Below are 144,179 nucleotides of genomic sequence, written 5' to 3' on the forward strand. Positions count from 1 at the left end.
CTCCCCCTAAGATGCAGCATCCAATTGGTTTACTTGTACCATGAAGGATAAGGCATATTTTAGCACATAAGCAGAAAATATACATATATCGCGTAGAATTCATAAAGGTAACTGCTTGATTCTTTTGATGCTGCAACCTAGAGAGAACGATAGAATTTTTAGGTTCTAGGTTTAACTAGCATTTGGTCAATTTAGCCATCTTATCAAAACCTCTTCTCTTATCTAGAATTTCTAGAAGCAAAAAGTCAGAAAAGGAAAAGATGTACCTTAGAGGAGTCTTGGATAGTGCACATTTTCATCGCATGAGGAAAGTAACTATCTATCATTAAGATGCAACAGGAAAACTTAGCAGATATCATGCATAAACTCTCAATCATATATAAACATATTTAATCAACGCACAATGAACTGAGATATCAAGCAAAAACACATACATTATCTGAAAAGCTATCAAGAGAAAAAAATAAAAGTCAGCATCTTCTCCCCCTTTTTTTTTATGTTTTTTTTTTTTGTTGAAAACCAATAAATAGAAAAACAACAAAGACATGCTTATAGATAAGGAAATGACATCTAATCCCAGCATGTAAGGCAAAACCAAACCTGTCCTCATGGAGAGAGGTTTAGAAATACCAAGACAGAAAAGCAACTGCCCGACGTGCTTTAATTGTCATCCCCAAAAGAATATCTGCAGATGTTTCTCAAGACAACAAGAGAGAAATATGGGGGATAAAATAAACAGTTCCTCAAACAGAATGCAATGCATGAATAAGATATGACAAGATAGACAATGCAATGCAAACATACCTGACATGCACTAGGATTTAGGAACCAAAATCCTAGGCATGGGAGATATCACCTACTAGGTGAGTCGACTCCCCCTCAAGGGGTGAATGGTCTCATCCTTCTTAACCCATACATGCTTAACCCGTGGAGATGGTTTGCGGGTCATGTCCATGTTGGCCATACTCATGAGCATACCTTGTATTAGGCTCAGCAATCCTTCATAGCCATGGCTGCCATTGGGCTTCTGCGGCTTTCTCTTGTAGCGCCTAGATTTGTTCTTCTTTGGTTTGTCACTCTGATTGGCAGGAACAAACTTCTGCTGATGTCGTGGAGCCTGAAGAGCCATCAGAGGTGTAGCTCTTGTTGGTAGCTTCCTCTGAACCTTCAATTTCTGGAGCTGTGGACATTTGGGTCGGATGTGACCGATGATGCCGCAGTGATGACAGGTGGGCAAGCTTCTTTTGTTTGAATGCTTCTTGACATTCTCTACAGAATTATGGTTAGCATTCTTACAAATAACATTGTCCTTACCTTTTATATGTCTCCTATGCAGAGGGACATATTTTGCTGAGGAAGAATCTTCAACTTCACTTTTCCTCAGAGCATCCTGCTTAATCCAAGGCCTGTGGGATTTCAAAAAATAACAATTTGGCCTAATATGACCAATCTTTCCACAATTATGACAAGTAGGGACAAATTTACCACGAGCTTGTGTACCTGTATCTTTGGATTTTGGCTTCACATGATTATTTAAGCAAGAATTTTCTAAACAAGCTGTATTTACTATCATAGGCATAATATTTAATTCAGAATCAGAAGCATGTGAAGTAGAAGTACTCGTATCATCAACAGTTAAAGCAGGCTTGTTAGAAATATCTGAATGAATACAAAGCATGCTCTTCAAATTATCACTCAAGAATTTTTTCAAGAGATCCTCAGATTCTTTTAATTTATTCTCAAGTGTATCAATAATGTTAAATAGCATGGTATTCTCAAATCTCAAAGAGTCAATCAAAGCATGTGATTCAGATAATTGTACAATCAAAGACTATTTTTCTTGCTTCACATTTTTGAGCTCTTTTGGGGAAACAATTTTATCTATTTTAGCAAAAACTTTAGAGAGTTCAATATCATAATTTTCTTCAGATAACTGAGAGAAATCTATGATAAAAGGTGTAATCAAAAAAATAGAAGTCACAAGAGATGAGGATCACACTCAGGAAATAAATCCTAAACAAAGTGTACCCGCTCTCATACCAATTGAAAAATTATTGGACTTCTAATTTTAACAAGTGTGTGTGAACAGTGTGCAACAAACTATTAAATGCGGAATTAAAGGAGACAAATATTTTGTTGACGAAGTAGAAACTCAATTAAGAGAAAAATCACTCCGGGGCAGCCAAACCCAGGATATCCACTATTCAGAAGACAAGACTAGATACAAAGTAGTAACACTCACATACCCCTGATGCAGTGGTCGTACCTTGCTCTCTAACGTGTAACCCAACACGAACGCCTCCCAACCAGGTCTCCTACCTGAAGGCGTCTTCAATGGAATCATTTACCTTAGGGCCAACCCCTAAGATAAACTTCACAGCTGATCAAATCACACACTGGCAAAAGCTAGAGAGCTAGCAGATCTTCAATATCTCCCTAAACACCCTCTCTAAGCTATAAGGAATTCACCACCGAATTCTGTGTTGAATGCATTCCTAGAACCCCTTATTTATAGGGTTTAGAAGCCCTAATTTGAGTAAAAAACGGAGTCTGTGGCATGCGCTTCCGGACGGGAGCCTTGGCCGTCCGGACGGGCAACTTTTTCCTTGTTCGAAAAGTAATTCTAGAATTTTCGCAGGGCCGTCCGGACGCCATATGTTTCCGTCCGGACGGAGGCCATTTGGACAATTCTATTGGCCGTCCGGACACTTAATTTACATCATTTTTTCTAAGCTTTCCAACGACGCCAATTTCGCCCCAATCCGATTTTTGAGTAAAAAGTTATGACCAAAAAATACTGGAGGGTGTTCGAACGGCTTGACCGAGCGTCCAAATGGTCAACTGCAACAGCCTTTCCAAAATAGCGCTGAAAGCTTCCATAACAAGGCCACGTCCGGACGGTGTTGCCCTAGCGTCCAGACGGTTGCACTTCGGCTGCACGTAATTACCATAATAAGGCTTTGAGTGTCCGAAACCTGAAGGGTGATGTTCGGATGGTTGAACTGGTCATGCAATTGTAATACCCGGGAAAAACACCATACTTAAGTTATTGTCACATAAATTAAAATACGTGCATGCATAAGTATAAGGCTTAAGAATTATTATTAGTGTAATAAAATTATATATTTATGCATGTAGAGAGTTGGATTAGTAAAAGTTATTGATCAAAGCCGATCGAGCAACTCTGAAATCGATCGAGCGACTTTGGAAGCAATGTCGATCGATCGAATAGTGGATAGATCGAGCGACTTAAAATTTACGAGTAAATAGAATAGATCGAGCGACTTTATGGTCGATCGAGCGATTATGGGTCGATGTTGATCGAGCGGCTAATTTTCGATCGAGCGACTTTAAGCAGTGCAGCGCAGTTTCCGTTGAACAACGAGGATCAATTTTCAACCATTGATTTTTGGATCCACACCTTGCTCTTAGGACCACACGATCATACCTCCTTTTAGTTAGTCTAGTTAGCCCAATTTGGTTCAAAGCTAACAATATTTCCATAGATATCATGCAATCAATGCCTAAAGATGTGGAATAGTGACCTAAGGGATTTGGGCTACCAATTTGGAGGATTGTTTGGCTCAAATCTGGCCATTGGAGTGTCTTCTTGTTGGCTTGATCTTAGCCCTTCAAGACCATTATATATAGGATGCATGGGAAGTTGATTTTCATGAAGAAGAAACCAAGTTTCAGCTCAAACTCTCTCTTGTTCTAGTGCAGTAGCTATAGCACGAAAATCCTCTCATTTCACCTTACTTTCCAGCACCTAGCAAGCCAAATTTAAGCCCCAAATCACCCTCACTCCATCACAAAATCAGTAGTAAAATCTGAGCAAAAACTGCCCTTGTTTTTAGACTAAAAATCAAGCTTTATAAGTAGAATTTTCTGTTGGACAACAACTCTTCTCCACCCTTTGAATCTTTAGAAAATCTTTGTAGAGTATTTTCTCCCTTAAACTTCTCAAAGAACAAGTAGTCCTATTGTTATTTTGAGATTATGATTTGCCCTTGCTTTGATTATGTACATTGTGTGAGAAGTTTGCTAACTTATATTATGAACATATGAGTATATGTGTAAGCATGTGGGTGAGTGTTTACAACATGAGAAAAGTAAGTTGGAATAGGTGAATTGTGTTTAAAATGGATCAAGAAAATATAAGTGTGAATATATGTGTGTGTTGAGGTTTTGATATGTGATATATATATATAGTTAGAAATGGGTGTGTAACTTTGTAGGAATATATGTGTGTTTGGATTTATTGACTTATAATATGTAAATATATATGTATATATAGAGAGATATATGTGTGTGTAGGGCTGGCAATTTTGACACGACCCGACAACCCGACACGAACACGACACGAAATTAGCGGGTTTGGGTCAACCTTAAACGGGTTTGGGTCATAAACGGGTCAACCCGTTTATGACCCGTTTATATTGATCTGGCGGGTCGGGTCGCGGGTCACCCGCGGGTGACCCGCCAGACACGTTTGTTTGTTTTTTTTTTTTTTTTTTAATTTAAGAAAAAGAAAAAGAAAAAGAAAAGAAAAAAAAGAGGGAGAATGGCGCGGAAACAGAAATTACAGAATGGCCGAGTGGGAGAAAATTGGAAATTGCCTTGGGGGGGAAAAGTCAGAAAACCGGGGGGGAATTATCTGAAATTCTGAATTCTGCAAACTGAAAAGTGAAACTAAAGTGAAAAGTGAAAACTGAAATTTGAAAATTGAAAAATAAACAAAATCAGGAAAAACTAAAGTGAGAAAATTCAGAAAATGTGAGAAGAAAAGTAAAAAACGGTGAAAAGTGAAAACCCTAGCATTTTGCCATTTTCTTCTTAGATTTTTCCTTCAGCTCGCCGCGCTGCCGCCCTCTGTTCTCCTTCTGCCTCGCCGAGTCGCTGCGCCGCCGTCCTTCTCATCTTCTTCAGCTCTGCGCCACCCCCCTTCTCTTCTCCTTCAGCAGTTTAGCCTCGCCACACTCGACGCTCTTTCTCTCAAGTCTCTGCAGTGAGTGACTCTGCTCTCCCCGTTTCTCTGCCACTCTCTCCGGCCGATGTCGCATCCAGTTCCTCCGGGTCTGCCGGTAAGTTAGTTGATTTCCATTTTTAATTTCTTATAGCCATGATTATTGTGGTATAAAATCATAGTCCAATAATCTATGAATTGTGATGCTTGCCTGCTTGTTCAAAATATGTTCATAATTTTTTTGTGAAGATATTTTTTATTTCATTATCTGAAATGGGTATAAAAATCATTGACATCCAAATTAAAGGAGGAAGCTCAATGGAAACTGCCGAAATAATGTGACCATTGTCTTCTTTTAGCAGCACATCTTTCTGAAAAACTTAAAACACAGCAGAATCCCACTGAGTTGCAAAATTCTCAGACCAAATCAATTTCCCCTTCCTGTACACGCTCCCTTATTGACTTGTAATGTATTATACATACCCTTCAAGGACACCTTTTTAAGAATTTAAATTTAGAATTCCTCTAAAACACTTTAAATTTGGAAATCCCTAGGAATTGTAGAATTTAATTTGATCAATTGAATGGACACAACATGGACATGTGCACTGTCTATTTGTTCAAATGTGGAGGAATTCCTTGAAAGTTCAGTTTCAGCTATAAAAGGAAAAGAAAGTTAAAACTGTAGGAATTCTATATCCATTGTGCTTTGTTGATTTTATTTTTAAGGCTTGTTTTTATGTACAAGATAGTAGTTTCAATAGCTAGCTGTCAGTCAATGTCAAATGTCTAGAATGCAGGATCAATACCCCAATGGTCACACACTTTTAATAATTAGTTTAGGTTATAACTAAATTTTATGAGCATTTATTTTGCACAATTTCAAATCGTTGCCCGCTAGAAAAGTCTTCTTCATACAATGAGCTAAATCTTCATTGTCTATTGGCATATATATGCTATTTAACAGCAATTCAACTGTAAAATCTTTGAATGACTTCTTTCCACTCAGCCATTTTTCTGCCTTGCTGCTGGTTTCCTTCTGTTTGTGTCCGAGCCAGATCCTAGCTAGAAAAATGATTCAGTTGATGCTTGTAAATATCTCAATTAAGTTGTTGTCAGTGCTATGCTTTGAATAAAATTTGTACGATCTTATATTATAATTTGACCAGCTCATGATTGTCTTTAATGTCAATATATGCAACTGTGACAAATCTAAGAAATGGAAATTGACAAAGCAAAGAAATGCATAACATGTACAGAAACAGAGACTATACCTTTCAAATTTCCAATTTTCTATTGCTATACTGATCGAGTTTGGGATTCTTGTTTCTATTGTCTTGTAAATTGTAATTAAGTACATCTTGTTTTCCACTTTTCCCCCCTTTATTTTAATTGCCTATATGTTAAGCTCAATTTGGTTAAAAGGGTTCTTTTTTTTTTTTTCTTCATTCTAATTTACTAACGATATTTCATATGTGTGTAGGTGATTAACGAAGATTCGGTTATATTCGATGACGATGTGGTTGAAATAGAGACAAGGGAGGATCCTTCTATTCATACAAATTCGATAATGACAAAAAAGGTCCCAAAGAAGCGTAGGAAGACCTCAACTGTTTGGACCCATTTTGATGAAGTTCCTTCTACAGATCCAAATGACACAAGAATATGGGCAAAATGCAAGTTCTGTGACCATAAGTATATAGCTAACAGTTCACATGGAACTGGAAATCTACAGAAGCATATGAAAGTTTGTGGAGGCAAAACTGATCATGATATTCAGCAGATGCTCCTATCTAGAGATCAAGGAACTCTGTCTGTAAGTGGCTCAAAATTTTGTCCTAAAAAATATAGAGAATTGTTGGTTGGTACAATTATAAAGCATGACTTGCCTTTCTCATATGTTGAATATGATGGTGTAAGAGAAGTGCATAGATATTTGCGTAGTGATGTACCATTAATTTGTAGAAATACTGCAAAGGCTGATTTGATTAAGATGCATATATTGGAGAAACAAAAGGTTAAGTCTTTGTTAAATGTTTGTCAAGGGAGGATTAGTTTGACATCAGATTTGTGGACTTCTTTGACAACCGATGGGTATATTTGTCTCACTGCACATTTTATTGACAAGAGTTGGGCATTGTCTAAAAGGGTGTTAAATTTTTCATTTATGCCCCCACCACATAATGGTGTATCTTTGGCTGAAAAGATATGTAGTTTGCTAGAAGAGTGGGGGATTGATAAAAAGGTTTTCTCTATCACATTAGATAATGCCTCTGCAAATGATTTGTGTGTTGTGAATCTCAAACCCAAATTAAACATGAAGAAAGCCCTTCCTTGTGATGGTGAGTTGTTTCATATGCGTTGTTGTGCCCATATTCTTAACTTGATTGTGCAAGATGGATTGAAAGAGATTACTGGTGCTATCCAAAAGATTCGAGATAGTGTTAAGTATTTTAGAGGATCACAAATAAGAAAACAAAGTTTTCTTCAAGCTGTCAATCAAATGTCATTGGATAGTAACAAAGGATTAAAACAAGATGTGCCAACTAGATGGAATTCGACATATCTTATGCTTGAGAGTGCAATTCATTATAGGCGTGCTTTTGCTTATTTGGAGATGATTGACAAAAATTATATGTTTTGTCCTAATGCACTTGAGTGGGAAAAAGTGATTGATATATGTAGTTTCTTGGGATGCTTTTATCGTGCTACATGTGCTTTTTCTGGTACCAAATATCCCACAGCCAATCTATATTTTCCCGTGGTAGCATTGATTTATGTGAATTTGAAGCAAGAGCTTGTGAGTGAAGATGGATATAAGAGATTAATGGCAGGTCAAATGATCTCTAAATTTGAGAAATATTGGTCAGAATTCAGTTTAGTGTTGGCCATTGCAGTTGTTTTAGATCCTCGTTACAAGCTGCGCCTTGTAAAGTACTACTATACTAAGATTTATGGAGCTGAATCTCAAGAGTATGAAAATGTGACCAAAACGTTAACCAAACTTTTTATGGAGTATAGTGCGGCTAGTGCTCCTGCAACTTCAAGCTCCACAGTTGTTCAACCTCAAGAAGGCTCAGATTGGGAAAAGGTAAATAATATCACAAGTTTCCTACTTTCTTAGCTTGTTAGTAAGTAGTAACTTAGTATATATACTCATAAGTCATAATCACTTATTAATTTTATGTTTATATTATTTCTTTTTATGTAGGATTTTCTAGCATTTGATGGAGTCGATCCTGATGCACAAAAGACTCAATTGGAACTTTATTTGGATGAACCCAAGCATATGGAGAAGAATACGCCATTTGACATCCTTTCATTTTGGAAAGGAAATGAATTTCGTTATCCTGAAGTAGTTGCCATGGCTCGTGATGTGTTGAGTATTCCTATTTCTACTGTTGCTTCAGAATCCACTTTTAGTATTGGTGGACGTGTGATTGATCAGTATAGGAGTTCACTCAAGCCTGATATTGTTGAGGCATTGGTTTGCACTAGAGATTGGTTATATGGAGAGCAAGGTAATGTTAGTTATTTGCATATTTAATTTCTTCATTTACTTGTATTTTTTTTTATCTTACTTTAATGACATTAATTTATTTTATCTTTTGATATAGAACAAACTTCAATGAGTGTGGATAACGAAGAAGAGGATGTGTTGACATTGGATAGTAGCAGTTCTTGTGAGATCCCATGTTCTTTCTTTTGTTATTATGTTATTGTTTGTGTTTTAGCGTTTGAGGTAGAATGGCCAAACTTTTTCACATCCCAATGTAATTATTTTGTTTTTTTCCTTTAGGTATTGGAGTTGAATGACAAAGATGGACATGACAAACTAACTTGCGTTGGACCCAATCTGATGGACAATGAGCATTTTCATTTAAGGGATCAATACTTAAGAGTGGACAATTATGATGTGGTTTTTTGTATTTGAGAATTTTTTGCCATAGAAATGGCTCTATGTTATTACTTATTACTTATTAGAACTCTTTCTAACCTCCAAATTTCGAACTATCGGAGAAGTTAATTGTGGTTATGTGTATGGAATTTCTAACCTCCAATTGGCTTTGTTATGTGTATGGAATTACTTGCTTTTGGAATTTTAGTTTTATCGTTATTTGATTTTGCAGCTTGTACAAAGGGCTTGTTTGTTTATATGAAACTTAGTTTTTGGATTTTCTGAATCATTCCTCTTAGTTTTTCTTGAACCCTTGATGCCTTTTTGTTATAGGCAGAGTGGCAGACGAATATGCAATTATTAGCTGACTGTTACTTGCACAACAATCAATCTTATGCTGCGTACCATATTTTGAAGGGTATGTGTCATAGTATTAATTTTTTTGCCATTTTTGAACCAATTTGTTGTTAGTGTTCTTTTTCGTTTCTTTATTGTGGTTGATTTTTTTGAAAAAATTTATCATCCATTAATCTCTCTCTTCTTTTTTCGTTCATTGTTCTATGAAGGAATGCAAATGGCTCAATCCCGCTACTTGTTTGCACTATCATGCTTTCAGCTGGATCTTCTTAAAGAATCCGAAGCTGCATTATGTCCTGCTAATGAGCCAGGTGCAGAGGTATGTATTGGAGAGTAACTTGTGTATAAGCAAAATATTATTAATCATTAAATGTAAGAGGGCACAATTAAAATTTAAAACACCTCTTATATCATTTCAGAATTATGTTGTGAAGTAGCAAAAATGCATTTTCAGCTTTGATGAGAATGTTTGGGTCTGCAGTACTATGATGTTAGAAAGAAATGCGAGGGAGACCTATGTTATGACTTCTCCAACATGGAGACATTCCTAAACCAGAAGTCAGTGAGGGAATCTTTAGGAGTTGGGGACAGAGAATTTTTAAGCAGCATCATAGTGATTGAATTGGTTCTTATTAGATTTGGTTCTTTTATTAGATTTTTAAGCAGCATCACAGTGGTTCTTTTATTTTCTTTTTTTTATTTTGTTGGGTTTGGTTCTTATTAGATTGAGCTTTCTAGAGCATGGTTCTTAAGCAGCATCACAATGATTGAATTTTTTTTTTTTTGGTTCAGAAATGGAAAGCATTCGTCTCTGGGTGATCTTTTTGCCATCCTCTCGTCTTTTACTTATTCACTTTTTACCGGTGAATATCTTCTCTTTCTATTCATAGAGTATTTATGTATTATTTGTAAAGCATGACATTGATACTCTTTGCCATAAAAATAATAACACTGCAGTGCTTCTTAAAAAGTTTGCTGGAGAGGGTGAAAGGGTAGATGTGCAAAAGTTATTTGGCTGCATTGGATTATTCACACTTGCTGTTCTTTGGTGTCTCGGTAAGATTAAACTGCTTGCTAGACTTTCCAAATTCCTGTCACTGTATATGATATGTTATGGTGCTTTCGTGATCAGTTGCCTTCTGCCATATATGTGGGCCTCTTGTCTTAAAAATAGGCTATGCATGCTATCATATATTTTTTATTTGTTAATTTTGAAGTCTCTCATGGCCTGGAAAAGAAAATAATTTTCAGTACAACATTTTCAAGAGTTTGGTACTGTAGATTTGGAGCTCTACATGTTAACTGTTATGAGCAATATAGGTTCAGCACCATTCATGTGTTCGTGCCAGTGAGGGATGTCTTATGAAGCGGTCTTAAACTTATTCTCAAAGTTACAAATCTATTTGCATTTCACTTGACGGAATATCAGGTGAAAGAAGCATATTTTATTAAAGTTTTTCCCCTTCCTTCCCCAAGAAACAGACTCTCCCACTCTTTGTGTCCTTTCATGTTTCTTCACTGATTCTTTGCAGTAGAGGTACAATGCTGCATTCTCTTGTTTTGTGTTAGCTTCTATTCCTTAATTTGTTTCTATTACTTGCAACTCTAGCTTATCCAAAGTATTGGATTGAATTAGTGCTTGACGATGTTAAACTGGGTCATTAAGCACAGTTAATTGAATTTCATTACTATATATTGTTTATCCTTTGTACTCTATGAATTATACTTTCTTCGCCTTATGACTAGGAAGTGAGTCCGAATTTAATTCAATTCTCATCTTTGAATTTCTGAACTAACATAAAGTCTGAAATAGTTAGTTGTTATTGACATGCATATTGCATAATTATGTCTGTGTGTTTGTGCAATTTCTTAATTCAGAATATCAGCTTCTTATTTATTGAGATTTTATGTTGTTTTAGGTACACTGATAGAAGGAAAAGTGCTGTACATCATTTTAAGCAGGCATTATCAGTAGATCCTTTAATGTGGGCTGCATATGAGGAGCTGTGTGTATTAGGTTTGTACAAAAAATTTCCACATGGTCCAAGTTCTTGAACTGCTGTGCTACCAGGCCACCAGCATACTTGATAATTTCATGCAGCAACTGATCAGTTAATTCCAGGGGCTTAAAATATTATGTTTAGAAATTTAAGCTGATTAAGAGCCAAGTTACTTCATATGTTGAGTTTCATTTTGAATTGCTAATTAGCGGAGTAAAATTTGATTTGGTTATCATTATTAGCAAATGTTCTTCCCCCTCCCTCCCCCATATTATCTCATTTTTGCACCTTTTGTCGTTAGAATGTAAATTCCATAATATTGGACTAGGCCTCATGGATGTCGTTAGAATGTAATATCACTATCAAAATCTGAGTTTGCAGTTCAAGGTAAACTGATTGTTTAATATGTTGTCAGCTGAGTTTGATAGTTAAGGGATAGAAATAATGCCTTGCATGTTGGAATGGTTGTGATCGATGATGCTAGTGCTATGATCAATGCCTATTAGGCTATTATGGAATTTTCAGTGTTTCAGTTAAACGGGTCATGTCGACCCGTTATGATAGACGGGTCGTGTCGGGTCGTGCCGACCCGTCATGACCCGTTACGCTAAACGGGTTTCACGGGTCGTGTCGGGTGACCCGTGAAATAGCCGTGTCGTGTCGTGTCTGGGTCTAGCCTAAACGGGTAGCGGGTCTTAACGGGTCGTAAACGGGTCGTGTCGGGTACCCGTTTTGCCAGCCCTATGTGTGTGTAAATATTAAAAGGGAAGAGATGAATTTGTATTTGAAAAGAGGTGTGCACATGTGTAGGTGTATACTTGCAAAGAAAGGAACGTGTTTATAAGTGTGTGTGCACTTTTGTTATGAGCTTCACTATGAAGGATGTATTTATGTATGTGTGTGTTATAAGGATGTGTGTGTGTTAATTAAAGGAAGGCAAGTTCATATGTGTGCTTAATTTGATGACACTTGTATTCTTGTTTTAAAGGTTCTTTATATGTTTAAAGAGATGTATATAAATAAGTATAAGCAAGTATTTTCTTAAAGAATGAATAATTCTAGTAGTACTAACATGAAGAGTTGGTGAAAGTAAGCACTAAATCAAAATAAATAAATATGAGATCATGTTTATTATATTCAAACCTATAGTCGCTGCAATTTCTAGAAAAGATATGGTAATAATAATGACTATTTTCATAGATGCTTTTATTAATCTATTATTATTATTACATGATGATAATTGTGCAATTATAGCGGAAAATCTTTGGAGCAAAAACTAGTAAGTATCTCTATACTTACTGAGGATGAAGCTGGTTGATTTTTCCAATAATGTTATGTTTACTGCTTTATTTACTTGTTTGCGCATGTGAATTTGCACGTTTTGTTATTTTAATAATCTGTTTAATAACAAGCTTTGGATCCAGATCCACAGTGGTACATGACGATTCATTGGTGGCCCAGGTACAATAAATGTAGAAGTACCGAAAAAGAGAATAATAAATACAAAAACTGGTGTACCTAGGTCACCAGGGAAGACCCATATTTCCAGGAGCCCAGGCTCCCAAAGAATATAATTAAAACTTAAGTGAGGAAGCCCAGGCTTCAAATAAGACGTTAACCGTGCCTAGGCCAATAGAGGAGTAGAAAAAGAGAATTACCTAAAACTTTGTATTTAAAACTGTCATTGCTTTATGATTATGTATATATTCAATTTATGTTTATGACTCGCGACCATAGATTATATGTTGCATATACATGTGATTATATGGCAATTGCATTGTGTTGCATTAATTAAATAAATCAGCACTTATATTATTATTGGAAACATTGGACTCACTTTAGTATTTTATGTTGCTGTCTTCTCTCTGTATTGTGTAATGATTCAGGCTATGAAGAAGAAGAATATCAGAACTATCCCGACTCTTAGATGGTTCCTGATTCAGTTTTTGTAAGGCTGGACAGCCTATCTTTTTGGAAACTACCCAGTTGTAGTTCATTTAACCTAGCTCAAGACAATATTTATAATTCTACAGTTATATGTAGATATTTTGGCTTATATGACTATCTTGCCCTGTGAGGCATAACTACTACTACTGTTTGTATAATTATACTGACTGGCTTATTATATATTTTGAGGTATTTCAATAGAAGCTCTGAAGTGTCAATCCATTTCCAAGTTTGTATTACATTTACATATATTCCGTTGCCAATATTTACCTCTGATAAGTTAGTAATGTCACATGAGAATTCGAAAATTTTCACTTACGCTTTTTGTAAAAGTGGGGCGTTGTAGCAATTTCCATATATGAAGCTTGATCGTCCGGACCATGAAGACTAACGTCCGGACGGTCAAACTTTGTATGCACGTCTTGCCTTATAGAGGACATTATCCGGACGGGATCACACATCGTCCGGACAGTTACAACCGTCTTCCCATAACTGTGTCTTGAGTTAGAAACCCTAATGCTTGTCAAACACTAAATGGCATCCGGACAATATAACCACGTTGTCCAGACGGATGCACTAGAACATTGTGATCTTCTCAAACTCTGAAGAGCGTCGAGACCATTACGTCCGGACGGATGCAACCTTGAACTGTTCAAAGCTTCTAGACACTGATGGGCAGGTCCAGACAGGAAGTTCTCGTCGTCCGGACGGATGATGCTTTAAACTGATGTGCGTCTGGACAGTATGACATGTCGTCCGGGCGGCTGACAGGGAACCGAAATAAACTTCCTTGAAAACTTCATAGAAACTTCTTGAAGAACATTGCTGAAGAGTAGACTCTGGATAAAGCAGCATCCCTGTGAAATCAGCAACATTACATAAAAGTGATTTTGTCCAACAGAATGCAGCCAACACAAAAACTAACAATAATTATATCTGGATAATTACGTATCATTACTACTTAAGAGACGATAAATCTCGCAGCGGAAAATATGAATATCTTTTTTTCTTTACTTTTAAACCAACAGGGACAATTCCCTTTCAACATATATAGAGCTTTGACTGAAATACCTCAATTTGCATTATAAAAAGGTCTTACAAATAAATATACACAAAAGCGATAACATAAGAGCTACATACGGCTCGTATCCTACATAATTGTAGTCAACTTACAAACCACAAGATAAAACATAAGTTGTTTAGGAAGTGCATAAAGTGAAACCTAATATCAACATAGAAGATAGACTATTCAGCAAGTCCATCACAAAAGGGAGACCTTAGACAATCTCATCTATGAAATCAGGATCATCACAAGGATCCTGATAATCCTAATACTCATCAGTGTCAGTACCTGCACAATCATCTATGAGATGGTGGTTATTACCAAAAACCTATAGTTCCATAAGTGAGCTAACTATCATTCAATAATATCAATGGATTATGTGTTATTCAAGGAACAGAGATAACATAATGATGTAGTGATAGTTTTCTATGCAAAGTTTAACAGTTCAATATAGTTATTACACTCCTCTTGTTTAGAGCCGTTACCCGTCAATGCGCCTTATTTGAGACGTTCGACGACGTATCTCCTTCATTACATTTTATTAGCATATTTTCACACTAGCAGAATACGCTCGACGTCACTCTACTAGCACTTTGAGAGTTGTTAACTCCAAAATAATTATTAGAGTTTTCGGTTTCAGGCACTATTCCCATCTTGACCCTTTGGGAAACATTGCTCCCAATATTAATAGGTTGATTATTCACAGTATACAATAATCAATCACACGCATCCAATTAAAATAAAACATAAACACAACACTATTGAAATCTAGTACTACCCTTAGTAAGTAATTTATACTTACAGTCCTTTGCTTCCACGGGGTCCACAAAAATATCAACTGCAAGATTATATTCATGAAATACTAGATTAGCAAATAGTGCTAAGAAAATTATTATTTATAACTATCTCTTCTAGTCCTTTATTACATGGAACCCTTATTTGTTTGGATATTTCAATAACTACATTTTATTTACAACCTTATCATTTTTATACTAACAAATGAGATCATATATATGTACTTTTTCTATCTAAATATGTTCCTTTTTAGCATTACATTTTGAACTTATAGCCTCCTTGTTCTTGGCACTACAATAAATAAGTACATACATATGTATTCTATGTAGTACACCATACCTATATTCATATATATATATATACACACACACACATATATAACTATATATATCATTTTTAGTGCTTCGTTATATAACCCATGGACTTTCCCATTTAATTATTCTCTTTAATACTCTTTACCCACTGCCATTTTTGTATTCTTTCATTCTTTTGATACAACTTAATCACCCAATCACGGCACTACCCGAACACACACTTACCACAAAGCATCTTTGGCATTTTCCCACATGTTTCACTTTAACCTCCTTTAATTCTCTTCATTGTTTTCCACTCAATTCTGTACACTAACACCGACTCACCCGCTGCCACTCACACTCACCTTTTATCAAACACTAACAGCATGTGCATATCTAAAATAGGCCACATGTTTACTGCACATGCATACACACGGCTTCCACAACAAAGTGCACAACATATATATACAGTTTCTCTTAATCCTACACATGCACGTTTCACCACAAAACACAGCACATGTCTATCTAAAATACACCCTCATGTAGTACTGTACACATAAACACACACCTATACACTATCATAGCACACACGTCTCTTTCTTTTTGAACACAACACACACACGGACACACTTTTCTATTTTATGAAAACATACCTTTTCTATTTCAGCACCTTATACACGTCCACAACATATACACCTATTACTCATTCATACTTTCCAACTCACACACGTTCACGTTTCGGTTTTTAGCACTTTAGTTCTGTTTCATCACAACACAAACATGTTTTGGTCCAATACAGCACACACATACCATATCTCAGTTCTGCTATACACACACACACACACACACACACACTCAAACATATATATATATAACATACCTTATAATTAGAAATTCTTACATGAACTAATTAAACACATCTATATATATGTAGATCAATTAAGTATAATATTCTCACACGTGCATATTCACATTTATAAAAATATATATACTCATATACATGCGTTAACTAAACTTTCATTTACCTAACATTTCGATACATTTATATTTTAAGCAATTTATTTTTCTTGGCCGTTACACTTGGCCTCTTATTACCACAAGTTTTGCTGCTAGACCCATTGCTGATTGGATTGCAATTATTGTAAATCTTGTTTTGTTGCTGGTGATTCCTAGGAAAAAGGTTCGGAAATTCCAAATTTTTGCTGCTCTTACTTTGGATTTCATTTCGTTGTCTAGGAACAAGTTAATCTTTGAAGGCCTGAAACCGGATCCTATAAAAGCCTCCAAAATGATAGCTGCTTCTCTAGATTTGCATTTGAATGTTTCGAGTGATTTTGTTCTTCCCTCTCTTTGGTCTGCTCCTCATTCTGGTATTGTCAAAGGGAATTTCGATGTTACTATTAGGGAGGATTTTGCTATTGCAGCTGTTGTTGTTAGTGATTTTGCTGGTAATATTATTGGTGCTGCTACTTAGAAGTTTTTCTTCATGGATGTTGATATGGGGGAAGTTGTTGCTGCCCTTTTAACCATGTAGATGGCTGCTGCTTGTGGCTTGACTTCTTTTGTTCTTGAAGAGGGCGCTCTCCTGGTTGTATTAGCTATTAATAATCCTCTTAATTTTTCCTCTTGGAATTTTGCTAATTTTCTCTCTGATACTTAGTTTTATCTTCCTTTTATAGTTGGAATGGAGTGAAAGTATCTAGATGTGCCAATTATCGTGCACATGCATTAGCAAGATAGGTTGCTTCTCACCTTGTGTTTGGAAGCATTCCCATAGGATCTCACATTTTATCTTCTATTCGGATCAAGAGTGAGAAAGATCTTCTCTTGTAATCCTTTTCCCTCGTTAATAAGGAAAAAAAAAAAAAAAAAACTTGGATGTACATAAGTTACACATTGTGATTTATAAGCATTAGATCGAATTAACTTCATGCTTTCATATTTGTCGAATAGCTTCAGATTAAGCTAGCGAAAGAATGCATGCACTTTTGTTTCCTCCTTAATTTTTTTGAGACATTGGTAATTGGCAATGATATAAAAAAAAAATACAAATGTATTAGCTGTAACGACATGACCTATAGTCTATGATAATATTGATAATAACATATCGACGACAACGACTTGCCTTCTCATCCCTGGTATTTTGATATCAACGACTAAATGTTAGGCTCATGTGCTTACTTTCAGTGATGATGGTACTGGGCATTCTCAATGGATATCCCGTGATAATTCTTGTCGCCACTAAAACCCAAATTTTCTATAGTGTGCCTTCAACTTATTAGATATGTAGTTTGTTGGTGCAGTTTCCAGTATGGCCTAGATAATGCACCCTTCAGTATTCTTCACGTCTCCATATCACTGCAAAACATATAATGTCAAGAGAACACACCGGAGTGGCCAACATTCCACACTCCAATGCCTAAGTCAGTATTTTAGTGAAAAGTAGGTTTAAGCTCAATAATTCAGTCTGTCTTTCATACATGAGTTATAGGCCTATTTATAAGTTAAATGAGGAGAACCCTCACTGCATTAGGGTTTCGTGTTCTTTATTCCTTGACCTAGAAGCACTGTTAGAGTAAGACCTTGACTCGGGATTCTCTATCTTCCAAACGAGATTCTTTCCTTGACCATCTCAAAGCGAGATTCTAGGGAACAAATCTAGGATTAGTTTCAATCCTGGATTTCCAAAGACTGGGTGCGATCCAAAATATCCGGGATCGCGTATAACGAATCCTCAATCAATTGTGCCTGTCCCGGGACAGTATCTTCTCTGGGCTCCTAGGTATTCATACTTGCAGGTTCAGATATGATGGGTCATGGGCCCACAATCACAAGCAGACCAATGTGGACTCAGAGGCCAATAATTCTTGAAATGGACCGGGCGGAGTGGATTATTCCTAACAGTTACCCCACAATTCTCTTATCTGAGCTTAGACTTCGGATAATGGGAATTTTGTCATTTTCATAACCCGGGCCTTGGTTTTCCCCGAGGTTTCTAACGATCTTTCGCTTCCTCGTATAATGTGTCATTATTATGCTCGCGTGTCAATGCTTTGATGTCTCGTTAGTTGTAAACTCTCGAGATTCATATCCGCCGCGTCGCCCGGGACACCCGTCCATAATCTGATGGTTTGGTCGTAGGTGATTTAATGGATTTCCCCTGATGAGCTATCTTCGTACTTCAAGCATCGTTCCATTCCCCTGACATTTTTTTGCCCTTTCTAAAGTTATTTTATGAATTTGATAAACTGCTTTTAGCATTATAGATATGTACATGTGAATAATTAGTTTATTATTATATTGTGAATTCACCTTGCTTTCATAAAGGATTTCTAAATTGCTTTTGAAAATGAAAGTTGCCTGTGAAAAATTATATCATTGAAAAAAAAGAAGAAGTTATTTTCTTGAAAGTTTTATTGTGAAATGATTTTTAGGTATACTCAACTTTTATTATTGGAAAGTTCCCAAATTGGGGAAAGCGTTATTTTTTTTTTTAGAAAGTAATAACTATGAGAATTATAAAGATGGAATACCCTCCTATATGTCGCCCTAAGGATATCGAAATAAAAGAGATGAAAATGTTTATAGGATGAGGGCACGTATGGAGGAGATATTTTTGTCCCAAGATGATTAAATGAAAACATAGCTTGGTACCAATGCTGGGATGGAAGCTCAACCATTGAAGGATGCTCTGCCAGAATATGTTATTCCATTAACAGTCACATGATATTTTTGGCCTAAGTGCACTTTGATTGATAAGCTGACGGGCAGGTCTGCGTCCAAAATCACTGCCATGGTCGCAAGAACCGCGCAACCCTAGTACACGTGGAGTAACAATGTACACATGCCCTATTATGAAAACGTTAGTTTTAAATGAATATATTTATGTGTTTCGAAAAAGAGAAATAGTCTTATCGTAGCTTTATTGGGAATCGTTTCATTTCGAAAGTAATTTGTGACTTTATTCAAATAATGATATGTGTTAAATATGCTTTGAAGTGTTACGGGAAATAAATCGCTTTAAGCGAAAGGCTTCAAAGAAAATGAATTTACCCAATTATTTTATGGTTAGGGATTTACTTACTGAACATTTCAGCTTATTCAGTTTACTTTTTGTTTTCAGGTGATTAGTAGTTTGATTTAGGAGGTCATAATGAGGGCAGGGTTAATTATTGAGTCCATCTGAGTTGCATATTATTTTAAAATAAGTGCATTGGAACGATTTCAGGATTATGACTTATTTGATAAAAAATATTAATTATATATTTCTTTTAACAAACTTTTCCGAATTTTATGAAATTTTAAACTTGATGTTTTTATTCTATCATGCATTAGCATCGCATGTAGTAATTTCTCTGGTAAACCTTAGAAATCTTTGCGCCTTTGAGAGAGTAAATTGACAATCATATCCCTTTTCGGGCTAAGGATGTTACAGGTGTACGATGTCGATCATTCGATGTACGATTTGACACATAGGCTGAAGGTGTGGGATGTACCTTCTAACACATAGTACAACACATCATCGAACGTTCTCGATGGGAACGTTGAACGTTCTTGGTTGTAACTTTGAATATTATCGGTTGGAACTTCGATCGTTCTTGGTGCAACTTTGAATGTTCGATCAATGCAGCGAGTCAAAAAGTCCTAATTTCCAATTAAGAACTAATTAACCTTGAAAATAATATGGGGCACTACATGTTACGTAAGAAGGAAGGCGTGTCATAGCACAATTACTAGTTAATTTTCCTTGAGGCGTTACACCAGCAGATGCTCTAAACCCTGATATTAGCTATATTTAGCTAATATAAGCCCATTTTCACCTCAGCGAATGTAACACATGAGGAATTCAATGTCTCTTAAATTCATCTATAAAACCAATGATAATATTGGGAAGATATTATTATTTGGATTCTATAGTCTTTTTAGGAATTAAGAAAACTTTCAAAATCAAGTAATGGGGTAAAAATTATTTTTTACCTTAGAACTTAAAATAAGCATAACTTGGGCATACAAACTCGAAATGAGTTGATTCAAAGCTCGTTATGCTTGTATTTAAGCCCTATACCTAATGGTATAATTTCATAACAATCTGAGAAAGAAAGAATTCCAGACTTAGCGGGGATCACAATTCACTCGCTAAAACAACGTTTTCACTAATTACCATGTTATTTCTCAAATTGAGGCGGACCTATTATGTTTCTTGACATATTAGGACTCATTTTAATAAGTAAATTACTTCTGGGTCAGTTTTGTGAAATTAGACTTAATTTGGACAAAATCTCAATTTTAGCCTAAAAAGCGATGTACTTGAGTTTCCAACTATCGACGAAATTTAAAACTGCTAAATTTTCACCACTTGACCAAATCCATCTGATATTTCCAGCAGATATGATCTTTTCAAATTAATAGCGATCAATGCCATTAACGAGAATGAAGAAAAAATGAGTTTGTTAACTTGGGGGAGACTTGGATGAATGGTTGTTGATTGCATTTTTCCTTCATTCTCCCTTGCTTGGCCGGCCACCCTAGGGTGTTTTTTTGTCTATCCATGCAGCTGGATTCTCCTATAAATAGAGGTGTTTAACCCCTTCATGAATTCATGCCAAAAATAGCTAGAAAACCGTAAAAGTTTAAGTTGTAGTTTTGTCCTCTCCTTCACTACACTACACGGCCACTCTTGGTTTTTTGTGTGTTTTTATGTTCTAAACTTCCAGCAGCATAGTACTACCTCAAAAGTGAAGTTAGGAGTTGTCTTCCTTAGCAAACATAGCCTAGATAGTCAAGAAGTGATCAAAACATCATCATTGCCCAAAAAATACACCTAGGCCACCTTGGAGGATTTTGTGGTTTCTTTCCAAAAATCACTTACAGTTATGTATTTTGATGTTTTATGATGTTTCTTTTATGTTATCAAATGAATCTCTAAGTAAACTACAACTCAAAAGAGAATGGGTTTGAAGTTATACTTTGAAAAGATCACAAGTTTCCTTCATTCTTTATGTTCCTTTTATATGCTATTTAATTGCTATTGTTGTTCTAATGGACCAATAAGCTAACGGATTAAAAAAGAAGTAAAGGAAAATGGTATTAATCATCTCTAGTAGCCCTTAAGACTTCTATCGAGAAACCTTTTAGCACGATAAACTGTATTTACTTTCAAATGTCTTTATAATGTATTATACTTAGAGGTTTATGTTTAAACATTATATCAACAAGGCTTTATACTTGCTTCGGTGTTTAAACATAGAGCTTAGTATTGAATTCTTTTTAGTGATTGTCTTTACTTTCCGTCATTTGATTGTCCGTAAGATTTTCATTGAGAGACATTGTCCTCATGAATAGCATGAGATATAAATTGGTTTACATACTTGTCTTTACTTTCTGTCTTCTGATTTTCCGTAAGACTTTCATCTAGCGACTTTGTCCTCATGAGTAGCATGAGATATAAACTGCTTTACATACTTGTCTTTACTTTCTATCCTCTGATTGTTCTTAAGACTCTCAATGAGAGACTTTGTCCTCATTGAATAGCATGAGTTGATTGTTCTTACTTTTATTATCGTTATGATATATCTTAATCCTCAAAATTCATATTTGGTGGTATTGTTCTTAGCCTCATCACTGAATTATGAATTCAGGTTTAAGGTTATCCTAAGGAATGTCTCAGAATGACTGAAAAAGAAATGGATAGAATGAACTACTAACATAATGATAAGATCGTTGACAATAATGAATTTATAGACAAATTGATATTATGGTAAGTATGGATTATGGAAAAATGGAGAAGAGACAAATAGATAAGTTAGTGACAAATAAAGTAAGTAAAAATGATATTAAATGCATATAAATAAATGAGGGTCTTTGAACAATATTTTATTTGATGTTTGATTATATTATTTAACGATTATGCTAATTTGTGAAGTACTGTGTATTTATAGACTGTTTGCAGAAAAGGAAGTCGGGGACTTCTTCTGAGAAAAGGGTAAGTATGGATATACTTACTGAGTAGTGTTATAGAGCTTCATTACTTTCACATTGGATTTTTTATGCCTTTATGATTTTATCATATTCTCTTGAAATTTATATGCAATATTAGAATCAACCAAATAAGAAGAAAAGCTGGTGATCGCAGCGGTGGTAAAACAACGAGCCAATGGATTGGTTAGCAGGGCTAACAGTCCCAAGGCCTAATATATAACTTAAGCCCGGGAAAGTATAGTCGACAGCATTAAACATGTAAGTGTTCAAAGTGGGAGGTGAACAAACGTAAACAGGTTGGTATTTAACTTATTAAGGAGAGGTCTACAGAAAGACTATCATAAAACACAAACGAATTAGTCACTATGCCATACATTCTCTCTCTCTCTCTCTCTCTCTCTCTCTCTCTCTCTCTCTACCTTTTCTCCCTTCTATTTCATTTAGTGACTTTTAATTTATATTTTATGGGAACTTGGAGACTCACTTGTTTGTCTGTGTAAATACGATATTTACATAAACCATGATGCAAGAATTGAGGGTGAAGGCGAAGATCCTATCGCTAGTTTTAATGGTTTCTAAACCATCTTCTAGGAAGTTGTTGCTTGTTTCTGAGAACAAGCTTTATTTTGTGCTTATCATATATTATCACTTTGGTTATGTAATGTTATTTGACTACATTGTATATTTGACTTGAGTGTCGCCTGTGGCACGTATTTTGGTACACCTTGTGTGTCGCCTGTGGCACATATTTTGGTACACCTTGTGTGTACATGGTATGCATATTAAAAAATGCTTAACTTATATTTATAATTCTGGGGTAATTCAGTTAGCTCTCAGTGTTATGTTGTTTATTCTTAGTGTTAAAAAGAAAAAATATATTCTACTGCAAGATTGTATCTCCGATGTAGTAGCGTCACGTGAAAATTGGAGGTTTCCGCTTATGATTTTGCTTGTTCAAAATCCAAGGCTTTGCAGCAGATTATCTTTAGCTTATGTAAAACACTTTTTTTGCTACATTAATTCTAAACCTCTAGAGAATTAGTGTAGCAAAATGTTGCTTATTCATCCAATTTTTTAATCTTTTCTCTCTCATCTTTATCAGTCGCACATCTCTCTCATGTGGATGATCATCTTTGGTGGTGGAGTTGTCACCGTCGTTGGAAATGCTGAGCAACTCCCCCTCTGAGTCATCGTCCTCATCCACCACTCTCCAAAACCAAAACACAAGGAAAATCCACCAAAACCAAAACACTGTGAAAATGAAGGATTAGGATTCCCTACAATTTCAAAGGAATTGTACATTCTCAAATTACGCAATTTTTGGCAGTTTCTAGGCATTGAAACGCTTGAAAAATGCCACCTATGAAAAATGTTGCATGTTATCAAGGCAGCCAGAAAGAATTTTCCTCTCAAAAATCAAAACACCCAAAAAATCTAAAACATCTCTAGAACCAAAAAATCGAGAGCATCTCCAGAAATATCACCCAATCAGCCCCTTTCACCACAATCAAAAGGAATTGCTCAAGACAATCACCCAATCAGCCCTTTTCACCACCATCAATGAAACACAACAAAAAATGTTCACAAGCTAAAAATAATTTAAGGCCAAGAGAATATTGAAATCCATCAAAATTGTTGAGGTTTTGGCCTCAATGTAGAAGTTAAAGAAACAAATAAACACACAAGACTTGATTTGGCTTCCACACCTATAGACGGGTTTGCTGCTTGTATTTTATAGGAACAATTTGTTACAAACTATTTGAATGTTTGAACTCATATTTAAACTAAGGCTATCTTATCTTATCTTGCTTTTGTTGTTTACACGATTTACACAATCTTGCTGTTTGGAGTATCTTGTTACACTGTTTACTGACTATCCTCATGATCCTCAGTTTGTTACAGAAGATTTGGTGAAACAGTTTTGGATTCTCTAATACGCCCCCTCAATCTCAGCGGAGTATTTGAGACATTGAGATTGTCTTGTAACTGTAGAAATCGTGCTGTAGTGAGAGTTTTAGTGAACAAATCAGCTAATTGATCTTTGCTTGAGATAAACCGAATAAGAATAGACCCATTGGCGACTTTCTCGCACACAAAATGAACATTAATTTCAATGTGCTTTGTTCTGGCATGGAAAATTGGATTTGTTGTAAGATAGGTTGCTCCTATGTTATCGCACTAGAGAGTTTGTGGATTTTGTAGAAATACTCCTAGTTTGCAGAGTAAATACTATAGACAAGTTATCTTAGCAATTGTATTAGCAACCACAAGAGAGTTTGTGGATTTTGTAGAAATACTCCTAGTTTGTAGAGTAAATACTGTAGCCAAGTTATCTTAGCAATTGTATTAGCAACAACTCTATATTCTGCTTTGGTGGATGATTGTGAAACTGTGGCTTTTTTTCTGGAGCTCCAATATATCAAATTGGATCCTAAAAAGACACGTAGGCCACCGGTGGATCATCTGTCATCTAGGCATTTTGCCCAATTAGAATAAGAAAAGGCTTGTAAATCCATCGAGGAATTCTTTCGAATTAGAAGTCCTAGATTTATAGTCTATTGTAGATATCGAAGCATTCTTTTAACAGCACTCCAATGATGGACTGTTGGTTTGTGCATGAATTGACAAACCTTGTTGATGTCAAATGAAATGTTTGGTCATGTGAGAGATAAGTACTGTAAATAACCTACCACACTATGGTAGAGACTTGGATCTGAGAAGGAATCACCATTGAATTGAGACAGTTGAGTTGTGGTTGACATTGAAGATGACACTGGTTTGGATTTTTCCATGTTGGTTTTCTTGAGGAGATCCATGATGTATCTATGTTGGGAGAGAACCAAACCTTCTAAAGCTAGTATTGCTTCAATATCTAAGAAGAATGTAAAGGGCCCTAGATCCTTTTGGGCAAATTCAGACTGCAGCTAGGCTATCAACTACATTACGAGTGAGTGGTTAGGCCCAATAACCAAAACATCATCAACATATATTAAAATGAAAATATAATCTTTTCTCAAATTGTAGATGAAGAGGGATGTGTCAGCCTGAGGTCGTATGAACTCATTTCTGTGAGTGATGAGCTAAGTCAGGAATACAATGCTCATGGAGCGTGTTTCAAACCATATAAAGCTTTCTTGAGATGGCACACATGATTAGGATATAGGGGATGGATGAATCTCGGAGGCTGAGTCATGTAGACATTTTCTTGTAAATCTCCATGTAGAAATGCATTTTGCACATATAATTGTTGAATGGGCCAACCATTAGTGGACTGCAATAGCTAGAACCAGGCGTATGGTTGTGGGCTTGACGTCGGATTTTCTTTTGATTTTAAAAACTCATTTATAGCCCATTAAATTTTTTGATGGGCTTAGGGGGATTAAATTCCAAGTACCATTATGTATGAGTGCAGTGAACTCACAATTCGTTGCATTTCACCATTCTTGATGTCGTGATGCTCGAGTAAAGCATGTTGGTTCGTCAGTTGGTGGACAGGTTTCAGCTACCATTACATAGTCTTTATACTTGGTGATTGGTTTTGAAATTTTTCTCTTTGACCGAGTCATCATACCATGAGTTGCAGCTGTCACATTTTTCAGATGTGGGAGGAAATAAAGCTGATGGCAACAGTGTTGTTGAACTCGTGATAGATGAAGATGCTGGACTTGTGAATGCTTGTGGAATTACATGATGTTGGACTTGAATAACTGGACCCGTGATTTTTGGTTGAATCACGTGATGATGTTGAACTCATGTAGTTGCTGGTTTCATAGCAGGTAGTCGAGTAGGCCTACAAAAATCTGGTTGAATCATGTGGCCTTGAATTGAAATAACTGGACCCGTGATTTTTGGTTGAATCACATGATGGTGTTGAACTCGTGTAGCTGCTGGTTTCATAGTAGGTAGTTGAGTAGACTTGCAAAAATCTGGTTGAATAACGTGGTCTTTGACTGAAATCACTGGACCTATGAGTGATGTAGGTGCTGTTATCACAACAAGTAGACCACTAGAGCTGGAAATTTGTCCTACTCACTCTTGATGGGTTGATGGATGACCTATCATGACTTGGAGAGTCACAGTATGCTGTAGGAATTGTACTATGAGGTGTTGAGTCACTTTCAACATCGGAATCATGTGTTGATGGCACATGGGTTAGAGGACTAAAGTTGTTTTCCTCCCTTGCTACTACGACTGGAAGAGACACTGGAGGAGACACGTCTAATGTACGTGTTAATTCATGCGTAGAGTCATGGGTTGAGCTCACATGGGCTAGAGGACTTAAGGAGTGGTCCTCCCTTGTTGTTGAGACTTGAAGAGATGCTGGAAGTGCCATGTCTCATGTACATGTAACCTGTTAAGGAGTAGATTTTGTGTAGTCTACAAAGGGAAAAAGAAGCTCATCAAAGATAACATTTCTTACTACATAGACACGGCCAGTAGGTATGTGTAAACATTTATATCCACGATGTTGCAGGTTGTCTCTAATGAAGACACATCTTGGATCTGAACTCCATCTTATGTTTGTTATGGCCGAAGATGAGGCTAGTAGGCACATCCAAAAACCCGAAGGATGTTGTAGTCTGGAAATCGAGGGAACATCTTCTCAAATGGAGAGATATTATCAAGGATTTTTGTGGGCAATATGTTGATGAGGAATGTGGCTGTGACAAAAGCTTCATCCCAATAACTATGTGGGATGGATGAGGCAGCAAGTAACGTAAGCCGGATTTCCACAATATAATGATGTCGTCTCTCCACTCTGCCTTGTTGTTGGTGAGTATATAGACAGGCCAAGCTGTGTAGAATTCCATTTGTTGAAAAATTTGGGATCAAAGAATGGAATTCACCTCCTCCATCAATTTGGATGGATGTTAGTTTTCGAGAAAACATTCTTTCAAAATGTTTATGAAACTTTTGGAAAATGGTAAGCACATTTGATTTTCTATGAATTGGAAATATCCATATAAATTTGCTATAGTCATCAACAAAGGAAATATAATAGTGATTTTTATTGAATGATAATGCAGGAGGAGGTCCCCATACATCACAAAATATTAATTCAAGAGGAAAAGTGGAAACAGATGGAGACAACAGAAAGGGAAGACAATGACTTTTGCCTAACTGACATGCATTGCAGACTGATGCAGCCATTCTTTTGGAGGAGAGTTGAAGTTGAAAATAGGAAGCAATGTTGTTGACAATTCGAGAGGATGGGTGACCAAGTCGTTTATGCCATTGATTTGTAGAAGTTATTTCACCAATGTAGGCGGCAGGGGAAGATGTTGATTCTGTAGAGGGGATCAGTGGGTAGAGTCCATCTTTACTCCTGCCTTGAAGAAGTATAGTTCCCGTTATTTTGTCCTCAATATAGAAAAAATCAAAGTGAAATTCCACAATTGCGTTATTGTCATGAGCAAGTTTATGAATAGAGAAAAAATTCATGGTGAGTTGAGGAATATGCAACATATTGGGTAAACAAATATGATGTTTAGCAAGTAAATAAGAAGCACCATAATGTGCAATTTTCAAACCTTGCCCATTACCAACTCTAACTTGCTCACTCCTTATGTATTCATCTGCTTGTAGGTTTAGATTGTTGAGATCTGTAGTCATGTGGTTTGTTGCAGCTGTATCTGGATACCAACGAGAGATCGGGTTGACTGGAAGGAACCACCATGTATGCAGCCATGGATGAAGACTTATCACCCTGAAATGAGTGATCAAACCAGCGATAACATTTTAGTGCTGTGTCTAGTTTTGCCACAGACTTGGCACATACGACTATTGTTGAAGGTAAAATGCGGTTGGTTGTGTGGAGGGCCATGACCACGTCCCCTTCCTCTAGAGCAAGTAGATGAATTGCCTCAGACAGAGTTGTAGTGTGAAGAACCGGAGCCGCAATTGTTGGTGGTTTTTGTAAACACATTGGCAAAAGGAAAAACAATATCAGGTACTGTGTAATTTGTTGTTCCAGCCAAGATTCAAATGTGAGAAGGTGACCATAGAGTTCTTCCATTGAAATGGGATCAAGCTGTGCGGTGATAGTGGTAACAAAAGAATCATACTCCAAATTCAGCCCAAATAAAATATAAGAGACCACTTCACAATTAGTGAGTGCTTTTTCAAACAAATTCTTTCATTTTTTTTTTGAAAATAATCAGCGATAGAGAGTACCTTTTTTGAAAGTTGTGAGGTTAACTTTGATCTGCATAATACGGCCTTGAGATTTGGCCTTGAGCATTTTCTCTAAGGCTTCCCAAAGAGCCTGAGATGTTGAGTGTCCCACGACTTGAGTAAGAATTGACTCGGTCAATGTTGAGACTAGAACACTAAGGATCGTTTGATCCTGTTTTTGCCATTTTCGATAACTTGGATTTGGAACCAGATTGGATGACGAGTTAGTGATGGTTTTGGTAGTCGTGGGATACTACCATCCACATCAAGAACATCCTGACTTTCCAGGTATGGTGATACCTGGTGTTTCCACACAAGATAATTTGTTTTGTATGTGTTTTGTTTGAATGGAGTGTTGAAGAGAAACAACAGCCATGGTGGAAGCAGTGGGTGTAGCCACGAGGATAAAGAATTTTTTTTGGACAGTGGTCAATGAAGAGGCCTTGATACCATAAAGAAACAAATAAACACACAAGACTTGATTTGGCTTCCACACCCATAGACGAGTTTGCTACTTGTATTTTATAGAACAGTTTGTTACAAACTATTTGAATGTTTGAACTGATATTGAAACTAAGGCTATCTTATCTTATCTTGCTTTTGTTGTTTACACAATTTACACAATCTTGCTGTACGGAGTATCTTGTTACACGATTTACTGATTATCCTCATGATCCTAAGTTTGCTGCGGAAGATTTGGTGTAACAGTTTTAGATTTTCTAATAGAGGTCTATGACCGGTTAAAAGTTGTCGTCCCCAAAGGCAAGAGAGTGAGAGAATCACTATTTGAAAGCATCTAGGGTGTAGAGCTCTACAGGTACTTGGTTGGAGATCATTAAAGTGAATCATCATCGGTTTTGATCTAATTTAATTTTTAAAAGCCATATCAACTTTGAGAAGATAAAAAAACCTTAGCATTACTCATAAAAAAATGGATAAATACAAAATCAGTAATTTCAATTGGCCTAAATTACAAATCTCTCCTTATCATATCAAAGTGAATTTAGAGGAAAAAAACAATTTAGTCTATAGAGTCAAATTCTGTTAAAATATTTGGTAGATTTCGTTAGATGCGACGTCATCACCAATAAAATGGTGACACATGTTACTCTTAATAAAAAAATATAAATATATTAAATATGTAAATATATAAAATTAAAAAAAAGAAAAAAAAAAAGAAAAAAAAAAAAGGACAAGGTGGTGGTGGTGGCCCGAATGCCACCCCGAGATTTGGCTAGGTTGGCTCGCAGGCCACGTCACGCCACCTCTGAGGGTGGCTGCTAATCAGCAGCCACCGATTTCCTTTATATATATATATATATATATATATATATATATATATATATATATATATATATATATATATATATATATATATATATATATATATATATATATATATATATATATTATATATATATATATATATATATTGTTTTGTTTTATATTTTTATATTTTTTTTTTTATTAAGCATGATATGTGATGTCATTTTATTGGCGCTAATGTAGCATCTAACAGAATCCGTAAAATATTTTAATAGAATTTGACTTCAAGGATTAAATTATTTTTTTGCTATACTCTAAGGACTTCTAAATTTACTTTGATATGACAATGAACGATTTATAATTTAGGCCAACCACAAAATCTAATTTTACATTTATCTCTTTCAAAAATAAAAAATAAAAAATAAAAAATTGAAACCACTCGTCCAAGTAATGGTGCGTTTGGGTATTGAATATTTCGAATATGAATAATATTTTGAATCTGATTGCGAATTTCAAGGCAATGAAAATGTGTTTGGATGTTGAATATAATTCAGATTCTTTTCGAATATGTGTTTGGGTGTTGAATTTATGAGATTGAAAAAAAGTGTTTTATAATGATATAAAATGATTGGATTTAATGAAAAGTTGTGTATAATGATTGGTATGATAAAAAATAATAAAATTAATAATAAAAAAATAACAAAAAAATTAAAAATTAAAAACTAAAAAAACAAAATTTTTATTTATAAATAATAATAATAATAATAATAATAATAATAAAGGAGAACCAGCAGCCATCCCTTGGGAGGGGGGTGGCCTGCGAGCCACCCCCAGAGGTGGCCGGCGCCACCTCTAGGGTGGCCCGCAGGCCACCTTGGCCCCTGGAAGTGGCCGAGCACCACCCCCCCCCCCCACCCCCAGGCCACTTGGGGTAGCCACGCGGCCACCCCCGGCCACAAGGGGTAGCCGCGCGGCCACCCTAGGCCCCATGGGTGGCTGTCGGTGGCCCCAGGGGTGGCCCGAAAGCCACCCCTAAGGCTCAGGGGGTGACGTGCGGCCACCCCCGGCCACTGGGGGTAGCCGCGTGGCCATCCCCGGCCCTAGGGTTGGTCGGAAAATCCACGCGGGGTGGCTCAAAAGCCACCCCCAGGGGGTCGAGTGGTGGCGCGCGGCCACCCCCGACCCCTGGGGTGGACGCGAGCCACCGCCAGAGGTGGCGCCCGCCACCTCTGGGGTGGCTTGCGAGCCACCCCATTCTCCTATTTTTCTTGTTTTTTCTTTCTTTTTTTTTTAAAAAAAATTTCTTTTGCCAGCTTTAATTTCTGCGTTGGAAAGAATGTACCTCGAAATTCAAACCGAATTTAGAACAATATTCAACAGGCAGATGGGTTTTATTCCTCATGGATTCGGGTTTCGGGTTTTTGAATAAAAACCCGGTTCGAATATTGAAAAATATTCGTACCAAATACACCATAAACCTCCCAAATTTCAAGCAATTGGAAGTGCATATGTGGGATCCTCATCCCTAAAGATGAAGCTTACACACTAAGTCACCAATAGCACGTGTAAGGCTGTTATTGGTCCAAGCTGGATTACATCCAGATTCGAGGTTCCAACTGGAGCAATTCAATTCAATTCACGTGAGTCCCCTTGGCACGTGTAAAAGAGTTGTGATATGAGCATTTACTACTCTACAACTACATCTCAACTTAAAACAGAGTCCCATTGACCCAAATAACAAAAAAAAGATCCAAAATCTTCAACACAACCCAACTGTCTCTAAATCTGACAAAAATGAGCGAAGACGGGAAAAACAGAGGAGTCCCCGCCGAACACCACCATATTCAGCATCAGCAATATGAGGGTCAGTACGGCACCTTCCAAGGCGTGGCCAACTATCCGCCGCCACCTCCAGTGATGGGCTTGCCTCAGCCTGTCCCGCCGCCCGGCGCCACCGAGCCCTCTGCTCCTCCGCCCCCTCCCCCTCAGTACTATGCTCAGGGATATCAAAACGCTCCAGGTACTTCCTTTTCTTTTCTTTTTTGGTTCTGGGGGGTTGATGAATTCTTGGGCTTTGGTGTTGGTGAATTGGAATGGTTGCTATCTTGGGTTTGATCCATGATTTCCGGTGAAATTATGTACTTATATGCATACAGAGTTCAAAGTGAAATTAGATCGTGAAACCTATTGAGAGCATTTTTTTTGTGTATTTTGATTATAATTCATTTGGGTTGTTGAGATCATTGGAAATGTCTCATTTTTTTTTTTTTTTTTTAATTGAAATTATGAAAAAAAAATAAAAATGAAATCAAAACTAATCAGTGGTAAAGGGAATTGAATAAAAAAGCTTTTAATTTCACTACCGTCTTCAAAACTAAGATCATTTCTTTATCTCCATATAATCCACATTAGGCAGGACAGAACCATCGCACAATGAAGACTACCAAACTGCCCTCTCCAACAGGCGAGGTCTACCACTCGTCATCATTAGAAATGTTCCGAAAACTACATGTTCCAATATGACTTGGTCCTGATCACTGGTTGCTCAAAACATTTATAGGATGTGTTCGTTAGTTGGTGAGTATTTTTTTCCTGTGTGATAAGGGAAATGTCCCAAGTGACCACCGTGACTTGAATCCAAGCGTTGGGTTTTGATGCTTCCGAGAGTGATTTTTGGGTTATATATGACTGTTCAAGTCAGATGAAAGTGATAGGTATGAGGTTTATAGTGCAAGTTCCTGGCCAAAGTTTTGGCTAACTTTCTACTTTTCATTTTAAAGTTGCTGCCATTGCTTCAAGTATCCATATTTGTGTAAAAGAAAGGGAAACACTAAAGCTATAAGTTTCACAGGAAAAGTTATTATATCAGTTGTACTGTCATTGTTTAATTGGATAATTAGCTTCAGTAGGCATTGCAGTAGAGTGATATTGGATGCAGTCCCTTTATGTTTGATATGGTGTATTTGGTGCAAGCGAAATGCAAGGACATCTGAGGACATGGAAATCTCATTGATGAAGTTGATGATACTGTTGTGATTGATATTTGATAGGCTGACAGCTATCAGTAGCTCAGTTACTTCTTTTTCTGTTTCTTTTGAACTTTTAATTTTAGATCTTATGGTTTTGTGTTTCTCTTTATACTCCGCGTGTATTAAGGTGCGTTAACAGCAATTCCTAACTTTTTATCAAAAAAAATTTGATGCCCTATAAAATTATAGAAAAGGCGGTCCCCAATTGTTAACAAATACAAAAAATTGAAATTGCAATCACAGAGAGTAATAAGAAAGTAAGTTCTTTGCATATGTGTTGGTATTGTTAGAAGTATTCTTGCTTGAGGTTTCCAAACATATTTTTAAAGGTAGATTTGAGTCTTTCTGTTAATGAAAGCGGGGATTTTCGGGGAGTTGGGAGATCTTTTATATGCATGAATTGTTGTCCTATATGGGCTGGTAGAAACTTATTTTACTTGTTTCTACCACTAATCATAGATTTCAAGCCGATACCATTTTTGATCATCCACTTGAAATGTGCAAAAAGGAAATGGCTTCATATGCTGCCTCCGACCTGGTTTAACAGGGCTCCAGTCACCTAAATGGATTTGGTTGTAAATTGAAGCCAATATGGAGTGCATATTGTGACTTTTAAACGTAGCTGAGCAACTGTGCAGGAGCACAAAAACCAAGCATATAAGTAATATGAAAAATTAAAAAATATAAATAATAGGAAATATAAATAATTTTTATGCTATTAAATTCATGACCCTAGCTACCCAAACCAGTAAATGAGAGGAGTCAACTCTAAATGATGCTGATCTTCTGGATTCTTTAATGATTCCATTGGGATTCTATTGGCTGGAAAATTTGTGAGTGAGTTACTTATAAAAAATTTGTAAGTGAGTAGGTTGATATCTTTTGTGAGAGATTATGATTTTCAGATTCCAATCATATTATCTAATGTATGCCAGTTTTAATAACAGCTATCCATACAATACATTAATTTGTTGTTATAGTTTAAGTGAACCTTCGCCGTCATGCTTCATAAGTCTTCATTTGTGCTAATTGGCGTTTGAACTTTTATTTATTTACATAATTGGATGTCTTCAATTTAGTTCAAGGTTACGCTGTTGCTGAGGGAAGACCAGTGAGAGAGCGTCGCCTTCCTTGCTGCGGTATAGGTTGTGGCTGGTTCCTGTAAGTTTTCACAATTGTTTCTTTATGCTTGGATTTTACTGATTTATAGGTTCAAGTATTAAGTTGACATATAGATTCAATTAAAATTTACTATCTGAGTTTTGTATTTTTATCCTTGAATGAAGCCTCCATTGCCAATTTGTGAGTTCAGGTGTCAATTCTTCACATATAATTTATTTGAAATGGGAATTTTGATTAAGACCTGCTAAAAGTTAATTAAGAAATTTTAACGTTCACTACATTGCTTAGAATACATAGAGGTAGGCATGAACTTCAGAAATTCAAGATTAATTCTTAATATATATTCAGCAATCTGATTTTGTTAATGTGGAACTTGTGTAAATGTAACCTTATCTGGTCAACATTTTGAGGCACACTTGTAATGTGCAAATTCTAACTTTCTGGAATGCAGCGGCATGTAGGAGAGAGTAGGAGTTGATATGTTCAGAGACTCAAACAAGAAGACATTAAATTGTGGTTCAAATCACAATCTGAGTGTATTGTTTGAGATCTCCTCTCTTCCTCCGTTTTAAATCTACTCTAGTGTGGTGTAATCCGCTTCCTAAGTTACGTCAGAAATATAATTGAGGTTCGCTTGTTGGGCATAAGTTATGTTTATTTATTGTTGTATGCATGTCAACTTATGTTTGTTTGAATCGCTTTAAAGGCGCCGTTCTGTATATGGACATATTATCTAACTAGTCATATGTTATTCTTTAATGTTTCTTTCAAGGCACCTCTTTCTGCTACTTTGTTCTTTTCTCATGTTTGCTGTCAATAAGTACTCAATTATTAGTTTTACATAAATTAGTAAATTGAGGCAACCACCCTAGCCCATTTATTCTGGCATCCGTTTGCAATTTGTTATTTGTCTATTGTTCATTCTTTCTAATCAAAAAACTTGAGTGTATCCACAATATTGGAATTAATGGTTTGACTGATGTAATGAGAAACCACTTATGTATAAGTAAGGTACTTGTTTGAGAATGATAGGGTGAAACACTTCGAGTTTGATGCCTTTTCTGGTTGTGGATTTGAAATTTCTCTTTGGCCTTTTGATTGCTTTGGTCTTTGATTGCTAGTGTAAGCAAAGAGGAGTTTCATCGGGGACAATGGTTGTGTGCCTAAAGACCAAAGATAGGAGGGAGGTGTTGAATTTGAAAAGCTCGATTAATTGTGGCGATGATTGTGAAGCCTCCCAGCGTCGGAAAGGCAAGGGATGTAGTGTTGAATGCCTCTCGTGGGTCTTAGGTCTTTTGGGTTTTTAGGGTCTCATGGGTTCGTTGGGTCTCATTTTGTTTTGGGGCTGGTTTGGTTGTTCCCATGTATACTACATGTGTACTTAAGGGTGCCTTATTACTTATCAAAAAAAAGAAAATGGCGAAGCCCTCGTATACGAAAAGTATACACGAGAGTTGAATACCCTAAAGACAATCATTTCCTTGTCTTTTTCTCTCTCTCTTTGCCTACCCCTTTTTGGAAGTCAAATGTTGACATGGTTTGCTTCCAGCTAACTAGTAATCTTTGTTCAAGAGAACAATTCTTTGTCCTTCAGATATTAATGTGGATAAATTTTGATGAGCGATATTAATGTGGATAAATTTGAGTGACTATGAGAATATACTAGAGTAGCCTATCAGGTGCATGAGGGAGAGGCCTTATGGAGAGTTGTAGTAGATACTAAGTATGGCAGCTTATGGGGTGGGTGGCGAACCTAATGAGGTTCATGAGTTGTATGGGCCCATGGGGTGAGATAATGGAAAAATATTGGGGGGGATGGGTACCAGGTTTAAGGTGGAAGATGGTTTCAAGATTAGATTATGGCGTGAGTTGTGGTGTAGGGATGAGGCACTTTAGGAAGCTTTCCCAATTTTGTAAAGTATTGCTCGCGTAAAAGATGCTTTCATGGCATATTACTTAGAGTTATCTAGTGGGTTTCATCAGCTGAATATAAGCTTTATCAAAGCAGCCCGTGATTGGGAAGTGGATGGCTTTACTTCAATTTTTTTTTTTTTTTTTTATATGTTGTATTATTTTAGATTGAGACAAGGAAGTGAAGACAAAATACGTATGGTCCCTTCAAAGAGAAGGATGTTTAGTGTTAGATCTTTCTATAGCATCTTTGTACCTCATGAGAGCTCCTCTTTCCCTTGGAAGAGTATTTAGCAGCATAATTTTCCATTAAGAGCGACTTTTTTGCTTGGACAGCCGCCTGAGCAAAAATTCTTACCATGGATAATCTAAGGAAACAGCATGTTGTTGTGCTTGATGAGTGTTGTATGTGTAAAAGGGGTGGGGAGATTGTGAATCATCTTTTTCTTCATTGCGACTTGCGAGATTGCTAGTGCTTTGTGGAGTGCTATCTTTAGTCGTCTTGGGTTAGCTTGAGTTATGCCTAGAAGTTTAATAGACTTTTCTTTTGTTGGAGAGGGTTGGGAGGTAGTCCTCACTGTGCAATTGTGCGGAAGATAGTTCTGTCCTGCCTTTTGTGGTGTCTATGGAGATAAATAAATTATAGAATTTTTGAAGGCCGCAGGAGGACGGTGGTGGAACTAAAGTCTTTCTTTTTAAAAACTCTTTATCACTCGACAGCTGCTTTAGATTTTAACTTGCTTGGTTTTCATGAATTTCTCAACTTGTTTTCTATTGCCAGCTAGGTGTTTCTTTTATATAATCTATGTGTACTTGGGTTACACTAATGATATTTCAATTATTTATAAAAAATAATATTTTAAAAAAATAAAAAGGCTATCAGGTTCAGTGGCCTAATCTAGTTGAAAGTAGGCAGCTTGGATTTTGTTGGCTGGCATTATTTTTTTTCTTTTCCACAGCCTGAGGTTTCTGGAATCCTGTGTTTGCCTTTGAGTTTCGTTTATCTAATGCTATTTCTATGATGTGATCTATTACGGATGTTGTCTTGGATATTTATCATATCTTAGTTCTCTTTATCCATCTTGTAATTTTAGTAAAATATTATGAGCTGTTAATTCTAAGAAAAGTATGCTCTTTTGAAGGTTTATTATTGGTTTCTTCCTTGCTGCCATCCCCTGGTATGTTGGGGCACTTATTCTAATTTGTGGCAGAATTGATTATAGAGAGAAACCAGGATATATTGGCTGCATGGTTGCTGTGAGTAGCACTTCTCTCTCGTGTGTGTAATACGATTCAATTGTTAAATATTATTCTTCTGAGTTTCATAAATATCCTTAAATGTATTTGTGCCCATGCATGTGCACGACGGCCAGTATACAAATTTTGAAGCCATATTTAAATGCAGGTTCAGTTTGAATCCTTGTCAAGATGGTGTCATAGGAGATTTTCCTTTATGTTTTGTTGTTTTGGTTAAAAATACTACCATGTCAATTCAAAAAAAAATTCTGTTATTAGAATTTTCCCTAAACTGTGACTATGATCTGATTATAGTCAGATCTAAGAAATGATATTCTAATTTGAGCCATGGAATCTTCTAGCTGAAAGTCAAATCTTTACTGGGTCTGATCAGGTCAGACTTGGGTTTTCTTCTAATCTATTAACAGCCCTAGGTGGCATATTGGGTCTGATCAGGCCCGGCTATGATTCTGTCCAAATTGGTGAATCAACCCTACTAGAAGTTCTAATATATTGATTAAGATAGGACCAATGACCTCTATGGAACTCTGTAACCAATACGCCATATTATCAAATCCAAAACCCCTGTTTTTTTTTTTTTTTTTTCTCAGAACACCATTTCATCTTCACTTCTTTTTGTCTACCCTTAAAATTGGATTTTGCAAAGGTGATTTCAATTTATTGTTGGGACTGTTTATCCCCCTTGTAACTTGTGAGATTTTATGTTGTGTAATGATTTACAGGGATCAATACTAGAAATCTTTAGAAGTAGACACTGTTTTTTGCAATATATTCCTCTTTAATTGTTCAATTAGATATCAGAAATGCAAGGATGGAACTTATAATTTGGCTTGTCTAACACTTACTATGATACTGCTCTATGCGCAGGCTATTCTTGCTACCCTTGCCATCATTCTTGGTGCGACAAAAGGAGCTGATGATTGGTGATCATTCAGTGAGGAGTTGTATAGGTAGCAAAATGGATGCATGTTCTTGTCTCGAATCCTGAAATTTTATTTTGAGTGTGGATATGTTAGAAGAGTTATCAGGAAACTAGTGAAAGGAAAAAAAAAATTAAAAAAAAAAAAAAAAAATCTTACATTGAAACAAAACAGTGAAAAGATAATGCTATGTATTTGTAGTGCTTAACGGCACTTAATTTTACAGTAGATTATTGCTGTTTGTGGTATGTTGAAGGATGGATTTGGGTCAAATATAGACATGAAACTCCGAAGAGATAATGAAAATGTGCAACTATTGTGGTGGGTTACATTGTAGAGTCTAGCCATTGAGACCTTTGAGTGAAAAGATATATTTTCCTTTCTCTTTTCTTTTGTTCATACATTTTGATAAGTAATTGGCCCAAGGGGAGGGAAATGGGAGACTCGAATTAGTGACATTCGCTTAATGAGGCGTGGACTTCATTGAACTATTACTCGGAGAGTTGGGGTCATTTCTTTTGTTCATGCTAGCAGTATTCGATACAATGTTGGACCTACAGATTGCCAAAGGACTACATAGTGCGAACAGGTATGCGTTAGAGAAGGATCTTTAGTAATTTTCTACTCAAATAAATTTTGGGCTGCTCAGCTATCTTACTTGGGTAGGTGGATTCTATGTGAGTTTTTTTTTTTTTTTTTTTTTTTTTTTACATTTATCCTCCAAATTGCTAGGGGTGGTCCTCCATTCATCTCCCAAGATGGACAAATCTTTCCATGATTTCTTTCTCGCTTGGAAATCCATGTAGAAATTCCATGCATCTTGGGGGCAATAGACTATAGTTCAAATATATTCTTTCATCCCTTAAATATAGGGTGGTGGGGGAGAGTTCCCGGACTCATATCTCACGGAATTAGTGTGTTAAATTATCAAGAAGCAAATAGGAAAAAAAAAAAAAATCGAGCTTCTTCATGGTCAACGGGTGTTCTTGAAGGAAGTTGCGTGTCCAGCAAGTTTGGCAAAGAGCAACTACTTTCCTACAAAACTTTTCTCGAATGACTACTCAACACTCGAATTGTAAATCCTAAACACGTTAATAAATGAACTATCTTACACATCATTCTTCGTCACATTTTTTAATCATCTCTTTTGCAAATTTACCATTGAATTTGTGCAACTTACATGTGGGTCTTGTAAATTCAATGGTGAATTCATTCATCCACTGTACAAAGATTGGTGAAAGAACGGATGAGGAATTATTTTTATCATTTCTTTTAATAAAGTAAATATAATACAAGACAAATATCTTCTTTTGGTAAGTAAATTATATGTAATAATGTTTTTTTTTTTTTTTTTTTTTTCCTGAGGATATGTAATAATGTATTTTAAGGGACATGATATATTCAAAACCTCATGAAACTATCGCTACATTTTTATGGACAGAAATTTCCTACAAGTTTTAAAAAGTGACATATATGCCCCCATATTTTCATCGTATGTCAAATTAAACACTTTTGCATTTTTATCCTCAAAATATCCTTGAAGTTATTAAAAAAAAAAAAATAACAATTTGAAAAAAAAAAAATTAAGGGGGAAATATGAAAAGGGCCACCCCTTTTTGGTATTTTCAGTTTCTTTTAATTGGATTAGCAATATTTTATCTTAATGTATCGACTCTTTTGATTTATAAAGAGAGATATTATTTGTACATCAATTGGGTGCACATCATTGCATTTGACAGCATGAGACCTACATCACATGTGGGTCTCAGAGTAATTCTAGATGTCATACCCATATGTTTCTTGTGTCATTCTAATAATAATGTGGCTTTTAAAATCACTAATATAGGGTTAGGATTTATATATATGCATTTCACGAAGTTGAAAAATCTATACACATATATAGTATATAGGGTTAGGGTTTAAAATTATGGACTATATATATAAATTCACAAATTTATACTATATATGTGTATAAATTTATCAACTTCGTGAAACGTGTGTATATATCTATATTTATATACCATAACCCTATATTAGTGTTATATATAGTATATAGGGTTAGGGTTTAAATTTATATATATATAAATTTACAAATTTATACTATACATGTATATAAATTTATCAACTTCGTGAAATGTACGCGTGTGTGCCTGTGTGCGTGTGTGTATATATAGTACATAGGGTTAGGGTTTAAATTTATAGACTATATATATAAATTTACAAATTTGTACTATATATGTGTATAAATTTATCAACTTCGTGAAACGTACGTGTGTGTTTGTGTGTGTGTGTAGAGAGAGAGAAAGAGGTTTATAACCCTATATTTGTGCTATATATAGTATATAGGGTTAGGGTTTAAATTTATAGACTATATATATTAAATTTACAAATTTATACTATATATGTGTATAAATTTATCAACTTTGTGAAACGTGTGTGTGTGTGTGTGTGTGTATATATATATATATATATATATATATATATATATATATATATATATATATATATATATATATTACTCAGTGATAAATCTTGGTTGACAAGAATTGCTTATCATATCATATCATATATAAAAGTAGAAACATTAAAGAGAATAGATTAGAATTGTAACAAGTGGCGGTCTACAATGCTGGCAAGTTTCCCTTTTAAGATATGCTTATGAAACATTCAAAACTTGCATTTAAGCAGAGATCGAAACGACAAATTAACTCTCGTAGATTGGCTTCTCTCTAATTATATGCATGAGGAGTGGATAAGAATGACTAATGTGGCTAAAAAGTTAAAAATGTTTTTCAAGCACAGTCGAACCTTCGGGATATACTTCGAACATTCAGGAAAAAGACAGCTCAAACATTTTAGTGGGATGTCAAACGTTCAGATTTGGAGAATGATGAAAATATCAAAGCTGTTTTTGGGGAAAAAATTGGTTAGTAGCACTAAATGAAATTATTTTAATGTTAACTAAAACATGGGTGTTGGTTTATAAAGCGTGATTTGTTGTATAAATAAATGTATTTATTTTATTTTATGTTTTAGGTTATTAGACTTGGGGTAGACGATGCAAAAAAGCATATCTTGATAGGGTTTCGAACTTCAAGCGTGGGTCTCTCGCAGCGTCCTTCACTCATAGCCTCATAGTGTCATTCTAGGATTAGAGTTCTAGAAGATGATAGGATTTAACTTTTACTTTACTCCTTGAGTTATTCAATTAGAGATGTGATACATTTACAACTTCTATATAATTCTTGTACAACTCTAACAATTTTTTTTAAAAATCAATCATTGGATATGTAGAACCCACATGTAAAAAAATAGATTCAATAGTTAGTTTGAAAAAAAAATGTTAGAATTGTACAAGAGTTGTATAGAAGTTGTAAACGTATTATATCTCATTCAATTGACATTTCTAAGGAACACACATGACTATTTACTCTTTTGTTGGGATAATATAGTCTTTTAATTAGAGTGATTAGGGTCCATAAGGGTATTTCAGTGCTTAATTTAGGTTAGAAATGTAATTTCAACATATAGATAGTTTTTAAGGTTGGAGCATGTTAAAAAAGGGTATAACCATCAGTCTGCCCCTTCATAACAAGGGCAAAATAGCGAGAATTTTAAAAAATGACATGTGATGGAGATTCTATCTAACTTAACGAAATTCCTTAACGACGGAGTTTGTTGGTAATAAAATGGTAATTCAATGTGTCCGAGTGTGACATGTGTCAGTATATGGAAGCAACTTATTAATGTGTGGTAGTTCATGGGAGAAAGGGTAATTAACCCTAAAAGTTGTATTAAAACTAAGAGCAAAATTAGGTCAGCTATAAGAAGCAATAGGACTTGAGTGCTGGAAATTATAACCTATAACATGATGATGACTCTAGTCGGCCTTCTTTCCCTCTTCCTAAATAATTGATTGAACTCCAACAACTACTTCACTGTCTTTTTTTTTTTTTTTGGATGAATTACTTCACTGTCTTTTTGTTTTTCTTTGAAATCATAGATTGATTAACATGTCCTCCATTATTCCATTCTGATTCAAAGGTCATAGGCATTGAATCCCTAACCTCTTATTATTCCATCAAATGTAATAGAACCAACAATTTAACTAATCTGCTTAATAATTCGGAATATTTTCTTATATTTTTTGTATCATTTTGGCGACATGGCCGAGCGGTAAGGTGGGAGACCGCAAATCCTTTTTTCCCAGTTTAAATTTGAGTGTCGCTTTTTATCATGACTTCTACTCGTTGCATATCTTGATCCACTACTGTCCGAATAGCATTTCCTGTTGCGGTTCAAAACCTAGAAAATTAAGCGGATAAATCTTGCAATCAAACTAACCATAAAACAATTTTCACTTCGAACCCAAAATTTAGCTTGAATTCATCTATATATATTCAATACATGAATACATTAACACAAACACACATGCATGCATATGCTTTCTGTTATTACACATTCCTTTCTATTGATTAAAGGTTCAAACCATTCAATTAAAAAGTTCTTCGAGATACACATAAGAGAAAAAGATATATTTTCTTCTTCTTCAACTAAGTATCATTATTGATGGCCTCGTTTTTCTTTTAAGTGGAGGCTAAGAAGGTATAAATTGCTCGGCATTTTCTGATTATATGCAAACTTCAACCTTTTTTTTTTCTAATTAAATATTTTTGATTGAGATTGTTCAAGGATATTCTTGCATGCACTCCTTTTTTCTCTTTTGGTTTACTACTGTCAATTTATCTTTTTGAGGTTCAAAAACATGATCCTTACAAACTTGGGTAAAATATATGTAGCATTTTGAATGAATAATTTGTAAATTATCTACTATTTTGTACACGTGCTTGTGTGGATATCGAATATATAATAGCACGCCAAAGGCAAATATATTAATAATACAATGAAAAAGCACCCGCACTTTATAGCTAGTTTCGATAACGCTATAATAGTAAGCGAGCACCGAGCTGAGGAGTAATAAATCTTGGTTAACTAAGAGTTGCTAGAGTTTGTGCAGTACAATGTGAGCACCAAATTGAGGTTGAAGAGTTATAATTGTGAAAGGAGCATGAGTATAGGATGGAGAAAGTTCGAATGAGAAGTGCCGCAATATCAATGTCAGAGCCATTTTCGCTTCCATCATAGCAAAGTTTTGTCCAATGCATATTCGAGGACCCCCTCCGAATGGGAAAAATGATAGTTGGCCCCTTGTTGCCTTTGAAACACCTTCTGAAAACCTCTCTGGGTCGAACTCCTTTGCATTGTCTCCCCAAAGTTCACAATCACGTTGGACAAGGATTGTGGGTAAAGCAATCAGCACTCCTGCTGGTATTGTCAAATTTCCTAGCTTTGTTTCCTTGTCAACTAATCGATTCATCCAAATTAATGGCGGGTAGAGCCTCAAAACCTCATGTAGTATCATGGTTACCTGTGCCATGGACAGCTGTCTCTCGTCAAGATGTTTATTTACATTAAAGAGTACTGATAGAATATAAATTAAATAATTAAATTCATCAATTCCTATTAGATTAAGCTTTTGAGATAAGTAACGATTTAACATCATCAAGCATGACTCACAATATGTGAACATAGCAACACAGAACTATGCTAACATTTGCTAAGAAAAACAAACATCTTTGGAGTAGAAAATTTAAAATAGTATAGCATGGAATAGTTTAAACCTTAAGCATGTTAAATCACTTGTTTAAGCATGGTGATAGTGTTGTGTTTTCCGGGGTGTCTGTCTAAAGATTATTTAAGAGATATCCAAGTCTTTTGATTACATGTTAAATCACAATTTTGAAGGTCCAGAAACTAAATAAATCAACTAGATAGATAACAAAAAAATTATTGAAACATGCATCTTAATTAAGCATGAGGAAATACTTACAACTTTAAGGTGATTTAACCCATCAAAGTCTGGTTTGTTCTTGCCAAAGACTTGCAAAACCTCTTCTCTTGCACGCACTTGCCAATTTGGATACTTGCTCAGCAGAATCATTGTCCAAACAAGTAAAACTGAGGTGGTCTCTTGCCCAGCAAAGTAAAATAGCTTACATTCCTCAATTACATCTGTAATACTCATTGCAGCATTCTTTTCATTTCCAGACTCTTGAAGTTCTCTAGAATTGGATTCCAAAAGTATACCCAATAAATCATCATTGGCAGCATTGCCTGCCTTCCTTTCCCTCTCTCGTTTGTCAATGATTTCCTTCAGCAAAGTTCGTACTTCTCTGGCAATTTCCTTCATCCTCTTGTTCAGTTTAGTTGGTAGAAACCTACACACAAAAATCTTAGAAATTGTGAAAGCACGAAGAAGGGAAATAAGAATGTGATTCCTCATTACTTTTGTGATCAGTTGTTAGGAAAATAAAATGGTTTTCAAATAAACTATAATATCTGTTCTTCACTAAAACCGTGAGAATAATGAACTGAAATAGGTGGATGGACCAAAAGTTTGCTGCATTTCTTGTCCCAACTCCTTTGTTTTTTGCAGGCTTACACTATTTCTTAAATCAACCATAATTCAATAAATACTAACTTGACCTGATTTCTAGCTGAACTTGAAAAATTTAAACACTAATTACCTCCATCCTGGAATGTAAACAGATTGTACAGCTTTCACAACGAGTTCAGCTTGTTCTTTTTGGAGTTGGAATATTCTTTTTCCTTCTGTGTAGCTACTTCCAAATGCTGATCGAGAAATCACATCACCTGACAGGTTTTCAATATAAGGCCATACATCTAACTCACAGGACCCCTCTTCACCAATCAACCTCCCCCATTGGCTAATCATATCATTGCTACTCTGATAAAATGCATGTAACATATCCTGCAGCAATCACAAGGTAAAATTAAGATTTAAAAGATCAGAAAGGAAACAGAACTGTTAGCATTCAAGTGTTTCAATGGAATCCCAACTCTCTTTTCGATTCACTCGCTTTCGATATACATAAGCAACCTTACAATTTTAAAAATGCACGATTTTAAAGGTCAAACTGCGATTTTAAAAGTCAAACGGGAATTTTATCAAACGCTTAACCGTACGTTTAAAGATCGCGTTTTGAAATCACTTTGTAAATCGCACATTTTGAAACCGCAAACCCAAACAGACTAACTAGATGTTTGATGTGGAGGTACAATTTATAAGACCATATTCATGGGAATACAATTGCACTGGATAATAGTAATTCCTTGGAATCACAAACAACCAATTCAAACAATTTCCAAGCAAAATTTGAACAATGCCACCCTAAAGTTTTGCATCACAAACATGTGCTAATTAACCAGATGTTTGAGAGTTAGTTATGAAGTTCAGCATGAAAATGTCTTTATGTTAAATCTCATAAGATACAAGTCTTAGATAAGAATCTACAACGGGATAGCAGGAAATAGCATCTTGTTAGCCTGCATCTTCGTGTAACTCAATCTCATTTAGAACGCTTATCTATATCTTACAACAACTTAACATAAGGTGGTTTTCAAAGATAATTCAGGGAAATTGTATCAAAAGTTTTTGAGTTTTGTCTTTGAAACAAATGAATACCTGAATTTCTAATTTTGACAATTAAAGTCCTAAGTTGTACTTAGTGACAAATAGGTTCCCGTCAGATTTTCCATTTAACCTTTAATAGAGAAAGTGCAAGTTATAGTATATATTGTACATGCCAGATCAATGAAAACGTGACACGTGCATGCAAATCCATGTCAACCTGCCACGTAAGCCATTATACCCAAAAAATTCAAAAAAAAAGAAGACAAAACGAATAAAAAAAGGTTGGAGATTCACCTCACCACCACCCCTCCACCTCCTTAGAGGGAGACAGAGGAGGGTGGCTCCACCCACGCCCACCTCATAGAAGGGGCATTGAGGGTGGATCTTCAATCTCGCAAGGGCGTGCAAAGGTGGAGCTACCCTCCACCGCCTCCCTTTGTGGGGTGGAGGGTGGTGGATCTCCATCTCTTGTTTTGTTTTTTTCTTTTCTATTTTTTTATGCTTATTTAATATTTTTTTAACATAATTGCCTATGTGGGAGGTTAATGTGTGTTGGGATATACATGCACATTTTTCATGGGCATGTCATGGACAATATGTAGTAAATCGCACATTTTTCATGGGTATGACATGGACAATATGGACCAATTTATCCCTCGAATAAAACTCAAGACTCTAAGGCCTCGTTTGGTTTGTGGAATGGTCATTCCATAAGGAAAAAAAATAGTTATTCCTAGGAATAGAAGATGGCGGAATGGAATGACTATTCCTATTCTTTTGTTTGGTAATAACTCACATATTTTAAACGGGATTCAAAGAAAATTGCTAAAAAAACCCTACATTATTTATTTAAAAAAAAACAAACTAGAAAAACTAAAAAAAAAAAATTGAAATAAATTGGTGGGTGGCAGACCACCCATTGGGGTGGCCGGCCACCCACCGTTGAACCGGAGGCCACCCCCGAGTAGCCTCCAAGGGTGGCCGCGGCCATCCCCGAAGCCCATCAGGGGTGACCGGCCACCCCCGATGGACTGGCCACCCCCAGTTGCTCCGGGGGTGGTGCGACCACCCCTGGCCATCCATAGTGGTTGGCTGACCACCCCAATGGGTGGTCCGCCAACCACTTGGGGTTTAGTTTTTCTCTTTCCTTTTATTCATTTTTTTTTTAAAAAAAAAAAAAAAAACAAAAGATTTGAAAGAAAATAAAAATTAATTTTTTTTTTGAAAATTGTATTCTTTATCCCAAAGAATACTTATTACTCTAAAAAATTAGAGGAATAGGTATTCCTCTTTGTAAGGGAATAGTTATTCCAATGGGAATAGCTATTCCATGGAATAGGCCCCTACCAAACAAAAGAATGGCTATTCCATAGGAATAGCCATTCCATTCCAGAGGTGTATTCCGCAAACCAAACAGAGCCTAATTGTCAAAATTAGAAAATCGAGTCTTTAGACTTTATCTGTCACAAGACAAAATTAAAAGACTTTTGGGATGATTTCATAGAGGTTATTTTTGAAAAAACATTTATGTCAAAAGAAACGAGGTCTACTAGAACGTAGTTTTAGACACAAATATTGAATCCAAATGGATTTAAACAAAGAAATGAGAGTAATTAAAATAAATTAACCTTCAACTTTTCGATACGGAATGCAGGGTTGATAATCTTTCTGTGTTTGGCCCATTTCTCACCCTCGTAGGCCACGACTCCCAATGCTAGCAACCTAGAAAGTGGATTTATATGCGGCTTTTGAAAGAGACCTATCTTGGTTAAAATGTCTTTTATTTGTTCCGGGTCCATAATAAACACTCTTGGTTTTGGCCCGACCCACATAAAACAATTCTTACCTGCATACATATGTTTTCAAAGCTTAGAAGAAGATTCGATATCCTTATCATCATGGACATAATCAAAGCTACAACTATATATATACACAATCATAACCATATAAAATAATGTTTCTTACACAACTCTTATACAACTTTTGTACAACTTTAACAACATTTTTTTAAGATCAACCATTGAATATTTAGAGCCTACATGTAGGAAAACAAATCAAATGGTTGATTATTAAAAAAAAAAAAAAAAAAAAAAAAAAAAAAAGAAGAAGAAGAAGAAAGAAGAAAAAAAGAAAGAAAGTTAGAGTTGTGTAAAAGTTGTGTAAGAAACATTACTCAACCATATAATATATACAACTATATTTATTATAATTATTTTCAATGGTATACATTTAATTTCACTCTCTTTCTAGTGAAAACTTAAAATTAATATAGACAGTTAAAAAACCCACAAAATAAATTTTATAACATTTTTTTACAGCACCTAAATTAAATCCGACAATTAAGGATTAACACTTCAAACAAATTGAAGTTAGGATTTTCAGTAAGGCCAAGGGTTGGTAGGTGGACAAAAAGATGACGAGAATGAGACACATGGTCATTATGGGATGGAAAATTAAGGTTTGGACCATATTTAACAATCTTTGGCATTTTTAGCGGGCTCAAACCTAGTTTTTGGATTGGTTTTCTAAAAGTATTAAAAAAGTTCACTATCCCTCAAACTACCAATTGGATCCAATTGTTAATGTTCTCTGAGTTAAATTAGGGCCAATAAAAATAAAATTAATCATTTAATTTATATTCTAATAATTCTACTTAGCATAATAAGTGAGGCACAAGACATGAAATATTTAATTAAAATAAGAATTAAATGACAAAGACAGAATTTGAACTTGGGATCTCTTCTCTCATATCATTTTAAATCACAACTTATTTCGAAAGTTTAAATTGATAGGAAAATATAAATTTAATCATTTAATTTATATTCTTTAACATCCCAAACTATCGACTTACTTCAAAAGCTTAAGAGTGTGTTTGGTAACCATTTCCTCTCCTTCTCTCTCTCTCTCTCTCTCTCTCTCTCTCTTTTTCACTTCTCCCAAAAAAGTCAACTCTAAAACATTCATACTTTTTTTCACGTTTTTTATCACATCAATCATTTTTTATTATTATTTAAATTAAAAAACATACTACAAAATAAAACTTTTTCACTTTGGAAAAATTACATTTAAGCCTCCCAAACTACCAACACTTAGACTTTGCTCCCCAAACTACCAAAAAGTTTCAAAAATACCAACTTTGTCGAAATATGCCTATAATACCCCTGTCACGTGTCATTTTTCAATTACAAAACAATAAAATTAAAAAAATATATATTAAATTTAAAAATTAATATATATAGGTGGCCGACCACCCCTGTTTTGGCCAAAGGGGTGGCTAAGCCACCAAAAGACCGGTTTTTCAGCCACCCCCATGGCCTTTGGGGGTGGTTCGCCCACCCCATATATATATATATATATATACCCAAAAAAAAAAAAAAACCCACACACACACACACACAAACAAAAAAAAGGGTTAGGGTTTGGCTTGAAACGGGGGTGGTTCACCCACCCCATATATATATATATATATATATATATAATATTTTATATATTTTTAAATTTAATTTAATTATTTTTTAATTAAAAAATGACATGTGACATGGGTATTATATGCATATTTCGATAAAAATTGGTCTTTTTGAAACGTTTTGATAGTTTGGGGGGCTAGAGTCCAAAGGTTGTTAGTTTTGGGGGCTACTTCCAAAACGGCAAATAGTTTGGGGAACTAAAATGTAATTTCACTTTTCTATAAAATAATTTCAAACTTTATATTACATTAATCACTTATTATTACTATTCAAACAAAAATTTCACAACTCAACCATTTACCAAACAAGGCCTTAGGGCCCGTTTGGCAGCCTCCTCCCTTCTCTTCCCCTTCTCTTATTTGCACTTCTCTAAAAAAATATCAACTTTAAAATATTTGAACTTTTTTCTCTTTTTATAACAAAAATCAATAATTTTTTTTTTATTATTTAAATAAAAAAAACTAATTACAATATAATTTTTTTTCTTCACTTTTTCATATAATTTTTTTTACTTTATATCACATCAATCACTTCTTACTACCACTCAAACAAATAATTTCACCACCAATACAAGAGAAGGGGTTGTTATACAGGACCCAAACACCCCCACTGGTTATGCATTTGGATCTCAACTAGAGAGGTACCAGTTAATTGAAATAGAAGGACAAACTTATCTAAAAAAAAATATAAAATAACAAATTTACCCCCTCCTTAAAGTAACCGGATCTTCTCCGGTTCTCGGAGAGGATCCTTGTCCGTTAGTTACACGTGAATCTTCTGTATTTGTAAACATGAACACCAAAACATGTTTCTAAAAATATTTTTAAATATTCGTATATATATATATATAACAAGAAATATTTTTTTTTAAAAAAAAAAAAAGAAAAAAAGAAAAAAAAAAAGACACTACAAAAAAAATTGTTTTTCGCCACTTACAGTTCGCCACGTGTACGGTCACTGTACACGTGGCGAACTGTTGGCCGCGTGCAAGTCGCCACGTAAATACACGCGGCCAACCCGGTTGATACTAATTGCGCAATTAGCCGCGTGTATTTTAATACACGCGGCCAACAGTTCGCCGCGCGTATTAAAATACACGTGGCTAATTGGCCGCGCGTATTTTAATACACGCGGCCAACTGTTAGCCGCGTGTATTATTATACACGTGGCCAACTGTTGGCCGCGTGTATTATTATACACGTGGCAATATGTTTTTTTAAAAAAAAAAATTAAAAAATAATTTTTTATTTAATTTAAATCTGTATTTAATTATTTTTTAAATAATTGATTGTATTTTTAATTTAGTTCTTTATTTTTAGAGGAAAAAAAATATAATAACTGGAAGAAAAAAAAAAAAAAAAAAAAAAAAGAGGATCAAGTTCAGTAGAGAGAGAGAGCGAGAGACAGAAAGATGCAGAGAGAGAGACAGAGAGAGAGATACAGAGAGAGAGAGAGAGCGAGAGACAGAGAGCGAGAGAGAGAGAGAGAGAGAGAGAGAGACAGAGAGAGAGAGCGAGAGACAGAGAGCGAGAGAGAGAGAGAGAGAGAGAGACAGAGAGAGAGAGAGCGAGAGACAGAGAAAGAGAGAGAGAGAGAGAGAGCGAGAGAGAGAGAGGGAGAGCGAGAGACAGAGACAGAGAGAGAACACACCGTGAGAGAGCGAGAGATAGAGAGAGAGAGAGAGAGAGCGATACAAAGGAGAGAGAGAGAGCGAGAGACAGAGAGAGAGAGGGAGAGCGAGAGACAGAGAGAGAGAGAGAGAGAGAGAGAGATACAGAGAGAGAGAGAACACACCGTGAGAGAGAGAGCGAGAGTGAGAGAGAGCGAGAGAGAGAGAGAGAACACACCGTGAGAGAGAGAGAGAGAGAGAGCGATACAGATCGAGGAGAGAGAGAGAGCGATAGAGAGAGAGAGAGAGAACGTGTATTTAACGTTTTTTTTTTTTTTTCCGTTTGAAATTATTGTTCAGTGGCGCGCGGGACAATTCCCGCGCGCCACTGCCTTCAGAAATTCTGGCCACGTGGCTTTAGGCCACGCGGCCAGTTATATTATACGTATATATACATATATTATATATATATATATATATATATATATATATATATATATATATATATATATATATATATATATATATATATATATATATATATATATATATATATATATATATAACATATATTCAGGAATTCTGGCCGCGTGGCCTATATATATATATATATATATATTATATATTTAATAAAAACAATTAGCCACGTGTATTTTAATACACGTGGCTACTTGGACGCGTGTAAGAAATACACGCGGCCATATACAAAATTTAATAAAATTTATTTTTATTAATATATATTTGATAAAAACAATTGGCCACGTGTATTAAATACACGCGGCCAACTGGCCGCGTGTATAAATTACACACGGCCAACTGGCCGTGTGTAATTAATTACACGCGGCCAACTGTGATGCGCCCCCTTCTAGCCACGTGTAATGTATACACGTGGCTAATTGGACGCGTGTCTACAGTAACAGGTACTGTAGACACGCGGCCAATTGTAGAGTTTTTTGTAGTGAGAGGATTGTCGGAGGAAATTTACGAAATTGGTAGACGTACCGTAAGTTTTGACAGTATGATGGACGAAGGGCAAGACACGAGGCGAAATATCATCAGAGAAAGTGATGGGTTTAGAAATTGCTTGCTTGGACATGAGGGAGCTGTCCTTCAAGTCTCCGGAGAGAAGGCGATAGGAATTGCCGGCAAGCCCTTGCTCTCTCAGCCGCCTCTCCAGGTATTTGGGCGTCACCCACAACCAATTCAGAATCCTCCACCCCAACGTAACGATTGTAACCAGAAGAATGAAGATCGCAGGTAGTGATACGCCCATTTTTCGCAGAGGAAGAGGAAGAATTCGAAGTGTTGCAGAAAGAGTACGAAATGAGGTGTGTTTTATAATTAAGGACGGGGGAGGTAAGGATTAAAGAATTGTGACATGCTGCTCCTCCATTTTTCAATGCCATTTCCTCTTCAGAATAAACGAAAGGTCGATTGTCCTTTCATGATTGTAAGCACTACTTTCACGCCGGCCGATTAAATTTTATGTTATATTTTTTTTTTTAATAAGTCAGTCAATTAGAGAGTTCTTTCTTCTATTTTTAAAATTTATTTTAAAACTTTTTTTAAATAACTTATTAGATATAGAATAACTTATCATTTGATTTAAAGACATGAAATAATAAAATTTTTTAAAAAAAATAAAGAAAAAAATAGAAATAAGTTATATAAAGATTGTAGTTTATAATAGAACATAATATGAAAAAAAAATAAATAAAAAATAAAAATAAAAATTTGTTGGATATTGAAGACTCACCGATGATATAATTATATTTATTATGCACAACGCAAACTTAAAGACTTTTCATATTTTTGTAAACATTCAATTCAAATAAACGTTGAAAAAATTATGCACATTTGACTAATTTCATGAATGTAAAAATATAGCTTTTAAAAAGAGTAAATAAGTTGGACTTTTCAAAAATTTATGGATGTTTATTTCTGAATATGAATAATGAGACTTTCAATTTGTAATTACTTTTATCATTATTGAGTGCCTTAGTTAGAAACAATTTATTAAATTTTTACCATATTAGAGTCTTAAAATTTATTTTGGAAATAATATTTTTTGTACAATTATTAAGTAGGAGCCTTAATTAAAGAGTATTTTATTAACGTTTTATCATATTAGAGCCTTATTTTTTTAAATATATATATATATAATATTTATTGTATAATTAGTTGGGGCCCTTAAGCGACTGCCTAAATTGCCTAAGGTTCAAACCACCCATGACACTGCCTTAAGGTTTTCGACATGTTCATTACAACCAAAATAAAAAATATATTAAAATAAAGAAGGGAAAATATAGTAATAAACTCTCGAGATAGACGAGAGATAATGCTAGCATATTTTTGTTTTTGTAGCAATACAAAGAGAAACAAGACAGCGATCGAAGAGGCAAGGATAAAGATGTACATCAATTACTTATTCATTCAAATAGGTAATATGAGATGCCATATGAAATTTATCTGTGTAAATAAATTTAAAATTATTTGGCTACTTATTTATCAGTCTAAATAATTGTTGCAGATCCCAATCCAAGAGACAATACTAACTTTATTTATGTTAGAATATTTTTTTACGTTAGCATGATGTACTTCTATTTTAGGTCTATCATTGATTTTTTTACCTTACTTGGTCACCTTATCTTGTTTTAGGACCGTAATCAAGCTGAGTAATGAATATTCAATTAGTTCTATTAATTTAATTTTATTTTGAATAGGAGTCGAGCTCAAGCTTATCATCAGTTAGATGATTTGCTCAAGTTTGGCTCATTTACTTTTTAAGTAAACTCCAGCTTGTTCACGAGCTGCTAAATTAACTTATTTATTCATTATATAAAGTAAATATAATTATTATTTATTTTTTCATAAATTCATATTAATTATTAGTTAATTAATTATTGTTAGGATTTTATCATTTGAGTTAATTAAAAATTAACTTGAATTTTAAATAATTCAATCTCGAATGTATATGTATGTTTATAGCATGTATATAAATTTATTACGCATACATACACATATTTAGACATACATACAAACACATATATCTATATCAAAACTCACAATAACAATATTTAAGCTATATATATTATATTAGGGAAATAATTCATATTTACTTAAGAAGTTCTAATTACAAAATTAAAATAATACTACATAAAATAATAAAAATAAAATTACACGAATTTATACAAGTCAAGCCAAGTTTATACAAGTATAGCTCGTTTAATAATTAAGCCTAATTTTATGTTCACGGTCGACTCATTTATTAAACCAACCGAATTCGAATAGATTTATACAAGCAACTTGTTGAATAGACTTGTTCATTTACAATCTTACCTGTTTAGAGCATTCACAGCAGATCATGTATATTTCAATCTAAAATGTCTAACCAAAACTCACTTTATCTAGTTTAGCTAATAGATTTTAAATGGCACCATACATCCAATTATCTATTCTTAGCTCTATATTCTTTCTTTATTCTTTTTTATTACTTTTTTCACTATCGTATTTTTTTTATTGTTCTTCTTCTTCTTTTTTTTTTTTTTTTAAGAGATAGAAGATGTGGGGTTGGCTTGTTTATTTGGTATGATTTCATTAATGTCAATAAATTTTCTCTGCAACAACATTTCAACAGCTCTCAAGAATATTAATTGTATTTCAATAACATTTAATTTCATTTAAATTACATCTATATAATAACGTCAATATTTATTGCATAAGAAAGAAAGAAAAAGAAAGCCAAAAGAATGAAGAAGAAAACTGAAAGAGTGACGAAGGGAGGTGAAAGAAAGAATAAAATAAAGATAGATCTATGAATAGTACAACTCCACATGTGGAGTTGCACTGTTCACATATGTAAGGAAAATGTATTTTAGATTTGGTTTACATAATCGGTTGGAGGAGCATTTTAGTGTTTTCGTTATCTATTCTAACCTAAAGGTAAAAATAGATAATCCATTGTGAGTGCTCTTACTACACCCTATTTCCTTTCTATAAATATCTTACAATATAATAAAATTTTAAATAGTACTTTAATATAGTCAAAATGTACCCCCAAGGGCGTTTATAAGTCTCTTTCTCTCACTGGTTCCTCTTTAGAATGGTCGAAGCTAATAATATGTTTTCAAAGGAAAAGTGAAAGAAAAGGCAAAATAATTGGAAAACAAAGTAACAAGGGAGAGAATCTCAAAGAAAGTACCGTCTTTTTAGAGAGAGAAAGCCCTTTGGTGAATAGTGTTTCTCGCTGGGGGAGGGAGGTTCTCGCCTCCCTCCTCTTGGTCTTTTGGTCCTCCTAGCTACCTAGGAGGTTTTTTTTTGCCCCTCCATGGTTTTTACCATTGGAGTGTAGGTTTTCTTTTCCCTGCCATTAGGGTAGGGAGTTTGTTCCTCCCGGACTTGTCTCTGATGGAAGTTTTGTATCCTAACCCTTAAGGGTTGAGGAGTTTTGTTTTTGTTCTTTTTTCTTTTTCCTTGTGTTATAACATGAAGGCTTCATGTTTAGCGCCGATTTTGGGGATAGGCCGTCCTCCATGTGTCTTTAGTGGATTTCTAGATAAGCCACAGTAGCCTTCATCTTCGTGTTTTCAGATCTACTTTTCTCCACTAGTTTTCTCAAGACATGTGTTTTCTAGCCGTGTTCACCGTCATCACCTGGTCCGGCCATCTCAAGCTGGTGGCCTTGCCGTTCTTTCTTGCCGGCGCATGGTCTACACTTGAGGGGATCTCTCTCCAGAAATGGGTGCATGTGGGTCACGCCATCTTGTTAGGTCATGGTTGGTGGTGGTCGGTGGATGGAGACAGTTATTTGTTGCTAGGAAGTCTCAAGGGACGACGTGTGTCCTACACGCGCCGCCTCCTATGGCGTTTTGTCTTCCTTCGATGTTTCTGACAGTGATGGTACTCCTTGTTGTTCTGTTTGTTTGTTTGTGTGTATTCTCTAGTTCTCTTTGTGTTTCACAGTGTGTCTTTGTAATACACAAATATTTACTGGACTTTTTTGTTGGTTGTGGTAGCTAGATCAACCCTCTTATCTTTTTAGTGTTTGCTTATTTGTAAAGAGGGGCTCTAAATGGTGTTCATGTAATATTTGAGTATTGTTTAGGCAGTTGCTTTGTCAGACTTGTTTCTAACTATGGATGTAGGAGTGTTTTGTACCCTTTATCTGTCTCTGTAATGCCTTATGGCTTTATTTAGTAATTGATGGAGCACATGCTTCTCGATTAAAAAAAAAAAAAATGGCAAGATGAGGAAATAATGGGGAAGGCGCGGTGAGAGATGCATACGCACGTTCTTACGCAATCGAGGACGAATTCGAGGATCAAAATTGGTCAGCAGCATGGTAGCGTGGTGGGAATGGCTGAAAAGTGAAAAGAAAGAAACACATCAGCCCAGTTTGAAAATCCCTCATCCCTCCCCTCCCCTTAGGAATTTTTTTTGAAATATTGGAAAATAGGATTAATGTGATATAGAGTTGAAATAATTTATATGAAAAAGTGAAAAAAAAAAAAAAAAAATGTATTGTAGTGAATTTTTTTATTTAAAAAGTAATAAAAAAATGTTGATGTGATATAAAAAGTGAAAAAAGTTAAGAATGTTTTTAAGTTAATGTTTTTTTGAGAGAAGTGAAAATAAAAGAAGGAAAGGGGAAAGTGAATTTCAAATGGGGCCGATCATTAAAGTTGATCCACGGGATCCTGTAGATGTTGAGCCAGTAACGTGACACATGCAGACGCATGTGCTTACGCAATCCAGAACGAATTCCGCATCTTTGTTATCAACAAATGCCTTCACATGCGTGGGTGGTGACGTGGTGTGTACCCTTTGGCCTTTGCTTTTTCTCACTATCCCCTACTAAACAAGGCAGTTAACGACAGGAGTCAATTGCTTGGTACCAAGAGTTATCATATTGAATAAGGAAATGATTATGGGGATGATAATTTTCACTGTTGATCCAAAAAGAAGGTGCAATGGATGATCTTAAAAATGAAAATGAGGTAAATTTCTCAACAATAGATCCAACTTAAATTAAAATATTGTAAAAATAAATACAAGTAGTAGGAAATGGGTCAAACAAATGACCCGGTCATTTCAAAGGGTTGCACAAGGTGATTATAGAAGCAAATGAGGCATTGATTAAGACGAACATATTCGAACCCCCAATTAGAGCTAGCAACAACCACCAGAAGAAGGTTGAAGCCAAAAATGCATTGTTATAGTCCAAAGAAGGGACTACAGAAAAGAGAGAAACCAACACAAATTTGGATACAAAAGTCTCCACGATAAGATCAAAACACCTAAAAGTTGGGAGACAACAATCCACAAAACAAGCAAGCAGCAAATTACAACAGTAGCTGCAAAACAAATGGAAAAGAAAAATACAAAGAATTTTTTTTTTTTTTTAAAAGAAGAAGAAGAAGAAGAAGAAGAAGAAAGAAAAAGTAATAAAGCCCACTAAACAACAACTTGAACAAAGAATGAGGCGGAAGAAAACTGGAGGAGGAGCTTCTGGTAGCAGCTCGAAGACCACACAGAGGCGTGTGTGATTCACGCACTAGCGCGTGAGATCCACTCGGTGACGCATGGTGGCTAGAACAAGACAGTGGAGGCATCGGTGAAAAGTTGAGAGGCCGATGAAGGTAATGGTGTGTCATGTCGGAGTAAAGGATGGTAACTGATCTGACTTTGAGATATCCATATCTGAGAACCAATTTAAATCCATTAATGGCACGCTTGCTGGGGGTGGAGCACCGCCAAAGGGGGACAACCAGACGGTGCGAGATGGTTTGGGGAGGAAAGAATCGCAACGCCGCTACTTAGTAACAAAATTATATGCTTAACACATACAAGTATGCTTAAAATATCCAAGAATTCACTTAACACATCATAAAGCGTACATAAATAACAATGTAAAGTGTAACACACATGGTTTACTAAAATAGATGTGGATATCGGCTCTGCATATCCGAATCGAGTTCCATAAAGCTTCTTTCACTCAATGGTTTTGTCATAAGACTTTGACCAATGGAATAACCTTTGTCCTTAACTGTTGCTCTTTGTGGTCTAATATTTGCACCAGGAACTCTTTATATGTCAAGTTAGCACGTAACTTATGATGTCCAATGGATCATGTATGACGTCCGCATATGTGAAACATGAAATATGTCATTCCATCCAAACTAGGTGGCAATTCAACTTTATTAGCCACTGGGCTCACTCGTTTCTTCACTAAAAAATGTTCAATGTACCTTAGACTAAGCTTGCCTTTTTGCCAAAAGGTTGCCAACTTCACTTCTTCCCGGTGACACCTTGATATAAAGAAGCTAGCCAACTTCAAACTCAAGCTTGCGAATATGTTTATCCCCTATAGCCAGCTAGGGGGTGGCCGAACCCACCCCCAAGCCAAACGGGGGTGACTCAAGCCACCCCTTGGCCAAAATGGGGGTGGTCGGCAACCCCCAATATTTTCTTATTTATTTATTTATTTATTTTTTGTGGAGAATTTCACTTAAGAGTACTGAACTTTCACCATTTTTTAAAGAAGATATCTGAACTTCAAACCATCTCAATTTAGAGTATCCATTTTTTGGAAAGTCTCAATTAAGGGTCTTCCGTTAGTATTTTCCACTAAATCCTACCAAAATACCATTTTTTTTAGGGAAAAAAAAATACTAGGATTTAGGTGTTGGTTAGAATTTAAAGGAATTTACAAAAATACGCATACCTGAATCTATGAAAATTTTTATAATTTCTTTTTTTTAAAAAATAAACACAAGGGTATTTTGAGAATTTCGGTAGGATTTAACGGAAAATCCTAACGGATGACCCCTAATTGAGACTTTCCGAAAAATAAATACCCTAAATTGAGACGGTTTGAAGTTCAAGTATCTTATTTCATAAAGGATGAAAGTTTAGTGCTCTTAAGTAAGTTATCATTTTTTTTTAAAGATAATTTTTAAATAATTTCTTGGATCTATATCATTTGTGATACACCGCTACGTAGGATTTGGGACAGGTGTCAGCATTTAAAGGGGGTGACATGGACTGCCGTTAAAAAAATGGACGAAGTCCAAACGGAAGTATCAACTAGGTTTTTTCTTTAAAACAGGTACTATCAGTGACACTTTTTGAAACAGATGCGACTTTTTGATTCCAGGCGTAACTGCAGGTACTAAGAAGGTATTTAACCCTTTATTTTTTTCTTTTCCCTTTTATTGGTGTTACTGCTTCTGCATTCCTCAAGTTCAATGAAATCTTCGTAAGAAGGTGTGAGAGATTTTTTTTTGGTTTACTTTGAGGTTCAAAAACATGATCCTTTCAAACTTGGTAAAATATGTGTTGCATTTTGAACGAATAACTCAACCTTTTCTTATCTAATTTGTAAATTATTTACTATTTTGTACACATGTGCTTGTGTAGATATCGAATATATAATAGCACGCCAAAGGCTAATATATTAATAATACAATGAAAAAGCACCCGCTCTATAATAGTACACGAGCAGCGAGTTGAGTAATAAATCTTGGTTTACAAATTAAGAGTTGCTAGAGTTTGTGCAGTATAATGTGAGCACCAAATTGAGGTTGAAGAGTTATAATTGTGAAAGGAGCATGAGTATAGGATGAAGAAAGTTCAAATGAGAAGTGCTGCAATATCAATGTCAGAGCCATTTTCGCTTCCATCATAGCAAAGTTTTGTCCAATGCATATTCGAGGACCTCCTCCGAATGGGAAAAATGATAGTTGGCCCCTTGTTGCCCTGGAAACACCTTCAGAAAACCTCTCTGGGTTGAACTCCTTTGCATTGTCTCCCCAAAGTTCACAATCACGTTGGACAAGGATTGTGGGTAAAGCAATCAGCACTCCAGCTGGTATGGTCAAATTTCCTAGCTTTGTTTCCTTGTCAACTGATCGATTCATCGAAGTTACTGGTGGGTAGAACCTCAGAACCTCATGCAGTATCATGGTTACCTGTGCCATGGATAGCCGTCTCTCGTCAAGATGTTTATTTACATTAAAGAGTACCGATCGAATATAAATTAAATAATTAAATTCATCCATTCATATTAGCTTAAGCTTTTGAGATAAGTAGTGATTTAAAAGCATCAAGCATGACTCACGATATGTCCACAGAACTACGCTAAACATTTGGTAAGAAAAACAAACATCTTTGGAGTAGAAAATTTAAAATAGTATAGCATGGAATAGTTTAAACCTTAAGCTTGTTAAATCGCTTGTTAACCATGGTGATAATGTTGTGTTTTCTGAGGTGTCTGTCTAAAGATTATTTAAGAGATATCCTAGTCTTATGATTACATGTTAAATCACAATTTTGAAGGTCTAGATGATGGTGAACCATGGGACCACCAAGAATAATGTTTAGGATGCTGCTGTTTTCCTGTTTTCTTGGTTTACAAGTTGTGTTTTCTTATTTTGGTAAGTTATGTATTTAAGGTTTAGTCTTTTATTTTCTAATAATGGGCTTGGTCCCAAGAAGGTAAGTAGGATTAAGGGTTGTTAGTCTTTTGTTAGATCCTATTTAAGGTGATTTTTTTGTAAGGAGACAGCAGAGAACAATTTTGAGAATAAAGTTACAGCAGCCAATTTTCTTGAGATGAGACTTCTCAAGCGATGGTGAGATGCCATCGTTGATATGTTGTGTGTTGTTCCTGATTACTTGTGAATTAAGTTTCTGAGATTTTGTTAATCCCTGAGTGGAGTTATATTACTGCTGCATCAATTGGTATCAGAGCAACTCGATCCCAACCTGCCATGAGTACACGCAATGGTAGACAATCTGACGCCGCCTCTACACCCCAACAGCAGCATGAGGTACTTAACGAAATCCTGGAACAGTTGCGTTCCTTGAATCAGAAGACGGATGTGACGAATCAACGGGTGGATAGGATCTGGGCTCACGTGTTTGACAAATCTGAATGTTCGGGAGAGAAGCGCAAAAAGGAGGGTGATCATGATGTATCGTTGCTGCACCAATCTTCCTTCCATGGTCCGAGGTTTACACAACATAACTTGCCCTGAGACAGTGGGTATCATTACCGACGTGGTATGTCTCCCTTTATGGACCGGACAGAACGTGTAGAATCCCGGATGGATGATGCTACTCGAAGAGTTCGCGTCGATGTTGCCGACTTTCAAGGAAAGTTCGAACCACATACTTTTCAAGACTGGTTCACCTCTCTTGAGGACTATTTTGATTGGTCGGGGTTATCGTTGGACCGACAGGTTCGGTTTGCTAAGCTGAAGTTAAAGGGGCAAGCACGTGTTTGGTGGCACAGTGTGGAAGAGTGGTTGCATAGGCTCAAACAACCGCCTATCACTGATTGGTAAGAGATGAAGATGAAGTTACAAGAAAAGTACCTTCCTTTGGACTATGAAGATTCCTTGTTTGAGGAATTAATTCTACTGCGGTTGGGCACCATGACCGTGGATGAGTACACCAACAAGTTTCACGAATTGAGCATACGGAGCCAAATTGTAGAAACTGGTTGGCAAACACTAGCCCGATTCAAGGCAGGATTGCAGGAAGATATTCGTAAAGAACTTCTTACCGTGCGTCTCATGAGCGTGGAGGAAGCTTACCAATTTGCTGTCCGATTGGAACAGCAACGACAGCCTGCAATGCTGAAGGGTTCACAGCCTAATTGGAGTGGCTCGACACCAATGGAGTCTGATAAACCTCCTAACCAACAGGCCATGGGTAACCAATATGAGAAGCCCCGTTCATCGGGGTGGAGTTCATTTGAAGAAAGGAAGTCCAAAGACTCCATGGGTGCATGTGGTGATAAGGCCCGGGACGAATGTTTCAAATGCAAAGGCAAAGGCCATTTCGTTGTGGTATGTCCCACCAGAGATCAAAAGTTCACACTGATTTGTGGGGAAGAATTTTCGCCCCAAGCGCAGCAACGTGTGCCCAATATTCCACCTTCGGAGGAGGAGAAGGTCCGTTCGGAGGATGAAATTGAAGAAAAGATCCTGGAGAGCTCCACGCTGCCTGTGTGTGTGAATCGCCGTATTTTAGTCGGGCAACGAAAGGAAGACAAGGATGACGAAAGCTGGCTTCGCACCAATATTTTTCATACTCGGGTCGAACATCAAGGAAAGGCGTTGAATGTCATCATTGACAACGGAAGTGGAATGAATGTGGCCTCCCAAGAGACTGTCTAGAGGTTGCGACTGCCCTTAGAACCGCACCCACAGCCTTACAAACTTAGCTGGGTGGATGACACATCAATTCTTGTGCGGAGTAGATGCCTGAGTTCCTTCTCATTGGGTAAGAACTATAAAGACTCCGTGTGGTGTGATGTAGTTCCCATGAAGGCATGCCATCTACTGCTAGGACGACCGTGGCTCTTTGACAGGAAAGTCCATTACGATGGTCATCGTAATACTTATTCATTTACCTTTAAGGGGTGCTGATTGATACTTCAGCCCATGAAGTTACAAGACTTTGCTGTTAATCCTCGTGACGATAGTAGGATACTCTCATTAAGGCAATTTGTGGAGGCTTGGCAGGAGCGAGAAGTGCTGTTGGCTCTCGTTGCCCACCCCGCCACTGCAGAAGTTGCAGTCCCACACCCTGCTGAGATACAAGCTGTACTGGAGGAATTCAGTGATCTAACCCCAGAGGAGTTGCCCCGCACATTGCCACATATGCAGTCTATACAACATGTCATCGATTTTGTCCCCGTATCCTCACTTCCTAATCTTCCAACATATCACATGAGTCCCACTGAGCACCAAGAGTTACATCGCCAACTTACTGAGCTCCTGGAACGCGGGTTCATCAGGGAGAGTCTTAGTCCTTGCGCTGTGCCGACATTATTGACTCCAAAGAAGGATGGTAGTTGGCTTATGTGCGTGGACAGCCGAGCCATTAACAAGATTACCATCAAGTATCGGTTTCCCATTCCTCGCCTTGACGACATGTTGGATATGTTACATGGTGTGACAATCTTCTCCAACGTCGATTTGAGGAATGGCTATCATCAAATTCGCATCCGCCCTGGCGATGAATGGAAGACCGCTTTCAAGACTAGAGACGGGCTTTTCGAGTGGCTTGTCATGCCCTTCGAGCTCACAAATGCGCCAAGCACTTTCATGCGAGTGATGACTCAGATTTTGCTACCTTTCATCGACAAGTTCGTTGTGGTCTACTTTGACACATCTTAATTTTTAGTCGGAGTCTGGAGGAACATGTGGACCACTTAGCCCAGGTATTGCATACCCTATGCTTTGAAAGTTTTTTTATTAACCTCAAGAAGTGCGCTTTTGCCCAATCCAGTGTGAAGTTTTTAGGGTTCATCATGTCCTCTAAGGGTGTTTCTGCCGACCCAAAGAAGGTAAGAGCAATTTTGGAGTGGCCCACTCCCACCAACATTCATGAGGTCCATAACTTCCACGGCCTTGCTTCGTTTTACAGGCGTTTCATCAGGAATTTCAGTTCCATTATGGCTCCCATTATAGAATGTACGAAGAAAAGGGCCTTTTTATGGACAATTGTTGATGCCAAAGCTTTTCACAACATTAAACAACTCCTCACCGAGGCCCCTGTCCTTCGTGCTCCCAATTTCGCACTTCCTTTTGAGGTAGCTTGTGATGTGTCCCATACCGGCATTGGGGGTGTTCTCAGTCAGCAAGGCCACCCCATCGCCTTCTTCAGTGAGAAACTCAACGAGGCAAAGAGTAGGTACTCCACTTATGAACTCGAGTTGTATGTGATGGTGGAATCTGTGAAACACTGGCGCCATTATTTAATCCACACTGAGTTCATTCTCTTTACGAATCATGATTCCTTGCGGCACTTCAACTCACAAAAGAAACTCAATCCCAAGCATGCCCGTTGGTTTGATTACCTCCAGCAATTCACTTTTGTGCTCAAACACAAGGCGGGAGTGGAAAATCGTGTTGCCGATGCCCTCAACCGCAAGTCTCTCCTGCTTTAGACATTATCCGTGAAGGTTACTCGTTTTGCAGACCTCCCTTCCACTTACAAGGATGATCCAGATTTTGGTCCATTGTATACCCGGCTAAGCACTTTACCCAGGGCCACTGAAGTTGAATTTAGCCTGCATAAGGGGTACCTCTTCAAAGGCACCAGGTTGTGTCTTCCCCAATCCTCTCTGCGGCAACTAGTGGTTCAAGAACTACATTCAGGTGGCCTAGCGGGTCACTTTGGGTGTGACAAAACGATTAGTTTGGTGGAAGATCGTTTCTTTTGGCCATAGCTTCGGAAGGACATCTTGACCATTATCAAGCACTGTCGGACATGCCAACTTGCTAAGGGCAGCAAGACAAACGCCGACCTATACACGCCCCTACCCATTCTCGAGCAACCATGGCTTCACCTTAGCATGGATTTTGTGCTCGGATTACCCAAGACCACATACGAGGGCATGACTCTATTTGTGTGGTTGTTGACTGGTTCTCCAAAATGGCTCACTTTCTCCCGTGTGCCAAGACTTTTGATGCCTCCCAAGTAGCTGCCTTGTTCTTTACGGAAGTTGTGCGTTTGCACGGTGTTCCTACCTCTATTGTATCTGATCGTGGTGTTCAGTTCATCAGCTACTTTTGGAAAACTCTTTGGGCTAAAATGGGCACCAAACTCAAGTTCTCGAGTGCTTTTCACCCTCAAACTGATGGCCAAACCGAGGTTGTTAATCGGAGTCTCGGAAATTTACTACGTTGCTGGGTAACTGACCATCACACTACTTGGGACTTGCTTCTTCCACAGGCGGAGTTTGCCTACAATAGCTTTGTTAACCATAGCATCGGGCTCTCTCCTTTTGAGATTGTTACAGGTTGTCGACCACAGGTTCCATTGGATCTCACTCCCCTGCCCCTACATTCTCCTGCCAATCAAGGTGCTGAGGATTTTTCCCAGCACATTCACAGTATTCATGCTGAGGTACGTCGCCAGTTGGTGGTTAGTGCAGAACATTATAAACAGCATGCTGATCTCCATCGTCGTCCTGTCACCTTTAATGTTGGAGATTTTGTGTTGGTTCGCTTACGTCCTGAGCGATTCCCCAGGGGTGCATTCCACAAGTTACACCATCGTCGGGCTGGTCTTTTCAAGATTCTCAAGCGGTTGGGCACCAATGCTTATCACTTGGAACTCCCCTCCACTCTGTCCATTAGTCCCATTTTTAATGTGGAAGATTTGACTGCATATCCGGGCAGTCCTGTGGAGGGCTCTCAAGCTGCCGTCACTGCAGCTCCCCCTTCCAACCTTCCTACTCATGTCCCATAACGTGACCAAATTGATGCTATCCTTGATGATCAGTAGGTTTCTACACGAAGGGGTGGGTATCAGAAATTCCTGGTTCGTTGGAAGAACCGCCTTGCGTCCAATAATAGCTAGATTAAAACTGAGGAAGTTCAACGTCTTAATCCCGATCTGTTTGAGGAGTATTTAGCTTTACACTCAACGGAGTCGAGTTCTTTTCCGGGAGGGGGGGATTGATGGTGGACCACCGAGAATAATGTTTAGGATACTGTTGTTTTCTTGTTTTCTTGGTTTACAAGCTCTGTTTTCTTATTTTTGGTAAGTTACGTATTTAAGGTTTAGTCTTTTATTTTCTAATAATGGGCTTGGTCCCAAGAAGGTAAGTAGGGTTAAGGGTTGTTAGTCTTTTGTTAGATCCTATTTAAGGTGATTTTTTTGTAAGGAGATAGCAGAGAACAATTTTGAGAAAAAGTTACAGCAGCCAATTTTCTTGAGATGAGACTTCTCAAGCGATGGTGAGAAGCCATCGTTGATATGTTGTGTGTTGTTCCTGATTACTTGTGAATTAAGTTTCTGAGATTTTGTTAATCAGTGAGTGGAGTTATATTGCTGCTGCATCACCAGAAACTCAATAAATCAACTAGATAGATAACAAAAAAATTGTTGAAACATGCATCTTAATTAAGCATAAGGAAATACTTACAACTTTAAGGTGATTCAACCCGTCAAAATCTGGTTTGTTCTTGCCAAAGACTTGCAAAACCTCTTCTCTTGCACGCACTTGCCAATTTGGATACTTGCTCAGCATAACCATTGTCCAAACAAGCAAAACTGAGGTGGTCTCTTGCCCCGCAAAGTAAAATAGCTTACATTCCTCAATTACATCTGTAATACTCATTGCAGCATTCTTTTCATTTCCAGATTCTTGAAGTTCTCTAGAATTGGATTCCATAAGTATACCCAATAAATCATCATTGGCAGCATTGCCTGCCTTCCTTTCCCTCTCTCGTTTGTCAATGATTTCCTTCAGCAAGGTTCGTACTTCTTTGGCAATTTCCTTCATCCTCTTGTTCAGTTTAGTTGGTAGAAACCTACAGACACAAATCTTAGAAATTGTGAAAGCACGAAGAAGGGAAATAAGAATGTGATTCCTCATTACTTTTGTGATCAGTTGCTAGGAAAATAAAATGGTTTTCAAATAAACTATAATATCTGTTCTTCACTAAAACCGTGAGAATAATGAACTGAAATAGGTGGATGGACCAAAAGTTTGCTGCATTTCTTGTCCCAACTCCTTTGGTTTTTGCAGGCTTACACTATTTCTTAAATTAACCATAATTCAATAAAAACTAACTTGACCTGATTTCTAGCTAAACTTGAAAAATTTTAAACATTAATTACCTCCATCCTGGAATGTAAACAGATTGTGCAGCTTTCACAATGAGTTCAGCTTGTTCTTTTTGGAGTTGGAATATTCTTTTTCCTTCTGTGTAGCTACTTCCAAATGCTGATCGAGAAATCACATCACCTGACAGGTTTTCAATATAAGGCCATACATCTAACTCACAGGACCCCTCTTCACCAATCAACCTCTCCCATTGGCTAATCATATCATTGCTACTCTGATAAAATGCATGTAACATATCCTGCAGCAATCACAAGGTAAAATTAAGATTTAAAAGATCAGAAAGAAAACAGAACTATTAGCATTCAAGTGTTTCAATGGAATCCCAACTCTCTTTTCGATTCACCCGCTTTGGATATATGTAAGCAATCTTACACTTTTAAAAACGCACGATTTTAAAAGTCAAACTACGATTTTAAAAGTCAAACGGGAATTTTATTAAACTCTTAACCGTATGTTTAAAGATTGCAGTTTGAAATCACTTTTTAAATCGCACATTTTAAAACCGCAAACCCAAACTAACTGACCAGATGTTTGATGTGGAGGTACCATTTATAAGACCATATTCATGGGAATACAATTGAACCGGATAACAGTAATTCCTTGGAATCACAAACAACCAAAATTCAAACAATTTCCAATCAAAAAAATTTGAACAATGCCACCCTAAAGTTTTGCATCACAAACATGTGCTAATTAACCAGATGTTTGAGAGTTAGCTATGGAGTTTGGGTTGAAAATGTCTTTATGTTAAATCTCATAAGATACAAGTCTATGATAAGAATCTACAACAGGATAGCAGGAAATAACATCTTGTTAGCCTGCATCTTCATGTAACTTAGTCCCATTTAGAATGCTTATCTATATCTTTGAACAACTTAACATGATGTGGTTTTCAAAGATAATTCAGGGATATTATATCAAAAGTTTTTGAGTTTTGTCTTTGAAACAACTGAATACCTGAATTTCTAATTTTGACAATTAAAGTCCTAAGTTGTAATTAATGACAAATAGGTTCCTGTCAGATTTTCCATCAAACCTTCAACAGAGAAAGTGTCAATTATTGTATATATTTTCCATGTCAAACCAATGAAAATGTGACACGTGCATGTAAATCCACGTCAACCTGCCACGTAAGCCATTATACCCAAAAAATCCAAAAAAAAAAAAAAAAAAAAGACAAAACGAATAAAAAAAGGTTAGAGATCCACCTCACCACCACCCTCCACCTCTTTAGAGGGAGACAGAGGAGGGTGGCTCTACCAACGCCCACCTCAAAGAAGGGGTACTAGGGGTGGATCTTCAACTCTGCAAGGGTGTGCAAAGGTGGAGCCACACTCCACCACCTCCCTTTGTGGGGTGGAGGGTGGTGGATCTCCCTCCCTTGTTTTGTTTTTTCTTTTTCTATTTTTCTTTTTATGTTTTATATAATTTTTTTTTTTTTTAACATAATTGCCTATGTGGGAGACTAATGTGTATTGGTATATACAAGCATATTTTCATGGGTTTGACGTGGACAATATGATTAGTAAGTTTTTCATTTAAGATTGGACAAAAAACTTAATGGAGGGACCAATTTATCCCTCGAATAAAACTCAAGACTCTAATTGTCAAAAATAGAAAAAACGTTATTTTTTCTAATTATTTTTGAAAATACGTTTTAAGTCAAAACAAACGGGGACATAGTTTTTTAGACACAGATATTGAATCCGAATGGATTTAAACAAAGAAATGAAAGTAAAATAAATTAACCTTCAACTTTTCGATACGGAATGCAGGGTTGATAATCTTTCTATGTTTAGCCCATTTCTCACCCTCGTAGGCCACGACTCCCAATGCTAGCAATCTACTAAGTGGATTTATAAGCGGCTTCCGAAAGAGTTCTGTCTTTGTTAAAATATCTTTTATTTGTTCCGGGTCCATAATAAACACACTCGGTTTTGGCCCGACCCACATAAAACACTTCTTACCTGCATACATATGTTTTCAAAGCTCAGAAGAAGATCCAATATCCTTATCATCATCGACATGATCAAAGCTACAACTATATATATACACTAATCATAAACATGTAATATATACAACTATATTTATTATAATTTTTTTCAATGTTATAGATTTAATTTCATTCTCTAAAAAACTTAAAATTAATATAGACCATTAAAAAAATCACAAAAAAAAAAAAAAAACTTATAAGTTTTTTTACAGTACCTAAATTAAATCTGGCAATTAAGGATTAACACTTCAAAAGAATTGATGTTGGAATTTTCAGTAAGGCCAAGGGTAAGGGTAAAAATGCGAGCGGATAATAACCGTCCGTATCCTCTATTCACACCTAACCGTTATGCGGATGCGGTTTTAGACTATGCAAATGTCGTTAATAACCGCATCTGCATTTCCTTTTTATATATATATAATGTAAATTTAATTAAATTCACTAAAACGATGTCGTTTTGGATTCGGTAAGTTTAGGATCTTTAAGCTATATTAAGTTTTTTTCACAATCATTTCAAAGTTATACCTCAATACATTTACTTTTTTTCTTTTCTTTGAATAATCTAAATCTCTATTACTATATAAAACAATGATCTTCTATGGATGATAATCATGAATTGTGTAACAAGTGAAATTTTAAATTATTTAAGCTTGTATATAGTAATAACCGCATTATTTAAGCTTACATATAGATTTGGATAGTAATCCAAAATGACCATTACCGCATATACAGATAACGAATAATAACAGCAATAATCTCGCGGATTTAGATATCTAAAAGTGATAACCGCATTCACATTTTCACCCCTAGCCAAGGATAAGTAGGTGGACAAAGAGATAGCAAGACTGAGAGACATGGTCATGATGGGGCGGAAAATTAAGATTTAAACCATATTTAACAAACTTTGGCAATTTTTTTTTTTTTTTCATGTGTTTTTTCAGTTTTTACTATAGCCAGCACTACACTGAAAGCAGTCTTTTTAACGGGCTCAATAAGGTGTATATATATATATATATATATATATATATATATATATATATATATATATATATAGTGGCGGAGCCAGGATCTCGATTCAGAGGGGGAAAAAATAAAAAAAATAAAAAAATTTAACAAAAATTGATTAAAAATATTAAAAAAAATGTAAATGACAAAAGAAATAAACAATTAAGCAAATTTTAATTATTATTTAACTCATATAAATGTAACTTGTAATTTATTTTTTCACTCTTAGCGTTAATTTACTTATTAAAATTAATGAATCATTGTTGTTGTTTATAATCTTAACTATAATGATATATTTTCATACAATTAAAATATGTAACAAAAAATATATATTCATCAACAATTAATTTTGAAAAATGGTCTATATATAAAAATCAACATAGATGATTTTATTATTAAATAGTAAATTTATAAATAAATCAGTGTAAAATTTTAATTATATACCTTAAAATTTTAAAGAACCAGAAGGCTGTCATTTTGCTTTATTTTAAGCACTCTCTTTGCAACCCCCCACACTCAAGCAAATTTATTAGAGATAATTAAGGCTAAAAATTGCATTGAATTTGTCACTAGTTTCGAAAGTTCAGTTTAATATATTCTAAAGTAACTAGTGTAGGGCCCTATTTTCATATAATTATGACTTTTATATACGCAAATGTGGATTTGAGCGTCCAAGACTTCAAGGGCTTTGATAATTTCTTACTGACACTAGCACTTTTTTTTAAGACCTTCTAGACACTAATCAAGCTAAGAATTAGACTAAACTACTTTCAATTGCAGACGTGGGCTATAAAGCTTGAACACCTAGCTAGTTTTTTTTTTTTTTTTTTGTTCTTTTTAAGTTTTTATGGCTTCCAGCCATCAACTCTCACGGTACGAAATGCTTTTCATACCATAGAGTTTTTCTAGCTTTTAAAAACTGAAACATGGATTAAGCTACGTAGGAGCGCACCAGTTTTGGACGGGAGTGCGCAGAGCTGGAATTGAAGATGAAAAGGATGTAGTTCTTGACTCTTGGGCGATGGGCTTTCTCAGAATGTGTAGAGTTTTTCTAGTTTTTAAGGAATTTGTGTTCAAGGGCATTTGCTTGGAAGGGTTTTGAGCCGACGAGTTTAAGGCCGGAGAGAGTCAGCTGAGGGGGACCGGTGGCAAAAAATAAATAAAAATTTAGTCCATTAAACTACTACCTGATTTGGAAATAGTCTTCAAACTACTGACCTTTGAACTCGGCCTCCAAATTACTAAAAAGTTTTAAAAATACATCTTTTATCGAAATATGCCTATAGTGTGCCACATGTCATTTGTCAATTATATTAAAAAAAAAAAAAAAAAAAAAAAAACACTATACAAAAATTAAAATAAATATGGTGTAGGTTGTATGGTGGCCCCATATTAAAATAAAATGAGGTGACGGAATCCATCCATAAAAGCTTTGGGGCTACGGGTTTGGCCTAGAAGTAGGTTCGGCCACCCCAAGGCTAAACCTTAATACTTTTTATTTTTTCTTTTTGGCCCATGACCTCTCCCATGGGGGGTGACCAAGGTCATACCCTAACATTATTTTTATTTTCTTTTTATTTTTTTTTCTTTTATTTTTTTTTTCGGCCCTTGGAGGTGATTTTGACCACCTCATGGTTTTTTTAGAAAAAGTTACAATTTAGCCTCTAATCTGCCGACCGTTTTGCAAGTAACCCTACGAACTGCCAATACTTTAACTCTTACCCTCAAACTACCAAAAAGTTTCAAAAATGTCAATTTTGTCGAAATATATCTATGATACCCATGTCACGTGTCATTTTTCAATTAAAAAAATTATAATTAAAAAACTAAAATTTTATATTTTATTTCTATTTTTTTAAAAAAAAAAAAAAAAAAATGAGTGTTCGAAAGAAGATCCACCTGCCTCATCTCTTCCACGGTTCCACCTATTGGAAATCAGCGTCAATTTTTTTTCTGTTTTCTTTTTATAATAATCGGTGTCTAAACATGAACACCAAAACATGTTTCTAAAAATATTTTTAAATATTCGTATATATATATATATATATAACAAGAAAATAATAAAAAAAAATTGTCACAAAAATTGGTAGACGTACCGTAAGTTTTGACAGTGTGATGGACGAAGGGCAAGACACGAGGCGAAATATCATCAGAGAGAGTGATGGGTTTAGAAATTGCTTGGTTGGACATGAGGGAGCTGTCCTTCAAGTCTCCGGAGAGAAGGCGATAGGAATTGCCGGCAAGCCCTTGCTCTCTCAGCCGCCTCTCCAGGTATTTGGGCGTCACCCACAACCAATTCAGAATCCTCCACCCCAACGTAAGGATTGTAACCAGAAGAATGAAGATCGCAAGTAGTGATACGCCCATTTTTCGCAGAGGAAGAGGAAGAGGAAGAATTCCAAGTGTTGGAGAAAGAGTAGGAAATGAGGTGTTCGTGTTTTATATATCATTTAAGGACAGGGGAGATAAGGATTAAAAGAAATTTGAGGCATGCTGCTCCTCTATTTTTCAATCCCATTCCTCTTCAGAATAAACCAAAGGTCGATTGTCGTTTCATGATTGTAAGCAATCCCTCACGCCGCTCGATATATTTAAATATTAATTAAATTAAATATATTTTAATATATATATATATATATATATATATATATATATATATATATATATTTATCTAATATGTCAATTAGAGCACTTTTTATTTATTTATTTGTAAAATGTATTTTAAAACTTTTTTAAATAACTTATTAAATATAAAAGATTCATGTATTTGTCATATTGATGTTTATAATAGATGGCATGCCACTCATACTACTAAGTCTCGTGTTTGACACTATTCAATTGTCGTTACAAGATTGTAAGCACTCTTCATGCCGCTTGATAAATTTTGAGGCCTAAAGTAACAAGAGAAATGCTAGATATTCAAACATTTTTTTCCAAAATTTTGTTTCAATCTGATGTGTCACAATTCCATGAGATTTATCATTTTGAGAAATGTGTCACAATCTCATAGGATTGCGACACAATAGGTTGGAATCAAATTCTAAAAAAAAAAAATATTGTGATGTCAAGCATTTCTCAAGCACAAATTTAAATGCGGTCTTTTTTTTATATTTAAATATTAATTAAATTAAATTTATTTTAATATTTCTATTGTATTTTTTTTATTTAATATGTCAATTAGAGTACTTTTTTTTATTATTTATTTGTAAAATATATTTTAAAGCTTTTTTTAAATAACTTATTAGATATAGATAGAATGACTTGCCATTTGATTCAAAAATATAAAATAATAAAATTTAAAAAAATAATAATAAGAAAAATAAAAATAATTTATATAAAGATTGATGTTTATAATAGATGGCATGCCACTCATACTACGAAGTCTCGTGTTTGACACTATTCAATTGTCCTTTCATGATTGTAAGCACTACTCACACCGCTTGGCATTTCTCAAGCGACAAATTTAAGTGCGGTCTTTTTTTTTTTTGTTTTTTTTTTATATTTAAATATTAATTAAATTAAATTTATTTTAATATATATATATATAAAAAAAAATTTATTTCAAACACTATTCAAATCTCAAATCTGGCCTCACTCTGCCTCACATCAGTAGTAGCCATAGGAAAAGAGAACGCAAATCGTTGAAATTCTAACCTCATCGGCTCATCCCCTATTCAACCCTAAAACCAAACACCCACCTCTCGGCTCTCTCTCTCTTCCCTCTCTCTCTCAGACTGTCATATGTATTTCAGACAACGGTTGTCTTAAAGGGTGGACCAGCGGCTTATTCTCTTGGGCTTCAAAGTGGAGAAACAAGAAAGGAAGAATAAGGCTGTGGAAGTGTAATGTGGTGTGAAGAATAAGGGTAGAAGGATCCAGAAGCAACGTGGCAAGAGATAAGAAGAGGAGGGCATCCAGAGGCAAGCTAATGGCTTACAGTTGTAAGCCATTATCTCAGTCAAAACGGTGCGTTATTTATTTTATTTTTATTTTATTTTTATTTTTTTATTCATTGAGCAAGTTTTCCCTCATTTTTTTTTTTAATCAACGAGGTTTTATTCTTTTTTTCAAGTAATTGGTTCGGATAACCGATTTCACCCGGGTAACCGGGGTAACTCCCGGTTAACCGAAGTCCCCGGTTCTGAAGTCGATTAATGGCTTTTAATAATCGGGGACGGCTTCAGGTTTACACCCCAACTTTCAGCGTTAACTATTTTATTTACTATATTTAAAAACCATATGATGCGTATTTTTCTTTGTATATGCATGGATTTCTTGAGTTTTTTGTAGGTGAATACAACTTATTATCAACAAGTGCCACAAAGGTGTACGTCAACCTTAAAATTCCCGAAATTGTTAGAGTTCTTGACAAGTACAACTATTTTTTACTAAGAAAATGGAAACTAGCCCTTTTTTTTTTAATGAATGGGTTGAACAATGTCACGATATCAAAAATTAAAGAATTGAAGATTGATCAACCACCAATGATACCAGACAAAGAATTTAATATTGCAGGAAACATTAATTACATGTTTATGCAAAGTCAGTAGAATAGACAACAAGTTTGGATGGTATTATATTGGTCGTCTTACATGCAAGAATGATCTTTTTAGTGTGAACGTAGTAAAGTGGAACATAAATTTTCTGTCTCAAAGTAAACAACAAATGCTATTGAATATATATGTATATATATAGTTCCTACTACTAACCAATTTGGAAATGAAACAGGTATAGGGTACAAATAGAAGTATCAGATACAACTGATTTAACAACATTCATTGTGTTTGACAAAAAGTCTAAACAGCTTATAGGCAAGACTACAAAAGAACATGCAGACATGCAAGATGAGGAAATGAAAACATAAAAAATTTACATTATCAATACATAATAAAGTAAAAAAGTAAACAAAAAATAATACAACATACTCTAACCTCTTATAACATTTGCTCTTTTATATTTATACAGAATTTGAAGGACAATATATTACCAAGTGAAAACAATAGTTTCCAAAGAATATATATTCCAATTGCAACTTAACGACTATAATTTGAAAAAAGGATTGGAGAATTATACTATTTCGAAAATCTTTGAACCACCGGTTTCACAAGAGGTTCAGATCCAAAAGGTGACGTTCATTATATGTTTTTTTTTTTTTTTTTTTTTTTTTTTTTTTTTTTTTTAAGATATATATATATATATATATATATATATATATATATATATATATATATATATATATATATATATATATATATCTACACAATATTTTTCCTACATAATTTAATGCATCTTCTAATGAAATTTAACGATTACAGGAAACTCCAGCCAATTCTAAAAAAGATAATAAAACCTTCGATAATCAACAAACAAAAGACGAACAAATCTTCACTCAACATTCTTCCATGTCTTTAAATCTGCACTCAACATTCTTCCATGTCTTTAGAATCCGATGATGATGATATGCTGATCAAATTGCTTTGCAAACAAAATCGTTATACTTAACACAAGACTAGTCAATTTTCAACACAAGACTTTTGAGACTTTTTCCTTATATTTTTTAGATGGTCCATCACACATTTACATTGATTGAGATGGTTCAAGGAATTTTTGTTTTTTTTTCTAATGCATTCTTTTTGTTTTTTACTTTAATTGGAATTCAGACAACCATCTAATCTTTTTTAGGTCAGGACATAGAATTTTGGAACAAGGTTCTGTAATTTTTCTTAATAATAGTGTGATGTGCTTAAACTTGATGATGCTTGAGAAGGGGGTTAAACCTGATAATGTTGCGTTTTCGATCCTGAGTACCTATGCTAGGATATGTTCTTAATCTGGATATTATTCTCAAAACTTAATACGTAAAATTAAATTATTAAATTCATTCATTCATTCTTATACTCTTAAACTTCTAGGATATGTTGTGATATAAGTTTTGAGATTAAATTATAATGAAAAATCCCATGCGTCAGTGCGGGTTATGAGCTAGTCATATATAAAAGCAGAATTGTAATAAGTAGCGGTCTACAATGCTGGCAAGTGTCCCTTTTAAGATATGCTTCTTAAACATTCAAAACTTGCACTTAAGCAAAGACTGAAATGACAAATTAACTCTCACAGATTGGCTTCTCTCTAATTATGGGCGTGAGGGGTGGATAAGAATGACTAATGTAGCTAAAAAGTTAACAATGTTTTTCAAGCATAGCCGAACCTTCGGGATATACTTCGAACATTCAGGGATAAGACAGCTTGAACATTCTAGTGGGATGTCGAACGTTTAGATTTGGAGAATGATGAAAATATCAAATTTGTTTTTGGGGAAAAATTTGATTAGTAGCACTTAATGAAATTATTTTAATGTTAACTAAAACATAGGTGTTAGTTTATAAAGCGGGATTTGTCGCATAAATAAATGTATTTATTTTATTTTATGCTTCAGGATATTACACTTATGATAGACGATGCAAAAGAGCAGATCTTGATAGAGTTTCAAACTTCAAGCGTGGGTCTCCCGCAGTGTCCTTCACTCACAGCCTCATAGTGTCATTCTAGGATTAGAGTCCTAGAAGATGACAGGATTTGACTTTTACTTTACTCCTTAGGTTATTCAATTGGAGATATGATATGTTTACAACTTTTATACAACTCTTGTGCAACTCCAACAACTTTTTTTAAAATCAACCATTGGATATGTAGAACCCACATATAGGAAAAGAGATTCAATTGTTAGTTTTTTTTTTTTTTTTTTTTTTTTTTAAGAAAAAAAAAAGTTGTTAGAGTTGTATAGAAGTTGTAAACGTATCATGTCTCATTCTATTGACATTTACTAAGGAACACACATGACTATTTACTCTTTTTTTGGGTTTATACAGTCTTTTAATTAGAGTAATTAGGGTCAATAAGGGTATTTCAGTGCTTAATTCAGGTTAGAAATGTAATTTCAACATATAGATAATTTTTTAGGTTGGAACATGTTAAAAAAGGTTATAACCATCAATCTACCCCTTCATAACAAGGGCAAAATAGCGAGAATTTTAAAAAATGGCATGTGATGGAGATTTCGTCCAACTTAATGAGATTTCCTAACGACCGAGTTTTTTGGTAACAAAATGGTAGTTCAATATGGCTGAGTGTGACATATGTCACTTCACGGAGGCAACTTGTAAATGAGTGGTAATTCATGGGGGGAATGGGTAATTAACCCTAAAAGCTGTGTTAAAACTAAGAGCAAAATTAGGTCATCTATAAGAAGCAAGATGACTTGAGTGCTGAAAATTATAACCTATAACATGATGATAACTCTAATCAGCCTTCATTCCCTCTTTCTAAATAATTGATTGAACTCTAACAACTACTTCACTGCCTTTTTGTTATTCTTAGAAATCATTGATTGATTAACATGTCCTCCATTATTCCATTATGATTCAAAGGTCATAGGCATTGAATCCTGTTGGTACAATTTCCGGTATGGTGACATATCAGCTCTTGATTAGTCTTCTTAAGACTAGCGCGGTGAAGTTGCTCTTGATTGGTCGGCTAAACAAGGACCTACAAAACAGCAAGGGCGCGCCGGTGGTTGGCCGGCCGAGCCTCCTTCGATGCCTAAGTCAATGAGAGCTCTTATCAAAAGTGAATAAGAATATATATTCAACCCCTTTTACCTGCTCGTCTTATCGTGTTTTTATACTTCCCTTTGAAGTAGTTGATGTGTGGAGGATTCCCTATTTTCCGGGATTACTAACCATCCGATGTGAGGTGCATAGTAACTTGGTACAGTATGAACAGTGGCTGGACTTGACGTCTATCCTTCCTTTCAGCCAGATTTGACCCTATTGAGTATTTGGCTTAATAAATGCTGGAGATTCCAGAATCTCCACATCCGTTGAGCAGGTGACATCCTTGGCCTGGCCACTAATCTTCGGCTATTGAGAATGCGTGCCCAGTGAGATGATTGGTAGGTCTCCCTGAACATAGATCCTTATACCCGGTCTACTATCCATCCGACCGCTCCATTACGACTATAGTATATCAGCTCAAGTTCAGTTTGATCATAGCTCACGTGGGCTTGGGAATGATAATTCCCCAACAGTTACCCCCTAATTATCTTAGCTTAAGCATTTGAGGTGAAGATAATTTACAGACTGGATCACTCTGGGGATTAGTCTCTCGGCCATAATTACCTCTGAAGCATTTTAAGTAGATGACGGTCCAATTCTTGAATCGGTGGGATCAAGGGCCTGTATTAATCACATGCGCTCTTCTCGTTGACGGGAAGCGCAAAGGCCGAAATACTGATGGGCGCCCTTTCGGTTCTTGCGTTTGTATAAATGCTCAGTGCATTAATTGCCCCGCAATCTGCAAATGCATAAATGACTCTCCCTCTATAAATACCATTCTCTTCCTTCAATTTTGTCAAACTCTTTCCGAGCGAGTTTTTTCTGAGTATACCGCAAGTGGAGTTTTCTACACAACTTTCTCCTACCCAAGCCTCCTAATGATGGACACCCTGTGCACGGAGCCTTGGGTAGGAAAAGTTGGTGCAGAAGGCTCTTGCGTGTAACTACGAGCCTAAATCGGCTACTGGAAATAGCAAAATCTCCTTCTCGGCCTCCCCAAGCTTTCTTTTGCCTCGTCTCTCCTTAGAAGATCCTGTGGATGAAGTCGTCTGTGTGATTTTTTCCAACCCAAGTCTGGGGTTCATCGATATGACTTGTCTTTCTACCAATAGATTCCACGCCATTGATGGCCTGGTGGGGTCCATTGGTGGCAGACAGGCCATATTCTATGGATAAAGGCTTAGGAAGGTAAAAGGCGTGCATTAGACTATTTTCACGCCTTCACAAGCCTAAACTTTCAATGACAGGAGTCGCCATTGGTATCTGCCTTTCTCGCAATGTATTGTAATTCTAATCCATTAATCCCTGCCTTTTCAGGAGCATTCGTGAAGAGGGGCACTTCGAATTCCAGATGCCATGTTTGTAGCTACTGGTCATCTACTCTTTTGAATGTCTCCGACTGGAGTGAAAGTGTCTTGCGCCCTTGCAATATGCCGGGCAGACTCTGCTCTTATCTTCTAGACAAGAACTCGATACTACGACCAATGGCATTGGTGGAGTTGAGGTTGTCGACTCCAGGAGTGTCTACCGAAGCCAAGATAGCTTAGGCTTCGTCTGCTTTGTACGATTCTGTTTTGTAAACTTTGTTGTTCCAAATTCTTTGTAATAAAAGTTACAAATCCATGTAATGAAACAATAAAACTTTCCTTTGAATAGAAAGTTGCCTTTTTTGTATTTCATGGGTATGATGATGCCGACCTACCCTTCAACAGCCAGAACTGGCTTCCGGGCTACCTCCTTGCTCAGAGGGAGGGTAGCTAGACCTGAGTGTCCATGCAGACTTTAACAAGTCCCATGAATCCGGTGTCTGCAAATTTGTCAATGAGGGGCATCGGTAATACCGAGCTTCCCTTCGGTAATTTAGGAAACAAGAGTTTGCCTGTCCGCCCGAGTCGAGATGGTCTTTATTTGGTCTTCCAAGCAACCCTCCCTATTCAAGGGAGGGTGGCCGACCAATCAACTCCAAACAACAATAGTCTCGGAACAAAGTAAATTTCGTTGAATTGTCACAATAAAATTCGTAAATCACCATTTCAACTTAAACGAATTTTTGCAAATTTGTCAGAGTTATACCTGGAGAGTCTTACCTGGAGAGTGTCTGTCAGGGCTGCCTTCCTATCCGAGGAAGAGTAACCGCTTCCGATCTCCGAGTTGCCCCTTTTCTGACTTTGGGAAGTTGGTCCTCAGAAAGCAGCTGCCTTGTCCACCTCCTATCCGAAAAGGACCCCCATGTTGTTGGAGAGGGTGGAATTTTACGACTACCCCCCATCCAACTTAGAGAAGTTGGTCCACAGGAAGCAGTCGCTATATTAACCTCCTATCCAAGGAGGACCCCCCTTATCCGAATGGAGGAATTTTACGAATACCCCCATCCGGCTTAAAGCGGTCGGTCCACGAGAGCAGCTGCTTATCCACCTCTTATCCGAGGAGGACCCCTGTTGTTGGAGGGAGAGGAATTTTACGACTACCCCCTATCCAACTTAGAGATGTTGATCCACGAGAAGCAACCGCTATATCCACCTCCTGTCTGAGGAGGACGCCCTTATCCAAAGGGAGAAATTTTACGACTGCCCCCATCCGGCCTAAAGCGGCCGATCCGCGGGGGCAACCGCTTGTCTAGGCCCTTTTCCAAGCCGCGGAAGGTGGCGTTCTTGAGAATATCTTCGGAAGTTGTCATCCAACAGGACATGCTCTGCAACAATCAATCAAGGGAAAAGTGGACTTCACTTTTTGAGTAAAAAAGTCTGCTCAAGTTCAAAGTACATAAGGATTACACATAATACTTCCTTGAGTGTTCCGTCCATGCGTTATCGGTGCTGGTCGCTTGGATCACTCTGAGCCCCGGTCGGACCAACACATCAGTTGTTCTTTGACTCGTGAAATCTTCACAGGTCTTTCTTACATTCTCTGGTTGCCGTGCTAGTCCCGAGAGGTCTTCTCGACTCGCATGCCGTGTCTAACTTCAGCTCCTTTCCCGCCTGTCTTTGGGGAATCTCTAATCCTCGTGAACTTCCCTACGCCACGGGATTCGGTCACGCTCTTCTCGATCTCGGTAGTCCCAAGTTTGTTCCTGCCATCCAGAGGAATCAGCATGAAATTGATTCCCGATCGATGGGAGTTAGCCTTGGAGTTTGTCATGAAAATGTCTTTATGTTAAATCTCATAAGATACAAGTCTTAGATAAGAATCTACAACGGGATAGCAGGAAATAGCATCTTGTTAGCCTGCATCTTCGTGTAACTCGGTCTCATTTAGAATGCTTATCTATATCTTTCAACAACTTAACATAATGTGGTTTTCAAAGATAATTCAGGGAAATTGTATCAAAAGGTTTTGAGTTTTGTCTTTGAAACAGGTGAATACCTGAATTTCTAATTTTGACAGTTAAAGTCCTAACTTATAATTAATGACAAATAGGTTTCTGTAAGATTTTCCATCAAACCTTCAACAGAGAAAGTGTCAATTATCGTATATATTGTCCATGTCAGACCAATGAAAATTTGACATGTGCATGCAAATCCACGTCAACCTGCCACGTAAGCCATTATACCCAAAAAAAAAAAATTTTAAAAAGATAACGAATATAAAAAAGGTTGGAAATCCACCTCACCACTACCCCTCCACCTCCTTAGAGGGAGACAGAGGACGGTGGCTCCACCCACACCCACCTCAAAGAAGGGGCACTGGGGGTGGATCTTCAACCCCGCAAAGGTGTGCAAAGGTGGAGCCACCCTCCACCGCCTCCCTTTGTGGGGTGGAGGGCGTTGAATCTCTATCCCTTGTTTTGTTTTTTCCTTTTCTATTTTTATTTATATGTTTTATATAATATTTTTTAACATAATTGCCTATGTGGGAGGCTAACGTGTATCGGGATATACATGCACATTTTCATGGGTCTGATATGTACAATATGATTAGTAAGTTTTTCATTTTAGATTGGACGAAAAACTTAATGGAGGGACCAATTTATCCCTCGAATAAAACTCAAGACTCTAATTGTCAAAATTAGAAAAAACGTTATCTTATCTAATTATTTTTGAAAAAATGTTTTACGTCGAAACAAACGAGGACGTAGTTTTAGACACAAGTATTGAATCCGAATGGATTTAAACAAAGAAATGAAAGTAAAATAAATTAACCTTCAACTTTTCGATACGGAATGCAGGGTTGATAATCTTTCTGTGTTTAGCCCATTTCTCACCCTCGTAGGCCACGACTCCCAATGCTAGCAACATAGTAAGTGGATTTGTAGGCTGCTTCAGAAAGAGACCTATCTTTGTTAAAATATCTTTTATTTGTTCCAGGTTCATAATAAACACACTTGGTTTTGGCTCGACCCACATAAAACACTTCTTACCTGCATACATATGTTTTCAAAGCTCATAAGAAGATCCAATATCCTTATCATCATCGACTTAATCAAAGCTACAACAATATATATACACTAAACATAACCATATAATATATACAACTATATTTATTGTAATTTTTTTCAATGTTATAGATTTAATTTCACTCTCTAAAAAACTTAAAGTTAATATAAACCGTGAAAAAAATCGTAAAAAAAAAAAAAAAAAAAAAAAAAAAAAAAAAAAAAAAAAAAGCTTATAACTTTTTTTACAGCACCTAAATTAAATCTGGCAATTAAGGATTAATACTTCGAACGAATTGACGTTGGAATTTTCAGTAAGGCAAAGGGTAAGGGTGAAAATGTGAGCAGATAATAACCGTTTGTATCCGCTATTCACACCTAACTGTTATCTGCATATGCGAATGTGAATGCGGATGCGGTTTTAGAATATGCAAATGTCGTTAATAATCACATCCGCATTCCCTTTATATATATATATATATATATATATTTATAAATTTAATTAAATTCACTAAAATGACATCGTTTTGGATTCAGTAAGTTTATGATATTTAGGTTATGTTAAATTTTTTCCATAATTATTTCAAAGTTATACCTCAATACATTTATTTTTATTTTCTCTTTTCTTTGAATAATCCGAATCTCGATTACCATTACTGCATATACAGATAGCTAATAATAACAATAATAATCGCGCGGATTCAGATATTTAAAAGTGATAATCACATTCACATTTTCATCCCTAACCAAGGATAAGTAGGTGGACAAAAAGATAGCAAGAATGAAACACATGGTCATAATGGGGCGGAAAATTAAGATTTGAACCATATTTAACAATCTTTAGCATATTTTTTATTTTTATTTTATTTTTATTTTTTATTTTTTTTTATTTTTATGCGTTTTTCCAGTTTTTACTATAGCTAGCACTACAATGAAAGCAGTCATTTTAAGGGGCTCAAAAAGGTATATATATATATAAGGCCACAGCTCTTTGCTCAAACATGGCGTCATTTGTTTTTGGATTGGTTTTCTAAAGTATTAAAAATGTTCACTAACCCTCTCGAAGTACCATCCATTTGTTAAGGTTCTCTCGGTTAAATTAGTGCCCACAAAAATAAATAAGTTTAATCATTTAATTTATATTTTAATTAAGTGAAATCTAACATATGAAATATTTGATAAAATATAAAATAAATACGAAGATAGAGTTCGAACTCAAGACTTTTATTCTCATCCTATTTTAAATCACAACTTATCTAAAAAACTTAAATTTATAAAAAAAATATTACTTTAATCATTTAATTTATATTATTAACACCCCAAACTATCAAAATTTGTCAAAAATGTCGCCATGATCAGGAACGGATTTAGGGGGCCCCTCAATTCCAAAAAAATAAATAAATAAATAAAAAAAATTATAAGATAAAAAGTAAAAGCTTCTTGCTCCGTCCTACCGTAATGACAAAACTTCTCAGAATAATTATGAAAAAAGTTTTTCTAGAGAGCTATTTTTTAGCTTAAAAGCTTTATTTCCTAGCTAGCCTAATCATTTACCACTCCCATCTTCGTAAAGACAAGAATACGAAACCTGTAAATTTTTCGCAGAGGAAGAATTCCGAGTGTTGGAGAAAGTGTGGGAAATGAGGTGTGTTTTATAATTATGGACGGGGGAGATAAAGATTAAAGAATTGAGACATGCTGCTCCTCTATTATTCAATGCTATTCCTCTGCAGAATAAACCAAAGGTTGATTGTCGTTTCATGATTATAAGCATCCGCTCGATAAATTTTGAGGCCTAAAGCAACAAGAAGAATGCTAGATATTCAGACATTTTTTTTCAAAATTTTGTTCCAATTTGATGTGTCACAATTTCATAAAATCTATCATGTTGAGAAATGTGTCACAATCTCCTAGGATTGGGTTCAAACCAAATTCCAGAAAAATAAAATAAAATATTGAGATATCAAGCATTTCTCAAGCGACAAATTTAAGAGCGGTCTTTTTTTTTTATATTAAATATTAATTAAATTAAATTTATTTTAATATTTATATTATTATTTTTTATCTAATATGTCAATTAAAGCACCTTTTTTTTATTTGTAAAATGTATTTTAAAACTTTTTTTTAAATAACCTATTAGATATAGAGATGACTTATCGATCATTTGATTCAAAGACATGAAATAATAAAATTTTAAGAAAAATAAAGAGAAAAATAAAAATAAGTTATATAAAGATTCATGTTTATAATAGATGGCATGCCACTCATACCATTAAGTCTCGTGTTTGACACTATTCAATTGTCGTTTCATGATTGTAAGCACTCCTCACGCCGCTCGATAAATTTTGAGGCCTAAAGCGACAAGAGGAATGCTAGGCATTGAAACACTTTTTTTCAAAATTTTGTTCCAATCTGATGTATCACAATCCCATGAGATCTATCATTTTAGAAAATGTGTCACAATCTCATAGGATTGTGACACATCAAATTAGAACCAAATTCTAGAAAAAAAATATTGGGATGTCATGCATTTCTCAAGCGACAAATTTAAGTGCAATTTTTTTATTTTTATTTAAATAGTAATTAAATTATATATATATATATATATATATCCCGCACTTTTTTATTTATTTGTAAAACGTATTTTAAAACTTTTTTTAAATAACTTATTAGATATAGAATGACTTATTATTTGATTCAAAGAGATGAAATAATAAAATTTTAAGAAAAATACAGAGAAAAATAGAAAAAAGTCATATAAAGATTGATATTTATAATAGTTGGCATGCCACTCATGCTACTAAGTCCCGTGTTCGACGCTATTCAATTGTTGTTTCATGATTGTAAGCACTCGTCACGTCGCTCGATAAATTTGGAGGTCTAAAGCAACAAGAAGAATGCTAAGTATTCAAATACTTTTTTCTAAAATTTTGTTTTAATTTAATGTGTCACAATCCCATAAGATCTATTATTTTGGAAAATGTGTCATAATCTCATAGGATTGTGACACATCAGGTTGAAACCAAATTTTAGAAAAAAAATATTGGGATGTAAATCATTTATCAAGCGACAAATTTAAGTGCAGTCTTTTTTTTTTTTTTTTTTAATTTATTTGTAAAATGTTTTTTAATTTTTTTTTAAATAACTTATTAGATATAGAATGACTTTTCATTTAATTTAAAGACATGAAAAAGATTAAAAAAAAAATTTAAAGATTGATATTTATAATAGATGGCATGCCACTCATACTACTAAGTCTCGTGTTTGACACTATTCAAACACTATTCAAATCTCAAATCTGGCCTCACTCCACCTCACATCAACAGCCATAGGAGAAGAGAACGCACATGGTTGAAATTTTAACCACATCGGCTCATCCCCTATTTAACCCTAAAACCAAACACCCACCTCTCGGCTCTTTCTCTCTTCTCTCTTTCTCTCAGACTATGGGTGTAAACGAGCTGAGCTACTCGTGAGCTTACTCGAGATCGGCTCGAAGAAACTCGATTCGTGCTCGAATTGATTATTAAATGAGCTACTCGTGAACACGAAAATCAAACTTGATTATTAAACGATGCAAACTCGTATAAACTCGACTTGGCTCGACTAAAACTCGTGAACCCGCTCGTATAAGGATCGACTCGTGTGTGTGTGTGTATATATATTAATGAATAATATACTATGTGTATTATGTAAGCATAAATTAAATAATAAATAACAATAGTTATTAGTCAATATATATCAATTGGTCATATTTATATAAAATAGTAAAAACGAATAATATCAATAATTAATTGTTAGTCATATGATATAATAACAATTCAGATACTTAATAAAATGATTCATGTAATATAATAAGATTATAATTTATAGGATTATATGATCATATAATAATATAACATTGTACTATACTACCATATGACAAGTAAATATAAAATATGCAATCACTTTACTATATGTTATGAGTATTATCGTTAAATATTTAATAATCATTACATACGGATTGTTAGATCGTGTTAATATGTTAAATATACTATCATATGATAATACTTAGATCATATGATCATATAATATTAGTATTATTAGTAGGTAATTATGAATTATGATAAATTTGATAATTCTGATTTATGACTCGTAAATTTATAATAATCATACTTAATTACTTATTATAGATTCATAGATAATCTCATAAATTAAGTGATATGATATGATTCATAATTTATAATCATAAATATATATACATATTACTATATTAGTAACATATATAATTATAGCTATATAGTGTCATATATGAATCATATGATATAGACTATAGTATACAAATTCATACTAATATAATGGTTTAGTATTTAGATACTTAGTTAGATACACTCATACACTTAATAAGTATGATTTATGATTTTAAGTATTTAATAATTATTAGTAATATTTAGATGCAATGAGTCAATGACTATATATATAGATTACATATGTACGTTACAGTAAGTATGAATTCACATTATTCATATGATATAATAACACTTATAAAATTTAATCATATTATTCATATATAATAATAATGTGATTCATACAATCTCAAATTAAGTTATTAGGATTAGAATTACTTATATATTAATTATAATAATAATTTATAACTTGTAATCACAATTCACAAGTTATGAATTATCATTATAATTTAGATCCTATGATTTAACATTGTGCTATATAACCGTTAGTTGTTATATATGATCTAATTAGTATTATCATAAAGGATCATATGATAATATAATAATTATCATTGTAAGACATTGTTAATGTTTTAACTTAATATAAGTTAGTTAGTTTTTATATTGACTGTTAATTTATTTTTTTAATGCCAAAAATCAAATGATAATACTTTTTTATTCGAGATCATATGATAGTGCTTAGATTATATGAAAACATCATTATCATTTATATGATTTATATCTATCTATATTAACTTATTAAGTATGTAAAGGGGTGTAAATGAGCCGAGCTCGAGCGAGCCAGTGCCGAGCTCGAGTGAGCCAGAATCGAGCTCGAGCTCATTCATTACAAGCTTGAGCTTGAGCTCATTCATCACGAGCCCGAGCCGATCTCGAGCTCATTCATCACGAGCTCGAGCCGAGTTCGAGCGGTAACAATTAAGCTCAAGTCGAGTCGAGCCGAATTTATACGAGTTTAACATTTGTTCTTTTACCATTAATTCTACTTTCCATCAAAGTTAGAATTAATTAATAAGAAACATTAACTTCTCGTAGTTAATTAACCAACACTTTATTAAGGTGTATTAATTAACCATTAACCAACAATTAATAAAGGAGGATTAATTAACCACATTAAGATCGAGTCTAATAAGTTGTCTTATGTGTCAGGTCATGTGGGACATTGAATTCTTACAAGAAGCACTTGCTATTAAAACAACATGTGAACACATGTCAATTTTATATGTGAGTTGGATTAAATTTCCTACCTACTGGTTTGTAGGAAATTTATGTCCTTTAATTATAAATAAAAAAAAATGTAACAATAGTCAATATAAATATGTTAAAACATTAATAATTATAATTATTATATTTTCATATGGTTCTATATATTTAATGATAATAATACCTTCTTCTTTTTTTAAAGTCTAATGATAATTCTTAGATCATATGATTCATATCTAATGGTTATGTAGCACAAATGCACAATGTTAAATCATATGATTTAAATTCTAATGATAACACCTAAATTATTATCATAATTAACACATTAGTAATTCCAATTAAACCAATCGACCAATCCTAATAACTTAATTTGGGATTATATGAATTACATTGTCATTATATATGAATAATATGATTAAGTTTAAAAAGTGTTATTGTAATTCGTATAGTTAATATGAATTCATACTTATGTATATAATCTATATACATATTCATTGTATCTAAGACTCTAAGTATTATTAATAATTATTAGATACTTAAAATCTTACATCATACTTAATCAGTGTATCTAAGTACTTAATCATTTTATTTGTATGCTCATATGATCTTAGATTTTGAATCACGTGATGACGGTGATGTAATGATTCATAAGTATCTAATAATAATACTTATAAGTTATAACATTGAATATAGTGAATCAATAATTACATGTTATATGCCACAATGTTATATTATTATATGATCATATAGTCATATGATATTACATAAATAATATAATATGAATCATATGATTAAGTATCTGAATTGTCATTATATCATATGATCATATGATTAACAATTAAGTATTAATATTATTCACTTTTACTATTTTATATACATATTGATACAACCAAATAATTATAACCAATTAATATTTATTGACCATTTTTATTTGTTACTTAATTCATGCTTATATATAGTATATTGTACAAATAAGTTATATATTAACAAATTAAAACTTATTTTTAACACACACACGCACACACACACACACACACACACACACACACACACACACACACACACACACACATATATATATATATATATACGAGTCGAGCCTTAATAAACGAGTCGATCCTTATACGAGCGGGTTCACGAGCTTTTGTTGAGTCGAGCCGAGTTTATATGAGTTTGCATTGTTTAATAAACGAGTTTGATTTTCATGTTCACGAATAGCTCATTTAATAATCGATTCGAGCACGAGTCGAGTTTATTCGAGCCGATCTCACGAGTAGCTCAGCTCGTTTACACCCCTATATGTAAGTATTGACTAAATCCACATCACATGTAAGTATTGTAATCTTATAATTATAATTTATAAAAGATCTTGAAAAATTCATGTTTCATTTCAACCTCCTCAAGCATGAATTTCCGGTTCCGGCATTATGGGCGTTACCAACATACCATGGTAGCACCTACCCGGCTACTCGGTTACCCTAAAGAGTCAAGATTAATTGAGCTTGTTATTTTTATTGCTTCACAAGCTTTTGCCATCCATGCCAAATGCATACTTTCACAACATATTATATATATATATATATATATATATATATATATATATATATATAATTCATTAGTGGTATTGTCTAGTTTGAATTTTTCATATATATTAATTATCTTATTTTATAATTTGTCAATATTTTTAGAATAATAAAATTTTTATTTTATGAATTTCTGTTTTCCTATTCTCCACACGATGTCATTTTTTTAAAATTGTTATCAATCACTAATATATAAATAAAAATTAAATTATAGACAAAAGTTGTTTTTCTTTAAATTTATTTTTTTTTCTAACTTTATGTGGAAAAGCTTTTATTGTCATTTCATCTATTTTACTTGAGGAATAAACTATACAATTAAATTAATATATTGTGGAATTCTTGAGTAGTACTTTATATTATATACGATTTTTTAAATTATAACCATTATTTTTAATTTGTGCAATATCTCCTCAAATTATTTCCAGAGTTTCAATGTTTTCCATTAGCGAAAAAAAAAAAAAAAATTATTCTTAATGAAAATTTAGAAAATAATTTTATTTTTTAAAAATAATGGCCAAAAGGCATTGTGTGATGTGCCAGTGTGAGTAGGATGCTTTTATTTTTAATTTTTTTTTAATTTTTAATTTTTTTTTTTAAATGCTGTGTTTTAGAGTTGAAACGTTGTTTTTTTTAAAAAAAATTAAAAAATTAAAAAATTAAATGAGTAAATTGAAACATTCGTTTTGTACATATTTGATAGACATGAAACGAAGCGTGACACTTCAATCTCCAAGAAACACGCCGTGACACTTCAATCTCCAAGATTTTTCTGGGTCGTCCGATCGTCCAAGCCAAATCAAGTGTGAATCTGAGCCATTCATTTTGAAATAATTGGTTGTAGCTATACTCAACTATTACTCTGAGAAATTATTTGGTGTTACAATTACCACTTGTTAACTCTCATTAGATGAGATCCAACAACTTCAGTTTTGATCTTGAAATTGATTATTATACTCAACAGTTAGGATTAGAAGTGGATCCGATTTTATTTGTAAGCATGTGTAGGGAATAAGTTTTCATACAATTTTTTTTTTTATTTAAAGATAAACGAAAAAAAAAAAAATTAGACCTGACGCTTGACGAGTTGACGCTCCAGTTGCCGAGACACACGCGTGACGCTTCAATCTTCAAGATTCTTTTGGATCGTCCGCTCGTCCAAGCCAAATCATCCTTTGAATCTGAGCCGTTCATTTTGAAACAATTGGTTACAGCTATACTCAACTATTACTCTGAGAAATTATTTGGTGTTACAATTATCACGTCTTAACTCTCATTAGATGAGATCCAACGACTTCAGTTTTGATCTTGAAATTGATTATAATACTCAACGGTTAGGATTAGAAGTGGATCCTATTTTATTTGTATACGGGGGTAGGGAATAATTTTCCAGACGATTTTTTTGTTTAATTATTAATTATAGATAAAATAAAAAAAATTTGAAATTTAAAATTTTGATTTTGAAACATGGACGTTAATTTTTTTTTTAAAAAAAAAAACCCCCGGCCACCCGATTTTTTCCGTGCTTGAGAACTACAATGTCTTCCTCGTTCCTCAGTTTCTCTGACCGAATGAAGTTCAAAACCGTTGATTGTTCAAAAAATTAGAATCAAACCGTTCATTTGTTTGAAAATTCCTTTCATCCTTTGACATCAAACTTAGTTTTTATTTTTAAATTCTCACTCTGTCAGTTTCTCACGCTGCACGTAGACAACCTGCAAAGAATTTATTGTGTTGCTAATGGTTCAGAACACAATTAATGCTTTGCTTTTAATGCAGAGTTTCCTCTCTCAATTACCCTCGTCTATCCAGTTCTTCTTCTTCATTTTTTAGCCTTTGATTTATTTTTAATTTTTGATCGAATGGCTTCTATCTTTCTACAGGATTTAGTTTTGAAATCTGTCTGAGTTTCTTCATATTTGTAGTCGAAATTGAACCAAGAGAAACCGATCCATCTAAATCATCTGATGTTCCATATTTCCGCAGCGTAGCCAAATCCCAACTTTTGTGAATTTTTTCTATTCTTCTCACACGTATCAATGGCAACAAGTCCAGCGACCAAGAACACTCTTGATCTAACTGAAGTGGTAGTAGTGAAGTACTGGACTTTACATGAGTTGCGTGTGAATCGTGTGATGCTCTTGCTCTCAAATTTCAATTATAAATTTGAGAGCAAGAGAGTCAAAAGACTCAGCCGCTCAACTCCTCAGTACTCAAGAATCAAGACTCAAATCTCAGTTAGTTAAGTATCAAACATTTGTTCTCTACTTCTCTTTCATCATTTCATTTTCATGTTTCGATATTCAAAATTTTTTTTTCTTTCACTTAGTAGCTAATCTTACAATATTTTTAAGTTCTAAATTTCTAATGTTAATGTTGATATACCTTATGATTGTTCAGGAATCAGGGACGTCCGTTCAGCCTTAAATCCTCTACTAGACTACTACCTCAGGTCCTCATTGATTTTGCAAGTTAATAAATAACTCAGGTTTCACTTTTTTTTTTCTTTACATTATTTTATTATTTTTGTTGTTATGATTAATGATTATAAATTTATAATTAGCAAATCCTTCTATGAACAATCTGTTATGTTTTACAAATTATATTGTGATTATGTAATGTATGTTCTATGTTTGGAAACTGTTCATAATGCTTATAAAATTTTCACAATGCTTAGAATTTAGAAATGTATGTTCTGAATCTGCTGATTATATAATGCTGAGTTTTGTTTTATTTCTAAATTTAGAAATGTATGCTCTATGTTAGACAGTTTTTTATAAGAAATGAACAATCAGTTTTTTCAAAAAATTAGGGCAGAAACTATAATCCTAAAAGTGAGGCAGTTTTTTAATTACAAAACTTGAATATAAAATATTTGAAATTCCTTAGCAATTTATAAAAAATGAACAATCTATTTTTTTAAAAAACAGGGGCAGAAAACTATAATTCTAAAAGTTATACATTTTTTTAATAACAAAACTTGAAGATGAAAAAATTGCAATTTTAGCAATTAAAAAAGAAAATGAGTAATCTGCTTTTGTTTTTCTAAAAAAAATAGGGCAGAAACTATAGTCCTAGAAGTTAGTTTTTTAATAACAAAACTTGAATATGATAAATTTGATATTCCTTGGCAATTTATAAAAAATGAACAATCTATTTATTTATTTTTTTTATTTTTTATTTTTTTTTAAAGTAGAGGCAGAAAACTATAATTCTAAAAGTTATACAATTTTTTAATAACAAAACTTGAAGATGAAAAAATTGCAATTTTAGCAATTAAAAAAGAAAATGAACAATTTGTTTTTGTTTTTCTAAAAAAATAAAGGGCAAAAACTATAATCCTAGAAATTAGACAGTTTTTTAATAACAAAACTTGAATATGAAAAATTTGAAATTCCTTGGCAATTTATAAAAAATGAACAATCTGTTTTTTTTTTTAAAGTAGGGGCAGAAAACTATAATTCTAAAAGTTATACAGTTTTTTAATAACAAAACTTGAATATGAAAAAAATTGAAATTCCTTGGCAATTAAAAAAGAAAATGAACAATCTGTTTTTTTTTAAAAAAAATAAAAAATAAAAAGGGCAGAAACTATAATCCTAAAAGTTACAGTTTTTTAATTACAAAACTTGAATATAAAAAATTTGAAATTCCTTAGCAATTTATAAAAACTGAATAATCTGTTTTTTTTTTTGGAAAAAAAATGGGGGCAGAAAACTATAATTCTAAAAGTTATGCAGTTTTTTAATTACAAAACTTGAATATGAAAAAATTGAAATTCCTTAGCAATTAAAAAAGAAAATGAACGATCTGTTTTTTTTTTTTTTTTTTTTTTTTTTTTTAAAAAAAAAAAGGGCAGAAACTATAGTCCTAAAAGTTAGACAGTTTTTTAATTACAAAACTTGAATATAAAAAATTTGAAATTCCTTGGCAATTTATAAAAAATGTTCTGTTTTTTTTTATTTTTTTTTTTTTATTTAAATAGGGGTAGAAAACTATAATCCTAAAAGTTATACAATATACAGTTTTTTAATATTAAAACTTGAATATGAAAAAATTGAAATTCCTTGGCAATTAAAAAAGAAAATGAACAATCTGTTTTTTTTTTTTTTTTTTTTTAAAAAAAAAAAAAAAAAAAGAAAAAGAAATAGGGCAGAAACTATAATCCTAAAAGTTACAGGTTTTTAATTACAAAACTTGAATATAAAAAATTTGAAATTCCTTGGCAATTTATAAAAAATGAACAATCTGATTTTTTTAAAAAATAAGGGCAGAAAACTATAATTCTAAAAGTTATACAGTTTTTTAATTACGAAACTTGAATATGAAAAAATTGAAATTCCTTAGCAATTAAAAAAGAAAATGAACAATCTGTTTTATTTATATTTTTTTTTAAAAAAAATAGGGCAGAAACTATAGTCCTAAAAGTTAGACAGTTTTTTAATTACAAAACTTGAATATAAAAAATTTGAAATTCCTTGGCAATTTATAAAAAATGAATAATCTGTTTTTTTTTTTTTTTAAAAAAAAAAAAAAATAGGGGCAGAAAACTATAATTCTAAAAGTTATACAGTTTTTTAATTACAAAAATTGAATATGAAAAATTCAAAATTCCTTAGCAATTAAAAAAAAGCAATTAACAAAATTAAATAATTGGGCAAAAATATCCTTAAAAACTATTAATGAAACTTAAATATGAAAAAATTGTACAGATATGAATTTCTTTATTTTAGCAACTAACAAAATACAATGAACAATCATATGATATGCAAACTTAAATTTTACTATTTAAGTTTTGAATACTTGTTTTTTCTTTTTTCTTTTTTCATAACAATATCTAATATAGAATTTAAAAATTAAAAGATATGGAGAGTGGTTCGCATGAAGCCAATTGAAGAGTATGAGAATGAAGATTCTCTTGAAATTAGTCATAGTGCTACTGTTGAAGCAACCATTGAGTTGGTTCAAGATACTGCTATTAATGAGGATCCAAATGAAAAAAATGTACATAAGAGAAAGCCTAGGAGGAAGACTTCTACTGTGTGGAATCATTTTGAGCAAGTTGAGGTCTGTGGTGTAAAAAAAAATCAATGTAAATGGTGTAAGAGTAAATTCACCATATCAAAATCAAGTTGGACATCAACTTTAGGTAGACACTTGGAGTCGTGTTTGAAGTACGTTGGTTCAAAAAAGAAGCAAAAGGTTTTGTCAATTGAGGGTAATGAGTCTGCTGGTGTGGACATTATTTCAAATTTTCAGTTTGATGAAAGTAAGGTGAGAGAACTCTTAGCTCACATGATCTTGTATCATGAATATCCTTTTAGAATCGTGGAGCATGTGTTGTTTAATAAATTTATGAAAGCTTGTACCCCGCGTTGGAAAAAAATTTCTCGAGCTACTGCTAAGAGTCTTTGCTTTGCCACTTATGAATTTGAGAAGAAGAAGTTGAAAGCTTTATTGAATTGGGACATCTTGTCAAAAGGTTTCTTATATGGTTGTGACATGTCATTTTATAGATTCTGAATGGCGGTTAAATAGGCGTGTATTGAACTTTTGTAATATTCCGCCTCCACACTCTGGACTTCTTATTGCTGATGCACTTCATAAATGTTTTAGAGATTGGGGTATAGAGAGTAAAGTTTGTTCAATCACTGTAGACAATGCTAAGGCAAATGATGTAGCATTGAGGCACTTAAGAGATGTTTTTAATATGAGAAAATCACTTGTAGTTGTGGGCAAGTTGTTTCATGTGCGTTATTGTGCACATATAACTAATTTGATGGTTCAGGATGGTCTTGGCGAGATTGGAGTTATTGTTGATTGTGTGAGGGACCGAATAAAATTCTTGGTAGCATCAGAGGGAAGATTAAAGCAATTTACTGAAACTGCAAAGAACTTGCATTTGTCATCTAAGAAGCTATTTTTGGACGTACCTACTTGTTCGAATTGTACATATTTGATGTTATCTGCTGCATATGAGTTTAAGGATGTATTTTCTATGTATGGATACAACGATCGTCAATTTACTTGGGTGCCATCGCATGAAGATTGGGATAAAGTTAAATCTGTTTGTGAACTTTTGAGAGTCTTCAACCGAGTAACCAAGATTGTATCTGGTAGTGACTATCCAACATCAAATTTATTCCTTCCTGAAATTTGGCAAATGAAAGAGGTTCTAATTAAGAAATGTGATGATGGAAATGACTACATTATATCTATGGCACATCAAATGAAAGCCAAGTTTGATAAATACTAGGGCGAGTATAATTTATTGATGGCAATTGCGGCAATTTTGGATCCAAGGTTTAAGTTGGTATTCGTACGGTTTTGCTTTCCAAAGATTTATCAAGAGGCTGAAGCTACGAAGAATATTGAATATGTTCAAAGAATTTTGAAAGAGATATATGATGTGTATCTTCATGAACATAATTTAAATCTCAAGGAACAAGATCTTGCAAGCAAAAGTCAAGAAAGCTCTTCAAGTAATCGTTCAATCTGTGCAGTTGATGTTGAGGAGGATGGTGTGGAAATTTGGGAGTCATTTCTGAAAAGTGCTGAAACGGTGCTTCAACTTGTGAAATCAGAATTAGAAATGTATCTCGAGGAGGGTGTATATATACCTAACAAGAACATTGAATTTAATGCCTTGGATTGGTGGAAAGCGAATACTCTTAAGTATAATGTTTTGTCTAAAGTGGCCAAAGATATTTTGTCAACACCGATTACAGCTGAGACAGTTCAGAAGTTGTTATGTGGGGTTGATTGGGTCATATCAATGTATGGGCTTAAAAAGAAGTGTGGGGTATGTTTTTGTTTTATTTTTATATATTCTAATAATGTTTGTTAATTTAATTTTACTTTTATATTGTACTAAATAATAATTACTTATAATTTTTATTTTTATCTTAGGATGATCAAAATGAAGGGGAAGTGGAGATAACTTTGCTAGAGGCAATTTGATTGTTAGTGTTCTTTGCCTCTTTTTATTTTTTGAAGTGTTGTGATATAAGTTATATAACTATATATTTGGTTTGAGGACTACGTGGGATAGTTGGACTATGTTATTTTGTTGAAAATCTTGTATAATATTATTTGCATCAAGACATGAAGACTTAAGGTAATGTGTGATTTATTATTTAATGATTTATGCACATTAACTTGTGATATATTTAACCTCTCTTGGCATTTTTACCAAGTATATAGAACTTGTATAAGTAATGCAAGGGAGTTAAATTTAATCTAACTTTTTTTAGTGTGTTGCAGTTTACATATTTTATTTGAGAGCAGATTTAAGGTAATGTATAATTTCTTATTTATTGATTTATGCACATTAATTTGTGTTATTATTTAACCTCCCTTGATATTTTTACCAAGTACATAGAACTTGTGTAATTAATACAAGGGAATTAAAATTAACTTAATTTTTTTTAAGTGTATTACAACAGGTTTTATTGGAGAGCATACAAAGAAATTAAACATTATTATTATACCTATCAAATTACACTTGTAATTGTAATTGTAATTTCTTATATTTCTGTTTGTATTTGTTTAAATGTAATTTTATTTTATTTCTGTTGTTGAAAATTTGTAATTCAGAATTGTAATTTCCTATATTTTTAATTGTATTTGTTTAAAAGTAATTTTATTTTATTTTTTTAGTTGTAATTGAATTGGTTTTAGATTCATTGACAATTGCTTAATGCAAAATCTTGGATTTCTGATAGTGCAATTTGCACACTATTTGAAATTTCGTGATTTAATTTTTAATTTTTTTTTTTTTTTTTTTTTTTTTTTTTTTTTTTTTTTTTTTTTATGCTAAAGGCAATAATTTTGAATTAAGAAATGGGCCGAGTACTCGAGCTTGGGATCGACCAAAATGATCGAGCTCGAGCTCGAGCTCGGACAATATATTTTTCTACACAAGCCGGTCTCGCATAGGATTTTTCAGCTCGTGTCGAGCTCTAGCTCGAGCTTTACTGTCACTTAAACGAGCCGATCCCGGACAGGCAATACCCGCTCAGGATCGACTCGTTTACGGCCCTATCTCATACTGTCATATGGATTTCAGTCAATGGTTATGTCCTAAAGGGTGGACCGGCGGCTTATTCTCTTAGGTTTCGAAGTGGAGAAACAAGAAAGGAACAATAAAGGCTGTGGAAGTGTGATGTGGTGTGACGAATAAGGGTAGAAGGATCCAGAAGCAACGTGGCAAGATTTAAGAAGAGGAGGGCATATAGAGGCAAGCTAATGGCTTACAGTTGTAACTCATGTAAACCATTATCTCAGTCAAAACCGTGCATTATATATTGTATTTTGTAACTCCCGGTTAACCGAGGTCTCCGGTTCGGAGTCGATTACTAACTTTTAATAAGAAGACTTGCTTCAGGTTTACACCCCAACTTTCAGAGTTAACTATTTTATTTACTATATTTAAAAACCATATAATGCATATTTTTCTTTGTATATGCTAATGGATTTCTCTTTGAATTTTTTGTAGGTGAATACAACTTATTATCAACAAGTGCAACAAAGGTGTACATCAACCTTAAAATTCCCGAAGTTGCCAGAGTTCATGGCAAGTACAATTATTTTTTACTAAGAAAATGGAAACTAACCCAATTTTTTTTTTTTTTTTAATGAATAGGTTGAACAATGTCATGATATCGAAAATTAAAAAATTGAAGATTGATCGACCACCAATGATACCAGACAAAGAACTTGCCTTGTGTAACAGAAAGACAGTTGTAGAAATAAAACAAATGGAATGGAAACCAGAAACAAAGGTATGAGCCCCTCAAGTTATAAGATCTAAGATCTTAGTTTTAACCTATAAGATCATTAATACCGTATCATTTATTTTAATTTTTTTAAAAATTTAATATTGCAGGAAATATAAATTACATGTTTATGCAAAGTCAGTAGAATAGACAACAAGTTTGGATGGTATTATATTGGTTGTTTTACATGCAAGATGAAGGTTAAGCTTATAGAAGGGTCTTTTTAGTGTGAACGTAGTAAAGTGGAACATAAATTTTCTGTATCAAGGTAAACAACAAATGCTATTGAATATATATATATATATATAGTTCCTACTACTAACCAATTTGGAAATGAAACAGGTATAGGGTACAAATAGAAATATCAGATACATCTGATTCAACAACATTCGTTATGTTTGACAAAAAGTCTAAACAGCTTATAGGCAAGACTACAAAAGAACCTGTAGACATGCAAGATGAGGTAATGAAAACATAAAAACTTTACATTACCAATACATAATAAAGTAAAAAAGTAAACAAAATCTTTGAACCACAGGTTTCACAAGAGGTTCAGACCAAAAGGTAACATTTCATTATATGTTTTTTTTTTTTTTTTTTTTTCTTTTTTTAAGAAAAAAATATATATATCTACACAATATTTTTCCTTCATAATTTAATGCATTTTCTAATGCAATTTAACGATCACAGGAAACTCCGACCAATTCTGAAAAAGATAATAACACCTTCGATAATCAACAAACAAAAGACGAACAAATCTTCACTCAACATTCTTCTTCTGTCTTTTTCCTTACCTATTGAAGATGTAGAATCCGATGATGATGATATGCCGATCAAATTGCTTTGCAAACGAAATCGATATACTCAACACAAGACTAATCAATCTTCAACACAAGACTTTTGAGACTTAGTCCTTACATTTTTTTTCTTAATAATAGTGTAATGTGCTTAAACCTGATAATGCTTGAGAAGGGGCTTAAACCTGATAATGTTACGTTTTCGATCCTGATTACCTATGCTAAGATGTGTTCTTAATTTGGATATTTTTCTCAAAACTTAATACGTAAAATTAAATTATTAAATTCATTCATTCTTATCCTCTTAAACTTCTAGGATATGTTGTGATATAAGTTTTGAAATTAAATTATAATGAAAAATCTTGTGCGTCAGTGCAGGTTATAAGCTAGTCATATATAAAAGTAGAATTGTAATAAGTAGCGGTCTACAATGCTGGCAAGTGTGCTTCTTAAACATTAAAAACTTGCATTTAAGTAGAGACCGAAACGACAAATTAACTCTCATAGATTGGCTTCTCTCTAATTATAGGCGTGAAGGGTGGATAAGAATGACTAATGTAGCTAAAAAGTTAACAATGTTTTTCAGGCATAGCCGAACCTTCGAGATATACTTCAAACATTTAGGGATAAGACAGCTCGACCGTTCTAGCGGGATGTCGAACGTTCAGATTTGGAGAATGATGAAAATATCAAATTTGTTTTTGGGGAAAAATTTCTTTAGTAGCACTTAATGAAATTTTTTTAATGTTAACTAAAACATAGGTGTTGGTTTTTGAAGTGCGATTTGTCGCATAAATAAATGTATTTATTTTATTTTATGCTTCAGGTTATTACACTTATGATAGACGATGCAAAAGAGTAGATCTTGATAGAGTTTCAAACTTCAAGCGTGGGTCTCCCGCAGTGTCCTTCACTCACAGTCTCATAGTGTCATTCTAGGATTAGAGTCCTAGAAGATGACAGGATTTGACTTTTACTTTACTCCTTGGGTTATTCAATTGGAGATATGATACGTTTACAACTTTTATATAACTCTTATGCAACTCCAATAAATTTTTTTAAAATTAACCATTGGATATGTAGAACCCACATGTAGGAAAAGAGATTCAATTGTTAGTTTAAAAAAAAAAAAAAAAAAAGGAAAAGAAAAAGAAGAAGAAGTTGTTAGAGTTGTATAGAAGTTGTAAACGTATTATGTCTCATTCAATTGACATTTACTAAGGAACACACTTGACTATTTACTCTTTTGTTGGGATTATACAATCTTTTAATTAGAGTAATTAGGGTCAATAAGGGTATTTCAGTGATTAATTCAGGTTAGAAATGTAATTTCAACATATAGATAATTTTTTAGGTTGGAATGTGTTAAAAAGGTTATAACCATCAATCTGCCCCTTCATAGCGAGGGCAAAATAGCGAGAATTTTAAAAAATGGCATGCGATGGAGATTTCGTCTAACTTAATGAGATTCCCTAACGACCGAGTTTTTTGGTAACAAAATGGTAGTTCAATGTGGCTGAGTCTGACATGTGTCACTTCACGGAAGCCACTTGTAAATGAGTGGTAATTCATAGGGGGAATGGGTAATTAACCCTAAAAGTTGTGTTAAAACTAAGAGCAAAATTAGGTCATCTATAAGAAGCAAGATGACTTGAGTGTTGTACATGATGATAACTGTAATCAGCCTTCTTTCCCTCTTTCTAAATAATTGATTGAACTCTAACAACTACTTCATTGTCTTTTTGTTATTCTTAGAAATGATTGATTGATTAACATGTCCTCCATTATTCCATTTTGATTCAAAGGTCATAGGCAATGAATCTTGTTGGTACAGTTTCCTGTATGGTGACATGTCAGCTCCTTATTGGTCTTCTTGAGACTAGCGCAATGAAGTCACTCCTGATTGGTCAACTAAACAAGGACCTACAAAACAGCAAGGGTGCGCCGGGAGTTGGCCGACCGAGCCTCCTCCGATGCCTAAGTCAGTGAGAGCTCTTATCAAAAGGACCTACAAAACGTTCAACCCCTTTTACCTTCTCCTCTTATCGTGTATTTATACTTCCCTTTGAAGTAGTTGATGTGTGGAGGATCCTCTATTTTCCTGGGATTACTAACCATCCGATGTCAGGTGCACAGTAACTTGGTACAGTATGAACAGTGGCTGGACTTGACGTCTATCCTTCCTTTCAGCCAGAGTTGACCCTATTGAGTATTTGGCTCAATAAATGCTGGAGATCCTAATAAATATTGGAGATTCCAGAATCTCCACATCTGTCGAGCAGGTGACATCCTTGGACCAGCCACTAATCTTCGGCTACTAAGAATGTGTGCCCGGTGAGATGATTGGTAGGTCTCCCCGGACATAGATCTTTGTACCTAGTCTACTCTCCATCCGACCGCTCCATTACGACCATAGTATATCAGCTCGGGTTCAGTTTGACCGTAGCATACGTGGGCTTCAGAATGATAATTCCCCAACAGTTACCCCCCAATTATCTTAGCTTAAGTATTTGAGGTAAAGAGAGTTTACATACCGGATCGCTCCGGGGATTAGTCTCTCGGCCATAATTACCTCTGAAGCATTTTAAGTAGATGACGGTCAAATTCTTGAATCGGTGGGATCGAGGGCCTGTATTAATGACAGGCGCTCTTCTTGTTGACGCGAAGCGCAACAGCTGAAATACTGATGGGCGCCCTTTCGATTCTTACGTTTGTATAAATGCTCAGTGCATTAATTGCCCCGTAATCCGCAATTGTATAAATGACTCTCCCCTTATAAATACCATTCTTTTCCTTCAGTTTTGTCAAACTCTTTCCCAGCGAGTTTTTTCTGAGTATACCGCAACTAGAGTTTTCTACACAACTTTCTCCTGCCGAGGCCTCCTAATGATGGACACCGTGCACGGAGGCTTGGGTAGGAAAAGTTGGTGCAGAAGGCTCTTGCGTGTGACCACAAGCCTGAATCGGCTACTGGAAACAGCAAAATCTAAGGCCGGAGAGAGTCAGCTGAGGGGGACCAGTGGCAGAGGAGTTCCGACGACTCCCCTTCTATTTTTTATTTTTTCAAGGCTTAAAAAAATAAATAAATAAAAATAAAAAATAAAAAATAGCCCCTTAAACTTTCATTCATTTGGAAAGTAGTTTTGAAACTACCAAATTTTGGACTCCAACCCCAAATTACTAAAAAGTTTCGAAAAGACATCTTTTTATTGAAATATACCTATAATATGTCACGTGTCATTTGTCAATTATATTAAAAAATAAATAAAATGAGCGTTCGTGAGAAGATCCACCTGCCTGCCTCATCTCTTCCACGGTTCCACCTATTGGAAATCAGCCTCAATTTTTTCTTTTTTCTTTTTTTCAATAATTGGGGTCTAAACATGAACAACAAAACATGTTTCGGAAAAATATATTTTTAAATATTCGTAAATATATAACAAGAAAATAAAAAATAAAAAATAAAAAAAAAATTGTCACAAAAATTGGTAGACGTACCGTAAGTTTTGACAGTGTGATGGAAGAAGGGGACGACACGAGGCGAAATATCATCAGATAAAGTGATGGGTTTGGAAATTGCTTGCTTGGACATGAGGGAGCTGTCCTTCAAGTCTCCGGAGAGAAGGCGATAGGAATTGCCGGCAAGCCCTTGCTCTCTCAGGCGCCTCTCCAGGTATTTGGGCGTCACCCACAACCAATTCAGAATCCTCCACCCCAACGTAAGGATTGTAAGAAGAATGAAGATCGCAGGTAGTGATACGCCCATTTTAATTTTTCGCAGAGGAAGAGGAAGAATTCCGAGTGTTGGAGAAAGAGTAGGAAATGAGGTGTGTTTTATAATTAAGGACGGGGGAGATAAGGATTAAAGAATGGAGACATGCTGCTCCTCTATTTCTCAATGCTATTCCTCTACAGAATAAACCAAAGGTTGATTGTTGTTTCATGATCGTAAGGATGTGGCTCGCTAAATTTTGAGGCCTAAAACGATAAGAAGAATATTAGATGTTCAGACATTTTTTTTAAAAAAAACTTTGTTATAATATGATGTGTCATAATTTCATAAGATTTATGATTTTGAGAAATGTATCATAATCTCGTAAGATTGTAACATATCAGGTTTGAACCAAAATTTTAAAAAATAAAAAATAAAAAAAATGTTAGGATGTCAAACATTTCTCAAATGACAAATTTAAGTGCGGTCTTTTTTTTTTTTTTATATATATATATATTTAAATATTAGTTAAATTAAATTTATTTTAATATTTATATTATATTTTTTTTATCCAATATGTCAATTAGAGCACTTTTTTTTTTTCTTTGTAAAATGTATTTTAAAACATTTTTTAAATAACTTATTAGATATAAAATGATTTATCATTTGATTCAAAGACATGAAATAATAAAATTTAAAAAAAAAATAAAGAGAAAAATAAAAATAAGTTATATAAAGATTGATGTTTATAATAGATGGCATGACACTCATACTACTGGCCTAGTTTGGTAAGGGAAGGGAAATTAATAATGGGAGTTGTAAGTGATAGATGTGATATAAAGTAAAAAAAAAATTGAATAGAAAAGTGAAAAAAATTTGTATTGTAATGAATTTTTTTATTTAAATAATAATAAAAAATTATTTGTGTAATACAAAGTAAGAATGTTTTGAAGTTGATTGTTTTTTAGATAAGTGAAAAGGGGAAGAGAAAGTTTTATTGCTCTTGCCAAACAAGCCCACTAAGTCTCATTTGACACTACTCAATTGCTATTTCATGATTGTAAGTACTCTTCACGCCGCTTGATAAATTTTGAAGTCTAAAGTGACAAGAGGAATGCTATTTAAATACTTTTTTTTTAGAATTTTATTTTAATTTAATGTGTCACAATTCAATAAGATCTATCATTTTAAAAAATTTAACACATAATGTTGAAACTAATTTCTGATAAAAAAAAAGAAAAAAGAAAAAGTGTTCAAATGTCCCACGTTCCTCAAATAAAAATGCAAGACGAGGAAATAATGGGGAAGTAACGGTGAGAGATACAGACGCACGTGCTTACGCAATCGAGGACGAATTCGAGGATCCAAATTGGTCAGCAAGATGGGAGCGTGGTTGGAATGGCTGAAAAGTTAAAAGAAGGAAACACATCATTAAAGCAGAGTAGGTCCACGTGATCCTGTTGAGGCAGTGACGTGACACATGTAGACGCATGTGCTTACGCAATCCAGGGACGAATTCCGTGTGTTTCTTGTCAACAATTGCCTTCACATGTGTGGGTAGGGATGGAAATAAACTAGTCCGTTCGACAGCTCGCTCGATACCCGCTCGATTTAACCCGATCCGAACTCGAGCTCGATACTGTAGAAACTCGATCGTTACTGTAGAAACCCGCTTGATTAGTAAGTGATACATACCCGACTCGCTCGACAAAACTTGATAGGGGCTCGCAAGCTCAGCTCGTTTAAAGCTCGACCGGATCGCTCGCGCCGACTCGTTAGTTCAACTCGTTAGCTCGTTCATATCTTACATATATATTAGTAAATAGTAAATATAGTATAATATATATAGTATTACATATTAATTATAATACTTTGATAACAATATTTAGTATGTTAAATTAACATATTAAGTTATTAATAGTTAGTATATAACAATATTAAATAGTTAGCATATATATATAAACACATATATCACATCACACATTGTTAACAATAGTTATATATTATACTTATATTTTAGTTACTTAGTTATATAGAATATATTAGACTTACTATTTGTTCACGTTATACATATACCATAGTTTATACTCTCTACTTATATATAATAACATATTGTTAATTTGTTACTTATAAGCTATAGTTATGTACTATATTTTATAATATGCCTTATATAGTTACATATTATATATTTTTGTTATTAATAAATGCATAGAGGTTATTCATAAACTTGGGCTTGAATTCTGCTTTGATTACTCATTGAAAAATTTAATAGTCTACATCAAGCTCTAATTGAGCCGAGCTTGTCCAGTAACCCGGCTCGGCTCGAATGTCATTTTCAACGAACTCGAGCTTGAACTTGAGCTCGCCCGAGTTTTAAACGAGCCAAGCTTGAACATGCAATTTATAGCTTGGCTCGAATTCAAACTCGACTATTTAGGCTCGATTCATAAATGAGCCAGTCTTGAAATCTTCAAACTCGACTCGACTCGGCTCGATTACATCCCTATGCGTGGGTGGTGTGTACCCTTCGGCCTTTGCTTTTTCTCACTATCCCCTACTCCCTACTACACAAGGTAGTCAACGACCAGAGTGAATTGCTTACTACCAAGAGTTATCAGGCTTGTTTGTTAAGCTCCTGTACATTACAAGATAGTGCTGGTCACTATTCACATATTTTTTTATTTTATTTTTACATTTTTCAATAACAATCAACATTAAAACATTCTCACTTTTTATATCACATCAATAATTTTTTATTATTATTCAAATAAAAAAATTCACTACAATACAAAACTTTTTCACTTTTTTATACAAATTCTTTTTATTTTATATCACATCATCACTTTTTACTAATTTCAAAACTAACAACCCACTACTCTGTTCTGTACTGTTCTTTGCCAAACAAGCCCATCATATCGAATAAGGAAATGATTATGTGGATGATATTTTTACTGTTGATGCAAAAAGAAAGAGGTATTGAATGATCTTAAAAATTAAAAATTAAAAATAAAAATGAGGTGGACTTTTCGATCATAGATTTAATATAAACTAAAAATTTTGTAAAAATAAATAAAATAATAAAAAATAGGTCAAACAAATAATTTGATCATTTCAAATAGCCGCACAAGATGATTATAAAAGCAAATGAGGCATTGATTAAGACGAACCTATTTAAACCCCCAATTAGAACCAGCAACAACCACTAAAAGAAAGATGAAGCTTCAAATGCACTGTTATAGTCCAATGAAGGAACTGCAGAAAATAGATAAACCAACATATATTTAGATACAAAAGTCTTCACGATAAGATCAAAACACCTAAAAGTTTGAAGACAGCAATCCACAAAACAAGCGAGCAGCAAATTACAACAGCAGCTGCAAAACAAAAGGAAAAGAAAAATACAAGGAATTTTTTTTTTTTTTTTTTTTTTTTTTTTTTTTTTTTTTTTGTAAGAAAAAGAGTAAAAAAGCCCACTAAACAGCAGCTTGAACAAAGAACGGGGCAGAAGAAAACTGACGAAGGAGCTTCTGGTAGCAGCTCAGAGACCACACAGCGGCGTGTGTGATTCACGCACTAGCGTGTGAGATCCATGCAATGACGCGTAGTGGCTAGAACAAGATAGTGGAGGCATCGGTAAAAAGTTAAGAGGTCGGTGAAGATAATGGTGTGGCATGTCAGAGTAAAGGATGAACGGATGGTAACTGATCTAACTTTGAGATATCTAGATTTGAGGACCATTGTAAATCCATGAACGGCACACTTGCTGGGGGTGGAGCACGACCAAATGGGGACAACCAGACGGTGCGAGATGGTCTAGGGAGGGAAGAACTGCGACGCCGCTGCTTAGTAACAAAATTATATGCTTAACACATACAAATATGCTTACAATATCCAAGAATTCACTTAACACATCATAAAGCATACTTAAATAACAATGTAAAGTGTAACACACATGGTTTACTAAAATAGATGTGGATATCGGCTCTGCATATCTAAATCAAGTTACCACAAAGTTTCTTTTACTCAATGGTTTTGTCATAAGACTTTGACCAATGCAATAGCTTTTGTCTTCAACTGTTGTTCTTTGTGGTCTAATATTTGCACCAAGAACTCTTTATATGTCAAGTTAGCACGTAACTTATGATGTCCAATGGATCGTGTATGACTTCCACAATTGTGAAACATGAAATATGTGACTCCATCCAAACTAGGTGGCAATTCGACTTTATTAGCCACTGGGCTCACTCATTTCTTCCCTTGAAAATGTTCAACGTACCTTAGACTAAGTTTGCCCTTCTTGCCAAAAGATCGCCAACTCCAGCTCTCCGCGGTGACACCTTGACATACACAATGTCTCCAACTTCAAACTCAAGCTTGCGAATATGTATATCCCCTATAGCCAGCTAGGGGGTGGCCGAACCCACCCCCAAGCCAAACAAGGGTGACTCAAGACACCCTTTGGCCAAAATGGGGGTGACTGGCTACTCCCAATATTTTCTTCATTTTTTTTTTATTTTTTATTTTTTGAAGAATTTCACTTAAGGATACTGAATTTCACCATTTTTGAAAAAAGATACCTGAACTTCAAACTGTCTCAATTTAGAGTATCCATTTTTCGGAAAGTCTCAATTAGGGGCTTCCGTTAGTATTTTCCGCTAAATCTTACCAAAATTTTCTAAATACCCTATTTTTTTTAAAGAAAAAAACAATTCTAGGATTTAGGTATTAGTTAGGATTTAACGAAATTTGCAAAAATACCAATGCTAGAATCTTTGAAAATTTTTATAATTTTTTTAAAAAATAAATAAACACAGGGGTATTTTGAGAATTTTAGTAGGATTTAACGGAAAATCTTAACGAATGACTCCTAATTGAGACTTTCCGAAAAATGGATACCCTAAATTGAGACGGTTTGAAGTTCAGATCTCTTTTTTCAGAAATGGTGAAAGTTCGGTACACTTAAGTAAGTTATCATTTTTTTTAAAGGTAATTTTTAAATAATTTCTTGGGTCTATATGGTAGTAAAAGCATGAGTATCATTTGTGATACACTGCTACGTAGGATTCGGGACAGGTGTCAGCATTTAAAGGGGGTGACGTGGACTGCTGTAAAAAAAAATGGACGAAGTCCAGACGAAAGTATCAACTATGTTTTTTCTTTAAAGATAGATACTATCTGTGACACTTTTTTAAATAGATGCGACTTTTTGATTACGGGTGTAACCGCATATCTTAATAAGCTATTTAACCCTTTATTTTTTCTTTTCCCTTTTATTGGTGTTACTGCTTCAACATTCCTCATGTTCAATGAAATCACCGAAAGAAGGTGTGAGAGATTTTTTTTGGTTTACTTTGACGTTCAAAAACATGATCCTTACAAACTTGGTAAAATATGTGTAGCAATTTGAACGAATAACTCAACCTTTTCTTATCTAATTTATAAATTATCTACTATTTTGTACACATGCTTGTGTGAATATCGAATATATCATAGCACGCTAAAGGCTAATATATTAATAATATAATGAAAAAGCACCCGTGCTTTATAGCTAGTTTTGATAACGTTATAATATTAGGTGAGCACCGAGCTGAGGAGTAATAAATCTTGGTTTACAAATTTAGAGTTGCTAGAGTATGTGCAGTACAATGTGAGCACCAAATTGAGGTTGAACAGTTATAATTGTGAAAGGAGCACGACTATAGGATGAAGAAAGTTCAAATGAGAAGTGCTGCAATATCAATGTCAGAGCCATTTTCGCTTCCATCATAGCAAAGTTTTGTCCAATGCATATCTGAGGACACCCTCCGAATGGGAAAAATGATAGTTGCAATATCAAAAGTTTGCTGCATTTCTTGCCCCAACTCCTTTGTTTTTTGCAGGCTTATTCAATAAAAAACTAACTTGACCTGATTTCTAGCTCAACATGAAAAATTTTAAACATTAATTACTTCCATCCTGCAATGTAAACAGATTGTCCAGCTTTCACAACGAGTTCAGCTTGTTCTTTTTGGAGTTGGAATATTCTTTTTCCTTCTGTGTAGCTACTTCCAAATGCTGATCGAGAAATCATATCACCTGACAGGTTTTCAATATAAGGCCACACATCTAACTCACAGGACCCCTCTTCACCAATCAACCTCTCCCATTGGCTAATCATATCATTGCTACTCTGATAAAATGCATGTAACATATATTGTCGCAAGGTAAAATTAAGATTTAAAAGATCAGAGAGGAGATAGAACTGTTAGCATTCAAGTGTTTCAATGGATTCCCAACTCTATTTTCGATTCACTCGCTTTCGATATACATAAGCAATCTTACACTTTTAAAAACATGCGATTTTAAAAGTTAAACAGGAATTTTATCAAACGCTTAACCGTATGTTTAAAGATCGCGTTTTGAAATCGCTTTTTAAATCACACGTTTTGAAACCGCAAGCCCAAATAGACTAACCAGATGTTTGATGTGGAGGTACAATTTATAAGACCATATTCATGGGAATACAATTGCACCAGATAGTAGTAATTCCTTGGAATTACAAACAACCAAAATTCAAACAATTTCCAAGCAAAAATATTTGAACAACGCCACCCAAAAGTTTTGCATCACAAACACGTGCTAATTAACCAGATGTTTGAGAGTTAGCCTTGGAGTTTGGCATGAAAATGTCTATATGTTAAATCTCATAAGATACAAGTCTTAGATAAGAATCTACAATAGGATAGCAGGAAATAGCATCTTGTTAGCCTGCATCTTCATTTAACTCAGTCTCATTTGGAATGCTTATCTATATCTTTCAACAACTTAACATAATATGGTTTTCAAAGATGATTCAGGAAAATTGTATCAAAAGGTTTTGAGTTTTGTCTTTGAATCAGATGAATACCTGAATTTTTAATTTTGACAATTAAAGTCCAAAGTTGTAATTAATGACAAATAGGTTCCTGTCAGATTTTTCATCAAACCTTCAACGGAGAAAGTGTCAATTATCGTATATAGTGTCCATTTCAGACCAATGAAAATGTGACACGTGCATGCAAATCCGTGTCAACCTGCCATATAAGCCATTATAACCAAAAAAATTCCCAAAAAAAAAAAAAAAAGGAGAAAACAAAAAAAAAAAAGGTTGGAAATCCACCTCACCACCACCCTCCACCTCCTTAGAGGGAGACAGAGGAGGGTGGCTCCACCCACGCCCACCTCAAAGAAGGGGCACTAGGGGTGGATCTTCAACCTTGCAAGGGTGTGCAAAGGTGGAGCCACCCTCCACTGCCTCCCTTTGTGGGGTAGAGGGTGGTGGATCTCCATCCCTTGTTTTGTTTTTTCCTTTTCTAATTTTTATTTTTATGTTTTATATAATATTTTTTAACATAATTGCCTATGTGGGAGGCTAACGTGTATCAAGATATACATGCACATTTTCATGGGTTTGACGTGGACAATATGATTAGTAAGTTTTTCATTTAAGATTGGACGAAAAACTTAAGGGAGGGACCAATTTATCCCTCGAATAAAACTCAAGATTCTAATTGTCAAAATTAGAAAAAACATTATTTTTTCTAATTATTTTTGAAAAAATGTTTTACGTCAAAAGAAACGGGGACATAGTGTTAGACACAAGTATTGAATCCGAATGGATTTAAACAAAGAAATGAAAGTAAAATAAATTAACCTTCAACTTTTCGATACGGAATGCAGGATTGATAATCTTCCTGTGTTTAGCCCATTTCTCACCCTCGTAGGCCACGACTCCCAATACCAGCAACCTAATAAGTGGATTTATACACGGCTTCCGAAAGAGACCTGTCTTTGTCAAAATATCTTTTATTTGTTCCGGGTCCATAATAAACACACTCGATTTTGGCCCGACCCACATAAAACACTTCTTACCTGCATACATATGTTTTCAAAGCTCAGAAAGAAGATCCAATATCCTTATCATCATTGACATAATCAAAGCTACAACCATATATATACACTAATCATAACCATATAATATATACAACTATATTTATTATAATTTTTTTCAATGTTATATATTTAATTTTACTCCCTAAAAAACTTAAAATTAATATAGACCGTTCAAAAAATCAGAAAAAAAAAAAAAAAAAAAAAAAACTTATAGCATTTTTTACAACACCTAAGTTAAATCTGGCAATTAAGGATTAACACTTCAAACGAATTGACGTTGGAATTTTTAGTAAGGCCAAGGGTAAGGGTGAAAATGAGAGTAGATTATAACCGTCCGCATCCGCTATTTATTCACACTTAACAGTTATCTGATATCAGCATATGCGGATGCGGATGTGGTTTTAGAATATGCAAATGCCGTTAATAACCGCATTTGTATTCCCTTTGCATAATATATATAATGTAAATTTAATTAAATTCACTAAAACTACGTCGTTTTGGATTCAGTAAGTTTTAGGTTATATTAAGTTTTTTTCACAATAATTTCAAAGTTATACCTCAATACGTTTACTTTTTCTTTTCTTTTCTTTGAATAATCTGAATCTCGATTACTATATAAAACAATGATCTTCTATGTTTGATAATCATGAATTGTGTAACAAGTGAAATATTAAATTATTTAAGCATGTATATAGTAATAACCGCATTATTTAAGCTTGCATATAGATTTAGATAGTAATCCAAAATGACCATTACCGCATATGCAGATTGCGAATAATAACAGCAATAATCGCGCGGATTCAGATATCTAAAAGTGATAATCGCATTCTCATTTTCACCCCTAGCCAAGGATAAGTAGGCGGACAAAAAGATAGCAAGAATGAGACACATGGTCATAATGGGGCGGAAAATTAAGATTTGAACCATATTTAACAATATTTGGCATTTTTTATTTTTATTTTTTTATTTGTATGTGTTTTTTCACTTTTTACTATAGCTAGCACTACAATGAAAGCAGTCATTTTAACGGGCTCAAAAAGGTGTGTATATATATAACGCCACAGCTCTTTGCTCAAACATGGCGTCATGTCATTTGTTTTAGCCTAGTTTTTGGATTGGTTTTCTAAAGTTTTAAAAAAGTTCACTAACCCTATCGAAATACCATCCAGTTATTGAGCTTCTCTCAGTTAAATTAGTGCCCACAAAAATAAATAAGTTTAATCATTTAATTTATATTTTAATTAAGTAAAATCTAACACATGAAATATTTAATAAAATAAATAACAAATATGAAGACAGGGTTCGAACTCAAGACCTTTATTCTCATACTATTTTAAATCACAACTTATCTTAAAAACTTAAATTTATAGAAAAATATTAAATTTAATCATTTAATTTATATTATTAACACCTCAAACTATCAAAATTTGTCAAAAATACCGTCGTGATCAGGAACGGATTTAGGCAGGACCCTCAATTCCAAAAAAAAAAAAAAATTATATTATAAGATAAAAGGTAAAAGCTTTTTTCTCCGTCCTACCGTAATGACAAAACTTCCCTTAATTATTATGAAAAAAGTTTTTCTAGAGAGCTATTTTTTAGCTTAAAAGCTTTATTTCCTAGCTAGCATAATCATTTACCACTCCCATCTTCATAAAGACAAGAATACGAAACCTGTAAATTTTCTGGGAAACGCTTTCCGACGAACCAAACAGAGGATCAAACCATTAAGACGAAATGGGTATTAGCGAAAAATGTCAAGTAGCATGATATTAAAACTGAAACATTGATTAAGCTACGAGCGCACCAGTTTTGGACGGGAGTGCGCAGAGCTGGAATTGAAGATGAAGAGGATGTAGTTCTTGACTCTTGGGCAATGGGCTTTCTCAAAAGGGATAATTACACCACTAATTTTTGGGGTTGACCTAAATTACGAATCATTCCCTGTGGTACTATAATTACAAATCACTCCATGAACTTGTTTTCCGGCCTCTAAGTAAACAAAGTCCGTTAGTAGATTACAATACAAATGATATTTAAAGGTTGTTTCACTATTTATATAACGTGGCAAACTAACGAATTCTGTTAATTTAGTAGACGAAAAACTGGTTTAGGGAGTGATTCATAATTATAGTTTACCACAAGGACTCTTCATAAACTTTTTGTACCACAGAGAGTAATTCGTAATTTAGGCCAACTTCAGGGGCCAATGGTGCAATTATCCCTTTTCAGAATCTGTAGAGTTTTGTAGTTTTTAAGGAATTTGTAATCGCGGGCATTTGCTTGGAAGGGTTTTGAGACAAGGAGTTTAAGGTCGGAGAGAATCAACTGAGGGGGACCAGTGGCAAAGGTGGTCCGACGACTCCCCTTCTCTTTTTCTTTTTTTTTTCTTTTTTTTTTGAGGAAAACAAAAAATTAGCCCCTTAAATTATCACCCGATTTGAAAGTAGCCTTCAAACTACCAATCTTTGAACTTTGACCCCAAATTACTAAAAAGTTTCAAAAAGACATCTTAAGGGTGATTTTGGCCACCCCAAGGCCAAACCCTAATATTTTTTGTTTTTTCTTTTTGGCCCTTGACCACCCCCATGGGTCATGGGGGGTGGTCGAGGACATACCCTAACATTTCCTTTTTTATTTTTTTTGGCCATTGGAGGTTGTTTCAACCACTTCATATTTTTTTTTAAGAAAAATTACAATTTTGCCCCCAATCTGCCAGTCATTTTGCAAATAGTCCTACAAAATGCCAACGCTTGAATTCTGACCCCTCGAACTACCAAAAAAATTCAAATAGACCAATTTTGTTGAAATATGCCTATAATATCCCTGCCATGACTCATTTTTCAATTAAAAAACTAAAAAAAAAAAAAATTATTACTATTTTTTTTTTTTTTTTTTAAAAAAAAAAATGAGTGTTTGGGAGGGGGGTGGCCGCGCGCCACCCCTCGACCCCAAGGGGTGGCTTTTGGGCCACCTCAATATGGATTTCGGGGTGGCTCACGAGGTGGAAGGGGCCACCTCCCAAACACTCATTTTATTTTATTTTTACTTTTTAAACAAAAATAAAAAATAATTTTTTTTTTAGTTTTTAAATTTAAATTTTTTTTAAAAATTTTTTTTTTATGATTTTTTTTTAATTTTTAAATTGAAAAAAGACACGTGGCAGGGGTATTGTAGGCATATTTCGATAAAATTGGCCTTTTTGAAACTTTTTGTTAGTTTAAGGGGTCAGAATTCAAGCGTTGGTAGTTTGTAGGGCTATTTGCAAAACTGCTAGCAGATTAGGGGCTAAATTATAATTTTCTATTTATTTTTAGTTTTTTAATTTTTCTTATTATTAAATTTAATTTTATTATTTTTTTAATTGAAAAATGGCACGTGGCAGTGGTAATAAGTTGCCAAAGTTCTTGACAAGTACAACTATTTTTTACTAAGAAAATGGAAACTAACCCCTTTTTTTTTTTTTAATGAATAGGTTGAACAATGTCACGATATTGAAAATTAAAGAATTGAAGATTGATCGACCACCAACGATACCAGACAAAGAACTTGCCTTGTGTTATAGGAAGACGGTTATAGAAATAAAACAAATGGAATGGAAACCAAAAACAAAGGTATGAGCCCCTCAAGTTATAAGATCTAAGATCTTAGTTTTAACCTATAAGATCATTAATACCGTATCATCTATTTTAATTTTTTTCAAAAATTTAATATTGCAGGAAATATTAATTACATGTTTATGCAAAGTCAGTAGAATAGACAACAAGTTTGGATTGTATTATATTGGTTGTCTTACATGCAAGACAAAGGTTAAGCTTGTAGAAGTATCTTTTTAGTGTGAACGTAGTAAAGTGGAACATAAATTTTCTGTATCAAGGTAAACAACAAATGCTATTGAATATATATATATATATATATAGTTCCTACTACTAACCAATTTGGAAATGAAACAGGTATAGGATACAAATAGAAGTATTAGATACAATTGATTCAATAACATTCATTATGTTTGACAAAAAGTCTAAACAGCCTATAGGCAAGACTACAAAAGAACCTACAGACATGCAAGATGAGGTAATGAAAACATAAAAAATTAAGATTACCAATACATAATAAAGTAAAAAGTAAACAAAAAATAACATACTCTAACCTCTTATAACATTATGTTCTTTTATATTTATACAGAATTTGAAGGACAATATATTACCAAGTGAAAACAATAGTTTCCAAAGAATATATATTCCAATTGCGACTTAACGACTATAATTTGAAAAAAGGATTGGAGAATTATACTGTTTCGAAAATCTTTGAACCACAGGTTTCACAAGAGGTTCAAATCCAAAAGGTAACATTTCATTTTATGTTTTTTTTTTTTTTTAGAAAAAAAAATATATATATCTACACAACATTTTTCCTACATAATTTAATGCATCTTCCAATGAAATTTAACGATTAGAAGAAACTCCAACCAATTCTGAAAAAAGATAATAACACCTTTCATAATTAACAAACAAAAGACGAACAAATCTTCACTCAACATTCTTCTATGTCTTTTTCCTTACCTATTGAAGATGTAGACTCTGATGATGATGATATGCCGATCAAATTGCTTTGCAAACGAAATCGATATACTCAACACAAGACTAGTCAATCTTCAAAACAAGACTTTTGAGACTTTTTCCTTACATTTTTAAGATGGTTCATCACACATTTACATTGATTGAGATGGTTCAAGGATTTTTTTTTTTTTTTTTGCTAATGCATTCTTTTTTTCTTTTTTTTTTTTTGCTTTAATTGGAATTCAGACAACCATCTAATCTTTTTTTAAGTCAGGAGATAGAATTTTGGAACAAGCTTCTGTAATTTTTCTTAATAATAGTGTAATGTGCTTAAACCTGATAATGCTTAAGAAAGGGGTTAAACCTGATAATGTTACGTTTTCGATCTTGATTACCTATGTTAGGATGTGTTCTTAATCTGGATATTATTCTCAAAACTTAATACGTAAAATTAAATTATTAAATTCATTCATTCTTATCCTCTTAAACTTCTAGGATATGTTGTGATATAAGTTTTGAAATTAAATTATAATGAAAAATCCAGCGCGTCAATGCGGGTTATGAGCTAGTCATATATAAAAACAGAATTGTAATAAGTAGCGGTCTACAATGCTAGCAAGTGTGCTTCTTAAACATTCAAAACTTGCATTTAAGCAAAGACTGAAACGACAAATTAACTCTCAAAGATTGGCTTCTCTCTAATTTTAGACGTGGGGTGGATAAGAATGACTAATGTAGCTTGAAAGTTAACAATGCTTTTCACGCATAGCCGAACCTTTGGGATATACTTCGAACATTTAGGGATAAGACAGCTCGAACGTTCAGATTTGGAGAATGATGAAAATATCAAAGTTGTTTTTGGGGAAAAATTTGGTTAGTAGCACTTAATGAAATTATTTTAATGTTAACTAAAACATAGGTGTTGGTTTATAAAGTGCGATTTGTCGCATAAATAAATGTATTTTTTTTTTTTTTTATGCTTCAGGTTATTACACTTATGATAGACAATGCAAAAGACCAGATCTTGATAGAGTTTCAAACTTCAAGCGTGGGTCTCCCGCAGCGTCCTTCACTCACAGCCTCATAGTGTCATTCCAGGATTAGAGTCCTAGAAGATAACAGGATTTGACTTTTACTTTACTCCTTGGGTTATTCAATTGGAGATATGATACATTTACAAATTTTATACAACTCTTGTGCTACTCCAACAATTTTTTTTTTTTGTTTAATCAACCATTGGATATGTAGAACCCACATGTAGGGAAAGAAAATCAATTGTTAGTTAAAAAAAAAAGAAGAAGAAGAAGAAGAAGTTGTTAGAGTTAATTATATAGAAGTTGTAAACGTATCATGTCTCATTCAATTGACATTTACTAAGGAACACACATGACTATTTACTCTTTTGTTGGGATTATAAAATCTTTTAATTAGAGTAATTCGGGTCAATAAGTGTATTTCAATGCTTAATTCAGGTTAGAAATGTAATTTCAACATATACATAATTTTTGAGGTTGGAACGTGTTAAAAAAGGTTATAACAATCAATTTGCCCCTTCATAACGAGGGCAAAATAGCAAGAATTTTAAAAAATGACATGTGATGGAGATTTGTCTAACTTAATGAGATTCCCTAACGACTGAGTTTTTTGGTAACAAAATGGTAGTTCAATGAGGCTGAGTGTGACATGCATGTGTCGCTTCACGGAGGCAACTTGTAAATGAGTAGTAATTCATGGGGGGAATGGGTAATTAACCCTAAAAGTTGTGTTCAAACTAAGAGCAAAATTAGGTCATCTATAAGAAGCAAGATGACTTGAGTGCTGGAAATTATAACCTATAACATGATGATAACTACAATCAGCCTTCTTTCCCTCTTTCTAAATAATTGATTGAACTCTAACAACTACTTCACTGTCTTTTTGTTATTCTTAGAAATGATTGATTGATTAACATGTCCTCCATTATTCCATTCTGATTCAAAGGTCATAGGCATTAAAACATGTTGGTACAGTTTCCTGTATGGTGACATGTCAGCTCTTAATTGGTCTTCTTGAGACTAGCGCGGTGAAGTCGTTCCTGATTGGTCGGCTAAACAAGGACCTACAAAACAGCAAGGGCACGCCGGGGGTTGGCCGGCCGAGCCCCCTCCAATGCCTAAGTCAATGAGAGCTCTTATCAAAAGTGAATAAGAGTATATATTCAACCCCTTTTACTTGCTCGTCTACTTGTGTATTTATACTTCCCTTTGAAGTAGTTGATGTGTGGGGGATCCCCTATTTTCCTGGGATTATTAACCATCGGATGTGAGGTGCACAGTAACTTGGTACAGTATGAACAGTGGCTGGACTTGATGTCTATCCTTCCTTTCGGCCAGATTTGACCCTATTGAGTATTTGGCTCAATAAATGTTGGAGATCCTAATAAATACTAGAGATTCCAGAATCTCCACATCCGTCGAGCAGGTAACATCCTTAGCCCGGCCACTAATCTTCGACTATTGAGAATGTGTGCCTGGTGAGATGATTGGTAGGTCTCCCCGGACATAGATCCTTGTACCCAATCTACTATCCATCAAACCGCTCCATTACTACCATAGTATCTTAGCTCGGGTTCAGTTTGACTGTAGCTCACATGGGCTTGGGAATGATAGTTCCCCAACAGTTACCCCCCAATTATCTTAGCTTAAGTATCTAAGGTGAAGAGAATTTACATACTGGATCGCTCCGGGGATTAGTCTCTCGGCCGTAATTACCTCTGAAGCAATTTAAGTAGATGACGGTCCAATTCTCGAATCGATGGGATCGAGGACCTGTATTAATGACAGGCGCTCTTCTCATTGACGCAAAGCTCAACGGCCGAAATACTGATGGGCGGCCTTTCGATTCTTACGTTTGTATAAATGCTCAGTGCATCAATTGCCCTGTAACCTGCAAATGCATAAATGACTTTCCCCCTATTAATACCATTCTCTTCCTTCAGTTTTGTCAAACTCTTTCCTAGCGAGTTTTTTCTGAGTATACTGCAAATGGAGTTTTCTACACAACTTTCTCCTGCCCAAGCTTCCTAATGATGGACACCCCGTGCACGGAGGCCTGGGTAGGAAAAGTTGGTGCCAAAGGCTCTTGCGTGTAACCCTAAGCCTAAATCGACTACTGGAAACAACAAAATCTCCTTCTCGGCCTCCCCAAGCTTTCTTTTGCCTCGTCTCTCCTTAGAAGATCCTGTGGATGAAGTCTTCTATGCAATTTTTTCCTACCCAAGTCTGGGGTTCATCGATATGACTTGTCCACCTCCTAACCGAAGAGGACCCCCATGTTGTTGGAGAGGGAAGAATTTTACAACTACCCCCCATCCATCTTAGAGAAGTTGATCCACGGGAAGCAACCGCTTGTCCAAGCCCCTTTCCAAGCCGCGGAAGGTGGCGTTCTTGAGAATATCTTCAGAAGCTGTCATCCAGCAGAACATGCTCTACAACAATCAATCAAGGGAAAAGTGTGTTAGTATTCTATATTGGCAACATTCTGGTTGACAAAAACACTTTATGTAAAGGTTGCTTTTTAACAGGATTATCGGTTCTATTCAGAGTCTTCAAGTAATATGGACAGTATCTCATTTCATGCCATGTGTATGGTCACAAGTTTCTAAGAAGATGTCCATGAAGATTCTATGCAATTTCCAAGTCAGAACAGCCGGTTCCGAATGCCCCACAGTGTCTTACAGATAATGATGAAGACGTACGGATGTCAGAGCAACACCGTCTGAACGCTAAGTCAATCATTGTTCAACATGGAATTGGATTTCAGAAGTTAACACTATTTGGGAAGCCTCTACAAGTCGTCCGGACGATGTGGCAACGCATCCGGACGATGTCCAATATTTTAGAATATTCCAGAGTTCCGTTCGAAAACGGAAAGGAGTTTGGCGAAGACCGTTTGGACGCTCGGTCAATCTGTCTGGACGTGAACCTGATAAAGATAGAATTACGTTGTTTCTGAAAGGATATTACAGAAAATCGTCCCGATGTTGATAACTTCCTTTTGGACCCTCGACAGCCAGAACCTGAATCTCAGCAGTTTTAGGCTTCCTGTAAGGCTATAAATAGAGGGCCCTAGGCTTGTATTTTGTACAGAATTCAATAGTGAATTCCATAGTACTTTGAGAGGGTGTTTAGGGAGAATTGAAGATCTGCTAGCTCTCAAGCCGTTGCTGGTGTGTGCTCAAGTGTTCGTATGAAGTCTATCTTAGGGGTCGGCCCTAAGGTAAAGGAATCTATCAAAAACACTTCAGGTGGAAGATTTGGTTGGGAAGCGTATAGGATGGGCTTCGTGTCAGAGTTAAAGGTATGACTACTGCATAAAGGCATGTGAGTACGAGTGTCTTGTAACTAGCTTTGTTTTTGGATAGTGAATTTTCTGGATTTGGCTGCCCTGGGGTGGTTTTTTCTCTTCATAGAATTTTCACATCGTAAAAAATATCTTGTCTTATTTAAATTCCCCATCTAAGATATCTTGTTGCACACAAACACACACACTTGGTTTAATTAGAAGTCATTATTTATTTTCAAAGTGGACCTGCACTTTTTGAGTAAAAAAGTTTGCTCATGTTCAAAGTACATAAGGATTACATATAATACTTCCTTGAGTGTTCTGTCCATGCGTTCTCGGTGCTGGTCGCTTGGATCACTCTGAGCTCCAGTTGGACCAACACATCAGTTGTTCTTAGACTCGTGGAATCTTCACGGGTCTTTCTCGACTTGCATGCCGTGCCTAACTTCGGCTCCTTTCCCACTTGTCTTTGGGGAATCTCCGATCCTCGTGAACTTCCCAACGCCTTGGGATTTGGTCACGCTCTTCTCGATCTCGGTAGTCCCAAGTTTGTTCTTGCCATCTAGAGGAATCAGCATGAAATCGGTTCCCGGTCGGTGGAACCTCAGGTATTCCTCGGGGCTCCTCGGGCAGTGGGCTTGTCTTCGTCGCTAAAAGGACCTCTTCAATCGGAGTCCTACGGGTGATCCAACCACGATCCTGAATTCCAATGGGCACTTTGTATCACCCAGCTCTTCATGTGGATTATCCCTCTTATTTGTCTCGAAACTCGACACCCGGGTTAGGTCAAAACCCAAAAATGCTCGGAGCATCTCCTCTTGATTTATGAACTCCTCGGCTCTCTCCATGAACTCATAAAAGACTACGAGGTGGTTTCCGAGCCAAATCCGCCATTGATACCCAGGAACAGGGCACAGTAAACAAACTCTTCTATAGCGTCTTCGGTGGCGAGCCTCTCTTGGTTGAAGCAAATGAGAAAGCTCTTCAATGACTCCTCGGGGCCTTGTCATAAAGACATCAAGGACCCTACAGGCTTTTTCCGCACTATCTCGACCATAATCTAAGTCAGGAACATCTTTTCGAAGTCATCAAAGTTACAGATTGACTTTGGCGGAAGATTTCGAAACCAATCTCAAGCGTTTCCCGACAATGTGAGGGGAAAGGCTCAGCACGCAACCTCGTCTGACACCCGAGTAGGTCGAGGTGAGCTCTGAAGTCATCCAAGTGCTCAATCGAATCTCCAAGTTTGACGTACACCTGGACTTCGGGAAGTTTGAATTTCTCTTAAAGGCAGTAGACAGCTACCTCATCTACAAACTGTGAGGCCATTTTCTGGAACAAGCTATCCACTAAGGAAACCTCCCCTTTATGTCGTTGCTGAACTGCATTAGCTAGGAGATCACAGCGTTGCTCTAGCCTTGCGATCGTCTCCTTTCACTTCTTTTCTTTCCGAGGGTCAAGGATTTTCGAGCCCCTTTCTTTGTCTTCATTTCTATCTCCAACTCCTCCACAATCATCCTTGTTCTCTTTTTCCCTAACCCGCCCACGAGCTTGACTATTGCTAACTCCTCCGTAATTGGGTATTGTTCGTACTTTTTCCTCTGGCCTTTGTAAGGCAACATCTCTCTCAGCCAAATCCTTCTCTAGTTGTGCGACTCTCCTACTCAGGAGGTCTATGGTGGCTTGGGGATCACTCGAAGTTCTTGCGTCATCGTGAGTGTTGTTCATTCTATGGTGTTCGCAGAGGGCATTATCACCATCGCGGATTTTTCTTTTTGCAGAGAACGTCAAAACTTTTCCATAGACGGCGCCAAACTGTCGATACAGTTTTCGGTATGGTGACGTGTTAGCTCTTGATTGGTCTTCTGGAGACTAGTGCAACAAAGTCGCTCCCGATTGGTCAGCTAAACCAGGACTTGCAAAACAGCGAGGGCGTGCTGAGAGTTGGCCAACCAAGCCTCTTTTGATGCCTAAGTCAATGAGAACTCCTATCAGAAGTGAATAAGAGTATATGTTCAGCCCCTCTTACCTGCTCGTCTTATCGTGTATTTATACTTCCCTTTGAATTAGTTGATGTATGGAGGATCCCCTATTTTTCGGGATTGCTAACCATTCAATGTGAGGTGCATAGTAACTTGGTACAGTATAAACAGTGGCTAGACCTGACATCTATCCTTCCTTTCAGCCAAATTTGACCATGTTGAGTATTTGGCTTTATAAGTGCTGGAGATTCTAATAAATACTAGAGATTCCAGAATCTCCACATCCATCGAGCAAGCGACATCATTGGCCTAGCTGCCAATCTTCAGCTATTGAGAATGTGTGCCCAGTGAGATGATTGGTGGGTCTCCCCGAACATAGAGCCTTGTACCCAGTCAACTATCCATCCGACCGCTCCATTACAATCGTAGTATATCAACTCAAGTTCATTTTGACCATAGCTCACGTGGGCTTGGGGTATGATAATTCCCCAATAACCTCTTATTCTTACATCAAATGTAATATAACCAGCAATTTAACTAATTCCCTTTATAATTTCATCTCTAAATTCTACATTTAGTGCACAAAAATATAGGCATTTTCTGATTATATGCAAAGTTCAAGCTTTTTTTTTTAAAAAAAAAATTTCTTACTAAATATTCTTGATTGAGATCGTTCCAAGTATATTCAGGCATGCACTCCTTTTTACTATTTTGGTTTACTTTGAGCTTCAAAAACATGGTCCTTGGTAAAATATATGTAGCATTTTGAACGAATAACTCAACCTTTTCTTATCTCATTTGTAAATTATCTACTATTTTGTACACGTGCTTGTGTGGATATCGAATATTTAATAGCACGCCAAAGCCTAATATATTAATAATACAATGAAAAAACATCGGCGCTTTATAGCTAGTTTCAATAAAGCTATAATAGTACTCGAGCACCGAGCTGAGGAGTAATAATAAATCTTGGTTTACAAATTAAGAGTTGCTAGAGTTTGTGCAGTACAATGTGAGCACCAAATTGAGGTTGAAGAGTTAGAATTCTGAAAGGTGCATGAGTATACGATGGAGAAAGTTCAAATGAGAAGTGCTGCAATATCAATGTCATAGCCATTTTCGCTTCCATCATAGCAAAGTTTTGTCCAATGCATATCCGAGGACCCCCTCCGAACGGGAAAAATGATAGTTGGCCCTTTGTTGCCTTCGAAACACCTTCTGAAAACCTCTCTGGGTCGAACTCCTTTGCATTGTCTCCCCAAAGTTCACAATCACGTTGGACAAGGATTGTGGGTAAAGCAATCAGCACTCCAGCTGGTATTGTCAAATTTCCTAGCTTTGTTTCCTCGTCAACTGATCGATTCATCCAAGTTATTGGCGGGTAGAACCTCAGAACCTCGTGCAGTATCATGGTTACCTGTGCCATGGACAACCTTCTCTCGTCAAAGATATTTACATTAAAGAGTACTGATAGAATATAAATTAAATAATTAAATTCTTCCATTCCTATTAGCTTAAGCTTTTGAAACAGCATTAAGCTCAACAAAGAACTAGGCTAAACATTTGCTAAGAAAAACAAACATCTTTGGAGTAGAAAATTTAAAATAGTATAGCATGGAATAGTTTAAACCTTAAGCATGTTACACTTGTTTAGGCATGTTGTGCTTTCTGGGGTGTCTGTCTAAAGATTATTTAAGAGATATCCAAGTCTTATGATTACATGTTAAATCACAATTTTGAAGGTCCAGAAACTGAATAAATCAACTAGATAGATAACAAAAAAATTATTGAAACATGCATCTTAATTAAGCCTGAGGAAATACTTACAACTTTAAGGTGATTTAACCCATCAAAGTCGGGTTTGTTCTTGCCAAAGACTTGCAAAACCTCTTCTCTTGCACGCACTTGCCAATTTGGATACTTGCTCAGCATAATCATTGTCCAAACAAGCAAAACTGAGGTGGTCTCTTGCCCCGCAAAGTAAAATAGCTTACATTCCTCAATTACATCTGTAATACTCATTGCAGCATTCTTTTCATTTCCAGATTCTTGAAGTTCTCTAGAATTGGATTCCAAAAGTACACCCAATAAATCATCACTGGCAGCATTGCCTGCCTTCCTTTCCCTCTCTCGTTTGTCAATGATTTCCTTCAACAAGGTTCCTACTTCTCTGGCAATTTCCTTCATCCTCTTGTTCAGTTTAGTTGGTAGAAACCTACACACACAAATCTTAGAAATTGTGAGCACGAAGAAGGGAAATAAGAATGTGACTCCTCATTACTTTGAGATCAGTTGTTAGGAAAATAAAATGCTTTTCAAATAAACTATAAGATCTGCTCTTCACTAAAACCTTGAGAATAATGAAATGAAATAGGTGGATGGAGAAAAAGTTTGCTGCATTTCTTGTCCCAACTCCTTTGTTTTTTGCAGGCTTACACTATTTCTTAAATTAACCATAATTCAATAAATACTAACTTGACCTGATTTCTAGCTGCACTTGAAAAATTTAAACATTAATTACCTCCATCCTGGAATGTAAACAGATTGTAAAGCTTTCACAACGAGTTCGGCTTGTTCTTTTTGGAGTTGGAATATTCTTTTTCCTTCTGTGTAGCTACTTCCAAATGCTGATCGAGAAATCACATCACCTGACAGGTTTTCAATATAAGGCCATACATCTAACTCACAGGACCCCTCTTCACCAATCAACCTCTCCCATTGGCTAATCATATCATTGCTACTCTGATAAAATGCATGTAACATATCCTGCAGCAATCACAAGGTAAAATTAAGATTTAAAAGATCGATCATAAAGGAAACAGAACTGTTAGCATTCGGGTGCTTCAATGAAATCCCAACTCTCTTTTTGATTCACCGCTTTGGATATACATAAGCAATCTTACACTTTTAAAAACACAATTTTAAATGTTAAACTGCGATTTTAAAAGCCAAACGAAAATTTAATCAAACGCTTAACCATATGTTTAAAGATTGCGTTTTGAAATCGCTTTTTAAATCGTACATTTTGAAACCGCAAACCCAAACAGACTAACCAGATGTTTGATGTGGAGGTACAATTTATAAGACCACATTCAAGGGAACACAATTGCATCAAATAATAGTAATTCCTTGGAATCACAAACAACCAAAATTCAAACAATTTCCAATAAAAAAAAATTTGAACAATGCCACCCTAAAGTTTTGCATCATAAACATGTGCTTAATTAGCAAGATGTTTGAGAGTTAGCTATGGAGTTCGGCATTAAAATGTCTTTATGTTAAATCTCATAAGATACAAGTCTTAGATAAGAATCTACATCGGGATAGCAGGAAATAGCATCTTGTTAGCCTGCATCTTTGTAAAACACAATCTCATTTAGAATGCTTATCTATATTTTTCAATAACTTAATGTGGTTTTCAAAGATAATTTAGGGAAATTGTATCAAAAGTTTTTGAGTTTTGTCTATGAAACAGATGAATACCTGAATTTCTAATTTTGACAATTAAAGTCCAAAGTTGTAATTAATGACAAATAGGTTCCTATCAGAATTTCCATCCAACCTTTAACAGAGAAAGTGTCAATTATCGTGTATATTGTCCATGTCAGACTAATGAAAATGTGACACGTGCATGCCAATCCACGTTAACCTGCCACGTAAGCCATTATACCCAAAAAAAAAAAAAAAAAAAAAAAAATGAAAAAGAGACAACAAATAAAAAAATGTTGGAGATCCACCTCACCACCACCCCTCCACCTCCTCAGAGGGAGATAGAGTGTAGCTCCACCCATGCCCACCTCATAGAAGGGGCGCTGGGGGTGGATCTTCAACCCCTCAAGGGTGTGCAAAGGTGGAGCCACCCTCCACCGCCTCCCTTTGTGGGGTGGAGGGTGGTGGATCTGCATCACTTGTTTTGTTATTTCCTTTTCTATTTTATTTTTATGTTTTATATAATATTTTTTAACATAATTGCCGATGTGGGAGGCTAACGTGTATCAGGATATACATGCACATTTTCATGGGTCTTACGTGGACAATATGATAAGCAGTAAGTTTTTCGTTTATGATTTGACGAAAAACCGAACGGAGGGACCAATTTATCCTTATTTATCACGAAGACAAAATTAAAAGACTTTCAGGACAATTTTCTAAAAGTTATTTTAAAAAAAAAATGTTTTACGTCAAAACGGACGAGGACAACAAGAACGTAGTTTTAGACACAAGTATTGAATCCAAAAGGATTTAAACAAAGAAATGAAAGTAATTAAAATAAATTAACCTTCAACTTTTCGATACGAAATGCAGGGTTGATAATCTTTCTGTGTTTAGCCCATTTCTCACCCTCGTAGGCCACGACTCCCAATAATAGCAACCTAACAAGTGGATTTACACGCGGCTTCCGAAAGGGACCTGTCTTTGTTAAAACATCTTTTATTTGTTCCGGGTCCATAATAAACACTCTCGGTATTGGCCCGAACCACATAAAACAATTCTTACCTGCATAAATATGTTTTGAAAGCTCAAAAGAAGATCCAATATCCTTACCATCATCGACATAATCAAAGCTACAACTACATATATACACTAATCATAACCATATAACATATAAAACTATATTTATTATAATTTTTTTCAATGTTATAGATTTAATCTCTCTCTAAAAAACTTAAAATTAATATAGACTGCTAAAAAAATAAATAAATAAATAAATAAAAAACTTATATCGTTTTTTATAGCACCTAAATTAAATATGGCAATTAAGGATTAACACTTCAAACGAAATGACGTTGGAATTTTTAGCAAGGCCGAGGGTAAGGGTGAAAATGCAAACAGATAATAACCATCCGAATCCGCTATTTACACCTAATCACTACCTGATATTCGCATATGCGGATGCGGTTTTAGAGTATACAAATGCCGTTAATAACCGCATTCGCATTCCCTTTATATATACAATATAAATTAAATTAAATTCACTAAAGTATTAAAAATGTTCACTAACCCTCTCGAAGTACCATCCAGTTATTAAGGTTCTCTCAGTTAATTTAGCGCCCATAAAATAAATAAGTTTAATCATTTAATTTATAATTAAGTGAAACCTAACACATAAAATATTTAATAAAATAAAAAATAAATACAAAGATAGGGTTCAAACTCAAAACCTTTACTCTCATACCATTTTAAATCACAACTTATTTCAAAAGCTTAAATTGGTAAAAAAATATAAATTTAATCATTTAATTTGTATTATTAACATCCCCAAACTATCAAAATTTGTCAAAAATGTCACCGTGATCAGGATCTGATTTAGGGGGCCCCTTCAATTCCACACAAAAAAATAAATAAATAAAAATAAAATTATGAGATAAAAGTAAAAGCTTCTCACTCCATCCTACCATAATGACAAAACTTAACTTAATTATTATGAAAAAAGTTTTTCTAGAGAGCTACTTTTTAGCTTAAAAGCTTTGTTTCCTAGCTAGCCTAATTATTTACCACCCCTCCAGATCTGGATTCAGTATTGTAATTTAAACTACGGCACATCTGCTGTAGAAAAAAAAAATAAAGGGCTCGGAACCACATTTTTTTAATAGAGTAGCACGACGGACGTTTTTTTAGCTGTTCTTTGAGTTGACGCTGTTTGAGAAAGGGAGAATCTCTTTTGACAAAAGATAAATGTCTGTTGTGCTAGTCTGTTAAAAAACACGTAGTTAAATCTGAACCCTTTATTTTTTCTACGGTAAATGTGCTGTAATTTAAACTACAAGATCCTACCACTCCCATCTTCGTAAAGAGAAGAATACGAAACCTGTAAATTTTCCGGGAAACGCTTTCCGACGAACCAAACAGAGGACCGAACCGTTAAGACGAAATGGGTATTAGCGAAAATTGTCAAGTAGCATGATATTAAACAATAAAACTGAAACATGGATTAAGCTACGTAGGAGCGCACCAGTTTTGGACGGGAGTGCGCAGAGCTGGAATTGAAGATGAAAAGGATGTAGTTCTTGACTCTTGGGCGATGGGCTTTCTCAGAATGCGTAAAGTTTTTCTAGTTTTTAAGGAATTTGTGTTCGCAGGCATTTGCTTGGAAGGGTTTTGAGCCGAGGAGTTTAAGGCCGAAGAGAGTCATTTGTCATTTGTCAATTATATTAAAAAATAAATGAAATGAGCGTTCGAGAGAAGATCCACCTGCCTGCCTCATCTCTTCCACGGTTCCACCTATTGGAAATCAGCCTCAATTTTTTCTTTTTTCTTTTTTTCAATAATTGGGGTCTAAACATGAACAACAAAACATGTTTCGGAAAAATATATTTTTAAATATTCGTATATATATAACAAGAAAATAAAAAATAAAAAATAAAAAATTGTCACAAAAATTGGTAGACGTACCGTAAGTTTTGACAGTGTGATGGAAGAAGGGGACGACACGAGGCGAAATATCATCAGATAAAGTGATGGGTTTGGAAATTGCTTGCTTGGACATGAGGGAGCTGTCCTTCATGTCTCCGAAGAGAAGGCGATAGGAATTGCCGGCAAGCCCTTGCTCTCTCAGCCGCCTCTCCAGGTATTTGGGCGTCACCCACAGCCAATTCAGAATCCTCCACCCCAACGTAAGGATTGTAACCAGAAGAATGAAGATCGCAAGTAGTGATACGCCCATTTTTCGCAGAGGAAGAGGAAGACGAAGAATTCCAAGTGTTGGAGAAAGAACAGGAAATGAGTTGTGTTTTATAATTAAGGACGGGGGAGATAAGGATTAAAGAATTGAGAGCTCGTTTGACATTGCTTCTATGTTTTACAATTTTTTATCATTTTGCCTATGTGATAACGTAGTTCTCACTACTTTTTAAGTTCTAAAAATATGCCACATAAGTAAGATGGTGAAAATTATATAAAAAAAAAAAATGACAATAAATCATTATTCATTTGACAAATAGTTGTAATTGTGGAATATTTGTTTGAATAGTAATAAAAAATGATTGATATAATATAAAGTATGAAAAGTTTAGAATTGTTTTATAGAAAAGTGATAATGTTTTATTTTATAATAAATTTTTTTATTTGGATGATAATAATAAAAAAATTTTATTAATGTGATATAAAAAGTGAAAAAAAAAAATGTTTTTGATTTGACTTTTTAAAAAGAAGTGAAAAAATAGAGGGGGAGAGAGTTGTTTGCCAAACAAGCTCTGAGACATGCTGCTTCTCTATTTTTCAATGCCTTTCCTCTTTAGAATAAACCAAAGGTCGATGGTCGTTTCATGATTGTAAGCACTCCACACGCTGCTCGATAAATTTTGAAGCCTAAAGCGACAAGAAGAATGTTAGACATTCAAACATTTTTTTCTAAAATTTTGTTCCAATCTGATGTGTCACAATCCCATGAGATCTATCATTTTGAAAAATGTATCACAATCTCAACAGGTTGGAACCAAATTCCAGAAAAAAATATATATATATATATATATATATATATATATATATATATATATATATTAAGATGTCAATCATTTCTCAAACAATAAATTCAAGTGCAGTCTTTTTTTTATATTTAAATATTAATTAAATTAAATTTATTTTAATATTTATATTATATTTTTTTTTATCTAATATGTCAATTAGAGCACTTTTTTTTATTATTATTTGTAAAATGTATTTTAAAACTTTTTTTAAATAACTTATTAGATATAGAATGATTTATCGTTTGATTCAAAGGCATGAAATAAAAATAAAAAATAAATAAATAAATAAATAAATTTAAAAAAATAAAGAGAAAAATAAAAATAAGTTATATAAAGATTGATGTTTCTAATAAATGGCGAGCCACTCATACTACTAAGACTCATGTTTGACACTATTCAATTGTCGTTTCATGATCGTAAGCACTCTTAGTGCCGCTCGATAAATTTTGAGATTTAAAGCGAAAAGAGAAATGCTATTCAAATATTTTTTTTCTAGAATTTTGTTTTAATTTGATGTGTTAGAATATGATGAGATCTATCATTTTAAAAAATGAGATACATCATTTTGAAAACTAATTTTTTTTAAAAAAAATATATATATATTTAAATATTTAGTACTCCTCAAATAAAAATGCAAGAGGAGGAAATAACGGAGAAGGCACGGTGAGAGATGCAGACGCAAGTGCTTACGCAATGGTCAGCATGCATGGTACCGTGGTTGGAATGGTTGAAGAGTGAAAAGAAGGAAGAAACACAATCATTAAATTAGATAAAAGTAGAATAGAGATCCACGTGATCCTGTAGATGTTGACTTGTTGAGGCAGGACGTGACTCATGCAGACGCATGTGCTTACGCAACCCACGCACGAATTCCGCGACTTTTTTAAAGTTGTTAACAAGTGTCCCCTTTGGCTTTTGCTTTTTCTCACAATCCCCTACTACACAGGGCAAGCAACGACCAGAGTGAATTGCTTAATTAGTACCAAGAGTTATCATATTGAATAAGGAAATGATTATGCGGATGATATTTTTACTGGATGCAACAAAAAGAAGAGGGATCTGATGATCTTTAAAATAAAAATGAGATGGACTTTTTAATAATAGATTTAATATAAACCAAAATATTGTAGAAATAAATACAAGAAATAAGAAATGGGTCAAACAAATGATCTGATCATTTCAAAGGACCGCACAAGGTGATTATAAAAGCAAATGAGGTATTGATTAAGATGAACCTATTTGAACTTTTAATTAGAATCAGCAACAATCACCAGAAGAACTTTGAAGTTAAATATGCACTGTTATAGTCCAATGAAGAGACTGTAGAAAAGAGACAAATCAACACAAATTTGGATGCAAAAATCTTCACGATAAGATCAAAACACCTAAAAGTTGGGAGACAGCAATCCACAAAACAAGCGAGCAGCAAATTACAACAGCAGCGGCAAAACAAAAGGAAAAGAAAAATACAAGGGAATTTTTTTTTTTTTAAAAAAAAAAAAAAAAAAAAACAGTAATAAAGCCCACTAAGCAACAGCTTGAGCAAAGAATGGGGCAATAGAAAACTGGCAGAGGAGCTTCTGGTAGCAGCTCGAAGACCTCACGGTGGCCTGTGTGACACGCACTAGCACATGAGATCCACGCGGTGACGCGTGGTGGCTAGAACAAGATAGTGGAGGCATCGATGAAAAGTTGAGAGGCCCGTGAAGATAATGGTGTGGCATGTTGAAACATAGGATGAACCGATGGTAACTGATCTGACTTTGAGATATCTAGATCTGAGAACCACGATAAATCCATGAACAGCACACTTGCTGGGGGTGGAGCACAGCCATAGGGGGACAACCAGACGATGCAAGATAGTTTGAGGAAGGAAGAACCGCGACACCGCTACTTAGTAACAAAATTATATGCTTAACACATATAAGTATGCTTACAACATCCAAGAATTCACTTAACACATCATAAAGCATACTTAAATAACAATGTAAAGTGTAACACATATGGTTTACTAAAATAGATGTGGATATATCGGCTTTGCATATCCGAGTCGAGTTCCCACAAAGCTTCTTTCACTCAATGGTTTTGTCATAAGACTTTGACCAATGGAATAGCCTTTGTCTTCAACAGTTGCTCTTTGTGGTCTAATATTTGCAATAGGAACCCTTTATATGTCAAGTTAGCACGTAACTTATGATGTCCAATGGATTGTGTATGACTTCAGCAATTGTGAAACATGAAATATGTCACTCCATCCAAACTAGGTGGCAATTCGACTTTATTAGCCAATGGGCTCACTCATTTCTTCACTTAAAAATATTCAACGTACCTTAGACTAAGCTTGCCCTTCTTGTTAAAAGGTTGCCAACTTCACTTCTCCCCAATGACACCTTGACATACACAAGCTTGCCAACTTCAAACTCAAGCTTGCAAATATGTTTATTCCCTACAGCCAGCTAAGGGGTAGCCAAACCCACCCCCAAGCCAAACGGGGGTGATTCAAGCCACCCCTTAGCCAAAATGGGGGTGGTCGACCACCCTCAATATTTTCTTCCTTATTTATTTATTTTTAGAATTTCATTTAAGGGTACTGAACTTTTACTATTTTTAAAAGAAGATACCTGAACTTCAAACCGTCTCAATTTAGCGTACCCATTTTTCAAAAAATCTCAATTAGGGGTCTTCCGTTAGTATTTTCCGCTAAATCCTACCAAAATATCCTCTCTTTTTTTTTTTGGGAAAAAAAAATACTAGGATTTAAGTGTTAGTTAGAATTTAACAAAATTTGCAAAAATACCTATGCCTGAATCTTTGAAATATTTTTAATTTTTTTTTTTTATAATAAATACAATGGTATTTTGAGAATTTTGGTAAGATTTAACGAAAAATCTTAACGGAAAATTAGAATTTAACAAAATTTGCAAAAATACCTATGCCTGAATCTTTGAAATATTTTTAATTTTTTTTTTTATAATAAATACAATGGTATTTTGAGAATTTTGGTAAGATTTAACGAAAAATCTTAACGGAAAACTTCTAATTGAGACTTATTGAAAAATTGTTACCCTAAAAATTGAGGCGGTTTGAAGTTCAGGTATCTTCTTTCAGAAATGATGAAAGTTTGATACTCTTAAGTAAATTATCATTTTATTTAAAGGTAATTTTTAAATAATTTCTTGGATCTACGTGGCAGTAAAAGTATGGGTATCATTTGTAATACACCGCAATGTAGGATTCGGGATAGGTGTAAACATTTAAAGGAGGTGACGTAGACTGCCGTTAAAAAAATAGATGAAGTTCAAACAGAAGTATCAACTAGGTTTTATTTTTAAAACAGGTACTATTCGTGACACTTTCAAATTCAGATGCGGCTTTTTTATTCCGGGCGTAACCGTAAGTACTAATAAAGTATTTAACCCTTTATTTTTTTCTTTTCCCTTTTATTGGTGTTACTGCTTCTACATTCCTCATGTTCAATGAAATCTCCGTAAGAAGGTGTGAGATTTTTTTTGGTTTACTTTGAGGTTCAAAAACATGATCCTTACAAACTTGGTAAAATATGTGTAGCATTTTGAACGAATAACTCAACCTTTTCTTATCTAATTTGTAAATTATTTACTATTTTGTACAGATGTGCTTGTGTGGATATCAAATATATAATAGAACGCCAAAGGCTAATACATTAATAATACAATGAAAAAGCACCCGCACTATAATAGTACGCAAGCATCGAGGAGTAATAAATCTTGGTTTACAAATTAAGAGTTGCTAGAGTTTGTGCAGTATAATGTGAGCACCAAATTGAGGTTGAAGAGTTATAATTGTGAAAGGAGCATGAGTATAGGATGAAGAAAGTTCAAATGAGAAGTGCTGCAATATCAATGTCAGAGCCATTTTCGCTTCCATCATAGCAAAGTTTTGTCCAATGCATATCCGAGGACCCCCTCCGAATGGGAAAAATGATAGTTGGCCCCTTGTTGCCTTGGAAACACCTTCTGAAAACCTCTCTGGGTCGAACTCCTTTGCATTGTCTCCCCAAAGTTCACAATCACGTTGGACAAGGATTGTGGGTAAAGCAATCAGCACTCCTGCTGGTATTGTCAAATTTCCTAGCTTTGTTTCCTTGTCAACTGATCGATTCATCCAAGTTACTGGCGGGTAGAACCTCAGAACCTCAAGCAGTATCATGGTTACCTGTGCCATGGACAGCCGTCTCTCGTCAAGATGTTTATTTACATTAAAGAGTACCAATAGAATATAAATTAGATAATTAAATTCATCCATTCTTTTTAGCTTAAGCTTTTGAGATAAGTAGTGATTTAAAAGCATCAAGCATGACTCACGATATGTGAGCATATCAACACGGAACTACGCTAAACATTTGCTAAGAGAAACAAACATCTTTGGATTAGAAAATTTAAAATAGTATAGCATGGAATAGTTTAAACCTTAAGCTTGTTAAATCGCTTGTTAACCATGCTGATAGTGTTGTGTTTTCTGGGGTGTCTGTCTAAAGATTATTTAAAAGATATCCAAGTCTTATGATTACATGTTAAATCACAATTTTGAAGGTCCAGAAACTGAATAAATCAACTAGATAGATAAGAAAAAAATTGTTGAAACATGCATCTTAATTAAGCATAAGGAAATACTTACAACTTTAAGGTGATTCAACCCGTCAAAGTCTGGTTTGTTCTTGCCAAAGACTTGCAAAACCTCTTCTCTTGCACGCACTTGCCAATTTGGATACTTGCTCAGCATAATCATTGTCCAAACAAGCAAAACTGAGGTGGTCTCTTGCCCCGCAAAGTAAAATAGCTTACATTCCTCAATTACATCTGCAATACTCATTGCAGCATTCTTTTCATTTCCAGATTCTTGAAGTTCTCTAGAATTGGATTCCATAAGTACACCCAATAAATCATCATTGGCAGCATTGCCTGCCTTCCTTTCCCTCTCTCGTTTGTCAATGATTTCCTTCAGCAAAGTTCCTACTTCTCTGGAAATTTCCTTCATCCTCTTGTTCAGATTAGTTGGTAGAAACCTACACACACAAATCTTAGAAATTGTGAAAGCACGAAGAAGGGAAATAAGAATGTGATTCCTCATTACTTTTGTGATCAGTTGTTAGGAAAATAAAATGGTTTTCAAATAAACAATAAGATCTGCTCTTCACTAAAACCGTGAGAATAATTAACTGAAATAGGTGGATGGACCAAAAGTTTGCTGCATTTCTTGTCCCAACTCCTTTGCTTTTTGCAGGCTTACACTATTTCTTAAATTAACCATAATTCAATAAAAACTAACTTGACCTGATTTCTATCTAAACTTGAAAAATTTTAAACATTAATTACCTCCATCCTGGAATGTAAACAGATTGTCCAGCTTTCACAAAGAGTTCAGCTTGTTCTTTTTGGAGTTGGAATATTCTTTTTCCTTCTGTGTAGCTACTTCCAAATGCTGATCGAGAAATCACATCACCTGACAGGTTTTCAATATAAGGCCACACATCTAACTCACAGGACCCCTCTTCACCAATCAACCTCTCCCACTGGCTAATCATATCATTGCTACTCTGATAAAATGCATGTAACATATCCTGCAGCAATCACAAGGTAAAATTAAGATTTAAAAGATCAGAAAGGAAACAGAACTGTTAGCATTCAAGTGTTTCAATGGAATCCCAACTCTCTTTTCGATTCACCCGCTTTGGATATATGTAAGCAATCTTACACTTTAAAAACGCATGATTTTAAAAGTCAAACGAAAATTTTATCAAACACTTAACCATATGTTTAAAGATTGCGTTTTGAAATCGCTTTTTAAATCGCACATTTTAAAACCGCAAATCTAAACTAACCAACCAGATGTTTGATGTGGAGGTACCATTTATAAGACCATATTCATGGGAATACAATTGCACCGGATAATAGTAATTCCTTGGAATCACAAACAACCAAAATTCAAACAATTTCCAATCAAAAAAATTTGAACAATGCCACCCTAAAGTTTTGCATCACAAACATGTGCTAATTAACCAGATGTTTGAGAGTTAGCTATGGAGTTCGGCATGAAAATGTCTTTAAGTTAAATCTCATAAGATACAAGTCTTCGATAAGAATCTACAACGGGATAGCAGGAAATAGCATCTTGTTACCCTGCATCTTCATGTAACTTAGTCTCATTTAGAATGCTTATCTATATCTTTGAACAACTTAACATAATGTGGTTTTCAAAGATAATTCAGGGAAATTGTATCAAAAGTTTTTGAGTTTTGTCTTTGAAACAAATGATTACCTGAATTTCTAATTTTGACAATTAAAGTCCGAAGTTGTAATTAATGACAAATAGGTTTCTGTCAGATTTTCCATCAAACCTTCAACAGAGAAAGTGTCAATTATCATATATATTTTCCATGTCAAACCAATGAAAATGTGACGTGTGCATGCAAATCCACGTCAACCTACCACGTAAGCCATTATACCCAAAAAATTCAAAAAAAAGAAAAAAAGAGAACAAAACGAATAAAAAAAGGTTGGAGATCCACCTCACCACCACCCTACACCACTTTAGAGGGAGATAGAGGAGGGTGGCTCCACCCACGCCCACCTCAAAGAAGGGGCACTGGGGGTGGATCTTCAACTCTACAAGGGTGTGCAAAGGTGGAGCCACCCTCCACCACCTCCCATTGTGGGGTGGAGGGTGGTGGATCTCCATCCCTTGTTTTGTTTTTTGTTTTTTCTATTTTTGTTTTTATGTTTTATATAATATTTCTTAAACATAATTGCCTATGTGGGAGGCTAACGTGTATCGGGATATACAAGCACATTTTCATGGGTCTAACGTGGACAATATGATTAGTAAGTTTTTCGTTTAAGATTGGACAAAAAACTTAATGGAGGGACCAATTTATCCCTCAAATAAACCCAAGGCTCTAATTATTTTTGAAAATACGTTTTACATCAAAACACAGGGGTACACAGTTTTAGACACAAGTATTGAATCCGAATGGATTTAAACAAAGAAGTGAAAGTAAAATAAATTAACCTTCAACTTTTCGATACGGAATGCAGGGTTGATAATCTTTCTATGTTTAGCCCATTTCTCACCCTCGTAGGCCACGACTCCCAATACTAGCAACCTAGCAAGTGGATTTATACGCGGCTTCCGAAAGAGACTTGTCTTTGTTAAAATATCTTTTATTTGTTCCGGGTCCATAATAAACACACTTGGTTTTGGCCCGACCCACATAAAACACTTCTTACCTGCATTCATATGTTTTCAAAGCTCAGAAGAAGATCCAATATCCTTATCATCACCGACATGATCAAAGCTACAACTATATATATACACTAATCATAACCATATAATATATACAACTATATTTATTATATTTTTTTTCAATGTTATAGGTTTAATTTCACTCTCTAAAAAACTTAAAATTAATATAGACCATTAAAAAAATCACAAAAAAAAAAACTTATAACTTTTTTTACAGTACCTAAATTAAATATGGCAATTAAGGATTAACACTTCAAACGAATTGATGTTGGAATTTTCAGTAAGGTAAAGGGTAAGGGTGAAAATGCGAGCGGATAATAACCATCTGTATCCTCTATTCACACCTAACCGTTATCCGCTATCCACATATGCGGATGCGGATGCGGTTTTAGAATATGCAAATGTCGTTAATAACCACTTCCGCATTTCCTTTATATATATATATATATATATATATATATATTCAATTAAATTCACTAAAACGACGTCGTTTTGGATTCGGTAAGTTTAGGATCTTTAGGTTATATAAGTTTTTTCCACAATCATTTCAAAGTTATACCTCAATGCATTTACTTTTTTTTCTTTTCTTTGAATAATCTGAATCTCTATTACTATATAAAATAATGATCTTCTATAGATGATAATCATGAATTGCGTAATAAGTGAAATATTAAATTATTTAAGCTTGTATATATTAATAACCGTATTATTTAAGCTTGCATATAAATTTGGATAGTAATCCAAAATGACCATTACCACATATACAGATAGCGAATAATAACAGCAATAATCCCATGAATTCAAATATCTAAAAGTGATAACCGTATTCGCATTTTCACCCCTAGCCAAGGATAAGTAGGTGGACAAAAAGATAGCAAGACTGAGACACATAGTCATAATGGGGCGGAAAATTAAGATTTGAACCATATTTAACAAACTTTGGCAATTTTTTTTTTTTTTTTTTCATGTGTTTTTTCAGTTTTTACTATAGCTAGCACTACAACGAAAGCAGTCTTTTTAACGGGCTCAAAAAGGTGCATATATATATATATAAGGCCGACCAAAGCTCTTTGCTCAAACATGGCGTCATTTGTTTTAGCCTAGGTTTTGGATTGGTTTTCTGAAGTATTAAAAATGTTCACTAACCCTCTCGAAGTACCATCCAGTTATTAAGGTTCTCTCAGTTAAATTAGTGCCCATAAAAATAAATAAGTTTAATCATTTAATTTATATTTTAATTAAGTGAGATCTAACATATGAAATATTTAATTAAAATAGAAAATAAATACGAAGACAGAGTTCGAACTCAAGACCTTTACTTTCATACCATTTTAAATCACAATTTATCTCAAAAGTTTAAATTGATAGAAAAATATTAATTTTTTAATAATTTAATTTATATTCTTAACCCCCAAACTATCAAAATTTGTCAAAATGTCGACATGATCAGGGATGGTTTTAGGGGGCCCCTCAATTCCAAAAAAAAAAAATTATAAGATAAAAAGTAAAAGCTTCTCGCTTTGTCCTACCATGATGACAAAACTTCCCTTAATTATTATGAAAAAAGTTTTTCCAGAGAGCTATTTTTTTAGCTTAAAAGCTTTATTTCCTAGCTAGCCTAATCATTTACCACCACTCCCATCTTCGTAAAGAGAAGAATACGAAACCTGTAAATTTTCCGGAAAACGCTTTCCGACGAACCAAACAGAGGATCAAACCGTTAAGACGAAATAGGTATTAGCGAAAAATGTAAAGTAGCATGATATTAAACAAGAAAACTGAAACATGGATTAAGCTACGAGCGCACCAGTTTTGGACGGGAGTGCGCAGAGATGGAATTGAAGATGAAAAGGATGTAGTTCTTGACTCTTGGGCGATGGGCTTTCTCCTAATGTGTAGAGTTTTTCTAGTTTTTAAGGAATTTGTGTTCGCGGGCATCTGCTTGGAAGGGTTTTGAGCAGAGGAGTTTAAGGCCGGAGAGAGTCAGCTGAGGGGGACCAGTGGCAGAGGTGTTCCGACGACTCCCCTTCTTTTTTTTCTTGTTTTTTGTCAAGGAAAAAAAAAAATTAAACCCTTAAACTACCGCTCGTTTTGAAAATAGTCTCCAAACGACCAATCTTTAGACTCCGTCCCCAAATAACCAGAAAGTTTAAAAAAGACATCTTTTATCGAAATATGTCTATAGTATGCCACGTGTCATTTGTCAACTATATTAAAAAATAAATAAAACGAGTGTTCGAGATAAGATCCACCTGCCTAATCTCATCCACGGTTCCACTAATTGGAAATCAGCTTCAATTTTTTTCTTTTTTCCTTTTTTAATAATTGGGGTCTAAACATGAACAACAAAACATGTTTAGAAAAAATATATTTTTAAATATTCGTATATATATATATATATATATATAACAAGAAAATAAATAAAAAAATTGCCACAAAAATTGGTAGACGTACCGTAAGTTTTGACAGTGTGATGGAAGAAGGGGACGACACGAGGCGAAATATCATCAGAGAAAGTGATGGGTTTAGAAATTGCTTGGTTGGACATGAGGGAGCTGTCCTTCAAGTCTCCGGAGAGAAGGCGATAGGAATTGCCGGCAAGCCCTTGCTCTCTCAGCCGCCTCTCCAGGTATTTGGGCGTCACCCACAACCAATTCAGAATCCTCCACCCAAACGTAAGGATCGTAACCAGAAGAATGAAGATCGCAGGTAGTGAAACGCCCATTTTTCGCAGAGGAAGACGAAGAGGGAGACGAAGACGAAGACGAAGAATTCCAAGTGTTGCAGAAAGAGTAGGAAATGAGGTGAACGTGTTTTATCTATCATTAAGGACGGGGGAGATAAGGATTAAAAGAAATTTGAGGCATGCTGCTCCTCTATTTTTCAATCCCATTCCTCTTCAGAATATACCAAAGGTCGATTGTCGTTTCATGATTGTAAGCAATCCCTCACGCCACTCAATAAATTTTGAGGCTTTAAACGACCCAAAAAAAAAAAAAAAAAAAATTTAGATATTTAAACACTTTTTTTTAGAATTTTGTTTCAATATAATATGTCACAATTTCATGAGATGTATCATTTTAAAAATTTTGTCACAATCTCATGAGATTATGACAGATCAAGTTGGAACTAAATTTTGAAAAAACAAAAAAATTTAAGATGTCAAGCATTTCTCAAGCGGCAAATTTAAGTGTGATCTTTTTTTTATATATATATATATATTTGAATATTAATTAAATTAAATTTATTTTAATTATTTTTGTTTTAATATGTCAATTAGAGCACATTTATTTATTTATTTGAAAAATGTATTTTAAAACTTTTTTAAATAACTTATTAAATATAAAATGACTTATCATTTGATACAAAGACATGAAATAATAAAATTTTAAGAAAAATAAAGAGAAATATAAAAATAAGTTATATAAAGATTGATGTTTATAATAGATGGCATGCCACTCATACGGCTAAGTCTCATGTTCGACACTATTCAATTATTGTTTTATGATCGAAGCATTTGTCATGAGGCTCGATAAATTTTGAGGCTTAAAGCAACAAGAAGAATGCTAGACATTCAAATACTTTTTTTCAGAATTTTGTTCTAATCTAATGTGTCATAATCCCAAAAGATCTATCATTTTAAAAAACACGTCACAATCGCAGAGGATTGTAACACATCAAGTTGAAACTAAATTTTTGAAAAAAAAAAAAATTGGAATGTCAATCATTTATCAAGCGACAAATTTAAGTTGTGTCTTTTTTTTTATACATATAAAATGTATTTTAAATTTTTTTTTAAACAACTTATTAGATGTAGTGTAACAGGTGGATTCTTATAAGGCTAGATCAATCAAGCTGGAAATTGGAGGAGAGGACACGTGTTCTGTTAGTGGGTTACAGTAGTTAGTTTGTTTCTAAACGCCCATTTTTCGCAGAGGAAGAGGAAGAAGAAGAGGAAGAATTCCGAGTGTTGGAGAGAGAGTAGGAAATGAGGTGTGTTTTATAATTAAGGACGGGGGAGGTAAGGATTAAAGAATTGAGACATGCTGCTCCTCCATTTGTCAATGCCATTTCCTCTTCAGAATAAACGAAAGGTCGATTGTCCTTTCATGATTGTAAGCACTCCATACGCCCCTTGATGAATTTTGAGGCCTAAAGAAGAATATTAGTCGTTTAAACATTTTTTTTCTAAAATTTTGTTTTAATATAATGTGTCACAATCTCATGAGATTTATCATTTTAAAAAATATATCACAATCTCATACGATTGTCACATATTAAGTTGAAACCAAATTTCAGAAATAAATAAATAAATGTTAAGATGTCAAGTATTTCTCAAACAACAAATTTAAGTGCGATCTTCTTTATATTAATTAAATTAAATTTATTTTAATATTTATATTATTATTTTTTTATCTAACATGTTAATTAGAGCACTTTTTTTATTATTTGTAAAATATATTTTAAAACTTTTTTAAAATAATTTATTAGATATAGAATGACTTATCGTTTGTTCAAAGACATGAAATAATAAAATTTTTAAAAAAAAATAAAGAAAAAAATAAAAATAAGTTATATAAAGATTGATGTTTATAATAGATGGCATGCCATTCATACTAGTAAGTCTCGTGTTTGACACTATTCAATTGTCGTTTTATGATTGTAAGTACTTTTATTTCGCTTGATAAATTTTGAGGTCTAAAGCGACAAGAGAAATGTTTTTCAAACACTTTTTTTTAGAAATTTATTTCAATTTGATGAGATTTATCATTTTAAAAAATATGACATATCATATTGAAACTAATTTCTGAAAAAAAAAAAAAAAAAAAAAAAGCTTAAAAAATGTCTAGTATTCCTCAAATAAAAATGCAAGATGAGGAAATAATGGGGAAGGCACGGTGAGAGATGCAGACGCACGTGCTTACGCAGTGAGGACGAATTCGAGGATCGAAATTGGTCAGCATGCATGGTAGCGTGGTTGGAACGGCTGAAAAGTGAAAGGAAGGAAACACATCATTAAAGTAGAGTAGATCCACGTGATCCTGTAGATGTTGACTGTTGAGGCAGGACGTGACACATGCAGACGCATGTGCTTACGCAATCCAGGGACGAATTCCGGGTGTTACAGAGCGGGTGGTGTGTACCCTTTGGCCTTTGCTTTTTCTAACTATCCCCTACTACGCAGGGCAGTCAACGACCAGAGTGAATTGCTTAATTAGTACCAAGAGTTATTATATTGAGTAAGGAAATGATTATGTGATGATATTTTTACTGTTGATGCAAAAAGAAGAGCTATTGGGTGATCTTCAAAATAAAAAAGAGATAGACTTTTTAATAATAGATTTAATATAAACCAAAATATTGTAAAAATAAATACAAGTAAAGTAATAAGAAATAGGTCAAACAAATGAATCGATCATTTCAAAAGGCCGCACGAGGTGTTTACAAACGCAAATGAGGCATTGATTAAAATGAACCTATTTGAATCCCTAATTGGAACCAGTAACAACCACCGAAAGAAGGCTAAAGCCAAAAATGCATTGTTATAGTCTAATGAAGAGACTGCAGAAAAAAGAAAAATCAACACAAATTCAGATGCAAAAATCTTCACGATAAGATCAAAACACCTAAAAGTTGGGAGACAGCAATCCACAAAACAAGCGAGCAGCAAATTACAACAGCAACTGCAAAACAAAAGGATAAGAAAAATACAAGGAAAATTAAAAACAAAAAAACAAGTAATAAAGCCCACTAAGCAGCAGCTTGAGCAAAGAATGGGGCAAAAGAAAACTGACAGAGGAGCTTCTGGCAGCAACTCGGAGACCTCACGGCAGCGTGTGTGACACGCACTAGCGCGTGAGATCCACCCGGTGACGTGTGGTGGCTAGAACAAGAGAATGGAGGCATCGATGAAAAGTTGAGAGGCCGGTGAAGGTAATGGTGTGGCATGTCGGAGCAAAGGATGAACTGATGGTAATTAATCTGAATTTGAGATATCTAGATCTGAGAACCACGGTAAATCCATGAGCGGCACGCTTGCTGGGGGTGGAGCACAGCCATAGGTGGACAACCAGACGGTGCGAGATAGTTTGGGGAAAGAAGAACTGTGACGCCGCTACTTAGTAACAAAATTATATGCTTACAATATCCAAGAATTCACTTAACACATCATAAAGCATGCTTAAATAACAATGTAAAGTGTAACACACATGGTTTACAAAAATAGATGTGGATATCGGCTCTGCATATCCGAATCGAGTTCCCACAAAGCTTCTTTCACTCAATGGTTTTATCATAAGACTTTGGCCAATGGAATAGCCTTTGTCCTCAACTGTTGCTCTTTGTGGTCTAATATTTGCACTAGGAACTCTTTATATGTCAAGTTAGCACATAACTTATGATGTCCAATGAATCATGTATGACTTCAGCAATTGTGAAACATGAAATATGTCACTCCATCCAAACTAGGTGGTAATTTGACTTTATTAGCCAATGGGCTCACTCGTTTCTTCACTTGAAAATATTCGGCGTACCTTAGACTAAGCTTGCCTTTCTTGTTAAAAAGTTGCCAACTTCACTTCTCCCTGATGACAACTTGACATACACAAGCTTACCAACTTCAAACTCAAGCTTGCGAATATGTTTATCCCCTACAAGCAGCTAGGGGGTAGCCGAACCCACCCTCAAGCCAAACGGGAGTAACTCAAGCCACCCCTTGGCCAAAATGGGGGTGGTCGGCCACCCCCAATATTTTCTTTCTTATTTATTTATTTTTTTTTTTTAGAGAATTTCACTGAAGGATACTGAATTTTCACCATTTTTTAAAAAAGATACCTGAACTACAAACCGTCTCAATTTAGAGTATCCATTTTTCGGGAAATCTCAATTAAAGGTCTTCCGTTAGTATTTTCCACTAAATCTTACCAAAATACCCTTTTTTTTTGGAAAAAAAAAATACTAGGATTTAAGTGTTAGTTAGAATTTAACGGAATTTGCAAAAATACCCATACCTGAATCTTTGAAAAATTTTATAATTTTTTTTTAAAAAAATAAATAAATACAAAGGTATTTTGAGAATTTTGATAAGATTTAACGAAAAATCTTAACGGAAGACCCTTAATTGAGACTTTCTGAAAAATAGATACCCTAGATTGAGACAGTTTGAAGTTCAAGTATCTTCTTTCAGAAATGATGAAAGTTTGGTACTCTTAAGTAAATTATCATTTTATTTAAAGGTAATTTTTAAATAATTTATTGGATCTACGTGGCAGTAAAAGTATGGGTATCATTTGTGATACACCGCTACGTAGGATTCGGGAACATTTAAAGGTGGTGACGTAGACTGCCGTTAAAAAAATGGAAGAAGTTCAAACGGAAGTATCAACTAGGGTTTATTTTTAAAACAGGTACTATCCGTGACACTTTTTGAAACAGATGTGGCTTTTTGATTCCGGGCGTAACCGTAGGTACTAATAAGGTATTTAAACCCTTTATTTTTTCTTTTCCCTTTTATTGGTGTTACTGCTTCTACATTCCTCATGTTCAATGAAATCTCCGTGAGAAGGTGTGAGATTTTTTTTGGTTTACTTTGAGGTTCAAAAACATGATCCTTACAAACTTGGTAAAATATGTGTGGCATTTTGAACGAATAACTCAACCTTTTCTTATCTAATTTGTAAATTATCTACTATTTTGTACACGTGCTTGTGTGGACGTCGAATATATAATAGCACGCCAAAGGCTAATATATTAATAATACAATGAAAAAGCACCCGTGCTTTATAGCTAGTTTCGATAACGCTATAATAGTACGCGAGCACCGAGGTGAAGAGTAATAAATCTTGGTTTACAAATTAAGAGTTGTTAGAGTTTGTGCAGTATAATGTGAGCACCAAATTGAGGTTGAAGAGTTATAATTGTGAAAGGAGCATGAGTATAGGATGGAGAAAGTTCAAATGAGAAGTGCTGCAATATCAATGTCAGAGCCATTTTCGCTTCCATCATAGCAAAGTTTTGTCCAATGCATATCCGAGGACCCCCTCCGAATGGGAAAAATGATAGTTGGCCCCTTGTTGCCTTGGAAACACCTTCTGAAAACCTCTCTGGGTCGAACTCCTTTGCATTGTCTCCCCAAAGTTCACAATCACGTTGGACAAGGATTGTGGGTAAAGCAATCAGCACTCCTGCTGGTATTGTCAAATTTCCTAGCTTTGTTTCCTTGTCAACTGATCGATTCATCCAAGTTACTGGCGGGTAGAACCTCAGAACCTCAAGCAGTATCATGGTTACCTGTGCCATGGACAGCCGTCTCTCGTCAAGATGTTTATTTACATTAAAGAGTACCAATAGAATATAAATTAGATAATTAAATTCATCCATTCTTTTTAGCTTAAGCTTTTGAGATAAGTAGTGATTTAAAAGCATCAAGCATGACTCACGATATGTGAGCATATCAACACGGAACTACGCTAAACATTTGCTAAGAGAAACAAACATCTTTGGATTAGAAAATTTAAAATAGTATAGCATGGAATAGTTTAAACCTTAAGCTTGTTAAATCGCTTGTTAACCATGCTGATAGTGTTGTGTTTTCTGGGGTGTCTGTCTAAAGATTATTTAAGAGATATCCAAGTCTTATGATTACATGTTAAATCACAATTTTGAAGGTCCAGAAACTGAATAAATCAACTAGATAGATAAGAAAAAAATTGTTGAAACATGCATCTTAATTAAGCATAAGGAAATACTTACAACTTTAAGGTGATTCAACCCGTCAAAGTCTGGTTTGTTCTTGCCAAAGACTTGCAAAACCTCTTCTCTTGCACGCACTTGCCAATTTGGATACTTGCTCAGCATAATCATTGTCCAAACAAGCAAAACTGAGGTGGTCTCTTGCCCCGCAAAGTAAAATAGCTTACATTCCTCAATTACATCTGCAATACTCATTGCAGCATTCTTTTCATTTCCAGATTCTTGAAGTTCTCTAGAATTGGATTCCATAAGTACACCCAATAAATCATCATTGGCAGCATTGCCTGCCTTCCTTTCCCTCTCTCGTTTGTCAATGATTTCCTTCAGCAAAGTTCCTACTTCTCTGGAAATTTCCTTCATCCTCTTGTTCAGTTTAGTTGGTAGAAACCTACACACACAAATCTTAGAAATTGTGAAAGCACAAAGAAG

At 34.7% G+C, this 144,179-nt stretch overlaps 8 protein-coding genes and 1 non-coding gene across 14 annotated transcripts in view; 3 read left to right on the top strand and 6 right to left on the bottom strand.

The window, feature by feature from the left end:
* Window positions 1-28,276: 28,276 nt before the first annotated feature.
* Window positions 28,277-28,415, bottom strand: LOC133876598 (small nucleolar RNA Z247). The gene has a single exon (XR_009901589.1). It is a non-coding gene; the product is annotated as a small nucleolar RNA Z247 (small nucleolar RNA).
* A 3,024-nt stretch (window positions 28,416-31,439) lies between these two features.
* LOC133876379 (large ribosomal subunit protein eL20z) lies at window positions 31,440-38,362 on the top strand. Its single transcript, XM_062314649.1, has 4 exons — window positions 31,440-31,757; window positions 33,846-33,927; window positions 36,942-37,056; window positions 37,924-38,362. The coding sequence occupies exons 1-4, from the start codon at window positions 31,532-31,534 to the stop codon at window positions 37,981-37,983; spliced, it is 483 nt and encodes a 160-aa protein (XP_062170633.1). The 5' UTR covers window positions 31,440-31,531; the 3' UTR covers window positions 37,984-38,362.
* A 4,461-nt stretch (window positions 38,363-42,823) lies between these two features.
* Window positions 42,824-51,875, bottom strand: LOC133875468 (cytochrome P450 CYP72A219-like). Its single transcript, XM_062313615.1, has 5 exons — window positions 51,550-51,875; window positions 47,100-47,317; window positions 44,564-44,808; window positions 43,867-44,254; window positions 42,824-43,404 (listed from the first exon to the last, which is right to left on the bottom strand). The coding sequence occupies exons 1-5, from the start codon at window positions 51,818-51,820 to the stop codon at window positions 42,979-42,981; spliced, it is 1,548 nt and encodes a 515-aa protein (XP_062169599.1). The 5' UTR covers window positions 51,821-51,875; the 3' UTR covers window positions 42,824-42,978.
* A 7,082-nt stretch (window positions 51,876-58,957) lies between these two features.
* Window positions 58,958-81,064, bottom strand: LOC133875467 (cytochrome P450 CYP72A219-like). Of its 2 annotated transcripts, XM_062313613.1 has the most exons (5): window positions 71,294-71,702; window positions 67,949-68,166; window positions 66,193-66,437; window positions 65,495-65,882; window positions 58,958-59,516 (listed from the first exon to the last, which is right to left on the bottom strand). In XM_062313613.1, the coding sequence occupies exons 1-5, from the start codon at window positions 71,562-71,564 to the stop codon at window positions 59,091-59,093; spliced, it is 1,548 nt and encodes a 515-aa protein (XP_062169597.1). In that variant the 5' UTR covers window positions 71,565-71,702; the 3' UTR covers window positions 58,958-59,090. The 2 variants fall into 2 exon arrangements, with proteins under 2 accessions (XP_062169597.1, XP_062169598.1); XM_062313614.1 differs by lacking the exons at window positions 67,949-68,166; window positions 71,294-71,702 and adding an exon at window positions 80,950-81,064.
* Window positions 81,065-92,982: 11,918 nt separating this feature from the next.
* LOC133874509 (zinc finger BED domain-containing protein DAYSLEEPER-like) lies at window positions 92,983-95,297 on the top strand. Its single transcript, XM_062312347.1, has 2 exons — window positions 92,983-94,993; window positions 95,101-95,297. The coding sequence occupies exons 1-2, from the start codon at window positions 94,466-94,468 to the stop codon at window positions 95,149-95,151; spliced, it is 579 nt and encodes a 192-aa protein (XP_062168331.1). The 5' UTR covers window positions 92,983-94,465; the 3' UTR covers window positions 95,152-95,297.
* LOC133876176 (zinc finger BED domain-containing protein RICESLEEPER 2-like) lies at window positions 93,073-94,447 on the top strand. Its single transcript, XM_062314462.1, has 2 exons — window positions 93,073-93,465; window positions 93,674-94,447. The coding sequence occupies exons 1-2, from the start codon at window positions 93,073-93,075 to the stop codon at window positions 94,445-94,447; spliced, it is 1,167 nt and encodes a 388-aa protein (XP_062170446.1).
* Window positions 95,298-121,099: 25,802 nt separating the features above from the next.
* LOC133875058 (cytochrome P450 CYP72A219-like) lies at window positions 121,100-126,974 on the bottom strand. Its single transcript, XM_062313047.1, has 5 exons — window positions 126,646-126,974; window positions 124,532-124,749; window positions 122,774-123,018; window positions 122,080-122,467; window positions 121,100-121,669 (listed from the first exon to the last, which is right to left on the bottom strand). The coding sequence occupies exons 1-5, from the start codon at window positions 126,914-126,916 to the stop codon at window positions 121,244-121,246; spliced, it is 1,548 nt and encodes a 515-aa protein (XP_062169031.1). The 5' UTR covers window positions 126,917-126,974; the 3' UTR covers window positions 121,100-121,243.
* A 4,313-nt stretch (window positions 126,975-131,287) lies between these two features.
* On the bottom strand, window positions 131,288-137,943 carry LOC133875253 (cytochrome P450 CYP72A219-like). 4 transcript variants are annotated; one of them, XM_062313307.1, is made up of 5 exons: window positions 137,454-137,943; window positions 134,766-134,983; window positions 133,073-133,317; window positions 132,375-132,762; window positions 131,288-131,912 (listed from the first exon to the last, which is right to left on the bottom strand). In XM_062313307.1, the coding sequence occupies exons 1-5, from the start codon at window positions 137,722-137,724 to the stop codon at window positions 131,487-131,489; spliced, it is 1,548 nt and encodes a 515-aa protein (XP_062169291.1). In that variant the 5' UTR covers window positions 137,725-137,943; the 3' UTR covers window positions 131,288-131,486. The 4 variants fall into 4 exon arrangements, with proteins under 4 accessions (XP_062169291.1, XP_062169292.1, XP_062169293.1 ...); XM_062313308.1 differs by lacking the exon at window positions 137,454-137,943 and adding an exon at window positions 136,807-137,008; XM_062313309.1 differs by lacking the exon at window positions 134,766-134,983 and having other exon boundaries at window positions 137,454-137,641.
* Window positions 137,944-142,703: 4,760 nt separating this feature from the next.
* LOC133874916 (cytochrome P450 CYP72A219-like) overlaps window positions 142,704-144,179 on the bottom strand; it is a 7,716-nt gene continuing 6,240 nt past the window's right edge. For both annotated transcript variants that reach the window (XM_062312836.1, XM_062312837.1), the window contains 2 exons: window positions 143,751-144,138; window positions 142,704-143,288 (listed from right to left, as the gene is read on the bottom strand). In XM_062312836.1, the coding sequence (XP_062168820.1) occupies window positions 142,863-143,288; window positions 143,751-144,138 (814 nt within the window). In that variant the 3' untranslated portion in view covers window positions 142,704-142,862. The remainder of the gene's footprint in view (window positions 143,289-143,750; window positions 144,139-144,179) is intronic.

Source organism: Alnus glutinosa, chromosome 8 (genome assembly GCF_958979055.1).
Source record: "Alnus glutinosa chromosome 8, dhAlnGlut1.1, whole genome shotgun sequence".
Lineage (NCBI taxonomy): Eukaryota > Viridiplantae > Streptophyta > Magnoliopsida > Fagales > Betulaceae > Alnus > Alnus glutinosa.

Coding starts and splice junctions, on each gene's coding strand:
- LOC133876379 (XM_062314649.1), top strand. CDS start 31,532: ATGAGCGAAGACGGGAAAAACAGAGGAGTCCCCGCCGAACACCACCAT. Junction 31,758..33,845: donor GGGATATCAAAACGCTCCAG/GTACTTCCTTTT, acceptor TCTTCAATTTAG/TTCAAGGTTACGCTGTTGCT. Junction 33,928..36,941: donor ATAGGTTGTGGCTGGTTCCT/GTAAGTTTTCAC, acceptor GCTCTTTTGAAG/GTTTATTATTGGTTTCTTCC.
- LOC133875468 (XM_062313615.1), bottom strand. CDS start 51,820: ATGGGCGTATCACTACCTGCGATCTTCATTCTTCTGGTTACAATCGTT. Junction 44,809..47,099: donor TCCGTATCGAAAAGTTGAAG/GTTAATTTATTT, acceptor TGATTGCTGCAG/GATATGTTACATGCATTTTA. Junction 44,255..44,563: donor GTTTACATTCCAGGATGGAG/GTAATTAGTGTT, acceptor TTTTGTGTGTAG/GTTTCTACCAACTAAACTGA.
- LOC133875467 (XM_062313613.1), bottom strand. CDS start 71,564: ATGGGCGTATCACTACTTGCGATCTTCATTCTTCTGGTTACAATCCTT. Junction 65,883..66,192: donor GTTTACATTCCAGGATGGAG/GTAATTAATGTT, acceptor TTGTGTCTGTAG/GTTTCTACCAACTAAACTGA. Junction 59,517..65,494: donor GGTTGAATCACCTTAAAGTT/GTAAGTATTTCC, acceptor TCCATGGCACAG/GTAACCATGATACTGCATGA.
- LOC133876176 (XM_062314462.1), top strand. CDS start 93,073: ATGAAGCCAATTGAAGAGTATGAGAATGAAGATTCTCTTGAAATTAGT. Junction 93,466..93,673: donor TTCAGTTTGATGAAAGTAAG/GTGAGAGAACTC, acceptor TCTTGTCAAAAG/GTTTCTTATATGGTTGTGAC.
- LOC133874509 (XM_062312347.1), top strand. CDS start 94,466: ATGGCAATTGCGGCAATTTTGGATCCAAGGTTTAAGTTGGTATTCGTA. Junction 94,994..95,100: donor GGCTTAAAAAGAAGTGTGGG/GTATGTTTTTGT, acceptor TTTTTATCTTAG/GATGATCAAAATGAAGGGGA.
- LOC133875058 (XM_062313047.1), bottom strand. CDS start 126,916: ATGGGCGTATCACTACTTGCGATCTTCATTCTTCTGGTTACAATCCTT. Junction 123,019..124,531: donor TTCGTATCGAAAAGTTGAAG/GTTAATTTATTT, acceptor TGATTGCTGCAG/GATATGTTACATGCATTTTA. Junction 122,468..122,773: donor GTTTACATTCCAGGATGGAG/GTAATTAATGTT, acceptor TTGTGTGTGTAG/GTTTCTACCAACTAAACTGA.
- LOC133875253 (XM_062313307.1), bottom strand. CDS start 137,724: ATGGGCGTTTCACTACCTGCGATCTTCATTCTTCTGGTTACGATCCTT. Junction 133,318..134,765: donor TCCGTATCGAAAAGTTGAAG/GTTAATTTATTT, acceptor TGATTGCTGCAG/GATATGTTACATGCATTTTA. Junction 132,763..133,072: donor GTTTACATTCCAGGATGGAG/GTAATTAATGTT, acceptor TTGTGTGTGTAG/GTTTCTACCAACTAATCTGA.